This window comes from Prionailurus viverrinus, chromosome B3 (assembly GCF_022837055.1).
Source record: "Prionailurus viverrinus isolate Anna chromosome B3, UM_Priviv_1.0, whole genome shotgun sequence".
NCBI lineage: Eukaryota > Metazoa > Chordata > Mammalia > Carnivora > Felidae > Prionailurus > Prionailurus viverrinus.
In genome coordinates, this window is record NC_062566.1 from 69,154,118 (window position 1) to 69,292,820 (window position 138,703).

The 138,703-nt window shown below is 47.6% G+C and overlaps 8 protein-coding genes and 1 non-coding gene across 22 annotated transcripts in view; 2 read left to right on the top strand and 7 right to left on the bottom strand.

Annotated features, from left to right (window-relative positions):
- Positions 1-11,601: 11,601 nt before the first annotated feature.
- Positions 11,602-18,119, bottom strand: PSMB5 (proteasome 20S subunit beta 5). The gene is made up of 3 exons (XM_047861118.1): positions 17,896-18,119; positions 16,868-17,174; positions 11,602-12,107 (listed from the first exon to the last, which is right to left on the bottom strand). Exons 1-3 carry the CDS (start codon positions 18,091-18,093, stop codon positions 11,821-11,823), a joined length of 792 nt encoding a protein of 263 aa, XP_047717074.1. The 5' UTR covers positions 18,094-18,119; the 3' UTR covers positions 11,602-11,820.
- A 5,706-nt stretch (positions 18,120-23,825) lies between these two features.
- On the top strand, positions 23,826-24,680 carry PSMB11 (proteasome subunit beta 11). Its single transcript, XM_047861117.1, has one exon. It carries the CDS (start codon positions 23,826-23,828, stop codon positions 24,678-24,680), a length of 855 nt encoding a protein of 284 aa, XP_047717073.1.
- Positions 24,681-28,419: 3,739 nt separating this feature from the next.
- On the bottom strand, positions 28,420-39,071 carry CDH24 (cadherin 24). 3 transcript variants are annotated; one of them, XM_047864281.1, is made up of 13 exons: positions 38,459-38,682; positions 36,622-36,926; positions 36,137-36,431; positions 35,862-35,981; positions 35,620-35,787; positions 35,257-35,444; positions 34,592-34,845; positions 33,506-33,642; positions 31,050-31,171; positions 30,857-30,968; positions 30,361-30,609; positions 28,778-29,794; positions 28,420-28,682 (listed from the first exon to the last, which is right to left on the bottom strand). In XM_047864281.1, the coding sequence occupies exons 2-12, from the start codon at positions 36,820-36,822 to the stop codon at positions 29,295-29,297; spliced, it is 2,346 nt and encodes a 781-aa protein (XP_047720237.1). In that variant the 5' UTR covers positions 36,823-36,926; positions 38,459-38,682; the 3' UTR covers positions 28,420-28,682; positions 28,778-29,294. The 3 variants fall into 3 exon arrangements, with proteins under 3 accessions (XP_047720237.1, XP_047720239.1, XP_047720238.1); XM_047864283.1 differs by having other exon boundaries at positions 28,421-28,682; positions 36,137-36,317; positions 36,627-36,926; XM_047864282.1 differs by lacking the exon at positions 28,420-28,682 and having other exon boundaries at positions 29,599-29,901; positions 38,459-39,071.
- A 500-nt stretch (positions 39,072-39,571) lies between these two features.
- On the bottom strand, positions 39,572-73,765 carry ACIN1 (apoptotic chromatin condensation inducer 1). Of its 9 annotated transcripts, none has more exons than XM_047861822.1 (19): positions 73,454-73,765; positions 71,972-72,037; positions 69,907-70,018; positions 69,374-69,493; positions 60,983-61,071; positions 58,242-59,501; positions 57,529-57,744; positions 56,913-57,028; positions 49,153-49,294; positions 45,693-45,735; positions 44,691-44,821; positions 44,441-44,557; positions 43,796-43,937; positions 43,328-43,473; positions 42,832-42,939; positions 42,585-42,692; positions 42,024-42,348; positions 41,822-41,922; positions 39,572-40,517 (listed from the first exon to the last, which is right to left on the bottom strand). In XM_047861822.1, exons 1-19 carry the CDS (start codon positions 73,763-73,765, stop codon positions 40,191-40,193), a joined length of 3,981 nt encoding a protein of 1,326 aa, XP_047717778.1. In that variant the 3' UTR covers positions 39,572-40,190. The 9 variants fall into 9 exon arrangements, with proteins under 9 accessions (XP_047717778.1, XP_047717777.1, XP_047717782.1 ...); XM_047861821.1 differs by having other exon boundaries at positions 44,441-44,593; positions 44,691-44,824; XM_047861826.1 differs by lacking the exon at positions 73,454-73,765 and adding an exon at positions 73,078-73,202 and having other exon boundaries at positions 44,441-44,593; positions 44,691-44,824.
- On the top strand, positions 73,656-76,630 carry CB3H14orf119 (chromosome B3 C14orf119 homolog). The gene is made up of 2 exons (XM_047861831.1): positions 73,656-74,100; positions 75,480-76,630. Exon 2 carries the CDS (start codon positions 75,481-75,483, stop codon positions 75,907-75,909), a length of 429 nt encoding a protein of 142 aa, XP_047717787.1. The 5' UTR covers positions 73,656-74,100; position 75,480; the 3' UTR covers positions 75,910-76,630.
- A 130-nt stretch (positions 76,631-76,760) lies between these two features.
- CIROP (ciliated left-right organizer metallopeptidase) lies at positions 76,761-81,372 on the bottom strand. The gene is made up of 14 exons (XM_047863044.1): positions 81,078-81,372; positions 80,863-80,956; positions 80,720-80,771; positions 80,279-80,422; positions 79,874-79,999; positions 79,579-79,663; positions 79,287-79,432; positions 79,040-79,211; positions 78,787-78,856; positions 78,615-78,711; positions 78,244-78,516; positions 77,805-78,034; positions 77,450-77,629; positions 76,761-76,968 (listed from the first exon to the last, which is right to left on the bottom strand). Exons 1-14 carry the CDS (start codon positions 81,370-81,372, stop codon positions 76,761-76,763), a joined length of 2,172 nt encoding a protein of 723 aa, XP_047719000.1.
- An 8,148-nt stretch (positions 81,373-89,520) lies between these two features.
- CEBPE (CCAAT enhancer binding protein epsilon) lies at positions 89,521-92,402 on the bottom strand. 2 transcript variants are annotated; one of them, XM_047863108.1, is made up of 2 exons: positions 91,375-92,402; positions 89,521-90,748 (listed from the first exon to the last, which is right to left on the bottom strand). In XM_047863108.1, exons 1-2 carry the CDS (start codon positions 91,882-91,884, stop codon positions 90,413-90,415), a joined length of 846 nt encoding a protein of 281 aa, XP_047719064.1. In that variant the 5' UTR covers positions 91,885-92,402; the 3' UTR covers positions 89,521-90,412. The 2 variants fall into 2 exon arrangements, with proteins under 2 accessions (XP_047719064.1, XP_047719065.1); XM_047863109.1 differs by having other exon boundaries at positions 90,607-91,026.
- A 5,544-nt stretch (positions 92,403-97,946) lies between these two features.
- SLC7A8 (solute carrier family 7 member 8) overlaps positions 97,947-138,703 on the bottom strand; it is a 52,203-nt gene continuing 11,446 nt past the window's right edge. The window contains exons 3-12 of one of the 3 annotated variants that reach the window (XM_047864289.1): positions 133,524-133,728; positions 132,464-132,615; positions 111,890-112,015; positions 109,663-109,816; positions 108,909-109,032; positions 107,343-107,446; positions 103,515-103,611; positions 101,634-101,783; positions 99,853-100,030; positions 97,947-99,349 (exon numbers count right to left, since the gene is read on the bottom strand). In XM_047864289.1, the coding sequence (XP_047720245.1) occupies positions 99,186-99,349; positions 99,853-100,030; positions 101,634-101,783; positions 103,515-103,611; positions 107,343-107,446; positions 108,909-109,032; positions 109,663-109,816; positions 111,890-112,015; positions 132,464-132,615; positions 133,524-133,728 (1,454 nt within the window). In that variant the 3' untranslated portion in view covers positions 97,947-99,185. Of the gene's footprint in view, positions 99,350-99,852; positions 100,031-101,633; positions 101,784-103,514; positions 103,612-107,342; positions 107,447-108,908; positions 109,033-109,662; positions 109,817-111,889; positions 112,016-121,885; positions 121,943-132,463; positions 132,616-133,523; positions 133,729-138,703 lie in introns of those variants that run through there. The other 2 variants (XM_047864290.1, XM_047864291.1) reach the window with 2 other exon arrangements.
- LOC125169263 (U1 spliceosomal RNA) lies at positions 111,025-111,185 on the bottom strand. Its single transcript, XR_007153578.1, has one exon. It is a non-coding gene; the product is annotated as a U1 spliceosomal RNA (small nuclear RNA).

Consider the following 138,703-nt stretch of genomic DNA (forward strand, 5'->3'; position numbering starts at 1 on the left):
TAGCTAACAGGTGGCAGACCTGAACCCCCAAGCCAACTGTTCTATTTACAGCCCCGCACTCCCCGTACACCCCTGTTTCAGTGATTTCCTGGCTGGCAGTCAAACCTCCTCCATACAATTGTTGGTTCTCAAAGCCCAGGACGTTCTTGGTAGAATCTGGTTCTCAGCAGAAAGGCCTGTTGCCTCCAGCATCGTTTTCATCCAGACAGCACCCTTGCTTCTGTGGCAACCCAGCTTTGCCTTTTATCTGAAAATGAGATGGCAGTGTTTATATTCTTGAGGGTTATAGATTTTCTATTTATTTTCCCACAATTTTTTCATTAAAAATTTTTTAAACATTTTTTTGTTTAATTTTTTTAATGTTTATTCAGTTTTGAGAGATGGAGAGCAAGCAGGGGTGGAGCAGAGGGAGAGGGAGACACAGAATCTGAAGCAGGCTCCAGGCTCTGAGCTGTCAGCACAGAGACAGACGTGGGGCTCGAACTCACAAACTGCGAGATCATGATCTGAGCTGAAGTCAAACACCTAACTGACTGAGCCACCCAGGCCCCCCTCCATTAAAAAAAAATTTAATAATACAAGCAAGCCAGGAAATCACTAGGAAAACATGGATTTTGGATAGGAATATACTACGACATTTCATATCCTCAAACATACAGGTGGTCGTTTTCAAAATGTTAGGATGAAGGAAAAATAGAATTGTTAACAACGATTATTATAATTGAAATTTATTGGGGTGCCTGGGTGGCTCAGTCGGTTGAGGATCTGACTTGATTTCAGCTCAGGTCATGATTCTAGGGTTGGGGGATCAAGCGTTGTGTTGGGCTCTGCTTCAGATTCTCTCCCTCTCTCCCTCTGCCCCTCTCCCCAACTTGTGCTCTCTAAAAAATATATATATATATATTTTTATATATTTTATATATATATTTTTTATATGTATATAATATATATTTATTACATATATTTATATTACATATATTTATATATGTATATATGTATATGTATATATGTATATATATGTAATATAATATATATTACATATATTTATATATACATATATATGTATATAAAATAAATATATATTTATTATATATATATGTATATATTTGACATCCATTGAGGGTCTCCTTGGGCCAGGTACTCTTCCATTTAATCAATCTATAAGTACTATTATACTGTCTCTTTATTTTATTTTTTCATAATGTAATTTTATTTATTTTTTTGAAGTTTATTTATTTTTGAGAGAGAGAGCATGAGCAGGGGAGGAAGAGTGTCAGAGAGAGGGAGACAGAGAATCTCAAGCAGGCTCCTCCACACTGTCAGCGAAGAGCCCGATGCAGGGCTCGAATTCATGAACTATGAGATCGTGACCTAAGCCAAAATCAAGAGTCAGACACTTAACCCACAGAGCCACCCAATGCCCCTACTGTTTCTTTTACTGATGAGAAAACAGACTCAGAGAGGGAAGGTAAATCTCAAAGTCACTGAGCTCATTAAATGGTGGAGTCAGAACTTGAATTCAGGCCTCCAGACTTCAGAACCTGTGCTCTTGACCAATCATGAGTCTCTGACTAAATTGACAACATGCTCTCAGCCTTGCTGTGTTACCCTCTTTTGGTCTCTTACTTGGAGTCTATGAAAAATAAGCTGTCTTCCCTCTGAGAATCAACAGAATGTTCATGCCTGCCCCTCACCCACCCACCAATGTCTCCTGGGATATATTTTAAATTATGAGTCCATTTCTACAAATGTCAGAGTTAAGTTGGAAAAGCCATTTCTTTTTAAGTTTCTTTTTCCCCCCTGTGGTTATAAAGGAATCTTTGGTAGAAAGTTTGAGTAAAGCATTTTTGTGCTATTAGGTAATGAGAATAGAAAGAAAATGCACCTTTTTCACCTAAAAAAAAATCACAATTTTAAACTCTAAAGCATTTGAGATTTCAAATGTTAAACTTTACAGATGACTTGTCGATTGAAGAAAAGCTGCTCATTTGGCTTTGACTCAAGCAGATCTCTTTATTTTAAGCTGTTTCTGTTCAGTGAGATCCCATGGGAGCCCCCACATACAGTGAAATCTGACTTGCCCTGGAGTGAGGCTGGGGAGCTGATTCTGACAGTCATTCATTAACACACCCGAGAACATTTTAGAACAGTAGTGGAAGGAAATCCCAGAGCCAGCTGGGAGGGTGTCCTTAGAGGCACTGGAGAGGGAAGTGTGAGTTGTCTGAGAGAGTTGAAGTTTGGAGACATGAAAGAGGTTATAGAAAGGTGGAAGGTAATGCAAAGGAAAAGAGAAAGGAAGACAGACAGGCAGCCGAGAACAGTACTCAATGAATAGTAAGCAAAAGAGTTTATGTTGTAGCAGGAGTGAAGGCAGATTAGATTTTAAGATAAAAATTTCTGAATCAGACAGATTATTAAATGCAAAGGAAATTGTGTAAATAGCTGGGAAGTCTTTCTTAAAGACCAGTAAAAAATAAATACCAAAAAAAGTTAAAGTGCCAAGAAAATTAAATACAGATAAATGTGAAAAATGAGGAGGATGAGGAAGAGGAGAAGAAGAAGAAAGATAAATGCCAGCTAATGTATTTGCAAGAAATGACAGCAATCGAAAAAATAATGTTTGCCAACCACCAAAGCAAAAATTATTTCAGTAAGGATAATCAGTAGTTGCTAAATCCACTGGGTGCAAGACTGCAGGAGAACAGGATATTCACATGATCTCAAATAATCACTCTACCTATTATTAGTTTACTAAGTAATTACAAAGGGCAAACATGTCTTTACAATGGAGAAATCTAGCAGACAAACTTCACATCACCAATAACGTAACAAACTGACATGTGTCTCCATATGCAGTACAATGGAAAATACACAATACCACCTAGGTAATATTCTTGCTACCAATGTTTAACCCGAGTCTAATCAGGAGGAAACAATCAGACAAATCCAGTTTGCTCGTGGCAAATGATGGCCTGGACTCTTTAAAGTACAAATGTCATGGGGCACCTGGGTGGCTCAGTCGGTTAAGTGTCCAACTTTGGCTCAGGTCATGATCTCATGGTTTGTGGGTTTGAGCCCTGCATTGGGCTCTGTGCTGACAGCTCAGAGCCTGGAGCCTGCTTCCAATTCCGTCTCCTCTCTCTGCCCCTCCGCTGCTCATGCTCTCTCTCTCAAAAATTAATAAATGTTAAAAAAAATTTTTTAAGTACAAATGTCATAAAAGACACATAGACAAATATGGGAGCCTTTTTTAAATTAAAGGAAACTAAAAAGATATGACAATTAAATGTGATATGTGAGCCTGGGGCTGCCTGGGTGGCTCAGTCGGTTGAGCGACCGACTTCAGCTCAGGTCATGATCTCACACTCCATGAGTTCGAGCCCCGCGTCAGGCTCTGTGCTGACAGCTCAGAGCCTGGGTCCTGCTTCTGATTCTGTGTCTCCCTCTGCCCCTCCCCCATTCATGCTCTGTCTCTCTCTGTCTCAGAAATAAATAAACATTAAAAAAAATTTTTTTTAATGTGATGTGTGAGCCTTGATTGACTTCTGGATCAAGAAAAGAGAAAACATTATGGACATAATTTGGACAAATGAGGAATTTGAATATGGACTAGATATCAGATAATATAATTATATCAATGCTACATTTCTTGGTGTGGTAATACGGTTTTATAGGAGAATACCTTAGTTCTTAGGAGACATATTTAGGGATAAAATGCCATGAATCCTTAACCTACTTTCAAATGATTAAGTCAAATACATACTAACAAATAGATATATACTTAGAGATAAAACAAATGTGGCAAATTTGTTATCAAATTTGATATCAATTAGTGGACCTATAGGAAGGGTATATGGGTATTTGTTGTACTATTCTTTCAACTTTTCTGGTCTTGAAACATTTCAAAAAATTTTTAAAAAGTAGATAATGTTTTTGCTTTAGATATTTAGATTCAGCCTTTACTTGAGACAAGGAAATAGTCCCATGGACTCTGGAATTCTCTGATTTATTTTAGGACTCTGTTACAATGCTTCAGAAAATGCCAAAGTGTGTGTTAATCTAGAATGTCAAAGAATGTGTTTTTGTTTTAATTTTTAAAAAGGTATTTATTTTGAGGGGCACCTGAGTGGCTCAGTCAGTTAAGCATTTGACTTGGTTTCTGCTCAGGTCATGATCTCATGGTTCATGAAATCAAGCCCCGAATGGGGCTCTCTGCTGATGGTGCTGAGCCTGCTTGGGATTCTCTCTCTCTCTCTCTCTCTCTCTCTCTCTCTCCCCCCCTCCTGTGTCTCTTTCTCAAAATAAATAAATAAATTGGCGTGCCCAGGTGGCTCAGTCCATTAAACGTCTGACTCTTAGATTCAGCTTAGGACATGATCTCATGGCTCAGGAATTCTAGCCCTGCATCAGGCTCCTGCTGACAGTGAGGAGCCTGCTTGAGATTCTCTCTCTCTTGAGAATCTCTCAAGGGGAGAGAATCTCTCTCCCTCTCTGTCTACCTCTCTCCCACTCTCTCTCTCAAAATAAATAAACTTAAAAATATTATAAATAAACAAACTTTTTAAAAAAGTCATTAAAATTTATTTGTTTTGATAGAGAGAGAGAGAGAGAGCACACAGGGGAGAAGCAGAGAGAGAGAGAGAGAGAGAGAATCCCAAGCAGGCCCCTCACTGTCAGCACAGAGGTGGATGCAGGGTTCAGTCCCAAAAATCAGGAGATCATGCCCTGAGCTGAAACTGAGAACTGGATGCTTAACCAACTGAGCCACCCAGACCCCCACAAAGAATGTTTTTAAACAGGTAGAAGAAGAACAAGTGGCAACAATTGTAGATTGTGAAAAAAAAAAAAAACAAAAAAAAAACAACCCAATGAAAAATGGCTTTTGTTTTTAAGGTGTGGGGGTTGGTGATGCATGAACCTCATTTTCACCATCGATTAGTCCTTCCCTTGTAAAGAGCAACTCACTCACACACCTGACATCCAGGGACCAGTCTTGAGTATTGGCTAAGCCCCTACCCATCGATCTAACAGAAAACAAAACAAAACAGCACAATAAGACACTCTACAGAGCTACCTTGAAACTCAATTCTTCAGGGCCTGACCATATTGTGTGTGAGACTAATCCTATCATTTGGAGAGAAAGATTACAGAACTGCAGAATCTGGGCAAGGTGGGATGGCAGGACTGCTCCTTAAAACTGCTTTTTATGGGGCGTCTGGCTGGCTCAGTCTGTGGAACATGCGACTCTTGATCTTGGGGTTTTGAGTTTGAGCCCCAGCTTGGGTGTAGGGATTACTTCAAAATAAAATCTTAGGGGCTCCTGGCTGGCTCAGTCGGTGGTGCTTGCAACTCTTGATCTTGGGGCTGTGGGTTCGAGCCCCATATTGGGTGCAGAGGTTGCTTAAAAATAAAATCTTAGGGGCGCCTGGGTGGCTCAGTCGGTTGGGCGTTCGACTCTTGATTTCGGCTCAGGTTGTGATCTGGCAATTCCGTGGGTTCGAGCCCTGCGTCAAGCTCTGTGTGCTGGCCTCCAGGAGCCTGCTTGGGATTCTCTGTCTCCTTCTCTCTCTCTGCCCCTCTCCTGGTCACACTCTGTCTATCTCTCTCAAAATAAATTAAAAAATAAAATAAAATTGTAATAAAATAAAATAATGTAAAATAAAATCTAAAAAATAATAAAATAAAAAAACTTACTTTTTATTACACCTAGCTGTCTTCATTTATAAGTAGGGGATGGCATAACACTTTAAAAATATGCTCAAAGCAAGTAATTTTTTCTTAATTAAAAAAATTAATATACGCTTCAGAGTATGCTTAAGAGCAGCAAACAGCATCTTAAAATTCAACAATTATAGGGAGTCACAGTTCTGAGAAGGGTAAGAAAGAATCACTGGCATAAGGGCACATAGAAGTCCTTCATTCATTCATTTATTCATTAAGATACATGTATTATATAATCTCTACTGAGTAGCCTACACTATGCTAGTCACAAGGGGACAAAGAGTAAGTATAGTAAGTGTTTGACTGAAAAGGATGACAGACATATCACAAAATAATCAGAGACCCTACAGAGATGTTCTTCAAAGTGGCACATGCCTCGGATGGTTTAAAATATTTAAGTTACTTTACTTATTTTGAGAGAGCGAGTGTGCAGGAGGGGCAGAGAGAGAAAGAGATGGGATCCCAAGCAGGCTCTGCACTGTCAGTGCAGAGCCCAACGCCGGGCTTGAACTCACGAACCATGAGATCATGACCTGAGCCGAAATCAAAGATGCTTAACTGAGCCACCCGGATGCCCTGCCTAAAACTATTTAAACGAGACAGGGGAACACTGCTACCCCTAGCCAAGAACCGCATTCAGGCTCTATTGACTCAAGGCTGAGCTTCCCTTATGCACATTTTGCTTCTTTGGGAGGTACCATGAGACTGTGCTTAATCTGTTGCTCTGGTTTAAAATGCTCCACTGCTTTCTTTTCTAGAGATTAAGCTGGGGGTACAGCCCCAAGATTCAAGAGACACAGGGTGAGTATGACCCCTCCCCCAGAACCCTGGTACTTGGTGGATTCCCTCTGATCAGGTGACATTGCACAGCACCCCTGGAGAAGAGCTACCATGAAAGAAGAGCCTGTGTATTCTATGAAACTCTGTATGCATGGGGAAGCTTAGAATATATGTCCCTGGGCCAACAATGGTATGTATTGAGGCTAAGCTGGGTAAAAGGCTGCAGTAGTTGCAAAAATATCCCCTTGACCTTGGTCCCTTCTGATCTGCACACATTCCTACTTAGAGCTACTTATTTCCTTCCCACTGGAAGCACCTGCTATTCTGGTCTTCCTGGGAGTTTGTGGCCTTCCTGGGAGTCTCCCCAGCCTTGGCCCTGACCTGTGGGCATTACAGAAAAACAGGGATGAGTTATGCATATGTGAGGTATGTGGCCAGGGGGTATGAAGCAGAAGGAAGAAGGGATCTCTTCACGAACCTAAAAGTAAAAATGTAAAAGGTACTGAATCTGTGATCCTGCCTCACTTACCCTGTTCCTCTTATGAGACAGATTTCTACTTTTCTGTCTTTGGCCTGGCTGAGGTGGTTCTGAGCACTCAAAGCTTTTTCCCAACCTTGCACAAGCAGGGTAGTCATGGAGAGTTTCTTGCGGAATGTAAGTGACTGTGACAGTACAGGGGCAACACACAGGGAGGCACGTGTTCATTATGTATGGCTGGAGAAATTATCTGTCTCCAGGGGGACATGTTTCATTGTGCATTAGCTTCTAGCCGCTTCCTTCCTCCTGGTTTCTCTGCCCACTCTGTCGATCACTGTCCTTCGGAGTCTCCTTCCCACCCCCCACCTGTCCCTCTTCCACAGCGCCGCTCTGCCCATCACTGTCTCCTGCCACATCCACGTCTCGCTCTCCACTTTGCTCACTCTCTCCCTTGCTGCCCAGGACTTTGCTTTTCCATTTCTGTCATTTGTCTCTTGTTTTCCCTAGCTCGCATTCTCTCATTCCATCTGTGTTTCTCTCTGCAGTACCAGCATTTTGGGTACCCCGAAGCTAGTGATAACCTTTTCTTGTTACATTAAAGTCCATAGCAGCACTTGGTTTATTGATTGATTGGTTTTTATTTTAATTCTGTGGAGGAAAGAAAAGGGAATTCTTACAAAGTGAGAGAACAGAGAGAAAGCATGAAATCAAGCAGAGGGAGAATAGAGAGACGGGGCAGCCTGAGAGGATGGGGTCAGGGCCAGAGAGGAAGGCATCAGAAGAGGTGGAATCCATGGTGTCTAATTTCCCTTCAAATAAACTAGGTCAGATATTCATGGCTGATGACAGCTGAAATCTGGATTATAAAGGGTTAAGTATTAAGTTAGGCTTGGCACCTAACTCAGAGGGAAAAGCTTCAGGGAGAAATGAGTTGGGTTAAATAAACCCAAGAAGCTGATGTGGGTAGAATTTCTTCTGCCTGACCCACTAACAACTGCGAACAGGACATTTTGGAAATGGTTTTTATTGAAATGCTTCAGTGGGGCATAGCCCCTGGAAGCAAGAACTTGGCTCAGAGGCCAGGCCTGGGGAGCACTGCAGGAATGTGGACAGTCAGTTGACCGGAGGGAGGGGGTGGGGAAGGAGGGGCGGCCAGGGTCAGGCAGGAGGTGGCAGCAGCTGCTGATCAGGGCAGTTCTGATGCTGTGTGTGCTCCCTCCTCTTGCCTGCTATAATTAAAGCTTTCCCAATATGATTCTGGCCTCCTGAAGGGAAACTAGAATTTTGAAAACAAACAAGAAACAAACAAAAAAACCAGCAGAGATGCTTGGTTGCAATATATGCATATTTTAATCAGAAAGCACTTAATCATGTCCCGAGGTCACTGCCGCTGGTCAGTTTCACAGTACCTCATCTCCTGCTATAGCCCTGGCAGGAGGGGCTCTTCTAGGAAAACAAACAAAAATACCAACATGAAAAACCCTAACTGTACGCACAGGATTAGATATGCTCATGTAAATCCTTCACTGACCCCATCCTCTTCCTTCCATTCTGACACAAGGGAAATGCTGCCCCCAGAGTGTTCCTCCACACTTTTTTACCTTACTCCCTTTTCCTCCCACCTCTTGTTCCTCTCCCACAACGGACCACACAGAATCCATGGACCAGAATAAATCCGTTGTTTTATTTTCCCTCAAAGGATGTAACCTTCCACTCCCCAAATGGCTTTGACAGTTTTCTCATTTGCTAGCTGAGGAGGATATCAAGAGACATTGACCTTCTGGTTTTGCCTAAAGAGGGAACACTCAAGAACTATTATGCTCCTGTCCCTGATTTCCTTTCATTGTGCCCTTCCTCCCCCTCCCCCATGTCCTTGCCTACCTTTTCCCTTTCCCTCCTGAACATTCTGCTCTCCCCACAGCCCTCCCTCGCCTGGTGTGGAGATGCTATGGGGCTCGTCTGCCTTCAATCCCACAGCATTCCCTGCTACCAAGAGAAAGCACAGGGCCTCGAGGAGTGCTTGCTCCCTATTTAATCAGATTAGTCCCATTACCTACCCTGAGGAGTCAGATTCTGGTGTCACTGAGCTATCTCTGGAAGGAGGAGAAATTGTCAGACATCACTTAAAGAGCCCTGTCCTGTGGACGCCTGGGAACTGCCGAGAGAAATTAATCTTCCAGCTATTTAAGGCAATTTCTTTTCCATCATCCTTTGTCAAGAGGACTGCACTGGGAAATGAATCTGATGGGAGTCCCTGAACTGGTCCACTCCACTCAACAGAATCTCTCCAGCACTGTGCGGCATCCATCATCCCCACACAAGCGGAGACATACAACATCACTGCAAAGCCAGCTCCCCACCAGCACTTGGCAGCAAGAAGTCACAATTGCACAGGGTGGGCCTGACTGGGCCTAGTCACTTGCAATTTTCCTCTACCTCTGCTCTACTTTCTCTCCAGAAAACCTACCAAAAATCGATCTCTTCCATTAATCGAATCTTTCTTTTATCTAAGATCCAGGAAGGCAGCGAAAGGGACATCTGCAGAACAGAACATGGGACTGATGGTTGTGCATTTTCTTGCCTGAACATAAGGATCCAGTCAGTGCCGGGGTGCCTGGCTGACTCAGCTGGTTCAGCGTCCAACTTTGGCTCAGGTCATGATCTCACGGGTTCATGGGTTTGAGCCCTGCTTCGGGCTCTCTGCTGTCAGCGCAGAGTCTGCTTCCGATCCTCCACCCCACCCCCTGCCCCTTCCCGGCTCACTTTCACTCTCTTAAAGATAAACAAATATTAGGAAAAAAAAAAAAAAAAAGATTCAGTGTAGAATAGGTGCTTACATTAAACAGCTAGACCACTACCAAAGCCAGGTGTGAAACAGAAACAGGGCAAGGGTAGCATTGCTTCAAGACCATCTCTTCTCTCCAGACTATTTTCTTTCATGGGCTAGGGAGGCCTATGTTCATGTAAAAAAATTCCAATCTTCAACTCTCTTTCCACCCTCTCAAGGTTATTCCCCAGGGCGGCAATTTTCAAATTGTGTTCCTTGGGGTTCCAAGAAGTGCCGGGGAGTATGTGTCTATAAGGGTGTGTTGGTAGGGAGGTGATGTTGTGGACAGTGGCTCCATGGAGGAGGAAGCTCAGTGGTTAAGGCTCTGGACCCCTCAACTCTATCTCAACCTGAGTTGATTTCTTTCAGGTGTTAGAATTTCTCCTAAGAGGTTGTTTTTAGGTTTTAATTTTTATTTTTTTAAGTAAGCTCTACACCCAATGTGGGGCTCAAACTCATGACCCCAAGATCAAGAGTTGCATGCTCTACTCACTAAGCCAGCCAGGTACCCCTAAGGTTCTAATTTTGAACAAAGATCTCCAAACTAGTGTCCTGAGACGTCGATGACTGTACCTGTGTCTCTCATTCAGCTGACCATGGGCTGATGGCCTCAGAGAAGGGAGGTGCAGCATGGCTCCCGCCCCTTCTAATGGCTCCTAATGCTGAGTAGGCCCAGGTCCCCACTAGCAGCTCCCTGACTCCAGGGGCTCCCAAGGCACTTTTCAGCAAAATGAATCTCCTTAGGCACCAGTCATTTGTTTTCCAAACTCCCTTCTCCAATCTCACTAATTCCCAATTTCCCTGCATTTGACAAATGCAATTAACAAGCCTCGATCAGTTCCTGGCCGACAGCCCTCATCAATCAATATGCGACTGCATGAGGCTGAGGGGGAAGGGAAGGTACAAGAAGGGAAGGTATCCGCAGTCCAGGCAGAAGAGGCCTTACCCCCTCTATTGCTCAAACCCCTCTGCCGCAAAATGGGATGCTGGGTTGTCACCCTCACCAACCACTTTCCCCTTCCTGCTAACTATAAAAACAAAGCAGTATTGTTTTATACCCTCTCCCATCTTTTAAAGGTTTTGCCATCAACCTCCTCTATCTCCCCTATGCTTATGTCTTCTCTTTAACAGAAGGCCTTGCCATCTGCTAACACCATAGCTTGGGAAGCCCCTCAGTGCTGGGTGTGATAAATCAGCCATTTTTCTGCTCTCAGAAGGGCCTCTTCTCCACCCACACGTCCCAATGACAATTTTGTGCTGCTTCCTGTCCAGAAGGCTCTAAGCCCACCACCAACCGCTCTGTCCCCCACACCTACACACACTGGAGCGCCAAAAGGACAAGGATCACCAACCTTGGGGTCACTACCGCTTTCACACTCACCTCTGTGTCCTCTTTTCCCAGGGTCCAAAACTTCCCTTCCCAATTGGTTCAAGATGCAAGATTCACCCTCTTCACCTTTCTGCTCTGCATGTAGCACTAGCCTCCCCTCCCCCACCACAAAGTGAAAGCTTTTTCCTCCGCAGCTCTGGCTCATACAGCCCTGTGCATCTTTCCACCTCATCAACTTTTCATCTCTTTGCAAACAGAATCGGGAAGTCTCTCCCTCCTCCCTTGCCTCTCTCTCCTTCTCCTTTGTTATTAGCTTCATGAGTGGGGATGCTAATGTATTCACTAGACAATGTCTTCACACCACTGTTTCCTGTAATTACAGTCAGTGCCCTCCCACTGTCCTGGCTTATTTGGCTGTAAAGTGCTTGGAGGAGGGACAGTGTGGACAAAAGACACAACACAGACTGTGGTCAAGTAGTGTAATGTTAACATCCAAGAAAGTAAAACGATCACCTCTGCAGCAGCAGGTCATTAACAACTGGTAACATAGAGAGGTCAACGGCACCAGAGCTTAAAAAAATTATCAATACAATTGAGGACCACTCCACTATAGGATGGGGAGCTGTGTCCACATTACCAACAATAGTCACCCCAAGAAATGCAAGCAGCCACATCTGCCCTCTTTCAGGGGGTAGATCCACTATATTTGTCATGTAGATCAGCTACATTGTCACTGGAGACTCGGATCCAGCCATCCTCTCGGACATGGTAGAGGTTGACTGCACCTCCTGAGTAGGCATCTCTATAGGTGGCTTGGTAGATGGCTCGACGGGCCAGGTCATAGGCCTGTTCCACCTCTAGGTCATAGGAGTAACCCCGATCCATGACCCCATAAGCATACACAGAGCCAGAACCTACAGAGAAGGTGGCCCCTGAGATCCGGTTTCCTTCACTGTCCACATAGTAGAGGCCTGGAAAGAGAGGTGAGGTTAGCAGGACAAAAAGAAAAAAAAAATGACCACCCCTTCTGACATCTAATTCATTTTCCCAGAACAGTTCTTTAGCTCTTTTGAAACCCAGGGGAGACCAACAGATATATGTAAGAAAATAGCACTTTGGGGTGCCTTGATGGCTCAGTCAGTTAAGCATCTGACTCTTGGCTCAGGTCATGATCTCATGGTTCATGGGTGTGAGCCCCACGTCAGGCTCAGCACTGACAGCACGGAGCCTGCTTAGGATTCTCGCTCTCAAAATAAATAAAGACTCCAGGATCCTACAATATACCATCTCATCTAACCTCACATTACAGTAACTCCTTTCTTGTCCTTGCTGTATAAGCAAAAAGTATAATCCAAATGACTTAGGTTTCACAGAACTTCAGGCACTGTGGGAGATGTGTAACACGATTCTAGCCCTCAAACTTCAGACTATCTGAAGGACAAGACATACATCATACAGTAGGAGAAAGCCTGGAGTTTTGAATCATATTGCAAAGACCTGCACTGTCCAGTATGGGAGCCACTAGACATGTGACTACTGAGCATTTGAAATGAAGCTGGTACCACATGCTGACATGATAACACTTTGGATCCATTTGGATCCACGAAATAAAATATATTATTAAAATTAATTTCCATTAATTTTTTTTTTAACGTTTATTCATTATTGAGAGACAGAGCGTGAGCAGGGGAAGGGCAGAGGGAGAGGGAGACACAGAATCTGAAGCAGGTTCCAGCTGTCAGCACAGGGCCCGACGCGGGGCTCGAACTCATAAACCACAAAATCATGACCTGAGCCAAAGTCGGACACTTAACTGACTGAGCCACCCAATGGCCCCAAATTAATTTCCATTTTTAATTTTTAGGATGTAGCTATTACAAAATTTAAAAATACACATGTATTACTCACATTTTATTTCTATTGGACAGTGTTGCCTGTTTTCGTAAACAAAGTTTTACTGCAACACTGCCATACTCATTTGTGTACATAGGGTCTATGACTGCTTTTGTGCTAAAACAGGAGAGTTAAGCAGTTGAGACAAAGACCGGATGGCCTGCAATCCTAAGTTATTTACTATTTGGCCCTTTATGAAGAAATTAGCTGATTTTTAGTATATATGAAAATTTAGACAAAGATTTTAATAAAATTTTTATCAATCCCAAATGCCTGCTGGACCTTTCCAACAGAATGCCCTTCTCATCAAGTTCAGATTCAAACTTCCTATCTTCAAATACTTTCAGTGGCCCTCCATTACCAACCAAAGTCATCTCTCATGTGCTGCACCAGCCCGCATTGTCAATGGCATCGTTAATCTTTTTCCTACTTCAGTGGTTCCCATCTCTCACTATGTATCAGAATCCTCTAAGGAAGCTTTTTAAAAAGATGCCCAGGACCTACCCCAGGTATTCTTTTTCAATTGGTTTGGGGTGGGGAGTAAGTATGGAGCTTGTGTTTTGAGTTCTTCAGGTGATTCTAAAGCAAGCCAGTAGAGAACCACAACTCATCTCAGCTTTTGGGTTCGAAGGATTCCAATGTCTACCCCCAACTAGCCCCTTCCGGGTCCCACAGCCACCGCCTTGCCTAGCTGGCTTACTAGCTGGTTCCAGATTACCTCTCTGGCTTTATGGATCCCTAACTCCTCTTCATACAACCTTAGTTGCAATTAAAGTGGGCTTTCAGGGGCGCCTGGGTGGCGCAGTCGGTTAAGCGTCCGACTTCAGCCAGGTCACGATCTCGCGGTCCGTGAGTTCGAGCCCCGCGTCGGGCTCTGGCCTGATGGCTCGGAGCCTGGAGCCTGTTTCCGATTCTGTGTCTCCCTCTCTCTCTGCCCCTCCCCCGTTCATGCTCTGTCTCTCTCTGTCCCAAAAATAAATAAACGTTGAAAAAAAAAAAATTAAAAAAAAAAAAAAAAGTGGGCTTTCAGTTACTCCCCCAAAACCGCATGCTTGTTTCCTCCCTTCCTTTGTTCACTAGCCTTCCCCTCTCTGATTTGTACATCTTGGACAAATGCCACCTACCCATGAAGTCTTTCCAAGTTCCTCCCATCAAAAGTAATCCCCTCCTTCTCAAAATTCCCTCAGCATCATATTGGTTCTTTTAAAAACAGCACTCATCTCATTTAGCCTTGTACTAAGTAATCTGTGATCCTTTCTCAATCTTTTTTGAAAAAAAAAATTTTTTTAAGTTTGAGAAAGACAGAGATAGTGCGAGTGGGGGAGGGGCAGAAGAGAAGGAGAGAGAATCCCAAGTAGGCTCTGCACTGTCAGCATGGAGCCCGACTCGGGGCTCAAACTCTTGAAACCCTGAGATCATGATGTGAGCTGAAACCAAGAGTCAGATGCTGAACCGACTGAGCCACCCAGGTGCCCCTCTCAGTCTCTGCTTCTTGGAGAAAGGGGCTGACTCATCCTGAATGGGACAGGTTGTCAGGAAGGCTTTTTTTTTTTTTTTTTTTTTAAGGTAGGCTCCATGCCTTGTGTGGAGCCCAATGCAGGGCTTAAACTCATGACCCTGAGATCAAGACCTGAGCTGAGATCAAGAGTTGGATGCATGCGGCACTTGCATGGCTCAGTCGGTTAAGCAACTGACTCTTGATTTTGGCTCAGGTTATGATCTCACGGGTTTGTGAGTTCGAGCCCCACACTGGGCTCTATGGTGACAGTGCAGAGTCTGCTTGGGATTCTCTTTCCCTCTCTCTCTCTCTCTCTCTCTCTCCCCCTCCCCCGCAATAAATAAATAAACTTAAAGTCCTGGGTATCCTACAGTTGTTTGATAGAGGAAAACTAGGCACTCAGTAAGCAGGCGAACGAATGAAGCAAAAAAAGGAAGAGGAAAGAATAAACTATCTTCAAGCATTGAGGGGGAAAATGACACAGAAAGTGACTGGCTGTATTCCAGCTTGACTAGAGAAACAGACATTCAAATCTGGTTAAAAAAATGGGTTCCTCGCTGGCTCAGTCAGAGGAGCATGTAACTCCTGATCTTGGGGTCATGGGTTTGAACCCCATGTTGGGTGCAGAGATTACTCAAATACATAAAACTTAAAAACAAACAACTGGTTGAAAAGGAAGAGACATTAGATACAAGGTTAAACTTCTGGCAAGGTCTCTATATACTAGAAAGAGAAAAAAGGCTAAGGAATTTATTTTCAGAGATGACAGAACAGGACCTAGGATCCTAGGGTATTATATCAAGCAAGGAGAGGGTGAGTCCCAAAAGCCCCTTCTAGGTCAAAGACTCTCTAAAGGGAAAAAGGGAAGAGAAATAACTAAGTTTACAGTAGCTACTTGTATAGTAGAATTTCACTGTCCAACACAGTGGTCACCAGCAACATATGGCTATTGAACACTTGAAAGGGGGCTAACGCACATGCAAAAATGTTACTATTTTAGGTATTTTGTATTAAATAAATAGTTAAAATTAATTTCCCAATCTTTTTTGCTTTTTAAATATATCCATTAGACAATCTTTAAAAATTTTAATTATTATTAAAAAAATTTTTTTAATGTTTATTTTTGAGAGATAGAAAGAGAGAGACAGAGCATGAGCAAGGGAGGGGCAGAGAGAGAGAGGGAGACATAGAATCTAAAGCAGGGTCCAGGCTCCGAGCTGTCAGCACAGAGCCTGACGCAGTGTTCGAACTCACAAATAGTGAGATCATGACCTGAGCCAAAGCTGGATGCTTAACCAACTGTGCCACCCAGGCACCCCAGTTATTATTTTTTAAGTAAGCTCTAAACCCAACATAGGGCTTGAACTCATGACCCTGAGAACAGGAATTGCATTCTCTGTTGACTAAGCCTGCCAGGTGCCCCTCCATTAGACAATTTTACTAAAGAAAAAAAAAAAAAAAAAGTTAATGTTTATTTTTGAGACAGAGAGAGACAGAGCATGAATGGGGAAGGTTCAGAGAGAGGGAGACACAGAATCTGAAGCAGGCTACAGGCTCTGAGCTGTCAACACAGAGCCCAACGTGGGGCTCGAACTCATGGACTGTGAGATCATGACCTGAGGTGAAGTCGGATGCTTAACTGACTGAGCCACCTAGGCGCCCCTAGACAATTTTAAATGACATATGCAGCTCACATATTTTTATTAGAAAGCACTGACTGGTTTTTAATGTCTATTATCCAATTTCACTCTCAAATACACTCTTCATAGGTATTATTATTATTATTATTTTAAAGTTTATTTATTTATTTTGAGAGAGAGAGACAAAGTGCGAGAGCAGGGGAGGGGCAGAGAGAGAGGAGAGAGAGAATCCCAAGCAGGATCCATGCCATCAGGGCAGGACCCGAAGCAGGGCTTGATCCCTTGAACTTTGAGATCATGACCTAACCCGAAACCAAGAGTCAGATGCTCAGCCCAATGAGCCATGCAGATGCCCCTGTAGATCTTATTATTTTACCGGAGAGAGAATAGAAGGAAAAACATTATGTGCCAAACACTACATGCTTTACGTGTATTACTTCATTTAACCACTGCAACAGATGATGAAACTAACTGGGAAAATGAGCGACCTGTGTAAGGTCACATGGGTAGTCAATGACACAGCTAATCTAAGCTCCATGCCCTCTCCTACACTGTAGTGCCTTCCTTGAACATAGAGAAGAGCCAAAACCTAATAAACACATCCTCAGCACTGACACAAAGCCCTTTCATTCACCTGTTCATCCAACCCCTCCTCTCTGTAGTGTCAGCCCAAGAATCATGTGGTTGCAGCTTAACTCACCAGGGCCTCTCTTATCCCAGCCACAGATCATGGTGCCCATGGACAGCCCCATGCCTTTATACTGATACACCATGTTGGCAAGCAGCTTGGAGGCAGCTGCTACAGAGATGCGTTCCTTGTTTCGAAGCTCATAGATTCGACATTGACGAGCCAATAGGCGCTCCCAGAAGCTGCAATCCGCTGCGCCCCCAGCCATGGTGCCCAGCAGGTAGGGATTGATCTCTATCACCTTCTTTACTGTCTGGGAGGCTATATAGGCACCCGCTGTGGCGCGAGAGTCCGCTGCAACAATGACTCCATGTTGAAACTGTTAAGATCAGAGGAAAACACAAAGCAGGCCACATCAGACCACAGAAACATCTTGACATTTCTTTTTGCATCAATGGAAACTCAGAACATCTTTTTCTCTATCGTTTTACACTTCACAATATGCTTTCCACATATTACTATCAACTAAACTTCCCATCAATCCCTCGATGGGATATAACCGGTATTAACTTCCAATTTCATTTTATAGATCAGGAAACAGGTTCAATGAGATCGAATGACTTGCCCAAGATCCTAGAGGTAGTTATTGCAAAGCTGGATCAGGAATCCCAATTGTCTGGCTCCCACTACAGTGCTCCCTCCCACCAACCTTCCCTCTCAAAAGACGCAGCTTTTCGGTTACCCTCGCCTAGCGGGGACCCAATTTCCAAAACCTTTGGTTAATGGTTACAATACCCCACCCCCTGTCAGTGTTCATTGCTGCTGCGGCCTCCCCTTTCCTGGCCACCTGGGGTTGCCTAGGAATCAACCCAAACAGCCTCGGTTTCTTCTTCCACTTAACCCCGGCCACACGGTCCTGCGGCGCGAGAATCAAGGTCTCCCGGGGCAATGAGACAGCGAAACCATCGGGACCGGGACGAGAGGACCGAGGCTCCCACTAGGCTTCGTGGTCGCGGCCCCCGCGGGCTCCGGTCCAGCTGAGAGGCTAGGAAGGGCGCGGGCGCGCGGGACTAAGCCCGGCGCGGCGGCTGGGTCCGCACCTTGAAGGCCAGGGTGGTGGTTCCATGAAGCATTTCGATTCTCGGCTCCTCTGGGACACCCCGGTGGGGTGCGGCCAGGCTCAGCCCATCGCTGGGACTCCCTGGACCCAGATCCAGCAGATCCGCACGACCCCCGAGTCCGAAAAACCCGAGCCCGTTCACCGGTAGCGGCCTCTCCAACACGCTGGCCAGCGCCATGTCTAGTAAGGGCACAAGGAACGCCCGGCGAGAACGCCTACCAGAGAGCAGTAGGGCAACGCTTCGCCGTCACAGCTTCACTTCCTATTAAAGCTATCCCAGGGAGGAACCATTTTAACTCCTGGCAACCACGCCTCCCAAAACAAGATCCAGACACGAGGGACTATATTAACGGAAGGGTAAAAAAATAAATGGATTAATTTATTCTAAATTTAAAGGGACGCTGTTGTCATCTTGACTTTAGTCATGCAAGCAGTACTGGATTGAGTTACCCTACAGTTCATAGGAAATTGTCCATGTTGCGTGAGGGAAGTGAGGCCGGCCATCTTTGAGACGGGCGTGACTAGTTGAAAATCCTTTCCGAACCCTTAACGCTAAGTCGTCCCCGCCCTGCCGGGTGTCTGAGCGATACTTTACATCTTTGCGGCTTTAGCATCCTATTAATTCGACTGACGTTGCCATTTTGTTTAAGGGCACCCTCTAATACTAGGTAAAATAATGATCTACTCTGAGGCCATTTTCTTGTGAAGTTAGTTAAACCACAGTACTTTGTGGTAAAAATCGCAACAAAATAAAAGTGCTATACCTCTTGTTGTCTGGTAACATTAATCACCACACTACCCACATTCTGTAACCAATTTTTAAGATTTAATATTCTCTTTACTCCCACCCTGTGGTGGAAATGCTAATAAGTAATGTATCGCCAAAGATGAAAAATAAAGAAGGAAAAGTACGGGACTCAGTTAATCCACAAACTAGATTCTCAATTCAGCTGCGAATAACTGAGTCAATAGTCATTTACCATTTCAGAGCCTGGAGGAGGGTTGACGCTCTATAAAGATGTTCCAAGAGATTCTCTAACTTAAGCTTGCTAAGACGAGCTCTTTATTAATACAGGAATGTGGTATTTATCATTGTCTCTCCTTCTCTCCACCCACCTCCATTTTTCAACCCTTTTGGGACCCATAACAAACGAGGAAGTGGGCAAAGGTATGAAATGTTGCCTCCTGCTTTATGGTTCTATGAAGTCAGTGTCTGGCCTTTCTTGTTGGATTCCAGCAGCAACATCCATCAATATCTAAATTCCACTTTCCTCTGATGCCCAACTCAGCCCCTCCTCTTCCCCAGTAGACTCTGCATATGTTGTATTTTTAATGCTGAAATTTGGCAACCCTATCCAAGCCCAACCATCAGAATGTAATGAAGCAGAAGATCTTTATCTGCGTCTCACACTTGGATGGTGTCGAAAATGCGGAGTGCCTCTGTTTATAGATCAGGTATTATTTTGCGGTCCCCCCTGCAATGCAACTAGTCCTCTTTCTGACTTTTCCCTGTGGTTCCTTCACACTGCCACTAATAGCATTTGTTCGTCTCTGAAGACACTTTTGCATTTTACCTGGCTGTTAAGTGTACATTTATCTCCTAATTGATTGTGAGTTTCTAAAGACAGGTATTTCTGCACTATTCATCTCAGCGCCCACTGTATGCCTAGGTAATGCTTGCCAAATGAATACATGAGAGCATGACAACAATGTTCTTCCAGTCACAGAGGCTTGAAGCCCCGGCTCATCTCTGACAACTCCTCTTCCTTTCCCTCACATTCAGTAAGTTGTCAAATCCTGTTGATTTTTCCTCTACGATGCTTCTCATGTCCTTTTTCATTGCAACTGATATCACCTTATTTGCTCGCCTCTGATTACTGAAATAGTCTCCCACCTGATTTTCGGGGCCCAAACTGTACTCTCTAATTCATTTTGCACAGCATCAGATTGATTTTCCTAAAATATTCTCTTAATCTTTTTTTTTCCTAATTTTTTTTTGTTTGTTTATTTATTTATTTTGAGAGAGAGGGCACATGGGGTAGGGGCAGAGAGAGAGGGAGACAGACCTCCAAGCAGGCTCCACACTGACACACTGCAGAGCCTCATGTGTGGCTCAAACTCACAAACCATGAGATCATGAGCCAAAATCAAGAGTCAGACCCTTAACCAACTAAGCCACCCAGGTGACTCATTCTCTTAATCTTATCACTTGCCTGCTTAAATATGTTCTGTAAAATTCAACAGCTCAGCATGGCATTCAAGGCCTTCTGTAATCTGTTTACAGCTTACCTTATATTGGTTCAATAGATAGATAGATGGATAGATAGACAGACATAGATATATGTATATCATCTGTCTCTATATCTATCTGTATCTATATATAGAGAGATATATGTCACACAGAGAAAGACAAACACTGTATGATCTCACTTATATGATGAATTTAACAAAGCCAAACTCATAGAAACAGAGAATAGATTGGTGGTTACGGGGGGTTGTGTGGTAGGGGAAAGGGGGAGATGTTGGTCAAAGGGTACACACTTGAGTTATGAGAAGATTAAGTTCTGGGAATCAAATGTACAGCATTGTGACTATAGTTAACGATGCTGCACTGCATTATATACTTATAAGTTGCTAAGAGAGTAGATTTTTTTTAATGTTTATTTATTATTATTTTTTTGAGAGAGAGAGAGAGAGTGTGTGTGTGAATGGGGTAGGTGCAGAGAGAGAGGGGGACACAGAATCCAAAACAGGCTCCAGGCTCCGAGCTGTCAGCACAGAGCCCAACACGGGGCTGGAACAAACCATGAGATCGTGACCTGAGCCGAGGTCAGATGCTTAACCGACTGAGCCACCCAGGCAACCTTAAGAGAGTACATTTTAAATGTTCTTCCCACCACCACAAAAATGGTTAATTATGTGAAGTGAAGGATGTGTTAACTAACTTTATTGTGGTAAACATGTTGCAGTATATACATGTATCAAATCATTACACTGTACTCCTTACACTTACACAATGTCATATGTCAATTTTATCTCAATAGAGTGGACTTGGGGGAAAAATGGTAACTATTGTGGTTCGGAGGTGAGAGAGGAGATTAATACAGTTTGGGTTGAGGTTGGGAGACCAAGAAGGCTTTGCTAAGGAGGTGTGGATTCGTTTCCCTAAACACCACTTGGGTCCCATTGTTCCTCAAACCAACAGCCTCTCCTTTCTCAGACCAGAAGGATTTTCAGAGTAGATGATACTTAAGCCAGGCTTTTAAGGATAGGATTCATATTGATAGAGGGGAGGGGCACCTGACTGGCTCATTCGATACAGCGTTCAAATCTTGATCTCGAGGCTATAAGTTTGAACCCCACATTGGGTGTAGAGATTCCTTAAAAGTAAATAGTAAAGGGGTGCTTGGATGGCTCACTTGCTTAGGCATCTGACTCTTGATTTCGACTCAGGTCATGATCTCACAATTCATGAGATCGAGCCCCATGTTGGGCTCTGCGCTGACAGCACGGAGCCTGCTTTGGATTCTCTCTCTCCCTCTCTTTCTGCCCCTCTCCCACTTGCATTCTCTCCCTTCCTCCCCTCTCTCTCAAAATAAATAAACAAACATTAAAAAAATAGATGAAAAAGGTAGATAAAGGGGGAGTGTGAGATGTGTTAGGAATAGCATGAAAAGAGGTTGTGGTGGATGGATCAGGGTTGCACCATAGTGGGTCTTAAATGCCAGCCTGGGGAGGAGAAGGTGGTTTGAGTTTGATCTTGTAGCCCTTCAAGGTTTCTTAGTAGGGAAGACACAAGATTTGAGTGATATCTTAGGAAAACATGTCAGTGTGGAGGATAAGATTAGAGGGGAGACTGGAGGATGGCCAATTAGAAGGCCATTCAACTGTCCAGATCTGACTTGAGAATGGCTTGACCTAGGGAGGTGACAATCCATTCATATACGAAACATCTAAGGCTTAATCTTTAAAATCAGTAGACATTCTGGGGAACCTGGGTGGCTCAGTCAGTTAAGCGTCTGACTCTTGGTTTTGGCTCAGGTCATGATCTCGTGGTTTGTGGGTTTGAGCCCCGTGTCGAGCTCTGTGCCGACAGCTCAGAGCCTGGAGCCTGCTTCGGATTCTGTGTCTCCCTCTCTCTCTGCCCCTCTGCAGCTCACACTGTCTCTGTCTCAAAAATAAACGTTTAAAAAAATGAAAACAAAACAAAACAGGAGACATTCTTATCTGTCTAGTAAGAGAGGGAGAAAGAAGGGAGAAAGACTGGTTGGACTTTACTGTGACATCCTGGTTTCTCTGGTCTTCCCATGACATGTTTGCACTTGCCATTATAGCGACTCCACGGCCCTGTCATCATGGTATCTGGAGGGCCTGGGATCTTTCTCTTGTGTGTGTGTCTGTTTCTTTGACTAAACCCATTTCCACAGCACCCCTTTGAGCTGCAGTGTTTGGTAAAATATAGTCCAGATGGTGCTGGAAGAAGTTGCAGCTTGCCGCTCTGTCCCAATCTACTTTGTCTTTCTGAAGGGCCAGCTGTCAGGGTCTACTAACCCCACCCCTTGACCACCCCTGGTTGGTCTAAGACTTAGACTCAGCGTTATGGGGACAAGGTCAGTTGTTTCTCTTGCCTTGGAACTACAAATATCTCTCTTGCTATTGTTAACTATTGGGCAGAAGGGGGCGGGGAGAGGGAAGGCTATTAGATGCTTTCAGCTACATCCTCAGAACTTTTACATAATCAGAGAAGCTAGACTGCCAGAGAACTGTCAGGAACTCTCTCTCTGTCTTTATGCAGATGGAAGTTCATATTCACCTCCAAAGCAGAGTTGAACGAGAGCTCCACATTCTAGGTTCCCTTCACCCTGGCCCCTCCATACCTTGCCTTTGTGGAAGGTATTTGAGCTCCCCTCCTCCTCACATAAGACTTTCTGGAGGTGCCTGGGTGACTCAGTGGGTTAAGAGGCCGACTCTTGATCTCAGCTCAGGTTATGATCTCACAGTTTCTGAATTTGAGCTGGGTTCTGTGGTGATGGCTCAGAACCTGCTAGGGATTTTGTCTCCTTCCCTCTGCCCCTCCCCCACTCGCATGCTTGCGTGCACTCTCTCTCTCTCAAAATAAATAAAAAAATAAACTAAAAAAAAAAAAAAAACTTTTCTCTTGGTCTAGGTCCATTTCTTTTTCTCCACCTGACTGGAAAGTGAAGGTGTGAGCTGAGCTTTAGAGTTCCCTGGGCCCAGACCCCTGAAGAGAGAACTCAACATCAAAGACTCCTGCCTTGGTGGGCCCACAGCACTCTATTCTTTTCTTTTAAGTAAGCTCTATATCAAACATGGGGCTCACAACCCTGATATCAAGAGTCACATGCTCTACCAACGGAGCCAGCCAGGTGCCCCTTACAGCATTCTATTCTGATTCCATCAGAGATCCACTTGTCTTTACCTCCTCCTAGGCTGGGAGCTCTTTCCAGACAGGGACAGAGCTTTATCTGTCTCTGCAAGCCCAATGCGCCCCACAGGAAAAATAAGAGGGACCCAGATGTGCTCCTTACACTCTTGCCTCCCTTCCTTTGAGGTTACCCCAGACCCCACTCCGCTCCAAGTGCTTGGAGGATGATGGACAGGGGACTCCTTGGGTGACGCTCGGATGTGTCACGAGCAGCGTCTTCCCAACAGTGGAGACTTCACCGGCCTCGTCCTGTCTCCCCTTAGCAATCCTCTGAGAAGGAGGAGGCTGCTTCTCAGCTAGTCCCAAAGCCTGATTTGGGGTTAGGGAGAAGCGAAGCCACAGATCACATGCCTCTCTCACCAGTTCTGGCCGCAGCCCAGCTTCTCTTTAGCGTCTCTTTCTCCACTTGACTCCAGCCCACAAATCCCTGCCTTGTTCCTTCCAACCATCACTCAGCCCCAGGGATGGCCCTGCAGGATGTGTGCAAGTGGCAGGCCCCCAACACCCAGGGACCATCACCTCACCTGCCTCAGCCTGGGGCCTGGGCTGTGCCCCCAGGCTGTGATCCTCAAACCTTCTTGCAGATCCATGGTCCCAGGCTGGCCCATGGCACCACCACCTTGGCCTTCCTCTTCCGGCATGGAGTCATCGCTGCTGCTGACACACGTTCCTCCTGCGGCAACTATGTGGAGTGTCCAACCTCACGCAAGATCATCCCTGTGCACCAGCACCTCCTGGGCACCACCTCTGGCACCTCGGCCGACTGTGCCGTATGGTACCGCGTGCTACGACGGGAGCTGCGGCTTCGGGCACTGAGGGAGGGTCAGCTGCCCAGCGTGGCCGGTGCCGCCAAGCTCTTGTCGACCATGATGTCCTGCTACCGGGGCCTGGATCTGTGTGTGGCCACGGCCCTGTGTGGCTGGGACCGCTCTGGCCCTGCCCTCTTCTATGTCTACAGTGACGGCACCCGCCTGCAAGGGAACATCTTCTCCGTGGGTTCTGGATCTCCCTATGCCTATGGTGTGCTAGACCGCGGCTACCGCTATGACATGACCCCACAGGAAGCCTATGCCCTGGCTCGCTGTGCCGTGGCCCACGCCACCCACCGCGATGCCTACTCCGGGGGTTCTGTAGACCTTTTCCACGTGCGGGAGAGTGGATGGGAGTATGTGTCACGCAACGATGCCTGTGTGCTGTACTCGGAACTGCAGAAGCTTCCAGAGCCAGACAAGGAAGAGGAGGAGGCCAGCCGGGACCATCCGGAGCCCGCCAGCCGGCACAGAGACTCTAGGATGCCCGCAGAGACTGAGATTCTCTGAGAAGCGGCAGGACTTGGAGGGGGCCTCAGCCCAGGGAGTGGGGGGGGGGGATGGGCCACCAGGGGAGCAGCCTCACAGCATCTGGCTCCCTCCTGTACGGGTTGCCAGCTCCATTTGTTCCAAGTCTCCATCCCTTTCTGCCTCCCAGTGCTATTGATGGCTCTGTCCAGCATGTTCCTATGGATGCCGGATGGATTGGTCCGTCGTCCTTCCCACCACCAAGTTCTCCTCTCAGCAAATACTCCTGTCGTGTGCCTGCTGCACGCCAGACACGGGGCTGGGGGCTAAACCCTCTTTCTCACCACCCTCTTTGCTGCTTTTCCCCACCAGATCCCTGCTCTCTTTTCTTCCCGTTCCTGTGCTCATCTCGGTTTCAGAGTTTATCACTGTCACCTTGTGAGGGGGGTGGCTGGAAGAGGAATAAGGTGGGGAGAGTCACCCAGAGCACCCAGGCTAGGGGTAGGGCGGGGCAAAGTGGAGCCTGCGGTGGTAAGGAGGGTTTCTCCCAGCTGCTTCCCCTTTGCCCCCTCCCCGCTGCACGGGACTCTAATGACTACAGTTGCTGCTCCTTATTGAATGCCCTTCTCATGATAACTCGGAGGTAATAATTATCCTCACCTTACAGAAGAGGAAGCAGGTGCAAAGGGTTATGTGACTTGCTGGGGTCACACAGTAAGTGGCAGAGAGGAGGCTTGGATCCAGGCCTTCTGCTCCAGAGCCGAGATCCTTCGGCACAGCGTGTCCTCCCAGGTCCTCTTTCCTGCCTTCTCTCTCTGTCCAAGGCCCTGCAGGCCTCCGGGAATGAAGAGAAAGGGAGAGAGCAGCTGGGCCAAGCCCCTGCCTGGGGTGAATGAACCCAGAGGAGCCTGAAGGCCTGGAGGCCAGCCACCCCCATGACATACCAGGGCCTAGAGCCTTGGCCACCGTTTGCTCTGGTCTTTTGGCCTGTCTCTGTTGCTGCCAGACTTCTCTCCTCTTTCCCCTTTCTTCTTTCTTCCCTCTGTCTTCTTTCCAGCCTCTCCTTCCTGTCACTCTCTCTGGGGAATGAAGAAAAGAGCAAGGTGGCTGTGCCAGTGGGAAACGTTGGGTTAGCACACCTCCTCCTGCCCTTCCTGTCCCTCCCCCAGCTCCCCTGTAAGTCCTGACTTGGCGGGTGCAGGCTGCCGGTCCAGGAAGGATGCTGTCCCTGCCCTGCCCCTCCCCAAGCAAAGTTGAAGGGGGGGTGGGGGTGGGTGGGAAGCACAGTCAACCAAGAGATGGGACTGCCTGGAGGGAAGGTTGCTGAACCTTCTTTCTCTCTCATCCCACTCCCACAGAGCGTCTAGTCTCAAGATTAACAGCCTCCATTTAGTCCCCCTGGATGCCTCTCCTCTCAGCCTCCAGCCCAGCCCTGAGCTCCAAGCCCCAAGCCCCAACCCTGCACTTCCTGCTAAGAATTCCTCCCGGGCTGGAGCTGCCCAGAGGGAGGAGACCTCCAGGCTCTGGCCTTCAGGGCATGAGTAGGGAGGAGGAGGGAGGAAAGGCCAGAGAGTCTCAGGAAGGAAAGCAGTGGAGGCAGAGGGAGGAAAAGGTGGTGGGGACCTTTGATTCAAGCATTTGATTGACTCGGGCCTAAGAGGGTGCATCTCCAAGTACAGAGATTTATGTGGACATGTGTCCTGGTGTGAGTGACCCAGTAGAAGTGTGTGCACCTGCGTGTGGTAGGTGATGCATGTGCTGTCCTGTGTCCGGAGCCAGGAAACAGACTGGAAGAGAAACACTGACACGTGGATAGGGAGAGTGGGCCCTCCTCAGAGAGAAAGGCAGGCCTTGACATTTATTTTGGAAAAATGGTCCAAAGCAGAGAGGAAGTGGGGGCAGAGCTCACCCCACTAGTTCACCACCTCTGCATCTTCACAGCCCTATCCTAAAGCCCTAGGAATGAGAAAAAGTGTATATGTCTGTGTGGGTGGCTAGCAGCTGGGGTGGGGGGGGTGGGGCCGCCCGAGCCCAGCCAAGGCTCAAAAACTGCCTTCCTCTCACTCCCCTGGGATGCTCTGCGCCCCTCCCCTCCGCATAAACTGGGGAAGGACTGAACCCAGCTAGAGAGGGCAGAATAGGAGGGGAGCCCCTTCTTCTGGTGTCTCCTTCTCCCATCACCTTGCCCCTTCTCTCCCTTCTTTCCTTCCACGGTCCTGCCCCTCTTCACTCCCTTTGATAAGTTCTATCCTTCGAGATGATGAGGTATTTGAGACCAGAGATGCACCCAGAGGTCTTGCTGACAGGCCTGCTTCCCTGTGCCCTGTTTTTTCTTCTAAGTTTAATGGAATCGGGGTGGACCAGGAGAGCAGGTAAAGGCCCGTGTGCCACCTCAGTGCACCCTTTACCACCAAGGAACGGCCCACAAGTCTGTCCTTCTTTTTCTCCACTTATTCCTGAAGGCTTGATGCAGATGTCGGGGTGAGACCAAAGGGACAGAGAGCTTGCCCATCCTGCCCTGAACTGGAAAACCCTGTCCCTCCGACACCGTGCTTGGGGTGCTGTCTCTTAATCGTCTCCTTCAGAGACAGCCAGCCTGCTCTGGCACAGGCCTTTGGCCAGTCAGGGGTCCGGGTCCACCCTTCAGTGCAGCAAATGACAAATCCAGCCCCGGGGGCAGGGGTCCTGTTCTCCTATCACCTAGTTGCCCTAACCAAGCAGCATGAGAGGTGTTGAGGGGCACCTGGGTGACTCAGTCGGTTAAGCGTCTGACTCTTGATTTCAGCTCAAGTCATGATCTCACAGTTCGTAGTTTGAACCCCGAGTAGGGCTCTGTGCTGACAGCGTGGAGCTTGGTTGGGATTCTCTCTCTCTCCCTCTGCCCTCCCCTGCTCATGCTCTCTCTCCCTCTAAAAATAAATGAATAAACTTAAAAAAAAAAAAGTTGTGAGAGAAGGCATCTTCATTGGAGTAGTTTCCTCTGATGGCCAGCAGCCTACACTTGGAGGGGAGGGTCACAAGGACCTGTCCTGACCCATCTACTCGAATCTCCAGGAGCCCTGACTGGAGCTAGGAACTCTCTTGTCTGCTCAGGGAGTGCACAGTGAGAAATGATGGCCCTCTGCTTAGCTCCCACCCCAAATGACTTTGGTCAGTTGGCCCCTCAATAGCTCACTTCCCTGGTCCCTCTTCCTCCTCCTTTGTGTTCCATGGAGAGTAAGATGAGGACCAGGGAGAATTCAAGTTGGGGCCGGGCCCAGAATCAATGTGACCGGCGGTCTCACCCCAGCCACCCTCTCCTGACGGGCACCACAGGCCACAGGAGGACTGGCTTGCCCCCCTCTGCTGCCCCCCAGCCACATTTTTTCCCTGGTTTGAAAACCACTCTTTCCCTCCTTTCATCTCTCCTCTATTCTTCCCAATAGCTCTCACCCCCCCTTCTCCTTTCCACTCTCCCCTCTGGCCAATCCCTCTTAGTTCCCTTGGACATTTTGAGACCAACAGGAAACAGGGGAGTTGGCAGTGGGAGTGGGGGTACTTACTTCCTGAATGGAATCAACTCAAACCCTCCTCAGGCCAGAGGGGCTTGAAGTGGACTGCCCCCCAAAGGAGAGAGGAGAGTGAGCCAGAGGGGATGGGCTAGGCCTCTCCTCCCACCCTATGGCACAGTGAAGCTCTGCACAGAAACCTGCATGTGGAACTGAAAACAGGGCTCCAGCTTTAGAAAATAAAGTGTTTGTTTATTATGAAATTAGAGATGGAGGCCTCTCCCCTTCCTCCCTTTTTCCCCTTCCCCAGCTGCCTCCCTCTTTTCTTTCCTTCCCTCCCCTCCCCCTGGGGCCTGGGAAGCACGCAAGACAATGCCCAGAGCTGGGATGCCCAAGGCAGGCCAACAGCTGGGCAGAGCTCCAGGGAGGCGGCCATGGTGGGAGTGGGGTGTGCTGGAGCTCTCGCCCTGGGAGGTGGGCTGGCACCCTCTCTCTGCTGGAGGCCAGTGGAGCCAGGATGAGGCCATGAGTGATGGATGGAACCATGCGGGCAGGTCTGTAAAGACAGGAGAGCCCGGGGTCGAGGTGGTGAGTGGAGGAGGTCTTCAGGCCATCCCTGTGCCCTCAGGCCCATCATCTAGGGACACTGACCTGGGGCCGAACATCCCCTGCAGGAGGGTGGGCAGCAGTGGCTGGAAGTTTCTCTTGCTTTTGGGATGGTCAACAGAAAAAACCAAAAAGCCAGTCACAGGGACCCAGAGAGAATGCAGGCAGATGTGGGCAGGAGACAGACACAGAGCATGTATGTGGGCAAGGGAGACAGAGAGAGGGTGTGAGAGAGATTTAGAATCCGGGAGACAAAAACAGAGTCACAGAGAGAGTGGAATCACAGTGAAAGAACAGAGAGATTCAGAGTCGAGCCACACAATCCAGACCCAGACAGGAGAGCGTTACAGAAAGAGACAGAGATCCCTGGAGGGAGACACACAGACTCAGGAGGAGGGAGGTAAGAAGGAGGTTGCCCTGGGGAAGCTGGGAGGAGGGACACAGGGAGGAAAGGAGGCCTGGGGGCCCCTGGGCTGCTGCCGCCTGCCTGGACCCCGGGGGAGCTCACTCAGAGGGCCTGTGCGGGCTGCCCCACCGCGGCGGGCAGGGCCAGGGCCTGCTCTCAGGGGGCCGGGGGCTCCTTGGCCCCGTACAGCTCAGCCAGGGTGCGGAAGAGCGGCCCCCAGTCGTCCAGTGGTTCGGCGGGGCCGGAGGCACCCCCCGCTTCGCTGCCGGAGCCCAGGGAGCTGAGGGAGCCGCAGGAGGAGCCCCGGCCCTCGTAGCCGTACACCTGCACCGAATCGTAGGGCGGCACGCTGGGGTCATCGTCCGCCTCGCGGAGCCGCAGCGCCAGGAGCTGGGCCACGTCAGAGGGGCCGGGGGGCCTGGGCTGGCGTGGCGCCCGGGCCCGGGGCAGCACGTCGCGGCGCGCTGGAGGGCCCGGGTTCGGTGGGCCCGCCCCGTCGGGGTTCTGCAGTGCGCTGATGTCGAAGGCCTCGGTGTCCTCTTCGCCGCCGCCCTCGTCATCGTAGGTGATGATGTTCTCGCGGACGTCCTCCTCCTCCAGCACCATCAGCGCTTCCTGCTTCTGCCGCCGCAGGGCCACAAAGAGCACCACCAGCGCTGGGGGAGAGGCGCACACAGGGCGCTGAGCCCGCAGGGCCCGGAACAGGGCGCCTGGTTCCGTTCTGAACCGCAGGCAGGTTGGGAGACAGAGGAGACAGTGTGGCCTAGGGGTGGCAAGACCTTGGTCTGACATCTGGCAAACCTCGTTTGAGTCCTGACTTCACCCCTTACTAGCTGTGTGACTGTGGGAAGTTGCTTGGCTTCTCTGAACCTCTGTGATCCTTTAGAGGGTTTGTGTGGAAAACAGGGAAAACAAATTTACCTCTTAGAGCTGTTCAAAGGATGAAAGGGAATAGTACGAGTGATGTGCTGGGCACCACACGTGGTCCAGAGTCAGGGTTCAATAAACAGTTTTTATGGCTTGTTGCTGTCATTGCGGATTGGTATGTCAGGGAAATGAGGCCAGAGCTTTTCTCTTGGACACATGAGGCAGTGGGAAAATCCAGGCATGATGCTTCCTTCATGCCCTAGGGTGGATTTCCCTGTGTCCAGGGATCTGGCTCCTCTCTATACCCCCTGCAGCCTTGGACCCCTCATCTATGTCCCACGGTGGCCTGACTCACCAAGCAAGGTGCCCACGCAGGTGATGATGGCAAGCAGGGCCCCAGTGCTGAGCCCAGCGGGGGAGAGCTGCGCCTCGGGCCGGCAGGACGCCACAGAGCCATCAGGACGGCAGCGGCACACGCTGACAGTCACTGTGGCAGTGCTGCTCATAGCTGGCTGTCCCCAGTCCCACAGCTCTATGGGAACCAGATAGGGTGCCTGGCGGGGCGGAGCAGGACGAGAGGGCAGCAGCAGGTTGGCAGAGCCATCTGTGGGAGAGGGAAGGTGTTGGCTATCTCCGGGGACACCTCCCCTGTAGGGTGGGTGCGACCCACGGAGACAGCTTCCGATGGGGAAGGTTTGCAAAGAGCAAAAACGTGCAAATCCCCATCCACTTTCTGTTGAGTGGAGGGCCCAGATATGTGGGTCAGGAGTCAGGCCGACTGGGCTAGGGGGTGGCAGAGGAAGAGAAGAGCAGGGAGACAGGCACAGGCACAGTGGTAGAAGGCTACCCACCTCGGTTGTCTCGGACAGTGAAGTTGGCATCAGGGCCCAGAGGCCCTTGAAGGGAGACACGGCTACTGTTGCCAACTTCATCTCTGTCCAGAGCCCGGATGACCTGAATCAGCTGGGAGGAAGAAGAGAGGCCTTGTATGGAGTGGGCAGCTGGAGGTCTTGAGGTCCCAACCCTGCTGCCTCAGCAGCTCACCTGGCCAGGGGCTGCAGAATCACACACAAAGGTGTCGTAGGGCTCGGCCAGCTGGGGGGCGTTGTCATTCTCATCCAAGGTCTGGATGGCCACTTGCACGCGGGAGGCCTGTGCGGAGCTGTCTGAAGCCAGAACACGAACACATACACCCCACACACGCACACACGCCACAGTTTACACACAGCACACAGGGTGCACGGGCATGGATGCCACATGCAGCACACAGCATGCACGTGCAACACACGAGAAATGCACGCAATATGCGAGTGAGAAACAGCGTTGTGAAATGAAAGGAGCAACACCAAGTGCACACAACATTCCCGTGGTAGCCAAGATATGTGCAATGCAGCACACACATTCGGCAGGAGGGAAGCACCCACAATACATACATACAATAACCCACATGCAGGGCACATGCACCGTGAATGAAAGGTAGACACAAAGTGCATACAGGATGCACACATACAATAGTCATGAAATAAACACATTCATACCATATATTCGATGTACACTCAGCGTTTAAAGCAAATACAACACACACAAAGTGGATGTTGGATATATACAGTGAATACAGTGTCACCAGCCCCCCGGGTCGAGAGAATGCATTTTCATACACAGCGTGCGTGGGACAGAGACAGACACACGTGCGCGCGTGCGCACACACACACACACACACACACACACACACACCCCATCAGAGGTCCGGGAGGCCATGGTATAGCAATGAGTATCACTTAGAGCTGGCCTTGGGGAGCCAGGCCAGCCTGGGTACCAGAGCTAGACACAGGCCCCCTTCTTCATGCATCCCTTTATCAGGTGGCTTCATCATTGCCCTGCCTTGCTCCTCACTGCCAATGCCATCCAAGAGAGAATGGAAAACAGGTACCCCTGCCCACCCTGGTGCTCACCTCTCCTGGTTGAGCCTCCCACATTCTTTAGTCCTTCTCCAGGTGGGGAGAGAGCTGGCTAGCCCTGGTGAAGGGGCTAAGGTCCCAGCCTGGGCAAGGAAGGCTGAGTGGGCTCCCCAGCCAAGGGTTTGGGGCTCCATTCCTTCTCTGCAGTCAAGACCCGGGGCCTGCTACTTGATATTGGAGTTCGTTGCAGAGCAGGATTTGGTGGGAGGGTGAGAAGGCAGGGAGGGGAGCATGCGCGTGCACACGCGCGCGCGCACACACACACACACACACACACACACACTCACACGGCTATGTATACACAGGCAACTACAAACACACTATGTAAACACGCAGGGGCATTCCCATGGACAGATACACAAGCACTTCTATGTAACACACAGCGACATGGGCATAAACATAAGCCCATACACAGAAAATTCTACACTGAGAGGAGATAACTGCTCTGATTCTGCAGCCTGACTGGGTCTGATGGCTCTTCCACTTAATGTCTGTGTGACCTTGGGAAGTTACTTAACTTCTCTCTGCCTGAGTTTCCTTATTTTCAAATGGGGAACTAATCATACCTCCCACATAAAGTTGTAGTGGTGATTACATTAATTCGTTCACATTTGGTACTTAGAACAGTGCCTGATACACTATAAGTAATAAATTACCTGTCCGCAAACACTCACGCATGCAAAATGATATATATAAATGGCCACTTGTACCTATTATCATATACATCAAATTACATATATGCACAAATATTCTATACTCAACTACACATACACACAAATACGTGTGTGTATTTTCACACACACAGAATTATACACACATGTAAGTACACACTCACACGTACACATACTATATAGTTCTTCACTGACACGTACAAACGTCTGTGCACACAGTTACAACTCCCACAGACAGGACACAGAGAGAAAATGTAGGAGACCCTGGGGCGTGAACAGGGGTGAGAAGGGGGGGTTCACAAAGGGGAAGGAGGTCTTCCTATCTCCGGTGGCCATGGCTGCCCAGAGGTAGTCAACCCATGCTGCTGGTGACTGGTAGCTGACAGGGGCAGGAGCTGGGCCCTCTCTTCTACCTTGAAGGCTCTCTGCGGGGCTTCCCTGAGAGGGGCTTCTGGGCACCCCCCCAGTCAGCCCCCAGAGGAGGGACCCAGCCCTTCCCTGAACCCTGGCTTCAGCCTGCAGCAGACAGTGGGAAGGGCAGGGTCTGCCAAGGTGCAGGTTGGGGTTTGTTAGGGGTTGGAAGCTATCTGAGGTTAGGTTTGTTTCCCAGTTGGGGAAAGTCAGGCATGGGAGTGAATTTAAAGTCAGGGGAATGTGCAGGCAGACCCACTGTGCCCAGGCCAGCCCAGCCTCAGAGACCAGAAGGCCTGCCTGGTGGTGATGATCCAGGCTGGGGACCCGGCGCTGCACACAGTGAGGAGTGGTGGCAGTGACTGCCCCTCCCCCCCCCCCCAACTCCCCCTGCTCAGGGACAGCTCCTCTGCCAGGAGGCTGCTGCTTTCCCCTCTCCTGGGGGCCCAGGGCTCCTCACCGAGCTCTGTGGCCAACACTGTGAGGTTGTGCCAGACACGAGTCTCGCGGTCCAGGGGCACCACCGTGCGGATGGTGCCGTCTTCGGGCTCGATAGAGAAGCAGCGCTCTGGATCCGAGTGGGGGAGGATGGAGTATCTGGGGAAGATGGAGTGGAGCTGGGAGCTGATCTGGGGCAGGGCCGCAGCTGGCTGCTACCCCTCCCTCCCTTCTGTTTGCCTTGCTGGGCCTCTTGGCTCTTCTGGGCAGAGGGCCCGAGCTCGTCTGGGCTGACCCTGCCCCGTGTACCCAGAACCATGATTCACATTAGGGTCCCCTTAAAAAACAAATCATTTGGGGAAGTCATAAACATTAAACACCTGTCCTAAGACTCAGGGGGGACTGGGTTTCATGGGGTTGGGAGAGGAAGAGGTGGAAAAGGGGTAGATATGATCTGTCTGTCAGACTTCTGGGCTCTGTTTTGGGGACCCAGGGACCTGTGTTTCAGCTTTGCTTTGCCTGAGACCAGCTGTGTGACCTTGGGTGAATCGTTCAACCTCTCCTTACTTAACCACAAAATGGCAATGACGCCAGCACCTCCCTCATTCCTGTGACAGGGATGCCCAGAGGTGGGAAGAGTGGCTCTTCTCAAGGCAGACAAATCCGGATTTGGATCCCAACTCTGGCGATGTAACCTTGGGCAAGTAACTTAAGTTCTCGGGGCCTCGTCTCTAAAACAACGGGTGATGATCATGCCTACTTCACGGGGCTGTCGTGAGAATTGAATGTGGTCAAGCGTTTGGTAAAATGTGAAGCAATAGTGGTAGCCATCACCCATCCACCAAGCTCCTCGCAAGAGATTGCATTTGCTTGCACCGCCACTGGGAGGTGCCACTGTTATCCTCTCAGAGGGATGGGTGGAATTGGAGAGCGGTAATTAGCCAGGTCCTCCAGCCCTCCCCTGGCCCCCAGTCCCGCAGAGTGGGCTCCTGCAGCCAGAAGGTGAGTGTGGTTTTTCCATGAAGGGGACCCATCCTCAGTGGGAATAGCCTGCTGCTGAGCTCCTTCCCTGAGTCCTGGCCCTTCCCCTGCCCACACCCCAGCTCACCTGATTGGGCTGGCTGGGGAATCCAGGTCAGAGGCTGAGACCTGGCCCACCAGCGTCCCGGGAGCTTTGTTCTCAGGCACTGCCAGGTGATAGGCAGCCTGGGTGAAGGCAGGGGGCTCTGGGGCATCCTGCACAGCCACTCGTACCGAGGCCACGTCCTTGAAGGGCCCTCGCCGCAGGTAAGCTGGGTCGATGAGGGTGTTGGTGGCCTCCACACGGAAGGAATAGGAGCGCCGGGTCTCAAAGTCTAGGGGCTATGGGGAGGGGACGGGGAGTGACTGAGGCACGTGGAAACCAGGGCAGGCCCAAGCTCCCGGGAGGTAAGAGAGACGTCCCATCTCCATGCAACCAGTGCTCAGCCCACCTGACAGGAGAGGTGGGCACCTGAGAGGCAGTGGCCGTGGTGGTCAGAGTGAGGCAGATGACTTAGTCCGTAACTCTAGGTGTGCCTCCAGCTCCACCACAGACTGGCTACATAAAAAGTCCTGAGCCAGTCATTCCCCCTTGCTGGGCCCCAGTCCCTCATCTGAAAGACAACTGGATGACCATGATCCCTAAGCTCCAACGGTGGTCCCGAGTCTGTTGTAGACCAGTTAGAGGGGTGCCTCATGGCGCAGGAGGCACGCATGAGTGAGTCTGCAAGTGTTAGCAGACAGGAGACTAACCTTGCGGACGGTGAGAAGCCCATCTCGACCCTGGGAGTCTGTGCTGATGCTGAAGGCCTCGGACCCCTCTCCGTCCAGGATGCTGTATGCCATGAGGGCGTTGTCCCCCAGGTCTGGGTCCTGGGCCCGCAGACGGCCCACTAGGGTGCCTGGCCCAGCAGTCTCCACCACAGAGAACTGGTACAGGCCTTGGGTGTGGATGGAGAGGAAACATTCTTAGAGGGGTCCCAGCCTTTCTCCCTCCCCCAGCACTTCCTTCTCCTGGGGGCTGGCTAAGGGAGGGGCGGGAGAGAAGACTTCTCCAGAGGCCATAGGGGGTGGGGCGGTCAAAGGATGGGTCAGGTGGCAGCACTGGCCCCTTACTTTGAGGGAACTTGGGGGGGTTGTCGTTGACATCGCTGAGGGTGACTGTCACTGTAGTGCTGCCCGACAGCCCCCCCATGTGGCCGCCCATGTCCTTGGCCTGAATCACCACCAAGAACTCCTCCTGTGTCTCCCGGTCCATGTTGGGGATGGCGGTCCGCACCACTCCTGGGGAGAGACGAGGGGTCAGGGGGTACCTGTTCCCATGGCTGCCCCCCCAGGTTCCTGAGCCCTATTCTCACCAGTCTGGGGGTCGACAGAGAAGAAAGGCAGTCCATCCAGCACGGTGTACACCAGCTTGGCGCTGTTCCCGTAGCTGGGGTCATCGGCATCGTGAGCCGTCACCTGGATCACTGACGTCCCTGTGGGGTGTCCCGGCACCCCCACTCAGCAGGGGCAGGGCCAGGTGGGAAGGAACAGCAGATGAGGGGGACCCAGACATGACGGCAATGAGGGAAGGAGAGGTGAGGGTGCTCCAGGAGACGGACCCCGGGATGGTCAGAGTTGGGGTACTCACCGACATTGGACATCTCGGGCACTGTGGCGTGGTAGGGACCGAGGGGAAAGATAGGTGGATTGTCGTTGATGTCTTGCACCTTGATGATAAACTCTGAAGGGGGCTCCAGAGGCCGGTTTGAGGCTCGGTCCACGGCTTGGGCAAGCAGCACGTACTGTGCCTTCTCCTCTCGGTCCAGGCTCTTGGTGACATGGATATTGCCTGTGGCCTCATCAATCACAAATACAGTGCCTGCCCCCTCCCCGGTCAGCAGGTACTTGGTGCGGCCCTCGCCCCTGTCCACATCCGAGTGCAGCTGTAGGGGTCAGGGAAAAATGGCAGCGGGTTCCAAGCATAGGGACAGAAGGTTAAAGAGTCTAGGTCTATGACTGGGTGGAGCGTTGGGAGTCCTGAGGGACCAAGGTCATTGTAGAAGTGATGAAGTTGCAGGGCAGGGCCTAAGGGCCTCAAGAGTCAAGGTAGACATGGGAAGGGCTGATCCTTACCTTACCAATAAGGACGGGCTCTGGACCGGCATATTCCTCAATGACAAAGAACTGGTTCCACACCCAGCTCCTTCGGTTCCGTAGCAGTACTGGTCCTGGGCCCCCCCGGGACCCTGCCCAGGCCCGGGCTGGGGCTGCCAGGCGCCCCATGCAGCCCCAGCCACCCAGCCAGGCCAGGAGGAGCCTCACCAGACCCCACATGTTTGGGCTCCAGCCGGGGCTCTGTTCACTGTCCCTGGGTACTGAGGCATGAGCTGGCCGGGGCAGAGGGGCAGATGCGTTGGAGCTACCCCATGGATCCACACCTGTAGGACAGGTAGTTGTTCAGGGTCAAAGAAACCCTTAACTCTCCCCACCCCCCAACCAAAGTTAGATGCTGAAGATCAGACCTCCAAGGAACCAGACATCCCACTGCCCAGAACCCAGACTGAGACAGAGCAGACAGTCTGATCCTTCTCTCCACCCAGGCTCTGCCTGTATTCACCTCCAGCCCTACAAGCTGATAAATCTCTGGCCAGTCAACTCTGAGTCGAGAAGCTGGGGAAGAAAACAGGAGAGGGGATGCCGGAAGGGTTTAGAACCCTAAATGTGGCTCCTGTTCTCCCAGGTTGGGCATGCAGCCAGGGGGTTGGAGGAGATGGGGACTACCAGAGAAAGGGCTTAAAATCCAGAGGCTGGGACTCATGGAGGTGTGGTGTCAGGGCGTCTAGGGTCAGGCTGAGCAATGACAAGGAGTGCAGCCGAAGACAGGGTTGTGAGCCTGTGAAAGTCCCTCTTTCACGGAGAACCCCACCTCTCCAGAACCTGCCCCCAGCTCATACTGCCAGCTGAAGTCCTTGAAGGGGGACTCCAGAGTGGAGGGCCGGCCCTGAAAGAAGAGGGGGTAGAGTTGGGGGCCAGGGCCAGGAGGCTGGGAAGGGAGAGCAGAGAGTACAGATACAACGTTACTGAGGGTGAGACCCAGACTCAGGCACTGTCCGGCACAGACTGAGACAGAATGGCAGCAAGAGACACAAGGAAAGAGATCAAAGGAGGCAGCCTGGATGTGTGATAGGCAGAGAGGAGTCATAGGTAACAGGCTTGGGAATGGTTGGGAGGGGGGCAGAGGGGCTTTCTGTGTGTGATGGGCAGACAGGGGCAGCCCTCAGCTATGGGGGGTCAGGCCAGGCCTGGAGAACTTCAATCTGGGAGAGGGGGTGGCCAGGAGGGGCTTCGGGAAGGGAGCTGGAGAGAGGACCCTTCCCACTGCTGTCTCCTCCCTCTCCTCCTGGGGGGCATCCCTCAGGTAGCTGTGGCTGCCACCCCTCATTCCCCAGAGCAGAAACACACCTGCCAGTCCTTTGCCCCCCGAGGGAAGAGGGAAGCCGAAGAGGGAAGCCGGAGGGAAGCCGGGGGACCAGAGCGGGAGGCGGGACGAGGAGAAGGGAAGGGCTGGAGGAGTGGGAAACAGGATAGCGGGAAGGGAAGAGGAGGCGAAAGGGAAGGGACGGGGAAAGGAAAGGAGAGCGGGAAAAGGCAAAGAGAAAGGAAAGGTAGGGGAAGGAAAAGGCAAAGAGGAAGAGGAGATGGAGAAAGGGCAAGAGGGAGAGGGAAGAGGCGGAGGAGGCAAACAGGCAGAGAGAAGGCAGGATGAAGAGAAATCGAGGGAGAGGAAAATGGGGAAAGGAGGGAGAGTAGGTGCGAGGGAAGAAGGGAAAGAGGTAGAGCGCGGGAGACGGGAGCGGGCAGTGGGCTCCCAGCCGCGGAGCGCACCGCTCTGAAGACACCCGCAGGCTGCGGGCCCCCTGCTGCCCCTCCGCGGGTTGTCGACCCCGGGCTCCGGGGCAGGCGCTCTTACCTGGCAGTGCCGAGGGGCCCAGGCCGGCGGGGAGCGTCCCCGCTCGCCCCCGTCGCCGGGTCCCGGGGGCGCAGCCCCGAGCGGATCGGAGCGGGCGCCGCGGCTCCGCTGCAGGTCTGAGCGGCCCCGGCGAGAACAAGGGAGCGAGACGGAGGGGGCGGGGGAAGGAGGCTCCGCCTGCGGAGGAGCGAGGCGGCTCCGCGGCGCGCGGGAGAGAGCCCAGCCTCCGACCCTCCCCGGCCAGCCCGGGCCCGCGCGGCGGGGGCGGGGGCGGCGCTGCCGGGCCGCCGGGCGCATACAGATGCAGCGCCCCTCCCGGGCCGGGCCCGCAGCGCCCGGCGGGCCACTCGGGCGGGAGGACGTCCAGGCCCCGGCGCCAGGCCGTCTTCCAACGGCTGGCGAAGAGGGTGAAGCCGGGAGCGCCGAGCGGCCCCCGCACACCGCCCGCAGCGGGGCGAAGGGCGAGCGTGTGGTGAGGCGGGGAATTAGGAGCCCGCTGCGGAGAGGCCCGGCTCCAGCTCCCGGGGCGGCCTCTGGGGCGGCTGTAAACCCCGGCCACAAGGCGGCGGCATTTGGGGGGCCGGTGCGGGGCACCAGAGCGGGCCGACTGGGGCAGCGCCTAAGCCCGGCAGAAGGGTCCAGGGAGACCGCGGGCTGAGCCCAGGGAACAGGTCAGGGCCCGAGGCACGCCAGCAGCGGGAGGGGACGGAGGTGGGGAGTGGAGCCTTTTTGGGAAGCTCCTTCACAGTTTCCCATTGAGCTAGTGGCTGCCGCCCCCTGGCGGCACCCGTGGGAGGCGCCTTGAAGGAGGCCGGCAGGTGACCAAAAGCCTACACCACAGGAAGGACTGGGAACCTCCTCAACCCTCCAACCAACACTCCTCTTGGCAGGGGTCTTCCCCTCTCTGCCCTCCAGTGAGTTAGATCCTCTGTGGCGACGTGGTTACAGCCAAGGCAGAGATGGAGGGCGGGAATTCCCTGCTCCAGGAAGCAGCAGGCTTCCTGAACAAGTGTAGGGAGTGCAAACAGTGGTGCTTCCATGCTACCAGTCCTCTTCAACTCAATTTGGCTCTCCCCCACGCCCTGCCCAAGGAAGGCCAGTAACACACACTAGTTAAAACTAAGTCAGATTTTTATTATTTTCCATAGACCACATCATTTAATAATAAAAAAAATAAAAATAAAAATTGAACAAAAGGAAAAGGTGGATATAAAGTGGAACCGGTGGGCAAGAGGCAAGGACTGCAGGACAGAAGAGACTGGGAACTGCAGGGGCCCTGGGACTCAGGAGGAGATGCTGATTCAGCTCATAGGTGACCCAGTCCTGGCCCCGGCTGTTCCCAAGAGGGGGGTGTGAGTACCCAAAGGAGGTGGTGAGCAGGATGGAGGAAAAATGAAAGAGGTGTGGGGCTCCTGGCTGTTCCCCGCCTCTGGGCCAACCACCTCCCTCCCTAACCTAGCTCTTCCCTCTCAGATTGATCATGGGAAATGAGAGGGAGAAGAGGGCGAACTCCCAAGAGATAGGTTATGGGGGTGGGGCTTTGGGGGGGAAAGATGGCCACTACTCCATTTGGTATGTGGGGACAGGTGGCAGCCATACTTCAGCACTGGGTAAAAGATGTGAAAGACCCCTGGTTATAGGGTGGTAGAGATTGTACCTATCCCTCTGTGGCCTCGAACCCCCCAGGGCAGGGTGGCTGATGCCTGCAGCTCTCCCTCTCAAGTTTTCCCAGCTAGCGGCGCCCGCCCCGGTCCCGCACAGGTGTGCTCCGACTCCGGCTCCTGCTGTGGCGCTTGGTGTCTCTGCGGTCCCTCTCCCTGCCTCGCTCCCGGTCCCTCTCCCTATCCCGATCTCTATCACCCCTGTCACGCTCCCTTTCCCTCTCTCTTTCCCTGTCCCTCTCTCTGCTGTGCTCTCGACGCTTCTCCCGCTCCAGCTGTCGGTTCCTTTCCCGCTCTGCTTCCTTCTCCCGCTCCTTTTGCTCTTCCTCCTCTTGCTCCTTTCGCCGCTTCTCCCGCTCCTTGGCCCGTTCAGCCCGCTCTGCTTCCTTCTGAACAATCTGCAGCAGGCAGCAAATGTAGAGAATAGGCATCTTGGCCCTGCTCATGCCAGTCCCGCTTTGTCTATCTGCATCTGGACCCTGCCCTCCTAGCTCAGGGTCACTGTCAGCTCTGCTGTTAAGCAAGAAGTGTCAGCAATCACATCTCTTTGTCTTGGGGTCTTAATTCAAGTTTTTACCTTTTATACCCACAACAGGTAGTGGCACCAGTCATGCCTGGCCTCTGGTATTTCCCTAGCTACCTAGATGTGAACAAACCACTTTTCTCTTTAGTTGAGTAATATCAGCCTCAAATTCCCAAAAGGCCCATCACTAAGAAACTTAAATTTATAAAAAGCAAAAAATCCAAGTAAACAAACAAACAAACAAGTAAAAAGCAAAAAATCCTAGTGGTGCTTGGCTGGTTCAGTCAGAAGAGCATGCAACTCTTGATCCTAGGGTTGTGAGATTGAGCCCCACACGGGGTGTAGGGATCACTTAAATAGATAATGAAAAAAAAAATGTTCTTAATTTATTTTTGAGAGAGAGAGAGCGCGAGCGCACAAGCGCACAAGCAGGGCAGGGGTGGGGGCGGAGGGGGACAGAGGATCCAAAGTGGGCTGTGCGCTGACAACAGCGAGCCCAATGTGGGGGCTTGAAACTCTTGAACTGTGTCATCATGACCTGAGCTCAAGTCAGACATGGAACCAACCGAGCCACCCAGGTGCCCAAAATAAATAAATAATAAAAAAAAAAAGTCCTAGAAATAAAAAAGCAGAGAAGTGGATGAATCTAGAAAATGGATTTCTTGGGGCGCCTGGGTGGCTCGGTCGGTTAAGCGTCCGACTTCGGCTCAGGTCATGATCTCACAGTCCGTGAGTTTGAGCCCCGCGTCGGGCTCTGTGCTGACAGCTCGGAGCCCGGAGCCTGTTTCAGATTCTGTGTCTCCCTCTCTCTCCGCCCCTCCAATGTTCATGCTCTCTCTCTGTCTCAAAAATAAAGAAATGTTAAAAAAAAATTTTTTTTTAAAAAGAAAATGGATTTCTTGGCTAACGGAAATCAATTTCCAAGAGGCATGGCTGACACAACTATATAAACCCAGTTCCTGTCTTCGTGTCAACCTTTACCCTCTTGGGTTTGGCTTCTCTGTGGCATACTTGGCACGTGGTTCTTAAAACTACCTCTTTCTGTGATGCTTAGTTTCTCCTCTTACTATCCTAAGCCAACACCTGGGCCTACTCAACCCTCTGGTCACGTGACTCTCTCTGCAGCCTGCCGGCAAGACTGGGAGCTACTCTGAGTGGAGCAGGAAGGTGAGCACTCACCTGGCTGTCAGTCAGAGGGAGCCAATAGATGCAGGGAGCTGCCTTGGTTTTACGGAAAAGGTCATCCAGCAGCTTGGCAGGTGGTTCCTCCTGAGCTTTCTCTGAAGTGGAAGAAAGCAAGTCAGACTTTATGCCTCTGACCCTGTGTCCCATCCCATTTGGACCCCTACTAACGGGTGTGTATGCCCCCACCACTAAGTACCTTTCTTCTCACTCTTCTTTTCTTTAGACTTCGCACGTTCCTTGCGGCGGCGGTCACGGGACCGTGATCGGGAGCGGGGCCCTTCTCGAACTTTGTCCCGATCCCATTCACGCTCTGATCGAGTTCGCTCCCGCCGCTCCATTTCCCGTTCCCGCTCTGCCCACTGTTCCCGCACCGCCCTCTCCTGCTCCCGCTGTTCTGCCCGGGGATGCTGTGGTGGCTGGGCTGGGGGTGGGGGCGGGGGATGCAGGGGCCGTGGTACCCCCTGCTCCTCTGTCTTAGTTTCAGAGGGACGGTCCACCAAGAGGCCCCGGTGATAATCCAGCTGTGGGTAGAGGAGGGACAAGGACAGTCAGGATGGAGATGATATCACTCCCACTGAAGGAGCCCAGGTACCAGGGCATACAGATTTTGGAGCCCCATGGTTCAACCAAAAGAACCAAGGGGGAGGGAGAAGAGGGAGAAGGAATCTCAATGACTGCAGGTTTGGCCAGGATCTCAGCTGGTTTCTAGCAGATAATGGCCTCCCCTGCCCCTCCTTCCTTTCTCTAGGTTTCTTACCTCCTCTTGCTCAGCATAGTCAGCACAAAGGAATTTGGGGTTGGACTGGGGCCACTTGACCCCATGTAGAGCTGTGCGGGTGGCAACTGCTTCCTCTACTGTTGAGTACTGGTGGAGGAAGGGAGAAGGTGGAGGGTCACAACAGGCCTCAATCCCTCCCACTTGCCACAGGGCCCTCAATTCCACCCACATTAGTCACAGAAGGAAATCTATGCCACAACCTAGAGGATCAGCATCCTTTCCTCACCGTTACAAAGCAGTGAGATTTGATCTTGTCAATCCAGAAGGCCTCTTCCACCAGAGTTCCTGTCCGTCCCAACAATTCCTTTAGTTGGCCTAAAGTAAAGGGACGCACCTGCCAGCGAAAACGGAGTTTCAGAGTCTTAAAGAAAGCAAGAACAACACTGTAACTAGTATTCAGATTCCCCAAATCTCTGGCACAGGAGGACAGCTTCAAAGTCTGGGTGAGGGCAAAGGGGTCAGGAACTCTCTTGCATGGGAAGCGAGAAGAGTGGTAACAGAGATACTATGTGCCAGGCCCTCCACAAATCCTCCAGACAAACCTTACAGGCTGATACTTTGTCCCTATTTTTCAGGTGAGGAAACTGGTTGTGAGACATTAAGTTCAGTTGCTCAGTGAATAACTGACAGATCTAGGAGCTGAAGCTAAGAAACAGGAACCCAAAGCTCAAACTCTTAACCACTGAACAATGTGCTGTGGGGAAACAACGCCGCCGACTCACCAAATTGGAGATGTGGACGATGTTACTGATCTTGCCCCGGGGCGGGGAGGGCACCTGAGCAGTTCGGACTGGGTCATCAATTGTAATGGAAACTCCAGACTTTTGCTGGCTAATGGAACGTCGAGTTAAGGTATCTCCTAAAGTCACTATCAAAAAGAGCACACAAACGGTTTTCAGCAGGGAGCAATGCTGGCTCTTTTACCTCTGATATGCCTTTCTTTTCTCTTATTCTCCACCACGTAGTCACTCTTCCACCTAATGTGCTGAACACCTATAATGTGCAAAGTGAAGCTCCATATTATGGAGATTGAAAGATTCTAACCTAGCTCTCATGCAGCTTAGTAACAAGGAGGCGGAAGTAAAACAGATATGCAAAATACTAAAATAAAAGGCAGAAAACATTAAATGCTTTAAAAGAGGTCCAAATAAAGTGCTCTGGGAATTCAGAGAACTGCATGCTTCACCTACCTTTCTTTACTTCATGCTCCACAGGAGGGGGCAAGGCCACCTCTACCGAAACCTGGGGAGGTATAGGGGGTTCTGCTTCGGGCTCCTTCTCTTCTTCCTCTTCTTCCCTCTGACCATTCTCTTGGCCTTCGGCAGGTACTACCTGTAAGTATCAGACAATGGAGGAATTCTTAAACACCAAACTGGCACATTCTTTTCAGCCTCTTGTTCCTAAGAGGGGTGGTACATTTAACCTAGCATGCTCTTTCAACTAGGAGAAAGATTAAGTTCTCTTCCACCAGATCCTGGGATTATTAATGGTTCGATTGTCATGAGGAAAACTAAGACAGGAATGGGCAAATTTTTTCTGTATATGGCAAGATAATATTTTTAGGCCTTGTGAGTAATACAGTTTCTGTTGCAACTATTCAACGCTGATGTTCTAGCACTTAAGCAGCCAGAGAGATAAGAATAAATGGGTTGGCATAGCCTTGTTCCAATATGACTTTATTACAGACAACAGGTTAGATTTGGTAGTCTGTTGATCCAAAAGGGCAATTAACCCAACCCTCTGCACAGATGGCAGATTTCCCTTCTAAGACTCCACCTTAGTTGCCTGCTCTGAGTCCACTGCCCCCTCCCGACACTGGGGTGCAGAAGCCTTACCTGGGTGACAGTCCGGCATATTTTCAGCCCCTTGTCATGTGTCCCATCGTCACCATTACGCTCTGTCTCATCCTCAGAGATTCGGGAGTCATCAGCATGAAGATCCACAATAGCCTCCTGCCCCGCCAGGGGTTTGATGTCGGGGATGAGGCTCTGGGACACAGATACCCCCCACCCCGTTACACTGGGCCCGTGTCTACTCCCACCTCAAAGTGTCTTGTCCTCCCTTCCCCGGCTCCTCCCACCTCACCTTGAGTGATTCAGTGGTGATACTGATGGAGGGCTTCTTCTGTGTGGTGGCTGTGCTGGCTCCCCAACGCCGCTTCCGACCAGGCTGGCCCCCCTCTGTGTCACTGTTTCCAGCTGGCACCCCCTTGGTAGCTGCTGTCCCCAAGAAACAGGACCCAACAGTTAGATGGTCTCAAGTCCTCTGCTGGTTCATACCATAACACATACAGATAGCCTTCGACTGGAATTTCAGTAAAAGGTTAACTTAAGGAAATTTCATTTGGGGACTGGGAAACATTGCTTCAGAGTGAACAATAAAAGCACTGGAGCTACTTCCTGACAGATAAAAACTACTAATCTCTAAAGGCAATGAGGGATGGGTAACTAGGGTGGTGTGAAGTTTAAACTTTTAGTGGCAAAAACAGCTAACATACTAGAGAAGGCAGACTGAGAAGGACATATGAATACAAGAAAACACGGCTATGTGATACCAGTATCTAAGTAAAGTTAAGACTGTGACATATCTAATCATGCTTCACATTCATTGTCACACTATGATCTCATATTTAAGTTACAAAGATTTATTACGCTTTTATGGATTTAGAACTTCTTGGTGGGCAAATGTTAAAAATGTTACTGTTTGAGGTGTGAGCACTCTTAAGACTCTCTCTCAGAAGAAAACATAAACTGATAAGCATTATATGGGAATCCCTCAAACCTACTCCTGGTTCTGAGGGTTCAGATACCTGGACAAGGAAATGCATGTAGGGCTAAACAGGAAATGGTGAGACACCTCGCAGTGTGTCTCATTAGTTAAGAAAGAAATGTGACCTAGGAAAAATGACAGGGATTGTCTGAAGTTTTGAATTACAAAATGGCCAAGATGGAAATCTGCTGGGTACAGGGAGTGGGATGGGAAGAGGTGACCCAAGAATGCCATGGAGAAAGAATGGGTACCTATTTCTCTATAAACTCATTTTATGGTTACTTTTGACCTTTATCAGGGATTTGGGGCTAGACTTACAGACAACGGAGATCTTCCTCTTGAATGATTTGGGCAGCGAGCTCTGTATAGAGAAGAAAAGGGGGAAAAAAAAAGAGAAAGAGACACACCCCACAGAGAGGGGGGAAGGAGGTTAGATGGGGCAGTCTTAGCATAGGCTCCAAAGACACAGAGAGAGAGAGACACAGAGACAGACAGAGACCAAAACAGAAGCGGCAAACGGCAAAAACGAAGCAGAATCAATGCAAGTTAGAGAAAAAAATAAAATCAAACATCACAGCAGGGAAAAGTCATCTAGTCCATACCACACCTGTGTATTAGCTTAACCAGAAATAAGCTGGAAGAGGAACTGAGGAGCCTCCCAGCCCTTTAAAGGCATTGGTCATGCCCTCTTCCATGGTCTCTAGGGGCCAAGAGGACACCAAGCCCAATAAGGTATGCCCAGAACTGGGTCATCTAGTCCTCTCAGAAAACATGAGGAAACAAGGAAAACCACCTTTGGAATAACTGTCCAGCCTGACACCCACTGACACTGGCAGTGGGTCACTTGGACAGCAGACTGTTAAAAGACTGTCCGCTCCCCTACAGGGCAGCACCAGACCCACTGGAGATGAGGCTCCCTAGTCAACTGCCAGCAGAAAGAATTTAAAGGTGCCTTTGGTACAGAAAGGTTTTTATGATGGGCAGATTGTCCCCAGGGAGCCTCAGACTTTCTAACCACTGTACAGAGCTCTAGCAGAGCCTTCCTGGTTCCTTTCAACCGGGGCTTAAGGCTTAGGGGCTCTGCCAAGGACTAGAAACTCCCAAACCTGCTTTGGAGCAAATTTCTACCCGAAACACTCAGTGGGAAAAAGACTATGGACAGAGCAAAAAGAGGAAGAGAGAGAAAAGGGGATTAGAGCATTTTGAGATTTCAGTGCTTATTTCTGGAAAAACTAAGACCTACCACCCTTCTAAAGGGTAGGGCAGGACCCTCTTGATGAAATCCCCTTTCCCCATCCACCCCCCAGCCCCGTTTGTGTCGTCTAACCAAGTCTCCTTGGTCTCCGTTAAGGGCCAGCCTGACCCCTAGCCGGGCCGCTCTCGATGGGTAAGTTAGTGAGAAAAAAAAAAAAAAAAAAAAAAAAAAAAGAGGTCTTAATTAAAACAGGAAAAACATGAACCAAATAAATAAATCCAATAAAGAAATCAGAAAAATAAAGAAAAAGAAAATAATTAAAATAAAATATTAAATAAAAAGAAGAAGAAAATAAAGAAGAAAATAACTAGGAATATGACAAATGTTCCAGGTACCATCTCACACCTGGGATCTTCAGTTCAGCCAATCGCACCTCACTGTGTACTGTATCTAGTCAACCGCCGGTCCAATCAGAATGAGCCCTCCCTGCTAGGCGCTGTGCAAATGGTGGGGGGTTGGGTTGGCAAAAAAGGTGGGCGCACGGCGTGGTGGTCAGCACGGCACTGCCAGAGTCCTCCCAGGGGCGCAGGGGGGGCGGGAGGAAAACGTGTGGGGGGACGCTGCCCAGTTTCCATGATGTCAAGACAGTTCAATGGTGGTGGCCAGGCTCAGCGAGGGGTACGGGGGGAAAGGGGGCAGAGACATCAGTCCCAGCCCTGTAGGGGCATCATCTTGCAGTCCCTGATGAGATGGCCTGTGAGTAGCAGGAATAGTCCTGGCCTTTTATCGTGACAGGCAGGCAGGACCCTATGTCCACCAGTGGCAAGATGCAGCAATACCACCACCCAATACTTGGAATCCAGGTGATGACTCCAGAGTCCCTTTCTCCTCTGCCTGTAAATGGGGAGGGGGTCCTCTCACCGAGTGGGATCATGGAGCCTCTGATGAAGGCAGGCTGGGGGTAGTAGGTGGACAGCCCCAGGACCTGGCACACATTCAGCAGCAAGGTCAGAATACTTTTCTTCTGAGAGTTGTGTGTGGCATCTCCTCAGGGACTCCAGCTGAGACAGTGGTTCCAGTCAGGTGGATGGATGAGGCCCTGCCTCCAGGGATGGAGGAGAAGCCGGAGCAACCAACATGCTGCCCTTCACCATGGACAACAGGGACCAAAGGAAAGTCCTTCTGATGAGCAAGTGGTGATACATGGCTGGGCTGTCATCAGCATTAAATCCCTGGGCTCAAACCCTAGACTTCTCTGCAGGGTTCCTAGTCGTCACAGCTTAAGCCGAGAGCCTCCACTTGGAATTTTACAGCATGGCACTGTGATCACAAACATTGACTCTTTAGGAGGTCTTGGTGCCCTAGATGGGGATCCCAACAGTCTGCAGCAAACAAGGCAACCCACAGTCCTCAAAAGGGTTAAGGGCATGTGGGCAGGCGCCCCAGCACTGACACAAGCTCTTCTTGGGGTGTCCCAAATAGGGAGATGATGCAAGTCCACCCCTTTCCAAATGTTTTTTGCTTTCTCAATACAAGTCTCTCCAGAACAGTGCTCTTCTTGGCCCCCTGATGTAAGCAAGGCAGGGAGGCAAAAGGGGGCCCATCACAGGATCCCATATACATGCCCCCCTCTGGCCAAGACACCTGGATAGCAGACTCGGCTCTGATTGGGCAGCTCAGTAGCAGCGGGTGGGTCCAGAGGAAGAGGCGGCATCAGCGATTGGCCAGTTGGGCAGGGTTTTATTTTACGGGCGGATTACCGTACATGAGGTACTTGGACAAAGTTTTACGGGGAAGAAGGACCTTGTAATAAATAATATTCTGCACATCAAATCACTTTCACCGGCCCCCACCCCCGCAACACACACCAAAGAAAGGCTACACACACGACAGTCCCTCCCATCCTGTTAACCCACTCCCAAACCCAGCTAACTCCTTCTCTATTACTTTAAGAGCCAAGAAGACTTCGCTGGCTCTGATGGGGGGAACCCCCTGAATTGGGTGCAGGACACAAGATAATATATATGCCAAAAAAAGGAAGTAGAGGGGTCAGAGAAATGGAGAAGGGGCCTCCAGGCTCACCCAAGTGCTGGCTTAAGTAGCTAGATCTCTGCAATATGACCACTAGAGGGCAGAGGAGGAACAAAAATTCCTCAGCATGGCTGGTGAGCTGAGAACCACCACAGCCCACTAGATGGCGTTGAACTCCCACAGGCTTTTAAAAAGGAGGGAAAGCTAACAGTTACTACAGGGAGAAGCTTGAGAGGGTAGCAGGGAAAGCTGGGCCTGGGTCTTAGATAAAGGGCCATTAATTGACGTTTCCTTTCGTTACAAACTTCCAACAGTCTGCACTACACTACTTCCCCAACAGGGAAAGGGGAACCAATGAGCCCTGTCCCCATCACAAGGGGTCTCCCTTGCTAAACCAGCGAATTCTCCCTTGGCCCTTATCCTGATCCAAGTCTGTCTAGTCCCTTCTTTTTAAAGCTATCCCACTGTGTAAGAGGGATCATCAAAGTGGTCTACTCTCTCCCCTAGGCCCGTTCCTGCCCGCCCACCCCAACAGGTGGCTTGGAAATTTACCTCTTTCTTCTCCTCATCTTCGGCACTGCCCTCTGGGCGGTCATCATTGCTGACTTGGTCTGCAATAGGCACGGGGGGTTCTGGAACCTCATTTTCAGGTCTGTTTTCACTTGTGTCCATGGTCACTTCCTCCTTCTCCTCACTGACAGTATGGGGAGAGGTACGGAGGGAAGGGCAGGAAAGAACCAAGGGGAAGAGAGAGCAAGACGTTAGGTTTTGGGTCAGGAAACCCCCATGCCTCATCACTTGGGTGGGGTTGGGAGGGCTGCTTTTCAGATCAGACTAGAGACCATGCCCCCACAGGAAAAGTGAGAAACTGTTTTCTTTGGGAAAAGAGCACAGATTGTAGCATCCACATCCACTCACTGCTGAGATAGGATAAAGGTGTGATGAGTGAGGTCAGGACTCCCAAATGTTTTTAGGTAATTCACCAGAGTACTCTTATATGGAAAGGAGTAACATCCCTCTCTGAAACAGTCCCTCAAAAGTCATTGTGATTTGCCCACAATCCTGTGGCCTCCCTATCCCCTGGCCACAGGCATCTTTAACAAAATTGCATGAGAAATTAAAGGAAGCTTGACTGCTTAAAAACACGAGAAAGAACGTCCGTGGCTGTGGCAAATGATTCCAACCTTGTGTTTTTTATAATCAACTGCTTAATAAAACCTACTGACCCACAGGATCTGGAAACATCAGGAATGGAGAAATTGTGGGGGAGGGGGCTGCAGGGAAAGCAGGGCTGATGAAGGTTCAAGCTTCAACAAGGACCCTCTGTCATCCAAAAAGAAAAAGCTACAATTGCTGGAGTTTGAAAGCTCAGAGAAGAATCAGGCCACTTTTACCTGCTCAGAGGTGTAGGAATTGTTCTTATATTCGGCTTTCGCCCAGTTTCTCCCACTCCCTCATTCCAACTTCCAAGAGATAAAGAGAGCAGGCCTCCTAGTCAAGACACACCCTCCCCCCACACCATGTATCGCCCCCCCAATATTGAATCCCCCTACGCCCACTCTGAATCACACAAGTTAGCTCCCATTTCAGGCAATGAATCCCAGAGATTCACTTCAGATAAACTATCTTTCCATCCCCTTTTTCTGTTTTCATCCCTAACTTCTATCTCTAACCTCACCCCCACTACCACCAAACACTGGGGTTCCCAGTGTTTGGGTTCCCCCAAATTAAGATGAGCAGGAGCCTAAGACTCAGGAGAGGGCAAACCAAGCCCCCCACCGATAACCACCACCAGAAAATTCAGCATTCCCAACGGGCTGACTGACACTCAGAGGTCAGAACAGCCTCCCCAGAGCAGGCAGGGAGGGATGCATGGGAAGGGGGAGGGGAAAATCGGAACTGTGCCCCCAGCTAACCGGCCCCCACAGAAACACACGATTCAACTGCCTAAATCTAAAGAAGACTTATCCCAAAAATACCTATTTCCCACACGGAGAGGGCAAGTTGGGCCAATTAGAAATCAGGCAGGAAGGACAAAGAGGGAAAGCAGAGTGATTGAAAACAAACCAAAACGAAAGACGGAATGAAAGCCATGGGGAAGAGAAGGAAGATGAGGTGGGCTAAAGTGGTGGGGTAAAGGGATACATGGAAATGTGAGGCTCTCACCCTTCTTTGCTTTCTGATAACATGATTTTTTTTTCTCCCCCTGGAAGTGCTGTTTATCCCTTTCTGGAATGGAAGAAATAACAAAAACCAAAGAAAAAAAATCCTAAAAAATTATAAAAAAAAAAAACAAAACCAAAAAACCACAACACCTTCCTTGTCCCAAGAGCCCACCACCTCCTCCCCAGCCACCCGATCCAGAGAGAGAAAATCGAGATGCAGCAACTGGGGATCCAAAAAATGGTAAATGGAAGGGGAGGTGGTGGTGGTGGTGGTGGTGAGGGGAGGCTAAAATAGATCTGGCTTTTAAGAGATAAGCGTTAAGTCCTCACGGCAAACCCCGAGTTCGGCTGGATTGGTCTCTCTGGAGAAGGAGGAGGAAGAGGGCCAGGCTGCTGGTAGTGGCTGGCTCTATTGTATTGGCGGAGCGGCGGCGATCAGCCGGAGACATGCAGGGGAGCCATCTTGCCACTTACCCAGCAGCCCGTGTGTGCGGATGGGGGAGGGCCCTGCTGCAGCAGGGGAGGGGAAAGAAAAAAGGGAGGGCGCTGAGTGAGCAAGGTTCTTATCCTCTGGCAGGCCACAGGGAGCTCACTGCTGGCTCAATAGGCCTGGCCTTTTTCCTTCTTTTCTCAGGTTACAACAGCTACCCAGGCCTATCCCCACAGGGAGAGGGTGCGCTCTCCTTGTCTTCCCAGGGGGAGGAGGAGGGGGCTGGGTGGAGAGGGCATACAAAGTTACAGTGGCTTGCTTGGAAGATTCCAGAGAATAGATGGAAGGGAAACAGCAGAGCTGGGAGTGAAAAATGATTAAAGGAAGACAACAAAGCCAAAGTTGAAAGAGAAGCAGAATGGAGGGTCCTGAGCAATTTTTTATGTGTCTACCTCCCCCCCCATCCTAGAAGCCAGTCAGCTGTTCATGGCAGGGAGGTGGGATGAGAACTGGCACTATCCAATCACTATAGCAGCTAGCTAGCTGCTCACCCCAAGCAATGACCACGTGTTATTACTCCAACCTGTCCTTTCTCTAGGGATGGTGGGAGGAGTGGATAGCAGAGATAGTTCCTTTTTGAGTTACCAGTAGAGAGGGGGAGAGGTGTCTCTAAAGAGATGACAGACAACTTTGTTTCAAAGAGTCTTTAATAAGGTCACCCTTCCCCGGGGTCCACTGGAGCCAGAAAGGAAAAGGATAAACAGGGCAAGGGGGACCTTGGGTAGCTGTAGCACGAAGGCCACATTTTGGAGCAAGGACTCCAAGGTGAAGGCTTGAAGTAGATGAGAAACTGAAGACAGCAGTTACCTGGGGCAGGGGTGGGGGGATATCTGTTGGGCCGAAAGCGTTTAGGAACTAAACAGAAACTATTAATCATGGGCATCTTCACCAGACTACATGTGAAATAGGAAGCTGACTCTAACCATTCAAACAAAGCACTCAGGAGATGTTAAAAAACACTGCTTTGTTGAATGCAAAGGTGCTCCTTTTGTGTCCTAGTGGCAGCAGAGGTTTAACACTAAGACAAGCTCCTGGGTACTTAACCAAAAGCTTGGTATTATCTCATCTGTAATACCAGAGCTTTTAGCTAGGAATAAAACTTACTCCCCAGTGCTTAAAATCTCATACATGCCAACCACATGCTAAAGTGGTCATGTTTACACATTACACATTTCCTTTCACTTAGTGGTCCTTGTCTGCCCAGTAAGACTGAGAGCTCTGCAGTCAAACTGGCTAGGGCCTAGTCATGGCCTGCCCCAGCTCCCATACAAGTTCTGTGATTTTGGGCAAATCTCTGATTCTGTGTATCTCTTTCTTAATCTGTAAAGTGGGGATAACAATAATACCTATCTCATGGAAGTGTGATGAGTTCGCCCTTAAGAGTCTGGCTTGGATGACTTTTGACTCCCAAGTCAAGGTAAAGATATACATAAACACATGTACATTTAATAGGTCATTATCTCATTTGATGCCACCTATGGAACTTTTTCTGAGTTTTCTCAAAGAGTAGACTGCTTTTTCTCTGACGTGAAGGTATTCGGTAGTTGGTCTGACAGGTTTTCAGCAAAGACCTCATCACTCTGTATAATAACCGCTGGTTGACTTGCCCCTCACCTCCACCTTGCAGGGTTCCTCAAGGTCGGGGGCTACATCCCTAGCCCAGGGCCTAACACAAAGAAATGCTCCATAAATATTTAAGACTGTCACTGGGGGTACCAGGAGGACATTTTAATAATTGCTTGCTGAGTGGCACCTGGGTGGCTCAGTCAGTTAAGCATCTAACTCCTGATTTCGGCTCAGGTCATGTTATCACGGTTCAGAGTTCAAGCCCCATGTTGGGCTCTGCGCTAGCAGCAAAGACAACTGCTTGGGATTCTTTCTCTCTCTGCCCCTCCCCCGCCCCCCCCCCCCAAATAAGAAAATAAACATTAAAAAAAAAAAATCATTGCTTGCTGAACTAAAAGTTTTCTTCCTCTTTTTTTTTTTTAAAGCTCTATGCCCAATGTGGGGCTCAAATTCTTGACTCCAGATCAAGAGTCACACCCTCTACTGACTGAGCCAGACAAGCACCCCTAAGTTTTCTTCTTAAAAATTATTGTAGATGGAATTCCTACAGAAAACGTTACCTCACGAAGAATGTTAGCTTCCAACATCCTCAGATAAATGTTCCCTGTCCATCAAATGTCCTAAAATAGTTTGGGCTGCCAATATGCCTCTCCAGAAGTGGCTTCCTTGGAGGAAGAATATTTCTTTCTTGGAAATTCTATCTCGTTTTTTCAAGAATAAGAATTTTACCATGTTATCCTTGGCTTTCTTAAGACACAGTGAGTTTGTGCCATCTATTTCCCCACAAAAAATTCTGTGGAATCCAAGATTCCCAAGACTTTATTTTCATAAAAAAAGATGAATCCTTCGAATTGCCCCCCAAAGGGGCTCAATCTACTTGCAGGCCCAGTCCCAAAACCTTGTTAGCTACTTGTCAGAGCCCCATGCAGCTTTTCTTTGTAGCCCCTTTTAGACAAAAAGCATCCAGGCATCTCCCTTCCCACATCAAGTTCTTGCACAAATATTTCTGAGATCTTTGAAAAATCTGTGAAACTGCATGGGGGCTGGGGGTCAGAGATATCTATCTATAATTAAAGAGCACACAAAGCATTTGTAGGCCAGAAGAAAAGAACCGAACTACTTGGAAACTAGTAACATATTATATAGTTCATATCAAGATTCAGAGAAACTGATGGGAAAGGAAATTTCTACAGGCATACATGTCTCAATTTTAGTTACTGTAGAACATTCATGAGCTGAAGACCTGATATGAAACTTACTAAGAAATAACGGGATGTGACTACTCCCAGGCAGTGAAACTTAAATACATAATCCTGTAGGAGCATACTAGTTCCAAGATAACCAAGAACAGAATGATTTGGGGAGTTATGTCTTTAGATCCTCATTTCTCAGTGAGCGAACGCTATTGAGAATAATACATTTTACTTTTTAAAATTATGCATCATTTGCATACTGGCACTGTAGGTCCCCTGGAGAGTAACCATTACGCTGTCATACTGGCTTAAAGGACCATTTCCTTCCTTCATACTCAGGCAAGCCAAAAGTCCAAAACTGCTATTGCCTGCAAGGGTTGTGTCCTCAGGAAGGTTGTATTCAGAAAAATTCAAGTTTGAATTAACTACTGCTGGATGATACAGCTGCCCACACGAAAGTTCTTATTTCCCCTCTATTTTTTTAATGTAAAAGAGAGTAGCATTATTTTCTGCTGTCTGAGGACATTTTTGTTATATCCATAGCAGGCAAAGATTGGATTTTGGAACATAGCCCAACCGAAATAGGACTGAGGGCTCACAAATTACTATTCCAAGCAATGACAAGATACCTTACCTCATAAATTTAGAATTCCTCAGGACACAATCAGAATGGATTTAACAAAGCACGGAAAAAGTTAGGCAATTTCTTCCAGGTGCTGAGAGGTCCATGAAGTCTTTTTTTTTTAACACTTTACTGAATCAACAGGCCCTAGCTCTCTTGTTGAGACACACTGGAAAACCAAGGTTAAGCCACAAATAGTCTTTTCCATTTAGCACTGCTGATCCCACTTTTAAAATTGGCCAGGGGCCCCAGTGGTCAGCAGGCTGAACACTAGGACTCTAGAGGGGTGAAGGACTAGGAGGAGTGTTGTGATTCGGTTGAGCCTCCAGAAATGTAGGCAAACTTTTCTCAAAGATTCATTTATCAAATCCAATGCCAGAATAGCCTACAGGTTTTGGCCGTTGGGCATGTCTTTTTATTAGGCTGCTGAACAGACCATCTGGAAGACAGGCAGAGGGAAAGTAAGTAAAGGGGATGTGTGTGAGTTACTCCTGAGGCCAGATTGCATTTCTAATCTATAGGCTGCTCCACTGAAGCTTGCCTAGGCAACAATGGACAATCTCAGTATTTGCCCAAGGTGCCACTTGCCTATCACCTTGTTGGAATCAATGTAACTAGATTGCTTGCCTCAGTTGTAAAATGAAAGATCAAAGCCACCTTTATGTGGGGAGAAAAACTCATATGACTCCAAGCTTCACTTGTCCCAGGCTTACATGCAAAAGTACAGAAATAAAGATGTTTCAAAATGGCATCAAGTGCCGTTTTGTAGCCAGGATCTCACAGACCAACTGAATATTAGGGCAAACAAAACCTTTTCAGAAAATTACTTGCCTCTCAAGGTGCATAGGAGGCAGTTCCTCAGGCTCAATTAGTAGCAAGTTGTCAACACCTACTTTGAAACTGCCATTACACAAAGGACATGCTGTACCCCCCCATGGGATGGGGTAGAGGAGGGCAGGTATTATCTCTGCTTGATGGATATGGAAGGGAAGCTGTCACCCCATTTCCTCATCGATGGTGTAGCTGGGGAATCCTGAACACCTTCCAGAATCCGCTGGGTTTTCACTTTATGGTCCTAGAAGAAAAACCCCTCTCCAAAGGATAATGTACCCATCCCCAAAGGGAAAAACAAAAACTTTTCAAAGTCGAGTGAACTTTTGACATTCAAACCAAAAAATGGCCACAAGATGGCAGCAGAGGCAAGACCATTAGACTGAACAGCAGCAAGGGTATATCCCAAGGCAAAAACTATACAGATAGAGTACGAAACTAGTATTAAAGTCATAAGGAAATGAGGTAATCAATCGCCTGCCCACCACCCTCCAAAATCTGAGGCAAGATAGTCCGAAACTCTCATAAGAGAGTAAATTATTAGACTTTTACATAAAAGGGAAAATCATACTGATAGTATTAGTGTTAAAACGACATAAAACCAACATGGAACAACTTTAGGTTAACTGTCTACACAGGATGTTCACTAAAGCAGTACAGGATTCTTGATGTCCAAAAGCTAAGCAATCTTATTTCCACAATGCTTTGCTCTTCATTTCCCATGGGACTCTGAAGCCAGGAATTTGGGTTCAAATGCTTCTTAATTTATAGTACCTAGCTCAGAATACTGAATGATATACCTGTTCTTACCTGTATTTTTCTAAAAATAAATACAAGGAATAAAAAGTTCAAATTATATAAATGGTAAAAATCAATCCAAGGGTCTTATGGGGCCCCCAAATAAACTTCTGACTTCCTTCATGTACACTTCATATTTTGCGGTATCGTATCCAGTAAAAACTACGATGGATTATGCTTAATAAAAAGACAGCTAACAACCAGGGAAAACAGCGAAAACTCAAAAGCAACCCCCCTGTGCCTTTCTCAGTAGACTTTTGATATCCTTTATTAAACTGTGTTCCCAGGTTCAGATGTAGCTGGTAAATGTGAATTAAAGATTGAGTTAAGCTGACCTGAGTCAACTCCCTGTCTTGAGTTTGGAAACCAAAGTCCCTACCGCCTGTTCCTTAAAGGACCTAACTATTTTGGTCAGAGGATCCCAGAAATGGGTTTCCTTATGCTCTAACCACCACTTTTCAGACTACCTTAAGAATTCTGGTGGCAGCTCTTAATGTAACAACTGAAACCTAGACTTTGTCCAGATAAAGCTCTGCCTTCTGTTTTAAAAGGAAACTAGGAATGCGTAGTCGAAGAACCCCAGGGAGCGAAGAACTACCCCTCACTCCCAGTTCCTTGTTATACCCCAGACAAGATCGATTACTTACACAGTGTGATGAATCCTTTCTGATTCTGGTAGGTGAGAAGTCTGGGTCTCTGAGGTTTGGGGCTGTGTGGCAGCTGGTGGCTCTGCCTCTTCAGCTTCACACTTCTTTGGGCTCCCCTGTCAGGACAAACATAGCAAAACAACATAGCAACGTACTTAAATCTGCTTGGTTCCTTTTCTTTAACCTGGAGCTGGTAAAAGGCAGAGCAGGACTTACACAGTAGCAGCTCCACACTTAGCCCTATATATCTTCATTATTTTAGTTTAGAAAGTGGAATGGAATGCCACTTCAAGAATTTCTATGCCAGCAATCATTTTATTAGAATTTTTTTGAGAGAACTGAGAAAAGGCTTCCTTTGGGGCAGAAAAAAAGGAGACATTCTACAGAAGTGACTCTGGGAGCCCTAGAGATGAGAACCTTGCTGCTTAGCCTCACATAGAGCTTTCATGAACCAGGGAGCCGGAACGGAGTTCAGTGGAATCTTCCATGTATCCCCAAATATCAACGTTTCTATCGAACCTTATCCAGACCGACCTTTCAGTTTTACAGCTAACACAAAAGGGAAAATCATGCCTAATCCTCCATCTCCCACTAGGGAGGGGGCATAACAGCCTACCCGCTCAGGTTGTAACCTCTGGGTCACATGCTTTTCGGCTGGCTCAGGTTGGCTTAAACGCCTCATTCGAATAGAGGATGAGGTGGAAGTCCTCTCCTTTGGCTCAAGGACCTGCAGTTGTGGCACTGGTGGAGTTGCAACCTCCTGACCAGAAGAGGGATCTTTGGTTTCAGTGTAGCTGGTGCTGCTGTCTCTGGAGACTCCAGGGCTCAGAGACTAAAGAAATGAAGCACATAAAGCAAATTATTTTATATGATTATGTATTTAGTACATCACTGAGTTTTCCAATTTCTGCTGACTCAGTTTAATACTTTAGACCCTTCTGTCTCTTATGTTTATTCCTGTTTGAGTTAGTGATCTCTTGGACTTCCTAGAGTATTTGCCAAATTATTAAGTTCCAACTAAGGTGCTGAGATGCTGGGATACTAGAATACACATGTAAAAAGGCATGTCCATGTCCTCAAGTTTACAGTCTAGTGAAGAAGACGGGTAAATGATTCAACTTCAGAATCAAAGGGACTCAAAAAATGAAAAAGAACTCTAGGGATCAATGGGTTGAAAATCAGACTCAGAGATGATAGGAAAGTGACCTGGGGAGTAAAAGTAGTTTTTCCCATTCCTGCCAGGAATTATAATAGGTTCTCCTGGGGTTGAAAAACACTGGAGTACAAGATAAAAAAACATCAATGCACCCAAGATTCTCCCACACTTACTTTTCTGCTGTTGCTTGACGCTGAACGGGAACGGGAACGTGACCTGGACTCTGACGTTGATCTGGAGTCCATCTCAGATCTACCACGAGGGTTGGTGTGAGTACGTGCCCGAGATCCATCTCTCTGCTTGGATCTTGGAGATGAGTGAGATTGAGAGCCTGAGCTGTCAGGAGAGCAGGATCTTGATCTAGAACTGGAGGATGAAGAGGAGGACCGGCTTGAGGATGAGTCAGCTGACTGTTTCAATCTGTGGCTTGGGAGAAGAGTATGAGAAGCCCTTCTGCCTTCCTTCTGTTCCAAAGACAGCTGTTTCAGAGATTCCTCAGTGATCCCTTTGGCCGGTGCTAATTCCTCAATTTTTAGAGGGAGTGGTTGAGCAGATTTTTCTGACTCAGTTTCAAGACCCTTCTGGGTTGAGCATTCAGCTAGTGTGCTTTTCTGAACTAGAGGCAGGACACTCTCCTCTGGCACTTTCTCTGCTAGAGATTCTGCTTTGGTGTCTGCAAGACTGGACAAAGGAGACAGGCCTCCCACCAACTGGACAGTATGCTGAGATATTAATAGCTCCCTGGCCTCAGCATCTGTATTATGAGGAGACAGCTGAATGAGGACAGGGGGAGCTGGGCCTTCCATGGGCTCTATTTCTTCTTCACTCTGGAGTTGTGTATTAGACGGTGGAGAAGATGCTTCCTTGGTAAGTAAAGGTGGGGGAGTTTCCTCCTCACTGGCATTTTGCTCTGGTTGTAGCACAAGAGGGGCCTTCTCCAGATCTTCAGTCAGTCGAGGAGGGGAGGGGGATTTCGATTTTTCCTCGAAGCCTTTTAAAATGTTTACTTCCTTTTCTTCCTCCTCAAGAGAAGAAACTGTTTTCATCTCTTTCTCCTGCTGATGTCTGGCCATATGACTTCTTCTGGCCTCCTCCTGGGACCTTGTAACTCTCCCTCCTCTCTCTAACCCCTCCTGTTCCTGGGATCTTATGGTTTGGGATCTCTCATCTATCACCTCTTCTGGTTTTGCTTTGGGTATCTCTTCCCTCTCTTCTGTTTCCTCAAACTGTTTCAGGACTGGTACATCCCTAGATTTTTGTCCCTCATCATCTTCTTCCTCTTCCTCATCTTCCTCCTCTTCCTCCTCCTCTTCTTCTTCCTCCTCTGTTTTCAAATTTCGATCTGCTCTGACCCGCAGATTTCTGGAAGGTGCCTCTTGGTCCTCTTCCTCCTCAGCAGCCTGGCTGCACTCAGAGAGCTTAGCTGCTCTTGCCTGAAAAAAAAAAAAAAAAAAGATAGTTATTTGTTTATTTATTTAAAGTAGGCTCCATGGCTAACGTGGGGCTCAAACTCACAACGCTGAGATTAAGAGTCACATGCTCTACCCACTAAGCCAACCAGGTGTCCCGGAAAGGAAAGATATACAATAGTTCCAAGTATATTTGCTCACTAACAACAGAGGAGAAAAAGTATCTCACAAGATATACATAGGAAGGAGAAACTCAAAGACACGTGTTTTCAGCAACATAAACAAGTGTCTCAGTAAACAAGCATGACTTATCGAGCTGTTACAGGAATCAAAATAGTGACCAAAAGGAATACAATAATGAAACTGCTACTAGTTTTTAGTTTCAAGCTTTAAAAATAAACTGAACGTCTTTGGACGCCTGGGTGGCTCAGCTGGTTAAGTGTTGGACTTCAGCTTAGGTCATGATCTCACGGTCTGTGAGTTTGAGCCCTGCGTCCGGATGTGTTGACAGCTCAGAGCCTGAAGCCTGCTTCAGGTTCTGTGATTCCCTCTCTCTCTGCCCCTCCCCTGCTCGCACTGTCTCGCTCTCAAAAATAAACAAACATTAAAAATAAATAAATAAAAATAAACTGAACATCTAGAAAGTAGCAGGGCAGGTGGGGGAACTGACGTATCATCACTTAATGTAATTATTCTTATCGTTTTGGTATATTTAATTTTTTCCCCACTATTTCTTTTCCATACTCATAATTATACCACAAATATCCTTTTGTATTCTGCTCACTTAATACTGTATCATATGGCTTTAAAATTTTTTTGTTTGTTTTAAAGATTTTAAGTAATCGCTACACCCAACATGGGGCTTGAACTCACAACCCCAAGATCAAGAGTCATATACTCTACCGACTGAAGACAGCCAGGTGCCCCTGGCTTTAAAGTTTTAATTAAATAACTGTATCTTTTCTAATAATGTATTTTAGAAATACAGACCAGCCTGTTAATTTTCACAATTAAGTTTTAATTTTTATATATTTGCTTAATTTTATATATTTGCTTCTATGCAGATTTGCTTAGAAATCTGAACACCAGAGCAGATCTAAATTAAAAAAACCAGGGTGGCTCAGTTGGTTAAGCGTCCGACTTCAGCTCAGGTCATGATCTCGCGGTCCGTGAGTTCAAGCCCCGCATCAGGCTCTGTGCTGACCGCTTAGAGCCTGGAGCCTGTTTCGGATTCTGTGTCTCCCTCTCTCTCTCTCTGACCCTCCCCCGTTCATGCTCTGTCTCTCTCTGTCTCAAAAATAAATAAATGTTAAAAAAAATTTTTTTTTTAAATTAAATTAAAAAAACCAAAGCAAAAAAAAAAAAAAAAAAAAGAGACGAGAAAGAAGATAACTACAGAAATCTAAAGAGACACCAACTCGGAAAAAGTCTGAGGAAGAGAAGGAGAAGATAGCCAAAGCAATACCCGAAGAGGTGATAGATGTTTTAAGAGGTATTTGAATTACCTGTCTGACCCTGGATGATCGTCTTTCTCCTTTCCTTGGTTTATCATCATCAGATTCACCTTTCTCTTCAGAAATAGAGGAGCTTTTTCCTATCAAACGAAAGAAAATCAAGTCAGACTCATGGCGTAAACACTTGTTCAAGGCTGCTTTCTAAAATTCAATCAATCATAGCATATGAGTGGGGCGCCTGGGGGCTCAGTTGGTTGAGCGTACAACTTCGGCTTAGGTCATGATCTCACAGTTCATGAGTGTCAGGGTCTGTGCTGACAGCTCAGAGCCTGGAGGCTGCTTCACATTCTGTGTCTCTCCCACTTCTCTCTGGCCCTCCCCTGCTCACACTCCGTCTCTCAAAAATAAATAAACATTTAAAAAAAATTTTGTTTTAAATCATAGCATATGAGCTAGCCAATATCTATCTGTATCAATTTCTTTGACTTCTAAGCAGAAGACCATATCAAGTTCTAAGACTCAAGGTCTTATTGATAATTCCTGCTATGCATGTCTGGATATTTTCAGTATCTCAAAGCCGATTCACAGATTACAAATAACTCAAATAAATATATGTAAAATAACTACCAGGGGCTTCAAACTGTTTAGCAGGGATGTACAAATACAAAGTATACTTATTTCTATAAAATGTTTTGTCACCATTTTTCTGGATTGCCTGACAAACCAGTTTGTGAAACAACAATCTCATGAAATAAGTACTTAAATGAATTGTTTTCAGGCCCTAAGTTTCTAGAAATTACTTCAAGCCCTGCACAGGGCTTTAGAAATGGGCTATAAAGAGCTCAAGGTAAGATTTCTTTTTGGAAGGAAAAATAAGTTCAAGAAAACTTGAAAACCACTAGTCTAGGTCATTTCAAAAGAACTCCATGTAAAGCTGGAAAAAATTTCATTCATATTCCACAAAGGAAGGTAATAGTACATAAATCATTTAAACAATCTGAGTCTCAATGTCTTAACTAAGAAAAAGGCAGAGATGGATCGAAAGATTTCTAAGTTCCCTACCAGGATTAAAATATTACACAGAATACAATGCAAATATCGATGAGAACCGCCTTAGAAAGCAGCCTAAACATTATTCCAGATACTTAGCTAGATTGGGCTCAATTTTAATATAGTACAAAACTTAAATGATCCATAAAACCATCTCCTACACTAAAAGTATTTAAATTGGTGCAAATAAAGCAGATGGTGTGAGGTCTAATTCAGTCTTCTTATTTCTATATCCCAACAATTTGGGGCACCTGGCTGACTCAATGGTAGAAAATGTGACTCTTGATCTCAGGGTCATGAGTTCAAACCCCGCATTAGATGTGGAGCTACTTAAAAAAAATAAAATAAATATATACCAAAGAACTAAAATGAACTAGTCTTTGCTTCTGTAATTATAAGAAGAAACAGGGGCACCTGGGTGGTTCCTCTGGTTACACATCCAACCTGCTCAGGTCATGATCTCATAGTTTGTGAGTTCGAGCCCCTAATTGGGCTCTCTGCTGTCAGTACAGAGCCCACTTCTGATCCTGTCACCCTTTCTTTCTGCCCCTTCCCTGCTTGCACTTTCAGGCTCTTTCAAAAATAAACATTAAAAAAAATACACATAAAATGAACTAGAAGACTGCACATATTTTGTAAAACTTTACTCCATCATCACTTGACTAATAACATCTCTGAATATATACCATTTTACATCTGGGTTAGTGAATAAACACCTGCATTATGAGTATGTGGTTAGGATATATAATGACAGGCCAGACTCTCTAGCAAACATTTGAAGGATAATCTGTAGGAAATTAATAAATAATGTGATTATAATAATCAATAAGAATTTAGTAATTAAGTGGCCTGAAATAGGTTAAATTACAATTTGAATAAACCAAAAGAAGATTGTTTTCCATTAATTTCAGACAAAGCTCCTTTACAAAAGTTTAAAAGAAGGAAGTATTTTTGTAGTTTAACAAAAAAAAAAAAAAAAAAAAAAGGCAGAGGCTGGGGGCAGGAGGGCTGAACAGGCAGAGCACAGAGAACTTCTACAACAGTGAAAATACTCTATATGATACTGGAGTGATGGGTACATATTATACATCAATCCAAACCCACAAAATGTGCAACTTAAGAGTGAACTCTAAGGTAAACTATGGATCTTGGGTGATTATGACTTGTCAATGTAGGTTCATCAATTTTAAGAAATGTACCACAATGATGGGGTATGTGGATAACAGGAGAGACTACGCATGGGTGGGAACAGAAGGCATACAGGAAATCTCTATACCATCCTCTTAATTTTGCCCTGAACCTAAAATTGCTCTAAAAAAAAATAATGTCTTGGGGCATCTGGGTAGTTTAATTAAAGCATCCGAATCTTGATCTCAGCTCAGGTCTTGATCTCAGGGTTGTGGGTTCAAACTCCACGTTGGGCTCCAACCCCAAGTTGGGTTCCACGCACAGCATGAAGCCTACTTAAAAAATAAAAAATAATTCAAAAATAATGTCTTAGGAGGCACCTGGCTTGCTCAGTTGGTAAAGCATGCAACTCTTAATCTTAGGGTTTTGAGTTTGAGCCCCTTGTTCAGTGTAGAGATTATTTAAAAATAAAAATCTCAGGGGCACTTGGGTGGTGGCTCTGTCAGTTAAGTGTCTGACTCTTGATTTCAGCTCAGGTCATGATCTCACAGTTCTTGAGATCAAGCCCCATGCTGGACTCTACACTGACAGCAAGAAGCCTGCTTGGGATTCCCTCTCTCCTTCTTTCTCTCTCTGTCCCTCTCCCACTCTCTCACTCTCTCAGAATAAATAAGTACGCTTAAAAAAAACATGCAGGGGCACCTGGGTGGCTCAGTTGGTTAAGTGTCTGACTTTGGCTCAGGTCATGAGCTCCTGCCCATGCTCTGTCTCTCTCAAAGGTGAATAAACACTTAAAAAAAAAAATCATCCAGATGCTCAAAAAAAAAAGAAAAAAAAAACAGTTAACCAGGTCAGAGGTAACGTAAAGATTTGAATTTTGTAGACGTTTTAAGCTTATACACAGACAAAGAAAAGATGGGGAAAATTATACATCAAAATATCAGCTGAGGTTTTTTTAGTGTGTAGGACTATGGATGATTTAAAAACTTGTTTTCTCGGGGCGCCTGGGTGACTCAGTCAGTTAAGCATCCGACTTCGGCTCGGGTCATGATCTCACGGTTCGTGGGTTCAAGCCCTGTGTTGGGCTCAGTGCTGACAGCTCAGAGGCTGGAGCCTGCTTCAGATTCTGTGTCTTCCTCTCTCTCTGCCTCTCCCTTGCTCATGCTCTCTCTCCTTCTCTCTCCCAAAAATAAAATAAAAACATAAAAAAAATTAGAAACTTGTTTTCTCCAGTTTTTCCAAATTTTCTTTAATAAATACATACTTTTGTAATAAAACAACAAATATTATTATAACTTTTTTTTTTAGATGTTTATTTTTGAGAGAGAGAGTCACAGTGCGAGCAGGGGAGGGACAGAAACAGAGGGAGACACAGAATCTGAAGTAGGATCCAGGCTCTGAGCTGTTAGCACAGAGCCCGATGGAGGGCTCGAATTCATGAACCATGAAATCATGACCTGAGCCGAAGCTGGACGCTTAATCGACTGAGCCACCCAGGTGCCCTGACAATAAATATTATTAAAAAGATAAAATCCTATCCTCTGGAAGAAAAAAAATACTCCCCAAATCCTATAAATAGCTAAAATTCATAGGCCTAGCCATCCCAAGTATTCGTTTTTATCACTGCAAGTTCTGAGAAACATTCTCTGTTTTCTTTTCAATTCATAAACAGAAATTATATGCACATATTTAAAGCCATACTAAAATGCTTTGTGGTGAAAAACAGGCTTTCAGTAAACACACATATGCTCTGAATAAACAAATGTGATTTTAAGGGGTGGAAAAAGGCATGTTTTATAAAGCTGGCCAGATTAATGTGTTATACAGGTCAAAGAGTTCTAGAGTTGTGATTTTAAAATTTATGTACAAGCAAAGAGCCTTTTTCTCTACCTATTGAAAGTTGAGTGCTATTTATAACTTGGATCATAATGTTGTCCGGATGCTGTAAAACTACAGTGATAGGATTCTAAATGTTAACCCTCTGGAAGCACTTGATTCATCAAAGAGACGTGGGCCATTCAGAAAGTTTTGGTCATGACTGTTTAGCAAAAAAAGTGACAACTTGGAGGGGACCCTCAGACATAAAATAGGAACTCAATAAGCAATACAAAATATAAAGAAAAAAATAAATAAAGAAATCAGGAATCACTTTCTGGCTCTTAGTAAGGAGCTGATCTGATGCAGACAAGCTTCTGGGAAAGGTGACATCTTCTATGATGGGCACAAGATGTCTTAACGTAAGTGTCTTAAGCCAGATGTTAACAGTATGTGTAGAAACTGAGTACCTTTAGCAAAGGATGGAGCCAATGTATTTTAGGAGTTGAAAAGCAAGTCAGAGTAAATGTAAGATTTCTAAGATTCCAAAGCCAGAAGCCTTCAGGAGAAAGTGTAAGGTGGCTGCTAGACAGTGGAGAAGTGAAGAATGTTTAAGGTCCACATAGGAAAGCAGTTTCTTCATTCTAGAAGATAAATCCATGGGCAGGACTGGCAGGACCCAAGTAAGGTAGTTAGAGATCACGTCAAAGCCTGTGTACAAAGGGTATCCTTGGGTATGAATGAGAAGCAGGAATTAAGAGAAGAGAACTGGCAATGATGCCAAACCTAAATCTGACTGATGGCAGCTGAGTAAGTAACTTAACTAGCGTTCTCTAGAATCTCAGCTTTCAGATTTAAGACAAGAAAAAGGAACGAGGACTGTATGCCCTATAAGCAAAAGGTTAGTTAAGATTTCCTAGAGCTATACCTTTGTTAAAGAACCTGTATTCTGATATCCACTTTTAAATGTTTTTGTATTTTCCTAGATTGGACTCTTTTTGAAATAACTAATGGCAGCAATAAGAATTTCTGTATACCCAATCATGACCTAGAGGTGAGTCCAGACAACTTCTGACTATGGACTCCCCACACCTCAGAAAAATCTGAAGAAAGTGGTAGAAAGAGAAGTCAAGAAGGAAAGCTAGGAAGGATTTTATATACCAATTCTTCCCTATTTGGGAGATTGCTGGAATATAAGCCAAAGATCCTCATCAAATATAATATTGAAAAATTATTCTTTCAGTTAGTCATTCACAAATTGAGTTGATTAACAAAACTACCAGGGGACTTTTAAAAACATGTAGAATCCCAGACTCCCATTCCCTGAGACTCTTGGGGTAAGGCCCAGGAAGCCACATTCTTAAAAAAAGTAATACAAAAAAAAAAAAAAAAAATCAGATCATCAGGCGCCACTACTGATTAGCAAAATATGTCACTAGAAACCTAAAATCAAAATCTTTAAAAAAAAAAAAATTTTTTTTAACGTTTATTTATTTTTGAGACAGAGAGAGACACAGCATGAACGGGGGAGGGGCAGAGAGAGAGGGAGACACAGAATCGGAAGCAAGCTCCAGGCTCTGAGCCATCAGCCCAGAGCCCGACGCGGGGCTCGAACTCACGGACCGCGAGATCGTGACCTGGCTGAAGTCGGACCCTTAACCGACTGAGCCACCCAGGGGCCCCTCAAAATCTTAATTAAAGAGAGGATTCCCAAAACATCCAAATAAGCTGGTATCTCAATAGTTTCCTGGCCTATGGCAGATTAACACAGCGAACCTTGAAAGAATCTAATTTTCTGGGTAAACTCCAGGCATTACCACTGCTCCAAATACACACTGCTAGAACTCCAAACTACCACTTCGTTGAGGATCTTGCCCAAATTTTGTACGACATCTATGAGATCCATATTCTAACCAAGATCAGAGGTAGGAAGTTTATGGTAGACAGTACAATGAAGAGCACAAATGGCAATTGTTAGCTGTGCTCTACAATTTACTTCAGTTATCTCTTCTAATTTATTTGCTTTTGAAACCTTATTTGTTTCAGGATCCATTTCTTATTTTCATTTCAAATTACATTCAGAACTGAGACTCTTTTATTTAAAGAGAGTTCTTCATCAAATCATGCTCCTATTAAGAATTTTCAGTGGTTTCTCCTTACTTTAGAATAAAAAACCTCATATTCATTGAATTAACATTCAAAGACCTTTGCACTATTATCCCAATCTACCTTACAAGTTGTTTCTCTATTCTTTTTTTAATGTTTATTTCTGAGAGAGAGAAAGAGCACAAACAGGGGAGGGACAGAGACAGAGAGGGAGACACAGAATCCAAAACAGGCTCCAGGCTCTGAGCTGTCAGCACAGAGCCTGATGTGGGGCTCGAACTCAGGACAGTGAGATCATGACCTGAGCCGAAGTTGGATGCTTAACCGACTGAGCCACCTAGCCCTTCTGACTATTTTTGAATATGTAAGACCACTTCACTCTGGCTGCACTAATTCATTACTTCTCCTTTAAAAATATCATATCCAGGGGCACCTGGTGGCTGTTGGTTGAGCATCCGACTTTGGCTCAGATCATGATCTCCTGGATCTCATGAGTCTGAGCCTCATATAGGTAAAAACAAACAGGCAAACAAACAAACAACAACAAAAAAAAACCCAGAAAACAATCCACAAGCCCTGCACCAGCCTTGCTACCATCAGCCCAGAACCTGCTTTGGATCCTCTGTCCCTCTCTCTCTGCCCCTCCACCTCGACCCCCTCAAAGATAAATAAACATACAAAAATAAAAATACCACATTCATTATTTCTATGCATTTGTTCCTTCCTAAAAATATTCTCGTTTCCTCTGAGCCAATTCAAATCCTACTTATTTCTAGGGCTCAGTTCAAATCCTACACCTTTTTCATGAAGCTCTCTCTCATCACTGTAGTCCTCAGGGAACTTTTATTCTGTATTCTTATGGTCCATGTGTTTGTACTATTTATATATCACTTTAAAGCACACCATCTTCTCTTGATGGCTGTATGTGCAATTTTCCTCTCCCAAAAAGACTTTATAATGTGTTAACGCCCCCTATACTCACAGCAGAAACTTAATACTTTCTTGACTGACTTCTGAAAACACTGACAACTAATCTAGAAGAGTTTTCCCCCTTCCTTCTGGTTTTACAATCATGGGGAAAAGAGTGTTAGGAGCAAAATGGATCAACTGAGACTCTGCTACTTTTGTACTTGAGAAGAAAAGGGATCTCTAAAATAACTTATTTTTCTCTTACCGTTAAATATCTGCTAAAAAAAAAAAATCTATGTTCAGAAAGGAATTCTATATTCATCAGAAGAGGTAGTAACTTCTACATGTCCTAAAAATATTAAATATGGAGTGATCACCTTCCCCATGACCACTAACATTAAAAATGATTCACAGGGGCGCCTGGGTGGCGCAGTCGGTTAAGCGTCCGACTTCAGCCAGGTCACAATCTCGCGGTCCCTGAGTTCGAGCCCCGCGTCGGGCTCTGGGCTGATGGCTCAGAGCCTGGAGCCTGTTTCCGATTCTGTGTCTCCCTCTCTCTCTGCCCCTCCCCCGTTCATGCTCTGTCTCTCTCTGTCCCAAAAATAAATAAACGTTGAAAAAAAATTAAAAAAAAAAAAAAAAAAAGATTCACAATCCTTTTAATTACAAATTGTTTTAATATATTTATTGTCCACGTCCTATATACATGTTCCCCTAAAAGTATACCGTCTTAGGTAGTTTAGAAAACAAAGGCTGTGTTTACAGGCATTTGCTTGAGATACTACGCGAAACTGGGTGCTTAATTTTTATGTGAAAAACTAATCTTGCCTGAACCCACTCTACACAGTGAGTTAGAGCTCCCTGTAATATGCTCACATGATATTCTGCACTGCCTCTGAGAGCACAGAGCACAACAGTAATAATTATGCAATAACCTGACTAATGTCTATCTCTTCACTAAACTATACATTTCATTAGGGCAGAGACTTGTCCTTGCTCTCCTATATTCCTGGTGCCCAGCATGTGCCTAGCATACAAAAGGCACTTAATGAAAATTTGTTGAATGAATTAATAAACTACAGCAGATGTCCATTGAGGGGGGTGACTGGATGGGCAACACGTAACCCATACAACTGGTGAAAAGATGACAGAGTTGTGACTCCTGTAAATTCAGAAGTAGAGGAGGTTAAAGAGGTACAGATGCGAAGAAAAATCATACTGCCTTTAAAACACTCTGAGAGGTTGTCACAACACAGAGGTGAAAGCAGACTTCAAAAAGGACATAATTCCCATGACAAACAGATGTGAAGTATCAATGTCACAGAACTGCCCTGGGACTTTAACGGAGGCTTAGCATGAAAGGAGGCGTAACTACCTCCCCCCACCAACTACGCAGGATTGACAAAACAGCGCAGTGGGGAGGGAGATACGTACTGGGTGAATGTCTGCTGAGCTCCAGCTCTGGTCTCTCCAGGCTGCTCTGAAAGTCAGGAGGCAGCAGGGAAGCCACTCCCTCAGGATGGATCATCTCGTCCTCCGACTCAGCTGAAGCTTCTGCAAAGCACAGATTGGGTCGGGGCAGGGAGGGAGTGAAGGGCTCAGCATGTGGGAATATGTAGAGGAGCGAAGGAGATCAGGCAAAGTCACGGGACACAAGAGTACATACTAAAGAGAGCACTGTACATAGAGAAAAAACTCCCTGGGATTAAGATCTACCTCATTTAAAGGGCAGCTTAATTTACTTATAATTCTTCCTGTTGGCAGGAATCCTTTTCTAACAGTCAAATTAGGTGTCTTCTTCCCTGACAAAAAGTAAACAACAACTCACTTGGCTTAACTACCAAAGCAAGTAAGTAGCAGTTTCAGCCTGACTTACTCCTGAAATTGCCTACTTAAATAGGCCTATCTATTCAGTGACAGGAATAAGAATGAAGAACTCCTTGAAAGAAGTGACAGTCTGGGCTTACCTTCAAGTTCTGCAGCTTCTCGGGCTTCACGTTCCAGACGCTGCCTAAGTAGCTCCTGCTGCTTTTCCAGATACTGCTTTATGAAACTGTTCTGGCTCATTTCCTCGCCAATCTGTGTAGAAGACATGGAAAAAGAAAGTCGAGGAAAGCAAACCAGGAAAACACAAGGAAGAAAATTCCATGGAGCAAAAGTCTACTCCTTATATTTGAACCCAAGAAAGATGATCAAAATGTTGGAAGGCCCTTTTCTAATTATGGTGAGGACCAAAATAAATAACCCTATGATTCAGAAAAGATGGCAAAAAGAGGAACTGCACATAATTTCTTATCTTGAATATTTAGTTCCCAACCAAAGAGTGATGCCCAAATTAAAATAAAAATTCCTGCAAAATTATGTTTTAATCCAAATTTTAATCTAAAATGTTATTTAAAGATAATCTAAATTTCCTTTTTAGTAATATCAAGAACTGAAAGGAAAAAATACAAGTTCCTACTAGGTCATTTTTTTGTTGATAAAAAAAGGTAAATCTCCACCTATCCAGGGATCATTTTGTTAAACAACTCCAAAATTTACATACGGTACTTAAACTATGTAAGAGATTAAGAAAAGGGATGTCTATTCATCATTTAAACATTTTAACTTCCTTTTTCTTTGGGTGGGGATAAATCCTTGGTAACAACATTAAAATCCAGGAGCTTAATCCCTTTTCCCATTTTTTCCTGTAACACAGAGTCCCATATCACTCTTCTGTCACAAGTCCTTCCCAGAACCTTCTTGCTTAGCAAGTCCTACTAGAATGCCAAAAAAGGGAAAAAATCTGAATATTGTTTGTTTTTAGTCATCTTTCCTAAGCATGGTAAATATTTATTTTCACTTAAAGTAGAGATGCATCTCTTGGTACTCAATGGACATTGATAAAGTGTAGGTTGCATTTATTAGAGAATGTACAGATTTACTGCAAAAATCCTATGTTAATAAAGCAAAGCTTCAAAGACTAAAATGCAATGAATAAATGGAATATAATCATAAACTGATTAACTCATGTAGTTTCTTACACTTATACTTAACTAAACTTCCATAAACAGACTAGATTATGACATAGCTTAATGAAGTGGTAACAAGGGACTAGGAAGGCTCTCTTGTTTTTCCATAGTATCTTGGGACTTCACCTAGTACTGGAGCTGCACAACACTGCACTAACAAAGACCTAGATTTTTCCTTTAAGTACATAACATACTATAATGAGGGGATTTTAAAAGCTGAGAAGAATCTTATGAAATTGCAGTCTAAGAATTTTATTTTTTTAAACTGTGGAATTGTTTCTTCTAAAAAAATCTTACACTGAAACTCAATATATAAGACAGATAAAAGAAGATCGAATTTAGTTAGGAGGGGAATATGAGCACCTGCCCACTTGGGAAGAAGGTTATCTTCCCCAGAAATCCCCCAAAAGCAGGTCTACAAAACTAAAGTAGAGCAGTTATAAAACTATGGATATAGTCCAACCTTTTCTAATATTATACATAGAAATTGTGGAATCCAAGGCATCCAAAGGTTAAGTTTCTTGCCCTAAGTAACAGAGTAATTAATGATATTTACAAGTAAGTGCACAGTTAGCATTAACACTAGTAATGGTGGATGATTTCCAAAGGATTGAATTCTTGGAAAATCTATGTCAACACAAGAATTCTTCTTGATCAGCAAGTATCATCCTACACTGCCCTATTGATTGTCTACTTCATGTCTTCATTCAAAGACATCAACTACTTTTTCCAAATCAATGGCAAATGAATGGCTCCAGATTCTTGTACTACACTTAATCAATTGGAACCACATCTTTTTGCACACATCATTGCAAGTATCAGAAATTAACTAAGAGCTCTTCTAATTCTGTTTCTGAATTTTTTTATTAGAATTCAACTGATCTGGTATGAGGACTTTTCCAACTCAGGGAATTCAGAAAAATACTGGTGAGGAATTAACCATCAAATATACATCATTATGTCCTTCCATATGTCTGTGCATCCAAAGAGCCCACCCTATCTAATAAATCTTTTTTCTTACCTGGGAATTTGGCTGGAATGCAGCATGGGGTGTTGAGTGTTTCTGCAAATTTTCTAGCATTAGAGCCTGGTATAGAGAATGGCAAAAGTCAGAAACTTGGGGGAAAAAACCCACCACTCCCCAATCTCTTCATTGAATGCAATGACTAACCATACACACTTAAACTGTACTCCTTTTCCAGGAACCTAAAAGCCCTTTACTAATACTAATACTGTTCTTACTCATCTTCAGAAGACCCTTGAAAGTAGCCATGGTTACTGCTCCCAAATGTACAAATGTAAAATGCAGGCACATGAAGAAAATGAGCGACCTGGCTATGTAATAAAATCAGTGACAGTGACAGAACCAGTACTACAATCTCTATTATCTTCTGCACTTCTGACTAATGTCCCTTCTAAATCTGGCCATGCAGGTAAAATAACTTCAAATACTCAAGTCAGCTTCAAATACAGGAAACCAACATGGGGCTGCTGGTTTTGGCTTGACTGAATTACTTGGTCAGCTACCCAGGGCTAGATCTACTTGAGTGAATTTGTATTGTTTCCAACAGAGTGGCACCTAGATTTATCAAGTCTATAAAAATTTCAAAAAGGAGGCTATAGAACAAAATGACCACAGGCTCTAAACTGTGGCTGACCCAATCCACACACACGAAACCGTCAGCTCTGTACAGGCAGGCAACGGTCTGTCAATTTAACCCTTGAGCCAACTCAGCCCTAATGGGTACTACACACCATGTATCCTAACTAACCCCAATTAAAACCATGACATCCTCACATTGCCTCCGTTTACACCAAATCTATACAAACAAATCCATCCACCTCATGACGATCCCACCCTAAACTACTCAAATCGATTCAAAACCCCCAACATATAACAACCTGCCCCACCTCTCTCACCAATATTCACCAAACTCTTATCCACCCAAATTGCTTCTGGATAAATCATACACCCCTCTACAACCGAGTCCCTTCAAGTCAAGGTCTCTCTTCATCTCACCTCCTAATCTAATCAGGTAGGCATTTTACCCTATCCCAATCCTATTCCTCCGGATACCGACACCAGCCCCATTAACCCCTCCGCCCAACTATACCCCTAACTCTGACCCAGCCCAATTCGCCCCCCTCAGGCCAGCAACGCCGGTGGTAGTGGTGGGATTTAACTCCTTCTGCAGCGCATGCGCCGAAACCACAGACACAAACAAGGAGGGGGTGGGGGAAGGAGGAAGGAGCTTAAGACACTCCGGGAGAGTAGCGCGCACCCTCCCATTTTGGGCTCGCGCCGCTGCCGTTAAGGCGGGAACCGGCGCTGTCTCTATTCCAGCGCGAGCCTCACCAACCACCGTGCGCGCGGTTCCGGAGGCTCGCGCTGGCGGCCTGAGCGAGCTCGCGCGGAGCCCGGACACTGCGCCTGCGCCGCGGCAGAGACTCGTCTCTACCGGGTCCGCTCCCCTCCGACACCCCGGCAACGCCGTCTTCTCACCCCTTTGAGCCGCTTGACCAGGGCACTCTTCTGCCCGCTCTTGGCTAGGCCTCGCTGCTCCAGTGCGGCCTTCAGGTCGGTCACCCGCAGCGCCTGAAGAGGCTTCCCGTCCAGAGTCACCTCCTCCAGCTCCGCCATCTTGCGTGAGGTACTCGGGTCCGTCCCGACGGCTTCGGGCATCTTCGGTAATTTCCGCCAACGCCCTTCGAACGTACCGAGCTGACCCCGCCCACTGCCATAGTCAACCCCTCGATTACCACTCAGAACTCCTCGGGTTCCTCCGGAATTGCTCGGGTATTTCCGTCTCAACATCGGCACCAATCAGTTCTTCCCATCCTCCCAGCCTCTCCGCCTTCCTCACGCTGCCTTCAGAACTCGGTTATCTTCGTCTTACCGAGGCTTTGAATCGAATGTACTCGGAAGCCCTCGACTCTGGCCTAACCAAAATCGGAATTAGTCGGCTATCTCCGAACCTAAGACTGAGGCGCTGAGGCGCTTGGGTTTTTGGGGCTGCTCCGGGACCGGAAGTGCGTGGGCTGCCGGGCTGGCCCTGCTTATGGTTTTCAGGAAACATGGAAGCGGCGGCGACAGTTGGGGTTTAAGCACTTTGTGACGGTCTCCAGGTGCCCTGTGAGAGGAGAGGGGAGGTAAGCGGGGTAGAAGTCCCTCCCTGGGCCGGGTCAGACTCGGTGTTTGCGGGCTACCCTAGTAGGGCACACTTCCCGCTCTCCTACCGGTACAGCTGCCGCCTCCCGATATCTGAATCCCCGCCACTCCCATCTAAGGCTACGTTGCTCTTTGGGATCTTAGAATGCCAGGCTCCGTGGCCTCCAAAGTGGGCAAGTGGCGGCACCGTGTTTTTGGGCCCAGACTGTGAACTAATTCAAAATTATTGAACTTGAGTTTGCTATGGAGGCCATGTCGCAAGACTAGGCAAAAGTTTCTCCTTTCCCCGAGTAAGAATAAAGTTCCTTTAGGAGGGATTGCTTCTTGGAGGAGCTCTGTGAAAAAGGCAACCTCCCTGTACTGTTTGGGTACTGAACTGATGTTAATTGATTACGGATTCTTCTCTTTGTCACTACAAATACTCCAACCTGCAGCAGAAGAAACACAAACAGTAAAATGGGTCATAGACAAGTAGTTTAAAGTTTTCATTGTTAGACATTCAAACTGTGGAACTCAAACTATTCAAGTCGACTGACCTTCCATTTGCATTACTGATGCAAATCAATGACAGGGCATCAATAGGTATTATATATTAAACCTTAAGGAAAATGTTCAAAGACATAAATTGTCATACATCTCCAGCAGTATAATACTTGTTACACTCCTAAGTCATCAAACCAACTAGACTTTTTTCAGTCTTGAATAAACACGTGGCTTCTTCTATTTTTTCCTTTCTGTGTTATCTTATTTTGGGTGAGGCACGCTCACTTACTTTGCTCTTTAATTTTTCCTGGTGCTTTAACAGGAAATATAAGGAAGTAATGGATGTTATGAAGCTCTTGGCATATCTCAGAGGCTATGTACACATTACAAAGAAGACTTATCATATATGATTTTCACCATCAATAGCTCTGGGATTATTAGCAGCTAGGCCCTCACCAGCTGCATGTACTAGATTAAAAAAATATGTACCTTTTTTCATTTTAAGGAAGATGAGGTGGACCAACATTATCATTTTTCTTTACTCAACCTGGAACATAGAAGTAGTCCAGAGAGAGTGAACAAGAAATGTGTTGGTTATTTTTAGATTCTTTATAAGAATAATGGAGAGAAGCAGTGGTTGGGGAGGGTAATGGGTTTGAAAGGGAGGGAGGTTGGCAAATATGAAGTTATTTTGGGGTGACTTCTCTAAGGTAGTTGGAGAATAACCTATGTGAAGTACTCTGTTGTTTTCTTGTGAATTGAATTGGTGAAAAATAACTTTATCCGTAGATGGTGATTTTTGGTAAGATTCTTTGTTGGGAAGTTGTATTTTGGTTGCCCTATCTAGAGAGTATATAACAGTGCTTTTATGTTTCAGGATGCCACTGGAATCATCTTCCTCTTCAATGCCACTATCCTTCCCTACTCCCTTACCCTCAGTACCAGACAGTATTACTAACTCTTCCCCACCTCCAATGTCTTACATCACTTCCCAGGAGATGAAGTGTATTCTTCACTGGTTTGCCAGTTGGTCAGGTCCCCAGCGTGAACGTTTCCTACAGGACCTGGTAGCTAAGGCAGTGCCGGGAAAATTACAGCCACTGCTGGAAGGTCTGGAGCAGCTTAGTGTGTCTGGAGCAAACCGACCGCCTTGTATCTTTGAGTGTCAGCTACGTCTTTGGGATCAGTGGTTTCGAGGTTGGGCTGAGCAGGAGCGCAACGAATTTGTCAGGCAGCTGGAGGTCAGTGAGCCAGACTTCGTGGCAAAGTTTTACCAAGCAGTGGCTGCTACAGCTGGTAAAGATTGATGGGCTTTAAAATCAAAGAAGATAATCATATCTGATGGAGCTGCAACTTTACAGTGAGAACTTCAAATATGTCACTTAACAGTCTAGGGATGGTATCCTGATCAACTGACTGACCTTGTTGACCAGGACAGGCTTGGTTATTTCAACTTTAATAGCCTATCAACTGGACTCCCAGCAGAAATGTTTTCCATCTAAGTAAATTCAGATCAGTCAGCCTCCTAGCTTGCTCCTTTCTACATGTCAAACCCTCAAGAACTCAATGGCTTCTTTTGCGAGTATAACCAAAAGGAACCTACATATTATAACTCAAGCCTATTGCTGGCCCATGAGGCTATAAAGTAGAGCCTTCCTGCTCCAGAAACAGGAGAGAAGGACGATAAAAGGTCACGTTTTTATAGTTTAACTGGATTCAGATGGCTGATTTCACCACTCTTACCAGATTCTGACATAATTGTGTGACATCCCAACTAAGCTTCCCTAGTGATGATTTTGTAAAAGTATGTAAAAATCAGGAGAGGGAGATAATTGTTACTCCTTCCATGCTGATGTTTGTTTGAATCCAAATAGCAATGGCTTTTTCTAAAGCATATTGTGATATCCTTGGAGCTGGTAACAAATACCTGTTCTGTAAGTTTGCTCTCCAATATGAAAACAAGTGACACTCTTTATAGGTTGAAGTGTTTATTTTTTGTATCAAAATAAAGAATCTTCAGAACCATAAGTCTCTGGAATTTTTTCATTACAAGGCTAGAATAGAGTTGATACCTAGAGAAAGAGGCACTCTGAGAAAAGTATAGACTTTCCATCCTGTTGTCTTCCAAGAAATAATCCGCCCTATCTATCCGGTCATGTCACACCTCTCTTATTCCCTCAACTGGGCCCCTTGTTTCTTGGAGCTCTGGTGAATGGTGAGGGGCAGCTGGTGCCACCTGGAGAATAGCTCTTCTGTGATAGGCCATGGTTCCCAGTGCACCCACCAGGATAAGCAGTGTTAGGCAGAGTCCCATGGACAGCCCTAGATGAGTCATGGAGGAATTATGGTCCAAGGTAACCAGTGACCTAGGAACATAGAGGTAATATTTGGCTTGAAATAATGCTTAGGCTTAGGAGGTGAAGGGCTTCACTTTTATCATAATATACAGAGCTCATGAAACTCTGCTTCATCCAATCAAGCTACACAGGAAATCAGGAATATAGATCCTGAAAATAGGAAAAAGACCAAGATCCAAGTCTCCTAGCAACTTAAATTGTTGGAAGGAGACCTAACCTGGCAGTGAGGTGTTGGCAGTTAGACTATGGTGTTTAGGTAACTAGACATAGTAGCCTGTTAGTACTTTAGGGAAGAAGAGGACTAGGATCCCTATGTCCTACAGATGGGGAACTCCATCATTGTGGAGGGAAAGTTGTCCCATAGTGCTAGGTCTGAGGTGATCACACTCGTTTTCCAAAATAAGCCTAAGACACACATGAGTGCTTCCTGCAATTTCAAACATCTGGACTCCAGGACTTTGAAAGAAAGCTACTTGGAATATTGTCTTACTTGATGTGTTCTGTGGTAAAGCTGGCTCCTCCATAATATACTTCCAGGGGCTTCTTGTGGAGACTCAGGGTCAGGGCCCTGTGCAGCATACCAACCGAAGGCCCGTGGCAGCCAGAGGACTTCCACATGTACACAGTGAACACCAGTCCAGTGGTAGTGGAGGGGCTGTGGAAATAGCACCTACAGGGACATTTGGATCTCTTAACGGAGATAGAGTCCCTGGAAGAGTATGTCTCCTGAAACAGGTGCAGGCTTCGGAATGGCACAAAGTTTTCAGAGGAGAGTGGTGAAGTAACCAACTTAGGCAATCTCCCTGGCCCACTGTGTACATCCTCAGTCTGAACTGTCCCTTTACCTGCCAGTGTGGCCTCTGCTCACCAGAGCCTGTAGTACTGCTTCAGTCAGCTCTTCTAGCGTTTCTTTCCCCACAGAGTGGCCTGGGGGCCCAGCTAATTGTAAAGACAGATGGAATAACGGGTCTTTGGTGGCAAGACTCACAGGTGGGGAAGTAACAGCATTGGTACCTTCATTTGTTTGACACAGCCGACCCCGGGGACAGAAGAGAAGACCATGGTACCCAGGTATCTGCAAGGAAATACATAGCAGGGTATAGTTATGACTTCAATTGTTTGCTCAAGCCTTTCTAAGGAAATTGTACAATCTAGATCAGAGTCACAGACTTGGTGGGTACTTAGAGAAAAATGAATGAACATCTAAATGTACTAACTACCATACAAGCATTGTCAAACTTCCTTTTGCCAAGGGCTCTGTAGCTTTTCACTTATGATACCCACCTGAATAGCCTTTCCAGGAAGGCATGAGGCCCAGGGTGACCCCTCTACCTGCACATTGTATGCTCCCCTTTCTGTGCATTGATGTAAGTAGCAGCGGCCAGTGAGCTCTGCTTCCTTCAGGTGCGGGATCTGAGAGGGACGCCTGGTCCCGTCCCCACGGAGCAGTTGTGAAGTGAGGTTGGCAAGGAAGCAACGACTCTGGGAATGGTAAATTTCCCCGTGGGGGTTGTCTGCCCCAGGTGGGAATCCATTTTCCTTCTTCCAGCATTCACTCTGAAAGGCGGGACAGGAGGCAGAATAGTGTTTGCCTAGATGCCTTAGACGTTGACTCCTCTCCGGGCCCACTCACTTCCATTCTCCAGTTGTCTCACCCCATTGGCCAGGGGCTTGTACATGCGGCAGCCTTCCAGCGTGGGGTCTGAGGAACAGCTCCCCTTGTCCAGGTGCAGGTAGTGGCAGCCCAGTCCGCTGTGTGGAAGGGATGGCAGCTGACACCAGGGTCCCCGACAGCTGTACAGCCCCTTAACCACTCAGCACACACACCTGCCAGTACAGAAGAAGTCTGAGGAGCCAGACCCACATGTGGTCACCAGGCCAAATTCGTGGCCAGATCCTGCTTGAGAGGTGGGAAGAGAAAGAGCCCTCAGAACAAGTGAAGCCCCCAACACCCCTCAGCGCTGGCTGTGCTTATGCTTCAGCTACACGTCTGCAGCAGATAACCCCTTCCAACCTCTCTCGCTGCCCCCAAGCTGACTCAGGTGGTGAGGGCCCCTATGCGATTTTCCTTTGTTCTCACCCCGGCCCCACAACAGCTCCTCTGCAGCACTGTGGTTGACTTGGTACCAGCCTGAATCTTTGAATGCAGCAAGAGTGACGGGATCAAGTCGAGTGCGCCGGGCACCATTGAAGGTAGCGGTCATTACAGAACCCTGGAGCAGTCGGGCCTCCCAGTGTGAAGACAAAGTGCCCTAGGGAGGAGGTAGCCCGTTGCCACCTGATGACCCCCTCTTCCTTCCAGCACCCCGAGGTGTTCTCAGTCTCACCTCTTCTTCCAAGGGAACACCCAGTGAAGCCCCCAGCACTCCCAAGTGTTTGGCCAGGCTGTGGCTAACAGCTGGGGTAGTGAGAAGCAGCTGTCCCCACTCATCACGCCTTGTGACTTGTGGCCTTGTAGAACAGTTCTCTGGAACTGAGCACAGAAAGTGAAGGAGGCAATATGAGGAGAGGAAAACTCAGAAAGGGTGGAGCAGAAATGGAGGGAAGGAGTTGGTGGGATGGTAGTGATCCCCTCTCTTTGACATTGTGGGAAGGCTGGCTCTCACTCCTCTCATTTACCACCGGGTCCTGAGGGGCAATCCCGCCACTTCTTGAAGAGCTGTCCAGAGAAACCCAGAGCATGGAGCAATTCATGTAGTGTGGCCTAAGGACAAATGACCGCACGGTGAGGGGGACTGGGTGTGGAGCAGATTGACCGGCCATTCCATAGCCCCTCTGCCCAATCAGCTCTTCTTAGAGTCTGAGGCACCTTCTCCTCCAACCTTAATAGATTCTTCCACTTCATGGGAAGCTGAGTGACCTGTCCCCTATCCCCAACCTGTTTGCATCTTCCTATTCGTCATGCAGCAGTTACCGTGATGATGTCACTATGGCTGAGGCTGGGGCTGGCAAGATGTTGGGCACAGTAGACAATGGTACCAGCAAGGGGCCTGTCTTCTGAGTCCAGCTGGCAGCAGGCAGCATAGGCTATGATAGAAGGCTGTGGATGGGCCAGGACAAGGTAGCGGTGGAAAGCAGGGATGTGGGGGAACACAGAAGAAATCTTTCTGAAAATAGACACCCAAGGAACTCAGCAGGGATAGTCCCAAGGGATTACTTGAAGGGGTTTAGCTCCCACCCAAACTTCATCAACATGACCCAAGTTACCTCAAATGAGCACAACTTTTAATAAAAATTGCTTTTATGCTCCCTCCCCCTCCCCAGGATATTTAAGACTAGGAGAGACAGAACACGGAAAAGGACTTGATTTGGGCCTCACCTCTCCATGGCACTTGGAAGTGTGGGCAATCCGCACATATAGGAGAAAATCAGTGTTTTGGACCCCAGGCCCATCTGGCTGGACCAGTTGTGGGGGACCCTGCTCTGGCCACAGTGCGTAACCACGGAGATGGGCATCAGGGATCTGGCAGGGAGTGGAATGTAGCATCTAGTTTAGCAGATGGGGACAATAGGAAACTGGGTACTAGGAGTGAGGAGTGGACAGTCTCTGTCTTTAGTCTGCCTTAGTGTCATGTAGGCAGCTGGTCAGAATAGGGACTCCTGCCACCTTCCCTCCCCATCTCTGATTTTATAAATTACCAGGGTGAGAAGGGGCTCAGGAATCTGCATTTATTAGGAAGGACATTAAACAATTTTGGTGCTAATAATGGTCTTGGGGAAGTCTAGGCAGGCTAGAGATCTTCAGATCCCCAAATCTCACCTTTACTCCCAGGCAACTCTCTCCTTTGTACCCTGGGTTCAAGAGGCTGCACCTGCCAAGAATGAATACCTATAGGTGAGCTGGAGACATTTCTGGGTACCACTGAAGAGGCACCGTGTACATTCTCAATGACGTGAACTCACCTGTGGTAGTTTGGGGTATCTGGGTCTCCCCAGACAGCATGGCAGTACTGTGCAGGGTCTCGACTCAGAAGCAGGGGTCCTTGCACTGGAGGAACTTAAAAAGACAAGAAGTCGATTTCACCTCAACATCTTTAGAGTTCCTTTTCGCTGGTTGTCTTCCTCCATAGCCCTCTGACCCTTAGCCCTCCCTGACTCCCTTTGGTTTCCCTACTTACCTGCGAGGACACCCTGGAGTCGCCTAGCGGCCTGTCTGGCAGCCACCAGGGCATGAGGTACTCCTCTCCTTCCGGCTCCCTCAGTATCCCAAGCCCCATCTGATACAGGATCTCTGATATAGCAGGTTCGGATTCTCAGGGGCTGAGGATCACGAGAGCCAGGGTGGGTGAAGGAAGCAGAACGGAAGTCTGGGGCAAGTTGGGAGAGAGGGGGCCTGAGTAGGCTCACAGACTTCTGTGTCTCATCGTGTAGGCATCTGCTTGCAGCAATCCCCAGGAACAGCAGCAGCAACATCTCACAAGTGGTCCTCCCTAACGTGCCCTGGATCCTGTCTTCTGCTCCTCTCTTCCTTGCCTCACTTACTTCTGGCTGCCCTCTCTTTACTATCTCTCTCCATACCCTCTCCACCACTCTTGCTTATTTTTTTTTAAGATTGGAGTCTTGTTGACTAAATCTATAGTTACCCCCAGGAGGTCGGATGTGAAGCACAAGGATCAAAGCTGCGCCCCCCCCCCCACCCCCCATGCCAGAGTGGAGAGCTGGGGGGCGGGGCAGTGTTATTCCTAAAACCTCAACTGATCTTTCCAAACAGGAGCCTGTGCCATCTGGAAAACCCTCCTAACCCTCTTTCATCTCTCATCCTAATTCCCCTGCCTTTCTGAGTGGACAACCTTGGAACCTTCCTAGAACTAAAAAGTTGGTGTTAATATAAGGGTGTGTGTGTGTGGGGGGGGCACTCTGTGCTTCACAGATGCCTACTTACTTCATTGGAGATGGGCAAACAAGGCTTCTGCATGGCACTACCCCCGGTATCAGAACTGGGTGGACTCTAACCAGACTGCAAGACTTTTAGGCATCACCCCCATCTGTATAGGGCACTTAGTAGGTGCTCAACAAACACATGTTTGTTGACTGACACCTCCTAGGAGAGGCTGTTGTGTTAGCTCTGTGAGGCTTCACAGATAGGCATGCTGCGGCGGAAAGTCAACTCTTACAGTGGACATTAAGAGAAGATGTTCAAAGATGTTTTCACCCAGCTCTTGGAAGTCCCTCTGTTTTCTTTGCTCACACTGTGTTTTCACATCCTTCCCCCCACCCCCTTTCCTGCCTGCCTGGCTAATTCCTACCTCCCCTATAATTACTTCGGGAAGCTTTTCTTACTTAACACCTCCTGCCCAAATTCCACTCTCGCTCTGGGGAGGGGAGGAGGCCCACTTCACAGAAGGCCTCCCCTTCCCTCTCCTTCTATAATTGTTGGCTTAGAGGCACTCCCTCCACATCCTGCACTCCTTCAAGGTAAGCCTGCTTCCTGGCTGGCTTTGTAGTCACAGCACTCGGCACAGTCCCGAGGGCCTAGTCATCCGTCTGTGTTGTGGATGAAGGAACAGAACCTAACCCCATTGTTTAACTTTTGAAGAAACAGGTCAGGGGTGAAATGACATAAAGCAACACTGCTAATTCCTGACAGGATGAGAGTTTCCAGAAGGGCTGCTGACTTCCTAGGGAGGCTGGATTTGATACTTTGACACGCCACAGCTGTGGCTGGAAAGGTGATTACAAGGGAGGCAGCCAAAGGCTGGAGCCAAACCAACTCTGCCACTTTCTGCCTATGCATCTTTGGCCCAGTGCCTCCGTGTTCCCATCTGCAAAAGGGGGGTGATTATACTTACCTGACAAGGCTACTCTGAGGAGAAAGCAAAGATTTGTAAAGTGCTGAGAACAGTGTCCATGCTCATGGTAAATACCAAGTCACATCAACAGTACATATTCCACAGACACTTCCAACTCAGTGGAGAGCTGTTCTGTTCTTATCAACATGTGTACAAATCTTTAGGGGACTCTTGTTCTTTTTCTAAGACAAACCCTATTCTGCACGTTATCAGACTCCCTCTTTTTCCTGGCAGGGCAGCCTATTTGGGGAAAACCCTTGTGGTGAGCCTTGGGGCAAGGGAGTCCAGGTCTGGTGTGGCTTTCCGTTTTCCGGCCCCTCTGCAGCCGTTCCTGATGCTTTGCTGCCCCCTTATGGCCGCGCAGAGGAGGGGCACCCCCACCAGGGCCGGGGGTCAGGCTAACTTCACACACGCATGCAGAACTTTGTACCTTCCAGCAGAAACAGCACAAGAAACACCTCATGTTTCTTCTGCTGGAATACCTCTGTCCTGCCTTTGCCTGGCAAATTCCTCCCCATCCTCCTAGAGCCAGCTCAGAGGGTATCCGCCTGCTGAGTTTTTTCTTTACTCCCCCAGGCAAAGGTGGTTTGCATAGCCCCTGTTCTCCAATAGCAGCTCTTGCGCATCTAGCACTTATTATATTCTCTTGACATTTATTTCTGTGCTTGTTCCCCTGCTAGACTGTGGGCAGGGGCTGAGTCTGATTTCGCCTGTGCCTCTTTGAAGAGTTGTGAAGTCGTCACAGAGGGATAACGGAGGTGGGAAGGTGGCTGGGAGGAAAGAGAGGAGGAAAGGAGAGAGGGTGAGAATAACAGTCATTGGAGCATTCCCTTTGTGCCCAGACATCTTCCAAGTACTTTAGACTCACATATTCCTTTTGGCAACCTTCCAGGGTACGTATTATTATAAATACCCCAATTTTACAACCGAGGCACAGCAAAATTAGGCAAAGTGAGTAGGTGGTGAGTGTGGGGTTTAACCCAAAATGCAATAGTGTTCTCAAGGGCATAGCATGATCGTGATCAATTGGAGAGGCAGGATGAGAAAGAGGGGGCAAGGAGAATAGGTGGAGATTGGAGGGAAGCAGCATAAGAAGAGGATGAGGCATGGGAGAGGGTGGGGCAGATCCCAGAGGGGAAGAGGTGAGAAGAGGGTGCAGAGGGAGGAAATTAGAGACTGGGAGGGACGTGCTGAGGAGGAAGGGCAGGAAGGGAAAGCCAGCTAGGACGAGGGCGGGGTGTGGGAGAGGATGGGACTGAACAGAGGATGTCTTGGTGGTGGTGGTGCCTGTGTGGATGCTCTGTCCAGCACACTGACCTCTCAGTTCCTTCACTCTCCCATCTCTAACATTCTCCATTCCACCCTCACAAGCCACTCCCGGGAGCCTTATCATCACCAGAAACTGCAGCACCTATGAAATAACTGAATCAAACATCGTGCTGTCTGATATGATCTCCTTTCCTTACGGTTTGTTTGCTCAAGTAGGCTTACTGCAGCTGTTCTAGGGGTTCATGGAAGGACCGCTGGCCCTTCCTGTCTTTTCATCTTCGGCCTTGGGTTCCATGCTCATCACTAAATCCCTCCTTCGAAGTACCTCCCCCCCCCCTTCACTGTCTATCCTGTCCATCCTGCCTCCCAACATTTGACTTCTCTACCCTGGCCCCCAGAAGCTAAGGACCACAGAGGGAAATCACCCAGGAGAACAGTCTGTTGTCACTCCATTGTCATCATTGACTTCAGCAGAGGCATGCTCTCCAGTCAGAAATCTCAGTCCTCTTTCCTCTCATCACCTGAGGTCTTACCCCTTGAAGCCTGCTTCTCAGAGCCTCCTGCTTCATCGCTGACACTCACCTCTTTTCATGATGAAAACAGACAGAACTGGCCACAGCCTGCTACATCCTACCTGTGCCTGTATCTGTGTCTGCTGCTGTCCCACTGTCCCTTCTTTCTCCTTGGAGGAGAGGAAATGTCCACCTCCCTTGGGAGGTGGTTCCTGCCTCTGATGCTCTGGATCCCATCAGAGGGAGATCTGGTCTGAGCCTCTCTCTGACTTGGTCTGTCCCCCAGCCACTGTCAGTGACCAGGAAGGGCCTGCCTGGGGCCTTGGCATACATTTCTCCATCTGCTGGGAACCCCTGCTCTTTGCCAGACCAACTCCTCACCTTTTAGAGATATCTGTATGTTACTTCCTTGAAGAAGCCTTGCCTGACCTTCACCTTTAAGTCAGGTGCCCTTGGTAACATCCATCCCAGTTGCCCCTTTACTTTTGCCACGTAGCACTGCCCATTTAGCATTATCAATTTATTTGTGGTGTTATGTCTGGCCCCCTCATGAATCTGTAAGCTCCATGAGGGCAGGGACTATTCTCTTTGTGTATCCTGTAGCTTCTAGAACAAGCAAAGTGCCCAGCCTGGAGTAGGTGTTATAACTATTCTTTGAGCAAATGAATACATGAATGGGTGTGATGAGGAGACAGGAGGGATGTGAGGGGGAAGGAAGGATGGGGATGGGAGGTGAAGAGAGCAGATGGCCAGTGCAGGGAGAGGGTGGTAATGACAACGTGCAGAGGTGAGGCTGGGGATGGAGGGGAAAGGTAGGGAGGGGAGGACCAGGCAGAAGGCATCTCTGTGCTGGTGCTGGGCCTGAGTGAGGCTTCCCAGGAGCTCTGTCTCTTGGCCATGCTGCCTGAGAAGTTTGAAGGCAGAGCAGTGGGCGGGGCTAGACTTTATCTTAGGGCGCAGTCCTAACCTCAGATGGTGACAGAGCGGGAGCTAGCAGGGGTTTTGCAAACCGTCCCGATTGCAGCAGGCCAGCAGTCTCGCTCTGGAGGGCGGGTGGGGCCTGGGCTTATCTCCCAAGTACAGTCCTAACCTCAGATGGTGACAAAGCGGGAGCTAGCAGGCGTTTTGCAAACCGTCCCGATTGCAGCAGGGCTGGATGGCCTGGCCAGGGGCAACAGTGCTAGGCGTGGGGGGCAACAGAGGGTTGGACAGTTTGGGGCCTTGGGTTGAAGTTTGGCTTTTGGGGTGTGGGGGATCCATTCTACCTATGGCTTGCCTTCACCTACCTTAGATCTCTGTTTCTAAAACCACAGGGGGAGGCTATGGCTCTGTAGGTGGGGTTCTCCCTGTTAGGAAGCCTGGCTTTTCCCAAGTCCTAGGACCCTTCTGCTACTTCCAGAAGTCAGAATTGATGGCCAGTTGCAGCCATTTTCCCACAATGTCCCCAGCAGGGTTGCCTCAGGGAATTTCTCATGAGTCAAGGAAGTTTCTCTGGGGCTGGGCCTGCTTATAGGAGCAGCTGACAAAGTCCAGTCAGGAGTCCTGCCCAAGTCTAACCATTCCCACTTAGGAACAGCGCAGGCTGAGAGGAGAGGTCTGCTTGCCAGGGGCCAGCGAGGGTGACAGGAAGTGACTGGCTTGTCAGAGAGGAGGTGCACAGGCCCTCAGCCAGCCCTGTCTATTGTTGCCTCAGCATCTCCTATACAGCCCCCTGCATCCCAGAGCCCCCTCCCTGGCTGGCACAGGGTAGGGGTGGAGGTGAAGAGGCCCCTTTCCACCCCCACTGCCCCAACCGGGATCTTGCAACACTGGGATGGGGGCCCTGGGGGCCCAGGCGTGTGGCAATCCATGGGGGGTGGGGTGGGGAGGTGTGCACTGAGCAGGGGAGCAGCTTTCACAAGCAGCCACTGCAGGACTGACCTTGGCTGCCTCACCTTGGGCAGCTTCCTCTCTCTTCCCGGTATCACCAAGTAGCGTTCCTTCTCCTCAGCCGTTTCCCAGGGGCCTGAGGTCCTGTCTCTCAGCTCAGCACTCTCATCCCGGTCCCCAGTTCAGCTCATGAAGGAAAAGCGGGCCTGAGCCCACTGTGGAGGCTAAAGCAATGCGACGCATGTGTGTGCTGTTTGGACCTTGATTTGCTGGTTTCTTAAAGTCACCGCAGCCCAAGGATGAGCACTTCTTTCTGCCTCTTCTTTCTCTGAGGCAGCTCTGCTTTGGGGGGTGAGGGTGGGTTGGAGAAGGGGTTTGGGTGCTGGATGCTTGCTGTCTGTGACACCTCAGTTTCTTAGGGACTGTCCTGTCCCACAGAGGGAATGGGAAGGGGAGAGAGAGTCCTTTGCAATTCCATTCTAGACAGAGAGAGGTGCTTTCTTGTTTACCCCTTTCCTTCTTCTTTCCATTCAGCCAGCCTCACTTGGCTTGCTTTCTTCTTCTTGATCACCCAGATTTTAGAGCCTTCACCTTTTGCTCTCCCCTCTGCTCACCCTTCCACCCCAATTTGGCACATCTGCCTCCTCCTTGAAATGTTTTAGGTTTCAACTCCAGTGTCACTTTCTCAGAGAAGCCTTCCTTGACCACCCCAGCTAAAATAACCTCCCTCCTAGGGCGCCTGGGTGGCTCAGTCGGTTAAGTGTCTGACTTTGGCTCAGGTCATGATCTCGCGGTCTGTGAGTCCGAGCCCTGCATCGGGCTTTGTGCTGACAGCTCGTGCTGACAGCTTGGAGCCTGCTTCAGATTCTGTGTCTCCCTCTCTCTCTGCCCCTCCCCCACTTGTGCTCTGTCTCTCAAAAATGAATACATGCAAACAAAAAGTTTTTTTTTTTTAAATAAATAAAATAACCTCCCTCCCCGTTTATCCGTTTGGTTTCCCCAAATGGAGGTATTAATGGATTGACTGAAGGGATTAAGGGAAAGTTGCAAGGAGAGATGAAGAAACTGGCTAGCTGCAGCGAGGGTCCATTACAGCCCCCAGGGCCATAAGGGCAGGGAGCCTGTGAAAGAGAGCCTTGGGCAGCACCTGTCCCCTACCGCAGAGAGGGTGCCCTCCTGCTGCTCTCCAACGTCCAGTCATGCCTGGAACACAGCAGGATGACTAAGGGTAGGGGGCACCTAGAAAGGCAAAGGAAGATAGTGCACTCGCTTGTTGTCCTTTTCTTCCTACTCCTTCAGTGAAGAGCTGGGTCTGTCTGGGTCACTACCGTGTTCTCAACACCTTGCAAGAGCCTGGCACAGGGACAGATGCTCAACAAATACTTGTTGAATAAGTTACTTTGGCCCAAACCAGAGGAGGTCAGGTTAGAAGCCTCATTCAGAAAGTGTGACCCCTGGCTATGTGTCATCCTCCTGGGATGTGATCTGCCAGAGCATTGGGGCATGCTCAACACTCCTTGTCACGCAGGCACCAGGTGTGTTCTTTTCTCACAGCGGCACTGGGACCCTTCTCCAGCCCTGGTGCCAAGCACCTGCCCAGAGGATGGTGGACGGCTGGGCGGAGACCCAATTCAGAGCTGTGGGAAAGAAGCACGGAGTTGGTGCTGAACAACCCAGGTCCCATCACCCAGAACCTTGAAAATAAGTCAAGGGGCAGTGGTCTTGAGCTGAGAGGAGGAAATCCGGAGGTTGAGTCACTTACCATGTTCTGTACAAACCCCCCTTATGCAACCCCATCCCCCTGGGCTAAAAGGAAGGTGCGGGATTCTCCCGGACATCCATAGAGACTGGCGCCTCCCCCTTACAAACTCAGAAGGCCCCACGGCTGAGGAATAAACCAGCTATTGATGTTCAGATCTGTCTGTGCAGACCAGATCTGTGGCAGTGGGATCCAAGGAGAGATGTAGGACAGATGTAGGATGCCTGAGGGACACAGAGACAAAGGCAGGAAAAGGGACCGAGTCCTGGGTGAGGCTGGCGTGCTGCCCACGGATGCCCAAGATATAGGAAGTCTCTGCCCCTGGAGATGGGGCAGGGAAGAGGGGAAGGGAGAGAGAGGAAGAGACTGGGAAGATTCAGTCTTTCCACCTGTCAGAAAGTTATTCCTTAGTGTCTAACTTGAGGTTTCTCAGCAGTGGCCTACAAGTCACTGGCGGCCCAGGAGAGACTCTAGCCCCTATTGTGTCTTATGTCTCTCATGTGCCCATAATTCCTGGTTACTTATTGAAGGGACTCTCAGGCCCACCCTGTGTGCCTCTGTGGGGAGGGTGTGAGCAAGGAGTAGAGACAAGTGCCGTGTACTGACACAGCAAAGGGACTGAGAGAGCCTCAGGAGAATGTCTCTTATCCCCTCTGGCTTTATCTGTAAGATGTGGCTCGCACTATCTTGCTTGTCTGAGGCCAAAGCCCACCAGCCGATCTCTTGAGGTCTCTTCCAGCACCTCTTGAGATCTGTGATTTTTGTGGAGCTGTTTTTGATTCTGCCTCTAAGCAATCCTGTGACTCTGGCTAAGTCCCTTTCTCCTCCTGAGGCCTCAGTTTCCTCACCTACAAAATGAGAAGTTTAGATGAGATCCTGAGGTCCTTCCGGTTCTAGTAAAGTGGAATAATAATAACTATTCATCTCACCATGTGCCAGGCCCAGTTTATCTATGAACATAACAACACTGTGAGATGGGTATTAATCCTACTCCCATGGTACAGATGAGGAAATTGAGGCATAGAGGGAAGTCACTGGTTCAGGTCACACAGCCTGGAAGAACCTGAGGGAGATTCAACTGGAGTCTCTTAAGAGGGCTAGAGTTCTAGCAAGAAAGAATACTTTGCACAAAGGATTTCACTGGTAGAGGTGCCTGGGTGGCTCAGTTGGTTGAGTGTCCAACTTCAGCTCAGGTCACTATCTCACGGCTTGCAAGTCTGAGCCTGGCGTCAGGCTCTGTGCTGACAGTTTGGAACCTGGAGCCTGTTTCACATTCTGTCTCCGTCTCTCTCTGCCCCTCCCCTGCTCATGCGCATGCTTTGTTTCTCGCTCAAAAATAAATCAACATTAAACAACAACAACAACAACAAAACCAAGGGGTTTACTGACAGAGGTGATCTTGTCATTATCAACTTTCTTTCATACACACAGGTCTCAGGCCTTTCCCAACGGAGTCCTCCCCCAGGCACTCAGATTCTAGTGCTTTGGAGAACTCAAGCCCCAGGGAATGAGGGGCAAAGAGCGAGTGGGTGGATAGGAGCCATGTGTGGGGGGGCTGTCAGCCTGGTGGGCTCAAGCTGTGGAACTGGAGAGAAAAAGCTGAGTCCTGGATTAAGAGCTAAGGGACCATAAATGTGGCAGAGCCATCTGGAAGCTGACAGGAGCTCCCAGACCTAGAGGTGCTGGGGTCAGCAGGCCTAGACACAGGGACTGGGAGGTGCTGGGATCCCCCCACAAGACACAGAACTCTGTTAGGGAAACATCCAGAGGCTGTTCCAGTCCTGTGGGATTGCAGGGGTGGTGTGCCTTCATTATCCAGAAGGATAGAGTGGGTTGGGCTAGGGGCAAGGGGAGAGCGGAGCAGAGTGACAGACACGTGGCTTGGCCGTGTGGCGTGTCAGGGGAGAGCTGTGGGCAGTGTATCTGTATTCTTGGATATTCATTTGTGCATGGAACCGAGAGGTATACAGACCCAGCCATATGCATTCCCTGCCCTTGAGGCCCCCATGCCACACATGCAACACCACCCCCCCCCCCTCCCGCCACTGGAGAAGGCCAAGGCCCAGTGTGCAGGCCCATTACTGAGTCATAGTGCAATTTTATTCAGCCATAGAATCATCATGCTGGGGTCTGCCCTCCTCCCTTGCCACCCGCTGCCATTTGTCCATGGTCTATGTCTCAGGCTCAACCTGTGAGGGCTCTAGGGCCCCAGCAGGGTCAGGCCGGGGGCTGGTGCCACAGTCTGCCAGCTGGGCTCAGCTGCAGCCCCCCACGCCCTTGATGAGGTTGGCAGCCTCGGGGATCTGGCGGAAGAGGTTTCGGAGGGTGTCCAGCTCCTGGGTCAGCTGCTCCACGCGGCTGCGGAGGCGCTCGTTCTCTGCCATGTACTCCAGCACCTTCTGTTGCGTCTCCAGGATGCGCCTCTTGGCCTTGTCCCTGCTCTTGCGCACAGCAATGTTGTTCCGCTCCCGCCGAAGCCGGTACTCCAGGCTGTCCTTGTTCACCGCCTTCTTGCCTTTGTGTGAGGGGCCAGCTGGGGACGGCGCCTTGAGGAGGGGGCTGCAGGGGGGTGCGGCAGCGGCCACAGGGGCCTGGAGGGGACACAGAAGGACCAGAGGTGAGGCTCTGGCCAGGAAGCAGAGTGGAGGCAGGGCAGGAATCCCAGCAGCACAGGCACACTTGGGCGTCAAAGAGATACGGGATCCAGAGCCAGCTTTTGGCTCTCAGTGAGAACAGCCACTGCCCTGCCGCATGCAGAGGGTCCCCCGCTCTGACCAAAACTTCCTTTCATGTTCCCACAGGGTCTGAGGACACTTTCCTTCAGTCTCTCTCGAGTCTCTAGTCCTAAGACCAGTAGGTGTTTTCTCTTCTAGAAGCAGGTGGCAGAGAAATAAGAGGAAAGGGCTGATGGGCAGCAGAGAAGTTGGTGGGACCTGAGGTCAGGGCAGGTCGGCTGGCCACAGGGGCTGCAGGACACACTGGGTTCCAACCATACGGTGGGGTCTAGGATAAGCGTGAATTCACAGAGAAGCAAAGAGGGGTCCTGGTCGGGGGGGAGGACGTGGTGGTGAGCACAGAGGGCTTTGGGCTGGGTCAGTTCCACACAGCAACATCAAACATAGACTCGTTAGTGTAAGCGGGGAGTTCAGAGTCCTGCACCAGCACGGGCCTCTCTCCAGCTCCTGGGTGCCAGGGACGGGATTTGACCTGCTCTTACCTTGAGGACGCGCAGGGGCTGGCTGGGCGCTGCCAGGGCTGGGGGCAGGTGCATGGCCGTCTGCCCACAGTGTGCTACTTGGTACTGCAGAGGATTGTAGCCACCACGGCTGGCCCCTCGGCTGCCCTCTGGTCCCCGGGGCTCCTCCTTCACGGCCACAGCCCTGGGGTCGTAGCTCCCTGGGCTGCTGTAGATGCCAGGCCCCAGTGCCTTCCTGTCAGGGCCGAAGGTATGTGGCGGGTAGGCGAAGGGCCGTGGGTCAGGCGGCAGGTAGTGGGGGAAGGCAGGGGTTCCAGGTCCCTTAAGCCCTCTGGCCTCAGGTGCTGGCTTCACAGTGAAGAGGTCAGAGAGGAGCTGTTCCTCCCCAGACTCGATGTAGGCGGAGAGGTCGATGGAGGCCTCATGCTCACACATGTCCCCCAGCTCTCCAGGCCCCGCTCTGCCCCCTGAGAACTCGAGTGGCTGCTGGCCAGCCCGGGGCTCACACTCGTAGTAGGTCCCGTGGGACATGGCCGGCCCGCCCCCTCAGCTCCCCGCCCCTGCAGCCCTGCTCTTGGGGCACCCTCTGGGATGCTCGACCTGCCCTCTCCCTATCTCCCCCTGCCCTAGATCTGCCCTAGATCTGCCCTCTCCGGACTCCTCTGTCACCCACTCTTGTGTGGCCTCTCTCCTCCCTCCTCTGCTGTTTCCTTTTCCTTCCTCTGTAGTCAATGCCTCTTTTCTCTTCCCTTTTTTCCTCCTCTCTCCTTGGGGTGACTCAGGGAGGGGCAGGGCGCACCCCGGAGGAAGGGATGCAGGGCTTAGAGAAAGGGGGTCCCTGGCCTATTTAGCAGTTGGGAGCACTCTTTGGTCAGGGTCCAAGCCAGGGTTCTCAGACGCCTGGGAGCTGATGCTTCTGGGAATGCCTCCCCCCTCCCTGTTGAGTCCAGGGGATTCCAGAGTCCTCCCTGAGGGCAACACCTCACTCTGAGTGTCCTCCTCCCTCCGACTTCTAAAAAGTTCTGTGCAGATGAGGTGCCAAGTCAGAATGAACAGAGAAAACCCTCTGCCAGTGCCGACCCCAGCCGGATCTGAGCTCCTCCCTTGACACGCCTCCCTCTCTGCACCCCCCCCCCCAACCCAGCGCTGGGCTCCACCTACCCCCGGGGGGAGTCAGTTCCTTTTGTAGCCCCACCTCCCAGGGCATTCTCTTGGGTACAGGCCAGGGGGTGTTGTTTGAGGGGTTTACTAAGTAGTGACAGGTTCTGGGACCAAGCCTGCACTGTGGTGCAGAGCATTTGCTAGGTTTTTGTGCAATAGCCCGAACCCTCTTATGTTTCCAGCCCTGGGTAGCCCTTGCAGCCTGGCACTATCCCTGACTGCCAAGGCTTGGCTGAGGCACCTGCTCAGGACTTGGGCCCCGTGCCCCAGACTCAGGCAGGCTGCTGACCCAGGAGCCGACAGCTGCACTCCTCCAGTGACTCCAGTGCTCTCTCTTCCAGCTGCCCTGCACTGCTAGAGCCTCAGGCTGGCACTGTGCCCCCACCCCCCCATCTGGTCCTGGGGCTCTGCCCTGTTTCCTGTGCCTTGTGCCGCAGGGCTCAGGCACTCACTGCAGCTCGGTTTGCTGTCTTTCCTTCTGCATAGCCGTTCTCTGACCTCGATGCGTGTCTCTTGGGTCCACTTCCTCTTGCAAGTCTTGAGAAGACTTCTCTTTTTGTCATCACCTCTTCCTGGGACTCTGTTGCAGGGTTTCCAGGAGAAGCCCAACCTCGGCACGTTTTGTCTCATGCTGAGCCCCCTCTCCCTTCCCTTTTCTTTTTGCTCTGGGAACTCCCCACTCTCTCCTGTTAGAGGTATTGCAGTTGCTCTGTGTTTACCTATTGAATTTCTCCTACAAAAGGGACTATAGGTCCAGAAAAGGAAAGGACACAGAAATGTGTCACCAACTCTTTTATCACCAGCAGATGCTGTGAGTACCCTGTGGAGGCCAGAAGGTTTGATAAGTAGGGTACATGAAGGGCCAGGGCAAATGCAGAGGGGATATGTGTGGCATTGAACATTAAAATAAAGTATGCAAATGTAGACATGGCTGCCTACCCGTCAGGCTAGTTAGCATCTTCCTTCCTCCCTCCCATCTCCAAGGGCACAGCTTAAGGTACTTCCTCTGAAAGCCCTGTCCTGGCATGGGGAGATCTGCGTGTATCCTGGAGACAGATCTCAGGGACCAGATGGGGAGATTTCTATCTGATCTCCTTTTCAAAGGACCTTGGGTCAAACAGGTACCAGAGCTGAAGTACTTCAGTTTGGCCGGAGTGCCTCTGTTGACCACCAGGTGGCAATGTTGGTCCAGAATTCAGGACTTGAGGGGTTGCTGTGGTCAGGCATCCGGGGGCCGACAGAGGGCAGCCTCCAACAGCCATGACAAGGGCAAGCCGCCGCTGGGCCCCCAGAAGGAGGAAGAAGAATCGCCGCGGGGTGGGGGCTTGCAGTGTAGTTACCGGGAGGGTGGGTAGGCTGAGAGGACTGGGACCAGGGCCTTGTCTTAATGAGGAGAAATTCTAGCCCTCTCCGACTTTGGAATAGTGATGATGGCTAAGGCCTGGCATTTTCTGGGGTTACGCTTTTTTGATCATTGAAACATTTACTTTTCCATGCTGACCATTTCCCTGTGAGTTAAGGGGGAAGGTAAGCAAGACAGAGGGTATTTTTATCTCTGCCTTATAAAAGAGGAAAACAAGGCTGAAAGGCCAAACCTCCCAAGGTCACACAAGGATGCAGTATTGGTCCTGGGGGATAGGGCTGTAGGCTAGTTCTTGAAACCCCCAGGCAAGAAGGGGTGTGGACATGGGGAGCTGTGTGACTGAGAGAGCCATGTTTGCCCTCAGTCAGCCCTCCTGGGGGGAGCGAGAGACCGTGTCAGTAGCCAGTAGCCAGTGAAGGGGGGGCGGGGGAGGGGGCGCTGGAGGAAGCAGGGAAGTGTGCAAATAGAGCTGGCAGGAAATGAGAAAGGCTGGGGCCAGTAGGAGATAAGTGATCTCGGTCTCTCACCTCCCAGGCTGGTGGCTGACGTTGCTGGAGTACTGACATCAGTGTTACCCAGTAACCGAGGGGCTTGGTGGGGGTGGGGCAGGTTGCATTCTGGATGTCCCTGCAGGGGAGGAGTGGGTACTGGACAGGAACAGAGGAGGGGAGGGCAGTGCCAGCTAAGAGCAGGGGGCTTCTTGGATTCCATGGAGTTACTCAGGAGTGGAAAGAAGCCTCCTTGGCCAGCAGGATCATTTCCTCCTGTGCTGCTTCAGTTGCTACCTGTTTGCATTAACTGAAACAATGCATGATATATTATCTTAGTGACTTTGTAACAGGCCTCAGTTCAAAAGTCACCTCCTTCACCAGGTCCTTCCAACAGGGAGGCAGCCAAACATGGCAGTCAAGTGTCAGAGAGAACTGGGCTTACATCCTGCCTCTGTCACTTCCCAGCTGGGGGGCCTCAGGCAAGTTACTTAATCTTACTTGTAAAATGGCAGTAGTAAAGTCTACTTTGCTGGATTGTTTAATTACTTTGAATAAGATAATGTATAGAGAGCAACTTATCAGTAAATGTTCAGTCTTCTTCTGCCCTTCCTCTGACCACCTCTTGTGGTTTATCTGTGTCTCCTAAGTAGACAAACTATCTGTAGCCTCATCCGATGCCTTAACTTGACAGGTATTGTGGGGCATGTAGGCACCAGGCACCATACAGGTTCTGGGGATCTGGCGGACTCAGCTTGAAGTCCACCTGGTGTGGGCAATCAGCCATGCCCGAAAGTGCACATGTACATGTCATGTGTCTTCTTTCCATCATAGACTATTTGCTCCTTGAGGGTAAGGTCAGATCCACTTTTTGGACTTCTTCAGCTGACCATATTGCCTGAATTATAATTAGTAGAGGTGGATTGTCAAGTATGAATATTTTCATGGAGTCAACGGGACTAAGTATTTGAAATCTGTGCTGATTTGGAAAATTCAGGAGTAAGTTTGCTATTCTCATAGCATATAACAAACCCCATGGACACGATGGTTCTAAGATATGTTGTGTGACTAACAAATGAATGCTCAAGCAGCTATGATTTCAGTGACCCCCAAAGTCCCTAAGGTCAGAGCATCTGAATTCCTACCATTAAAGTGACTAACAGGGTTAAGACAGGGTAAAAGCCCAGGTTAAAAATAAATGCATGTTGCCCAGGAGGAGACTACATTTTCCCATTTGACCAGGTTAAAAAGGTCAGCAAATGTCACCTTAGGGGGATGGTGGCAGTGGATAGGAACAAGTGTCTCCACAGGGTGAGAGGGGACTGGGAAGGGCCAGACTTGCTGGAATGAGGCAACATGGAGAATATACTGGCAGCCATGGGAAGGAAAAGTATGTGCATTGGGGCAGAGGGGGTTCAAAAGGGTGGATTTGAGTCCTGGAGAGAAGCCTCTTGCACAAGACTGGCCTCTGCCCAGTTTTGCCCTTGCTCTCTGGGGACAACCTTGGGCTGGGAGATTGAAGGACTCTTTGAGAATAGGTTTAATCCTTTTTTTTTTTTTTCTTTTCCTTTTCTCTCAAAGTGCTATATAGGTTAAGTGACTTGCCCAAGGACACAAGCTGTTTAGTGGCTGCTGACCTGGGACTCAGAGCCAAGCATCTGTACCCCTGTGACTGGCACACCTCCAGTCTGAGTCTAGAAGAAATGCCAGCCATAAATGAGGAGTGTTGGGGCCAGGCCAGGACTGGGAGTGGAGGCATTTTGCCTGCCTGTGTCCTCACGTGTCCTAGATGGTAGAGGGTGATGTCTTAATGACCCCCTCCCCTGCCCGTGTCTGCCAGAAGTACTGGCTCTGGAGTAATGCAGCCCCAGGACAGGCAGCTGGGAGGCTGCCCACAAAGGAGGCACTCCAAGCAAGGACTGGGCCTAATCCCATCAACTTCCTCCAGCAATTAACCCAAAGCACGAGGCGAACTTGTTCCTACTGTACCTGCTCCCTCCTTTGTCCTCACTCAGCAGCCTTCCTAGTCTTCTAACTAGACACGGTCCTCTCAGTCTGCTCTGTGCAACTGAGGGGGACTGTGTCTCACCTCCTAGTCCCTCCTGTCAAACCCCTTGTATCTGGCTGGGTGTTTACCTAAGTCTCCCTGGCATCTCTCCACAAGCTCAGCCTGTCCCTTCCTTTCCCACCTGGTGCCAGCTGTCCTGGTGCCAGAAGCCTTTGCTGATCCGGCCTTGGGGAACCACCCTGCCTTTGCCTCCCTCCACTCAACTTAGTGCTGTCTGTCATCCATGTCCCCAACTGGGCAGTGAGGAGGTTCTTCTTCCCAGCTAGTTTGTGGGCTCTCGGTAAAGTAGGAACTTTAACACTTTCTGATTTTACTGAAGCAATGAGAAAGTTTTTGGTTCAAAATGAGAGGGAGTTAAAACAACAACAACAACAACAACAACAACAACAACAAACCCAAAGAGGTGGTATTTGTACTGGCACTGAGTCCCTGGAACAGAGCAAGGGCCATTCTGGGGTGAAGCTGGCAACCAAAGCATCCTCATGAGATAGGAAACACCTGGGGACTTTGTTTCAGAAGATCACTGAGTTATTACCACCAACAACTTCATTTCCATTTAAAATTTTATTACATCAAAAGAAAAAACAAAAACAAAAAACAAAAAACCCTCCACAAAACGAACTCTAACCCTCAACCAACTCAAAGACAGAAGATTATTATCCAGGTATAACTAAGGCCCTCCCCCCACCCCAAACAACCTTACATTAAAAAATCCAAAAGAAATAGAAATACCAGCTTCAAAAATATTTATCCAAAAAGTAAGGCATTCACTTTATGAAACAAACAAACAAAGCAACCCCAACAATTGAAGGAGGGATGGAGGTTGGAGGAATGAGAACAGAGAACAGGAGGACGGTTCCCTGACCCTTGAGGGGCCAGCCCTATCCTGCCCTCCATTTGGAAGGGACCAGAACTCAAACCAAACCTGGCAGCTCACCAATGGGGGGTCAGGCAGGCCAGGTGGGGAGTTGGTGGAGGCAAGCAAGCCAGGAGCACTCCCCACGTGTTCTAGTCTAAGCAGATGGTACAGGGAGGTAGGAAAGAGGGGATTCTGCTTTGTGATGAAAAGATCCTAGTCCTTAGCACAGCAAGTGTGGCAGGAAGGGCAAACATGGTGGCCTTCCTCTGGAGTGCAGGGAAAGGCAGCCTCTGCCCACAGGATGGCCAGAAGTCCACATACCATAGAGAATGTGTGTCCAAAATGGGTACCTTCTGCCACTGCCCTTTCATCCTGTCTTGGAGGCTGTCTAAAGACAGGCAGTGGTGGGACCAAAAAAGGGGGGTATCTGAGTAGGGGGAGGAGGGATGAACTAGCCTTCAGAAGACACTCTCTCCCCAAACAGTCTTCCAGCTTATGGGATGGGCACTTCTGGGGGGTGGGTGGGAAAGCACCCTCCATTCCAGGAAGGCTTTTCTTTTTTTTTCAACTTTTTTTAAATTTATTTTTGGGACAGAGAGAGACAGAACATGAACAGGGGAGGGGCAGAGAGAGGGAGACACAGAATCGGAAACAGGCTCCAGGCTCTGAGCCATCAGCCCAGAGCCTGACGCGGGGCTCGAACTCACGGACCGCGAGATCGTGACCTGGTTGAAGTCGGACGCTTAACAACCGACTGCGCCACCCAGGCGCCCCTCCAGGAAGGCTTTTCATACCAGGTCTGTCCTGAGGGTTAGAAATCAGGGAGTATTTTTAGGTCCAGTTCTTGGATGGGAGGTGACTTAAGGCTGATTTGGCTTGGGTTTCAGGCCTGAAGGGCTTGGGGAGCCTTCACATTGGTTGGTCCCAGAGCCAAGCCAGAGAGGAGGAAAAGGACATGATGGGGGTGCCAGCAGGGGGCATGTTGGGGGCATGGCTGCAGGGATAATGGAGTGACTGCTTCTTCTCGTGGGAGTAGGGAGGGAAGAGGAGCTGAGCAGCTTTGCCATCAGGAGAAAAATGTCCACTACACTGAAAACAAGACTTTCTGGCTTCAGGAAGCTTTGGCACCGAATGGGGGTCAGGATGCAGGAGACAGGGGCAGGGCTGGGTTTCTGCAATTTGAGCCTTTCCCAATCTCTTCCATAGGCCTGGCTTGGGGTTAGGAGGAGGGGGCAGTTCTCCTGCTCATTGGTCCTTAGCTCAGTAGGAAGGTGGTGTCCCAACAGGAACCTTGCTCTAGCCAGGGAGCCCAAGCTGGGGTGGGGGGAGGTACATGGGGAGGGGGAGAGGAGAGAACAGAGGGAAGCATCTCTCTGATTTCTTGGGTCCCTAGTGAAGGGAGAGGGATATGGGTCTCTCCAGTTGACCTTTAAAGATGACAGATTTGCTTGAGTCTGTCCCTCCCCAAAAGACTCACTGATGCTTCCAATTCTCTGAGCAGAGGCCTCCCTTGGGCTCAGGAATGGGGAGGGAAGGCAGTACTGAACTGGGCTCCTGAGGAGGCAAGTGAGGGTTTGAGCCCCCAGGGTGGTACAGGAAGGCCCTGTAGGATACCCCCAGCAGCTCCACTCTCCTCCCACTGCTTGGAGCAAACCCTCACAAGGGTTTTGGACATAGGCCCTGGTGGTAAGAAGCTGGTTCTTTGGGTACAAATGTCAGTGTCTTTGTTTATAGTTTTTTACACCCACACCCAGGTCCTGCCCCTGCTTGACAGAAGCGGAGGGGTGTGTGTGTGTGTGTGTGTGTGTGTGTGTTGGGGTGGGACCTAGCCCGGGAAGGAGGGGAAAAAGGGGGTATAGGAAGAAGAAGCCAGTTGAGAGGGGATGGTGGTCCTCAGGGCTGGGACTGCTCCGAGTCCTTGTCCTTGCAGGCAGTGGGTTGGTAGATGGGCTGCCGCTGTTCTTCTGTGTCCTCATTTAGCTCCTCTGTCCCTGAGCCCCCCTCCACCTCGGGGTACACAACCACACACATCTTCTGGCTCACCAGGGTTAGCAGCTCTATGGGAGGTTACACAGAACAGGTCAGTGCTGAGCATCCCACCAACACAGCCAACCAGGCTATGGCCCTGCCCAGATCTCCTGCCCCAGATGTAGACTCAGCAGAGCTGCCAACACCTTCAGGAGACTTCCATTCCAGGAGACAGCCACCTTACCACCTCCTCTGTCTCTGGGAATCCTGTTTGTTGGCTGCCCATTCCCATAAAAGCTTTAGTCCTGCACCTTCCCTACACTTGCTGACCACCAGTTCCAGGGTCTTCCCTGGCCTCTACCTCAGGCAGCTCCTACAGGATGGCTGTCAAGTTGCCTATTTTCTTATAGGTCTAAGGTCTGTGTGCAAACCTCAGTTGTTCTCCCCTCCTCAGAGGTTTCTGGGAAGGCACCCACCCTTTCTCATCCTGTCTTCTACTACAGAGCTCTGTGGACCAGCCTAGGACTCCTGACCGGGAGACCCAGTCCAGACCAGAAGGCCCTCTATCCATCCAGTGCCCTCAACAACTCACCAATGAAGTTATTGAAACACTTGGGCTTGTGTTGCCAGTAAACACCCAGGAAATAGACGGGCACTCCTGTCAGCATGATGGCCAGGCCAGTGCCACACACCACAGGCTCCGACAACAGGCTAAAGATCAGCAGGAAGGCCCAGAACAACAAGTAGATGATGGGGAACAGCAGGTTGATCTGTGGAGCAGAGGTGCTGTTAGCTGTGTGGACCCCAGGGGCCCCAGGATCAGGGCATCCTCCTTCTTCTCAACCTACAGGGAGGCATCTTTGAGGGCAAAGGGTAGACTTCACTCAGCTCTGTGGCTTCCACACCCTTAGGCCTGACAGATCAAGTGCTATGTCAACAAATGTTGGTGAACTTGGGTAGTGGGACAGGAATAGGAGAGGGGAACTAGGGAAGGAATGATTTTCACTGGATCTTCTCTTCTGGGAAGGATGAAACAACACCTTGTCATCCACGCCATGTGTTTGTGGCAATAATAGAAGCCCATGGGGATTGATAAGCTTGCTGGTATATTGGTATATATTTGCTGAGGTCCTAGGGTGGAGGAGAAGTGGAGGAATGAGGGAGAGGAAAGAAGGAACTGGCCTGGATCTGTCAGGTTCCTTACCCTTGCCCAGTTCTAGGCAGGGCCCTCATCTGGGCACCATGTGGGCAAATGTCCATCCCTCTCAATGTGAAAGATCTAATCCCAGGATCAGTCTCAATGTGTCTCTCTCAAGCAATTTGAGAAGATAAATCTGCCAAGGTCCAAGAAATCAGGAAACCTACCATAGTATAAGACAGTCAGGGGCCTCAGTTTTTTCAAAAAGAAGCATCAGGTCTATGGGCTTCATCCCATCTGGTTGGCCACAGGTGGGAGTTCCCAGTAGAGTCTTCTTCAAGACTCTAGATTCAGCTGCCTTTCTCTTCCCTGTCATCTCTTCTCAGAGGGTATGCAAGGGTTGGGGGAGGGATGGGTTATTCTACGTTGTCATTCTAGCAGGCTTTCTAAGAGTGGTAGGAAAGTGGTGGTGGAAAACAGATGTGGAGAGCTGGAATTCCTCAGCTGGAAGAATCTTCTGGAAGGATCTAGTCTTCTCTGTTTCTAGAATAGGAGTGTTCAAATAGCTCAGGGATATACTCTATTCTTCCAATTTGCAGGAGAACCCAGAGTGCTCTCACATATTTTTTTCTGAGCAACCCCATTCATTCCCACCACACAATTATCTCTTGTAGCCATCAATAGGTTCACCAAGCACCCTACTACCTATAGGGCCCTAGTAGTTTAACAAGAGAGGCACATGGAGGGTTGGGGTGGACTGGGAAGCTTCAGGGAAGAGGAGGAACTTGAGGCCTATGTGGAAAATGGTTAGGATTTGGATAGGCAGATGGGAGAAGGAAACTCATTCTGGGATGGAGACATAGCTCAAGTAAACTCAGCTATCTGGAGGGATAAGGAGGAGACTGGACAGACCAGTAGATTCAGGGAAATGTTGGAGAAATAAGGGAGTCTGGAAAAATCAACTGGAGTTTATAAGAGTCATAGGAAACAAAGAAATGACCTGATGAAAGTACATTTAATCTAACTTATTCTTCCAGCTGCAATTTGTTCTGGTCCTGTCTCCAGTGGAAAATGGAAATGGCTGCCCCATTTATACATAACCCTTGCTTCCCAGAGGGTCTGCTACCATCATAGAAATTATGATCTGTGGTCAGCAGCTGATAACAAGGTGATTTAAAAATCTGGGCTGCAGCTAGAACCAGTAGAGGAGATGGAGGGGGTCCCAAGGGCAGCACCTTGATAGGGCGGGGGATGTCAGGCTTCTTCCAGCGAAGAACTATCTGTCCAGCAATTGTGACTCCATAGAAGAGGTAGTTGATGAAGCCCACGTAGTTGATGAGTGTGTACATATCGCTGGTGACCAGCATCAGCAGGGTTGAGATGCACTGTAGAGAATGGGAGAAACTCATCAGTAATCAGAAAGATATTTGGACACTGGAGGAGCTATTTATAGGTCAGGGGACTGTTCTGCCTCTAGGAAGACAACACCATTTTATGATGAATGTCTCAAAATTGAGACTTTACAGCATCCCCTAGTCACCCTGGCCATTGCTAACACCTTCGTTGCCAGTAAGTTCTTTCTTATTGCAGGAGTGATAATTAAAATATTTAAGCACTGGTATGGCATGGGCACTAACCAATCAGAACAGATACTGGCTGTAAACAACTGGATTGGCCACACTGGTGACAGTGGCTCTATGTCTGCCCTGGTCTCATTTATATTTCTTCCTTGGTTGTAGCTCAAGCTGTTTTTTTTTGTTGTTGTTGTTTTGTTTTGTTTTTAGTCCCTTAGGGAAGATTGTTAACTGCAGATTAAAGCTTTATTCTTACCCTCAATCTCTTTTCCTGAGTCATTATCCTCCCCCCACCCCCGGTTTTTTAAATATCACAGTTTTATAACAATCCCAGCCAAAAAAAAACCCCAAAAAACTGTTTATAACAGTTATAAAGCACTTACTAGGTGCCGAGCCCTGTTCTTAGTGTTCTACAAATATTAACCCATCTAATTCTCATAACAGCCCCATGAGGTTTTCTTGACAGAGTCCGCTTTCCAACTTCAAAATCATCTCAGTGGCTCTCTCAGAACCATGTTCTCTGCCCCTTTGTTAATTTGTTAAGGCCAAGAGAAGGTTCAGTTCTCTTGTAAGATCTGATGGTGAAAATAATCTAGAAGATTTTAACAGGAAAATAGGCCAGATTCTGACTATACTTGCCTTGCAGTCACAGGACTTCACCAATGGCTCAAACCGGAAACAAGTCTGTGGGTCACTGGGAGCACTAGGTGGTCTCTAGGCACCTTTCACAGCTAACCAATCAGATGGCCTTCATCCTGTATCTGAACATTCTGAAACTCCCCTCATGTTGTACAATGTTTCCACTTGACTCCTGAGAACTCTATTATCCTGGTCTAACTGCTTCTCTGATGGAACAAAATCATTTTTAATACTGTATTCAGGATACAGAAAGAAAAAAAAATAACTCAAAAGACTCAGTGGGGACAAGTCTTTGCTCTTTCTTTTTACCCCTCCAAATGACTCTACTCGGGGCCATTTTGCCCTCATTTCTTCCCTGTCCCAAGTTTCCTTTTCTTCATTTTCAGTTACTAGTCTTCCTTTCTTTATGATTTTCTTATTTGGTGTACCTACACATGACACTGAATTTGTTTCAGTCATGTTTTCCAAGAGGTAGGCAGAGCCTCCTGGGGTAAGAAGATTGAGGGGAGTGCTGGGAGTGTGCAGCAATTGGTCAGGAGCAGGGGCCCAAAGCTGCAACTCCGTGAGCAGCAGGTGTAGGGGAAAGCCAAGAAAGGAGAAGTTTCTTTATGAGGCTGTAGAGTCATGAGACAGTCCCTTCAGTCTGACCCAAAAGGATGGGAGAATAGAAATGAGCCAGGGTGAGAGCCTGAAGGTGTTTCATGACTCAGGGTTTTTCCTTGTTCTTTCTCTTGATATTCACAAAACCCACTCATGCCATTTGCCAGATTATCTAAGACCCAGTGAAACCTAGGAGCAGGCCAGAGGGGGACAGGGGTGTGTGGGGGAAGTGTGAACTCCCAGCTCAGATCAAGTGCAAAGAGAAAGGGTGTATATAGGACTGGCAGAAGGAGGGGCCCTTACTGTGAAGAGCAAGGCTGGGATTGGAGTGCAGCGCTTCACATGGATCATGGCCAACACACTGGGAAGGTGGCCTTCCCTGGCTCCAGCAAAGAATAGCCTGGTAGAAAGAAAAGGAAGTCAGCCTGGGATGGCCCATGGACCACCTAAAGAAGGTCCCTCCCCAACCCAGTCTCCCTCATCCATGCCTACCTTCTGCTCACACAGGAGCATCTTCCCCACCCCAACCAGGTACCCACCTTCCCATGCACACTCCAGCCCACTTGTCACAGGACCCACGTTCACAAGTGCAGGTGCAGGCAGACCAGAGGCAGCCAGTGGATAATGGATGGATTCTGGGTGCATGGAGACCCCGAGTATGGTCTGAGTGGTTTGGGGTTACTGATGATTGTGCCTTCACTTTGCGGGTCTCACAATGCTTTAATCCCTCTAAAAATGTGCTTCCCCCATTCTCGAGGGATACAGGTTCTCTGATACATGGGGACTGAACTGTCTGTCCATGGAAAGCCTTAAAAACACTGATATCCTAGTCAAGAAGTAGTTGCTACTTTGGGGGTGGAGAATGGGTGGTACACCAGAAAGGGAAACTTCGGTGATACATGGAAATATTTTATATCTCATTTTGGGTGGTGCTTACATGGCTGTCTACATCTTTCAAAACTCATCAATCTGAACACTTACATCTGTGTATTTTATTGTATTGTACGTATTGTATTTTATTATACCTAAAAACTTATATATCCTTAAGCTACTTTTTCTATTCCCCAAAAAGCCATCCTAAGGAAATGAATAGTGAGTTAGTAAAAGGTATGTATACAAAGATACTCTAATGATTAAAAAGATTGGAAATATTCTAAATGCCCAAAAGAGATTGATTACATAAATTATGGTGTATCTATAATATGGAATATTTTACAGTCATAATAATGTTAAAAAAATTGATCACATGAGAACATGCTCACAATACAATGTCAAATGGTAAAAGCAAGATAGAAAACTGTATGGTTCCAATTAATTTAGAAATTATGGACATGTAAAAATATACCAACTGATTATCTCTGGGTGATAGGATTATGAGTAATTTTAATTATCTTCCTTAGACTTTATTAAAAAATTAATTTCTAAAATAGACAAGGAATTTATAATTGGAATAAAAATTATTTTTTAAACTTTTTAAAAATTAAACTTTTTGGGGGAGAGAATTGTAGATTCACAGTCAGTTGGAATAAATAATACAGAGAGATCCTAGGTATCCACCCTGTTTCTACTGGTAACATACTGCCAAACTATACTACAATATCATGGTCAGGCTACTGATGTCTAAAAATTAATTAAAATTTGTTTAATGTTTATTTAATTTTTGAGAGAGAGAGAGAGAGAGAGAGAGAGAGAATGAGCAGGGGAGGGGCAGAGAGAGAGAGACACAGAATCCAAAGCAGGGTCCAAGATCTCAGCACAGAGCCCAATACGGGGCTCGAACCCACAAACTGTGAGCCAAAGTCAGACACTTAACCGAATGATCCACCCAGGTGCCCCTAAAAGTTAATTTTAAAAAATGTTTATTTATTAAAAAATTTTTTAATGTTTATTTTTGAGAGAGAGAGATATAGCATGAGTGGGGGAGGGACAAAGACAGTGGGGAACACAGGATCTGAAGCAGACTCTGTGCTGAGAGCAGAGAGCCCAATGTGGGGCTTAAATTCATGAACTGTGAGATCATGACCTGAGCTGAAGTCGGACTCAACCGACTGAGCTACCCAGGTGCCCTAAAAGTTAATTTTTAAAAAGAGAAGTTTTAACATAAGGGAACGCTTCTTCTCTGTCCCTTTTCTGAGAGAAAAGAATACAAGAAGCTGTTGGGAGTCATTTACATATTAGTGTGGATTAGCTTTTTCTTTTCTCTAGAATTTTGTAGGGAGAAAGAAACATCTAGAGGTAGGAGGAAGGGGATGGTGTAATGGGGACAGAAAGGACAGAATCAGCATGCTAGGTGTTCTGAAAAAAACTGTCACATTGTAATTTGTGTGTGAGGGGGATGGAGCTAACAGCAGCAGTTTGGTAGAAGTGTGGGAGTCCATTATGGCCCCAAGTACCCATGTGCATCACCATCAGCTGCCATCATCAACCTCCTAGGCCACTGTCACTAGTTTCATGCAGCCACACAATATCGCCCCTCTACGGTGCAGCCTCATGCACCCAACTGAGCCACAGGTGCTCTGTGGGCCTCATCATGCACATAGCCAGGGCTCTGCATTCACATCCCTCCTCCACATGCAGCCAGGACCATGTGTAACTGTCCAGGTCCAACAGCATTTGCAAGTGTCAAGTTCACAAGAGACAATTCTTGCCCAGCTAGCTGACAACGGAAGAGACAATGACATTAAGCATGACACACGCCACACACACTCCTATTCCTCAGGAAGGATCATCCTCTTCATACACCAAACATAAAAGAATAAGAGAGAGGAGGGAAGGAGGGGGAGGAAGGAAGGAACTGGAAAGATGAGCAGAGGAGGCCTGGCGGGTGAGCTGTGCCTCTGAATCAGAGGTCTCACACACCAGGGCCACTGTGTCCTGCATGCATACACAGCTATACCACATGCACGCAGACCACTGTTTGGCCTGCCTGAGGGACAAACCCCACTCTAAAGTGACTATAGCCAGTCACTCTCCTTCCAATAGTTCTCAGAGAGCCTCATGGGTCACTGCTCTTCCACTGCTCGCCCTCGGTTGAGGCCTCCAGGTGGCCACTGCTCCTGTGTAATACGCACACGAGGTTGCTGTGGGTGAGTCTCATAGGGTCCTGGGGTAAAGAGGATACCTACACTCCCTCTTCCCTGCCCTGGATCCTGAAAACATGGCAGTCCCTTGACATTTCATGAGAACTCCTCCCTGATGGGATAGGTGGCTTTGGAAGCAGCTAAACCCAGGGACACCACTTTTACTGTATCTTTTCAGTAGAACTGTGCCCTGGGGGCAGGGAACTTTCTAAGAAAACTGGGAGAACCCCTTGAACCACACCAATGGAAACTATCCAGTGTCTGCCAGCCTCAACAGCCCATTCCGGAGATAGTAAGAAGAGACACTGAGGAGGGGCCAGATTCCTAGAGGTGTGGAGGCAGGAGCTAGGGATTCCTGGACCCACTTGAGCTTCTGGCTTCCCTGAGAATTTGGGAGTTTGGGGCATGGCTTTGGACAAATGCTTTCTTTTAGCTCTTCCACATTTCTCTTACTTCACACACTCCGCCCTAGTCTCCTGAGCGACCATGAGAAGGCTGCCCACAGCCACATGTCTGTTGAGCACAGAGAAGCTGCAGGGCACTCAGAGATGATCCATCCCACCTATGGGCTGGTCCCAGAACTTCCATGAGACACCAGCCCAGAAGCCCCAGGCCCATGCTCCTCCTGGTCCCTTGTAGAGTGGGGTTACTTTCTAGCCAGCATAGCCTGTTTCTAGTCAAGTAGCAAAGGGGCTCTGAGGCTGCAGCTGAGACACTGTCCTGCTGCCAATCACAGTGCTCAGACCTAGGACTGCATCAGGTGGCCTGGGACCTCCTCAGCCCTGGGCTCCTACTGAAATGAGGTGGGATGGGGCTTCTCGCCACTACATGTGAAGCCACACACATCACAGGTAACCACGTGAGCAGCACACACCCCTCTGCATCCAAGCTGACACACATCTGCCCTTATGTGAGCAATCATCCCCTACCAGGTCACCACCCAGGTGCCCACACAGACCCCTGCTGATGGAGACAAATACCCCACATATACACAGAGCAATAAGCACAGCAGAATGGCCCCTGGTCCAGGAAAGGCCTGGACAACACTCACCGGGAAGAGGTGAAGAGAGACCCATTTACTCCTCCAAATGTGGACAGGGCAACAGAAATGGGCATGATCCAGGCCATGACCCCTAGGAGCTTCTCTCCAAAAGTCTGGGAGAGAAAACAAGGGGGTGAGCAGAAAAGGAGAGATTACAACCCTCCACTTGTACATCATTCTTGGGAATGTTCCCTCCCATCTCTACCCTTGCTGAGTCTCTCTGACTAGGGTCCTGAGGGGAGGGTTGCAGGCCCCAGGCCCCTCCTGCACCATACTGCCACTTCCCTTCCCATGTTGATCACCACACAGTGGGCATTTAATCAGTGTTTTGGGCTATTAACTGAAGGAGACAGTGCATGGTGGTAATAATAATACTAATAATAACAACAACAACAACAATGACAATGATGTGGTAACATTTGTTTTCCTTGTCTTATGGATGAGAAAACTAAGGCACAAACTGAGATCACAAACCCAGAAAGTGGAGGGCCAGGACTAGAAGCCAGCTGTGTGAGTCTGGGCCTCATGTGCATTATACACGAGTGAGACAGGCAGGCCCAACAGTTTGGAGCTCTGAGACCTTGAACAAGGTCCTTAATTTTTGAGCCTCAGTTTTCCCATCTGTAAAACAGAAATGGATCCTAATTCATAGAATGAGAATTTCTAAATTTATAGAAATAATATGCTAAGAAGGGAAAAATGATAACAAGCCACTACATAGGCTGAGAAAGAAAAGACAGTGAAGCTATAGACTAGTCTTCATATATTGAAGGAATACAAAATGTCAGGGGACTAGCCTTTTCTATGTTTTCGGAGCCAAGTACACATTCAATTTCTAGTACGTTATGGGGGAGGGGTTGTTTAGAGTAGATGTCCCGCTGGGTTAGGCTGGTTGGTGGTCATGGAAACAGGCTACCACTGAAGGACCTCTTTCTTTACAGTTCTCTGAGATAAGCCATGTGATGACAGCTTGGCAGGGTGGCATCCAGGCCCAGGTGAAGCCAGGTGAGGGAACGGCATGGCTCCCAGGTCTTTCCTGGATATCAAAGACCCCAGTGCCTTGGATCTACATGATCTCTTTCCCCAAAAAGCACAAACCATTCCTACTTTCTGACTATTTACTGGCACACACTTTTCCCTGATGAGGGAAGGAATCAGGCTGCATGATTTCCCGAGGAAGAAATGAAGGCAGAGAGAAATGGTGTTGTCTTCTGCTAGATTATATCTTTCTGAGGAGGAGCTCGCCTCCTTTATATAATCATCACATTTAGAGTTTAAAGTGCCCCAGATCAGGAGTTAGCAAACTTTTTCTGTAAAGGGTCAGATAGTAAGTAATTTGGCTTTGCAGGCCATACAGTGTTTGTGGCAACTAGACAGCTCTGCCGTTTTTGCTGTTGTAGGTACAACACGGCTGTCAGTTTGCTCCTTGGCACTTGAAGATGTGGTTTCTGCCCTGAGTACTTGGGTTGACTTCCAATTCCACAAATCCATGGATCAGGGAAAAGTGAGTGGGGCTAATCAGGCAAGTCTATGTCAACATTCCTGGTTTGAAGGACTGTGAGTTTGATTTCTTACCACAGCGACTGCGTTTGATGCCAGCAGCTCCTGAGGGGACATTGCAGTGACATAAGCGACATTGGCAAAGACATACACAAATGTGACCAGTGGGATGGAGATGAAGATGGCTCTGGGAAGGTTCCTGTAGAGGGAGAGGAGGTGAGAGGGGGAAGGCCTGGCACCTGGGACCACCTGCCTTGTGATGGGATCTGGGGAGTGCCTTTTGTCTTTCTGCACACAGCTGACTTTGCAGGGCAGCTGACTTTACACTTTTCTGTGATGCTCCCTCTCCCTGGGGGGGTGGGGGGTGGATTTGTCTCAATATGGGCAGGACAATTTAAAGGAAATGAAACAGCGTAGGCTGGGAATATGCTCCATACTGTTGGTCCCTTCCTGACTGGAATCTCCATGATGTACCTCTCTCTCCTGCCTCAAGACACAAAGACCCTCCTGTCCCAAGACAGGTAAATAAGATGTCTGGAGGCCTCTCAGGGCACATTTCATCCTCTAAGGCAGTGGTGTTTCCTCAGCCCTGTTTCAACTTTTTAATCTGCTCTGGGACTGTCATGGCATCATTTTTCTCCTCCTGGCAGGGTGTATGGCAAATGGTTAAAGTTCCTGGGAAATAACTCTTTCTTTAGAATAGACCAGGTCATGGTCAGATGGGGCTGGAGGTGGAGAAGTGGCCAGGGGACACCTGGCTCCCTTTTCCTAGTAGCAGGTGCCATGGCCTTTTGAGGGATTTGGGAAGAGCTGGGCTATTTCAACTCACTTGTAGGGATCAACAAGTTCCTCAGTCACGTAATTAAGAAAGTTCCAGCCTCCGTAGGCAAAGGAGCCCTGAAGGAAAGCCAGTGCGATGAGGCCGATGTTGGGTTCTTGGAAATTCTCAAATGCGTTCTTTGGCTCCAGCCAGAAATACTCTCCTGTAGACGCAAGGGGCAGGAGGCTGCTCAGAGAGATAAGCCAGAGGCCTGGCGGCCCTTAGCCTGCCTAGTCCCGTCTTGGCCCCTCCCTGCAGTGATGGTCCAGCTCTTTGTCTTGTCTCCAGTGAACCCCACACATCGGAGAAGTGGGACCAAAAGGAGCAGGGAAATAGAGATCTAGGACTTCCCCAGAACCTGTTAACCAGGAGTCCAAATGGGGATTCAGGTTCAAAGAACAGTGCTCAATGTTCTTTTAAAAGGCAAATTTACTTGGAAAGAAAGGCCAGGGGTGGTCACTGGTTAGGGCAGGGTAAATCTGGGGCAGGTGGGGAGGTGGGGGGCTGGCTTGTTGAGATTTGGAGATACAGGATTAGGGTCATTGGCAGTCTCCTGACCACCTTCCTTTGTATCTAAGATATACCTATATCTACTTTTTTATACGAATGTAAACAGTTTTATTTAGAAACAGATAGGTACCTGTTTGTATTGTAGAATATAAAACTTGATTTACACTCTATAAAAAATGACCAGTATCCAAATTCAAGAGAGCTAGCATTCACAGAACATACAATGTGGGTGTGTAGCTACTGCTCACCAGCCTCAGGCTTGACTTAAACCAAAAAGATAATCCAGGGGGATTATTAGAGATTAGAGTACAATGCTTGCTGCTGAGCACCCAGCATCCAGAAGTTGCCGTTTTAGCATATGAAGGTTTGCTTTCTAAGTGCGTAACTTTAATAAGGTCTAGGTGCTGTGTACCTAGTGAGCTGTGAGGCTCTCCTGCCACACAGTTTTCACAAAACATGAAGAACAACAAATACTCACACATAAACTCCTATAATGCCATTATTAGTTCATGCTTGCTCTTTCTTTGTCAATATCCTCCTATCTCTTTCTAAGGTGTGTGTCTGGTCTCCCTCTTCATGGTATAGATTCCCTGAGGACAAGGTCCTTCAGCAAAGAGATTTTCTACTGCCTTCCCAACCCTTAGCACAGGGTCCTGTACACAGTGGGCCCTCCAGAAAGGTTGCTGAAGACACTGTAATGAGACATGGATTAACTGCCCATATTTTACTTATTCATCTGTAATCCAGCATTTGGACAGGAAATAAGATTACAGTGATCAGGAGAAAGCACTGGGACCAGAATAGGAGGAACTTACTATCTCTGAAAAGATAGCACAGTGATTTCTTTCTTTCTTTCTTTTAGGGGAAAGCGTGAGCATAGTTCCCACTACCACAAATTATGTAATCACGTTTCTCACATTTGGAGAAATCGCAGGGGTCAACACATCCGGAGTACAATGGATAAGACTCGCCCTGGGAATACCACCTTCATGATCATGGTATCTCCCCTGCCAGGTAAGTACATACAACAATTTCTTTAAACAATATAACCTGCTAAAGAACTTAACGTAACTGGTTGAAATAACAGCAAACTTTAATTAGTTTCCTGGAGTAAATATCCAGGCACCCCACAAGGCCTTTAGAGCTTGTAGGCAGATGGGAGGTCTCTCTGTTTGTCATCTGACTTTCTCCAGGAGGCAGTGACACTGGGCAGAGCCTAGTGGTGCCATGGTTCCCATGGAAGCCAAATACAGACTCGGGCTTGGAAAGGACCAAATCCAGTGGGGAATGTTGGCAGGGGCCCCAGGAATGTCGAGCTCTCTCTTGTAGAGATTATGAGTAATTTTGAAATGTGTAAAAATCTTCTCCATTCCTCATTTTAAGATATGGACAACATACAATATAAGATGCAGGGAGCTTTCCTGGGGCTGGGGCAAGAGGGCAACAGGAGTCCAGAGATCTGGGGTCTTTACCTAGCTATGCTAGAGCCATGAGGTCAGCATGGGAGAACTAAATTCTGCAACCCAGGTGGGGCATGCTCAACTTCCAACCACCCCAGGAAAAATGGTTTCTTTTTCCCTTTGTCAAGCAAGTGAAGAAGAAAAATCATTCAAGGCCAGAACTGGGAAATCTCAGGGTGTGCACATGTTCAAAGACAGTGTGAAGGGGTATGTACATGCAAGGGGTGGAGAGTTGGGTAGGGCCCTGATGTTCAGGTGATACTCACCTTTGCAGATCTGTACAACTCCCATGATGATGATCAGGGCCAGGGCCAGGAGCTTCCCAGCTGTGAAAATGTCTTGAACCCGGGTGGCCCAGCGAACACTGGAACAGTTGACCCATGTGAGGAGCACTGAAATGACAGATCCCCAAACATACCCTCAGGGCTATAATGAGGCCCTCTGCACAGAAACAGAAATGCTCCTTGCTCCTGATGATGGGATTGTAACGGGCAAGCCAAATTTCCCTAAAGCTCAGCCCAGTGTCCAGAAACCTTGGCTAGGTTAATGGGTTACAAATGGGGATTATGTGCCACAAATTAGAGCTTGGTCAGAGCATGCCCTGCTCAGGGCTGAAAGCCAGAAGCAGGCATGTAAGTGTGGGCACTGGCTTTGGGGAAAATCAGCATCTGACCAGGGTGCAAGTGTGGGCTTTGTTTTCAGGTCACTATGCTCAGGAGGAGCCCTGAGCAGCTGGTAGATCCTGAATGTCATCTTCCTCAGCCTGAATTTGGGGCAATAGAGGTTAGGGGAATCTTTTGTTACCTGAGGTATAATTTACATAGAGTGGAATTCATTTTTCTAAGTGTACAGTTTGATGAGATTCAACAAACATGTTTCATTACTTAATCACTTCCACATTCTTTGATGTGTATTTACTTACGAGAGAGAGATGGAGCATGAGTGGGGTAGGGGCAGAGAGAGGGAGGCACAAAATCTGAAACAGACTCCAGGCTCAGAACAGTCAGCACAGCGCCTGATGTGGGGCTCAAACCCCAAACTGCGAGATCATGACCTGAGCTGAAGTTGGACGCTTAACTGACTGAGTCACCCAGGTGCCCCACTTCCTCACTCTTTATATGGAACATTTCCAACACCCTAAAAAGTGCTCTCTCTTGTACACTGTGCTCCTTTGAGGTCAGTCCCCTTCCCCTACCTCTGGTAACCATTAATTTGGCTTCTGTCACTAAAGTTTTGCCTTTTCTAGCATGTCACATGAACAGAATCATATAATATGTAGCCTTTTGTGTCTGGCTTCTTTCACTTTATGTGATGCTTTTGAGATCCATTCATGTATGGCTGTGTATGTCAATAGTCTGGGCCTTTTATTGTCAAGTAGTAGTCTATTTTATGTATCAGTTTTCTATTCACTGGCTGATGGACATCTGGGTTGCTCCCAGTTTGGGGCTATGATGAATAAAGCTGCTATAAACACTTGCACAGAAGTCTTTAAGTGGATTGTAGATATCTTTGAGAAGGGTTTTCATTGCTCTTGAGTAAATACCCAGGAGTGAGATTTTGAGTCATAAGGTAAATTATTATTATTTTTAAAGTTTATTTATTTATTTTGAGAGGGGGGCAAGGGAGAGGAGAGAAAGAATCCCAAGCAGGCTCTGCACTGTCAGCGTGGAGTCCGACATAATGCTCGAACCCACGAACCATGAGATCATGACCTGAACTGAAGTCAAGAGTTGGATGCTTAACTGACTGAGCCACCCAGATGCCCCTAACTTTATTATTTTTTAAAGGTTTTATTATTAAATAAACTTAAAAAAATTTTTTTTAATTGAGAGAGACAAAGATAGCATGAGCAGGGGAGGGGCAGAGAGAGAGGGAGATATATAGACAGAATCCCAAGCAGGCTCTGTATGACAGTGCAGAGCCAGATGCGGGGCTCAATCTCATGAACCTGTGAGATCATGACCTGAGCAGAAACCAAGAGTGGGACGCTTAACTGACTGAGCCACCCAGGCACTCCAAAGATTTAATTTTTTTAAAAGTAATCTCTACATCCAGTGTGGGGCTCAAGCTCACAATCCTGAGACCAAGAGTCATATGCTCTACTGACTGCGTGACCCAGACGCCCTCTGAATGTATGTTTAACTTTATAAGAAACAGTCACACTGCTTTCCAGAGTGGCTATATCAGTTAGTATTCCCACCAGTGACAACAGGTAGTTGTGGCTATATCAGGTGGTATTCCCACCAGTGACAACAGGACAAGTTCCTGTTGCTCTGCATCCTTTCAGCATTTGGTATTGTCAGCTCCAAAAGTTGGGCTATTCTAGTGGGTATGCAGTGGTATCTCATTGTGGTTTCCATTTGCATTTCCCTAGTGAGTAATGATGTTGAGTATGTTTTCATGTGCTTATTTGCCACTATCCCTATTTCTTCTTTGGTGGCATGAGGGCTTTTAACTCTGTTTTATTTCCTAGGAGTCACAGGGCTCTCACAGAGATCCCAACAACCTGGAGCCTCCAAGGGCTGGAAGAGAGTTGAGAGGCTGAATCCTACCACCACACTCACCAAGCAACCTGGGGGAGCCTGTGCCATAGGAACAGGACTCATACATGCTTAGGAAGAGCTTGAGAACAAAGGGAAGTTAAAATCCTCTTATTTCTTCCCCTAGTCCTCTAAAGGTAAAAGTCATACATGTAAAAGCACCAGATCTCATTTGCAACTACATGAATGGAACTAGAGGGTACTATGCTAAGTGAAATTAGTCAGTCAGAGAAAGCCAAATACCATATGACTTCACTCATATGAGGAATTTAAGATACAAAACAGATGAACATAAGGAAAGGGAAGTAAAAATAATATAAAAACAGGGAGGGGGACAAAACATAAGAGACTTTTAAATACAGAGAACAAATTGAGAGTAGCTGGAGGGGTTGTGGGAGGGGGGGATGGGCTAAATGGTTAAGGGGCATTAAGGAATCTACTCCTGAAATCATTGTTGCACTATATGCTAACTAACTAAATAAATTATTAAAAAACAAAAACAAAAAACACCAGATCTCTTCTCAAGCTCTGGCCAGGCCTCTGACTTCACTTGAACAGCTAATCAAGTTATATCAATACTTGATCCTTAAACTGCCCTTTTACTTTTCAAGAGTTTTCCAACCTTACTTGATTCTGAGAGCGTTTCAGTAAGGGGTTCAAATGTTATTATCTGCCTGTAACCTTTCTCCCTGCACCTCTTCTACCTGGCAAGCTCCTTCTCATCTTTCAAGATCCAGCTCAAATGTCACCTGTTCGTGAGTCTTTATTATTTTACTTATTCCTGACAATGTGACTGAAAGGTAAGATACACTAGCTGCATTTTATAGACAAGGAACAAAGTTTGCCCCTCCTCTCTACCCCCAGACCACTTTCTTTATATTTAGTTTTGGCATCTAGTTCTTTGTATTATAATGATTTGTTCCTTTTTCTCTGTCTTCATGTAGGCCAGGAAGGCGGGGACTGTGACTTTTCAAGCTTTTAATCCCAGGGCATCATTAGTGCCTGCAAATAGCAGGTGCTCAACAAATATTTAATACTTGGATAAAGAAAATGCCCCATATCATTAGACCTGTAATCTCATCTTAGTCTACACATTCTACAATGCACAGAATCTCCCCTGTTCCCCAGGAATCTCATCAAAAGAAGACACAATCCCCAGATGGTTGTACAGAGCCAAAAGGGAAACAGGAAACTTGACTTCAAGAGTAGAAACTCTTGACTCCTCATGGAGGAGCTGTTATCCAAGATGGTGTCATATAAGGAGAACCAAAACATGTTGTCAGAGGAAGGATTTTAAGTGCTTGAACAGGGAGAACATCTTGTAAATACTCGAATGTTCCAGATGGACTGAGACATCCTGATAAACACACATTTGGTTTATCTTACTCAATTCAAAAAGGATTTCAGGATCACATGCCTGGTGACAATCCAACCCAAGTCACTCTAAGCACCGGGGCCTGTGATCTGCTTCTCCTCAGGGCCCTGAGGCTTGCTAAATACAAGGCTGGGCCCCCGGGGCCCTAGGAATTCAGGCAGACACAAGCAATGACTTAAGGATAAAAGAGACTGATACATGAAAAGAAGATTAGAACACAATACCCATGAGGCTCAGGGATAGGTAAGGATTACAGATTAAGGAACCAGATTGTGATCACAGAGAAGAAAATTATCCTCTACCAAAGGGGAGGAGAGGGCATGGTGGAGAGGAGACAGCAAAGTACTTGGAGGGAAATAAGAGATGAGCAGGTCAACTCACAGAAACTCCTCTCCCCCAGCAGGTGGGGGGTGGGGGGGATGTGGCCACCTCCTGGTAGGCTGGGATAAAAAACACAAAATCATCTCCTTAGGAGGGGACTTTGTTAAGGCAACCAGAAAGATTCCTTCAGTCAGCTCCACAGTAGTGCTGGGGATGGGAGATGTTTGAAGGAAGGGATAATTTGTCAAATAAACTTGCTGTGGGTGTCTTCTGTCCCACCTGAGCTTATCTCCACAATTTCACAAGAACCCAGCCCTTGACTAATATTTAACCTTTTACCTTTACAGGGATCTTTCAGAAATAAAAAGAGAAATCCTGAGAATGAGGTGGAGAGACAGGCTGCCTGTGACACTAATCTCCTTAGAACAATGGCTGCAGGCCCTATATCTGACCCTTTACCCTGAAGTTGGGTGATCACAGCATGTGACTGAGGTGAAAGAGGGCACTTTGAGTCTCCTGCTACCACAGGACACCTTTCCTCACAGCAGGCTGAAACCCGAGCCTCCAACCAGAGAGGAAAGGTCAGTGAGTGGAGGCAACACTGTCGGGTGCTTGCCAAGTCCCTGACCTGCTCAGGCCTTCTGTCTCTGCCTGTCTGCTACCCAGAACCCCTTTCTGTTGTTGATGACTGTGTCCCTTCTCTCTTCTCAGCCAGACCCTGCATTATGCATGTTTGAGAGACAGTGACCTCAGAGAAGCCACATGTAGATGGGGACTAGTGGCCAACTACAGCTTGAAATGTGAGGAGTTTCTTCCATCCATCTATCCATTCATCCATCCATCCATCCATCCATCCATCCAAACATCATCTATAAAGGGCCTACATATTCTAAGCACTCTGGTAGAGTGCCTAGGGGAGTTATAAGTAAGACACAAGTTCCTGCCCACAGGGAGTTGACAGCCTAAGGGGGGATGTTGGGTGAGCTAAAAGATAATCATGCAACAATGATCATGCCACAATGTGGTGGCAGCAGAGCTCTTCATGGAAGCCAGTGGGCTAATTCAGCCCAGGGGAATCAGATGCTTCCTATAGGAGGGAGAGACCCTAACAGAAAGAAGAATTTTATAATTTTGGCCCAGCTGGATAAAATAAATAAGAAGGCATAAGACTCTTGTTCTTGTCCATTGTAATCTGGCTGTGAGGTGGTTGCTGCTTCTCTAGAGGCCTCCATGGAATCTTAGACTTATCTGTATTTCTTGGGCATTTTCTCCTCTCTCTTTTGTTTCCTTTCTGATTGCTGGGTTAAAAAAAAAAAAAGACTATCAAGAAGACGATACTTCAAGAAGATGCTGAAGTCAGGAGTTGGTTACTTAATCTGCCAAGTTGGAAAAGGTGACACCTTAATGTCAAGGAACAGGAGGGGTACAAAAAACAAGACAGGCAGGAGTAGGGAATTTAGAACCCAGCAATCTTTTTTTTTCTTTTAAGTTTACTTACTTATTTTGAGAGAGAGAGTGTGTGAGCAGGGAAGGGGCAGAGAGAGAGGTAGAGAGAGAATCCCAAGCACACTCTACACTATCAGAGTGGAGCCCAATGCAGGGCTCAATCCCATGAACTGTGAGATTATGGCCTGAGCCAAAATCAAGAGTCAGATGTTTGACTGACTGAGCCACCTAGGTGCCCCCCAGCAATCTTATGCCCTGCTCAGAGCACAGGGCCTCTCAACTGCCAGATAGGAGAGGTGGGCTCAGTACTTCCTGTCCATGGGAAAACTGTAAGACTGAAAGAGAGATGCAGAGTCCTCGGGTCGATGACAATACAGATCCTGTCACCGACCTGGACAATGTCCACTGTAGAGAGGGTTGGCAAGCTCCTGTTTCCTGCAGAGAAGACTGAGTCCCCTCCCAGCCCTGATCCTCAGACTCTGATCCCTTGGGGACTCACAGAAGCTTCTCCTTCACTTCCTCCTCTGATGATGACATCAGAACTCATGGGGCCAGTGGTAGGCAGAGAAATGACCATCCCAGAGATGTCAACATCCTAATCTTGTTAGCATGTTACTTTATATGGCAAAAGAAAATTTGCAAATGTGAGTAAATTAAGAAACTTCAGATGGGGAGATTATCGAGGATTATCTAAATGAGTGCAATGTAGTCACAAGAGTTCTTATAAGAGGAAGGCAGGGAGGGTCAGAGTTAGGAAAAGAGACATGATGTCAGAAACAGAAGTCAGAGAGGGAGAAAGAAAGATCTGAAGAAGCCATGCTGCTGGCTTTGAAGATGGAAGAAGGGGCCATGAATCAAAAAATGTTAGGGAGTCTCCAGAAGCTGGAAAACACATGGAAACAACTGTTCCCAGAGCCTCTAGAAAGAACAAAGCTTTGCTGACACCTTGAGTTTAGGACTTCTGACCTTTAGAAGTATAAGACACCAAATCTGTGTAGTTTTAAGTCACTAAGCTTGTGATAATTTGTTGTAGCAGCAATAGGAAGCTAATACAGGGCCAGGTACCATACAGAAAGACCAGAAGGCAGGTGGCACACCTTGAAAGAGCAAACCTTTTATTTTTTTATTTTTTATTTTTTTAAATTTTTTTTAACGTTTTTAATTTATTTTTGAGACAGAGAGAGACAGAGCATGAACGGGGGAGGGACAGAGAGAGAGGGAGACACAGAATCGGAAGCAGGCTCCAAGCTCTGAGCCATCAGCCCAGAGCCTGACGCGGGACTCGAACTCACAGACTGCGAGATCGTGACCTGAGTTGAAGTCAGACGCTTAACCGACTGAGCCACCCAGGCGCCCCGCAAACCTTTTAAAGAGTAACCAGACAGCATATCCAAGACCCCAAAGGAGTGCCTGTCCACAGACCTTGCAGAAGACCTGTGGAGGAAAGAGGTGGGCCCCTCTAGAAGTGGTCAGTGAAAGTGAAGTCATGTATGTGCTGACCTAGCTGGCAAATTTCCACACCAAATGACAGCATCCCAACTCTTCCACACCCCCAGGATCCTATAGCTAAAGTGTTACTGCCTCCTGTTCCTTCCCTTTGTAATTCTACACAGTAGTAAACAGGCTCACCCTCCAATAACTCTAGCTGTAATTTTCTTTTCTTTTTAGTTTTTTAATGTATTTATTTTTGAGAGAGAGAGTGCAAGCTGGGGAGAGGCAGAGAGAGATGGAGACACAGAGTCCGAAGCAGGGTCTAGGCTCTGAGCTGTCAGCACAGAGCACGACATGGGGCTCGAACTCACGAACCATGAGATCATGACCTGAGTCGAAGTCAGACACCTAATTGACTGAGCCACCCAGGCACCCCTAGCTGTGATTTTCTTCTCACAAAAATTTGGGGCAAAAAAACACTCCTAGTATCCCTCCTTCATGCAACCCCAGGTTCTCATCCAGTCTCCTCCATATTCCATGAAACTTCAGGCCCACACACACAACCCAGATATACATACAAATGGAAGCCCAAGAGTCTTAAACTTCTTACAAGGTGGGTATAGCCCTGGGATGCTCACAAACATGGTTCCTTTGTTCTCTGCCCCCATGGTTTTATTGGTCTCCTAATTTTACTGACCAGAGGCTATAATCACAGACATAGAGGAAGTCAAGATGAAAAGCTAAGAGATGGGCTCAAGTGTCCTGAGACTGGGTTCCTTCCTCAAGTCAAAGGATAGAATGGCCACAATGTGCACTATCTTGCAGTGGACAACACTGAAAGCGCCCTGGCAGAGCCCGTTCTGGGACTTTCCCAGGTTGAGTCAACCCAACCCAACCCCCCAGGAAGGGAGGCGAGGTTAAAGGATTAACAAATTTTAGAAGGGAAGAACATGAACAACATGTTTTGGGAACCTTTACCTTAGATGGATATATTATAGATTATAGGTAAAAGAGACAATTTAAAATTAATCTCTCTAGTCCATCTTTAAACAGAACATCAGTGACTTGCAAGCATAAAATAACTAAAATCTCCATTTAGAAAATGGGTTAGGGAATGGTGGGGCTGGTTTTAAGTGTCTGCAACCAGCGCAGGCCAGGTTTTGTCTTCAGGTACTCCCTTGCTTCTGGACACAGGACTCTGGCCTCTTGCTGAGCTGGGCTGGCAAAGGGTCATTTTATGTCTTCATCAGAGGCCAAGTGAAGACCTTCCCACATCGAACCCCAATCTCATTCCTTTTGCTAAGCCAGCTCTGCTCCATGTACCATGTCGTTAGGGTGTGATGAGGTGAAAGCCCAGATGGGGCCATTTGGATAGGGGGCTGGTTAAAAAAATTTTTTCTAAATGTTTATTTATTTATTTTTGAGAGAGAGAGAGAGAGACAGAGTGTGAGCAGGGGAGGAGAAGAGTGAGAGGGAGACACAGAATCTGAAGCAGGCTCCAGGCTCTGAGCTGTCAGCACAGAGCCCGATGCAGGGCTTGAACTCATGAACTGTGAGATCATGACCTGAGCCAAAGTCGGATGCTTAACTGACTGAGCCACTCAGGTGTCCTCCCCCACAAAAAATTTTTTACATTTATTTATTTTTGAGAGAGAGAGAGAGAGAGAGAGAGAGAGAGAGAGAGACAGTGGGGTAGGAGCGGTGGGGGAGAGGGGTACAGAGGATCCAAAGCAGGCTCTGTGCTGAGAGCAGAGAGCACGATGTGGGGCTTGAACCCACGAACTGTGAGATCTTGACCTGAGCTAGAGTCTGACGCTTAACCAACTGAGCCACCCAGGTGCCCCTGTAACAGTGATCAGGGACCGTGTGGGTAGCTCAGTTGGTTGAGCTTCCAACTCTTGATTTTGGCTCAGGTCATGATCCCAGGGTCATGGGATCAAGCCTCGTGTCTGGCTCCACACTGAGCATGGAGCCTGCTTAAGATTCTCTCTTTCTCTCCCTTTGTCCCTCTTCTCCACTCACACTTTCTCTCTAAAAAAAAAAAAAAAGAAAAAGAACTGTGCTCAGAAGAATGAACTAGTTGGGGCTCTCCTTGTAGAAAGCCCCCAAACTAGGGGGAAATGTTTGAGGCTTTTGCCCTACTATCCAGAGGCACATTTCTAGCCTTATGGGCAATCAGAGCCAGGAACTGACCTGAGAGACTCAGAACATCATTTTATACAGAGTGGAGTAAGACCCCAACTAATGTCCTCCTGGCCCCCAGTTTCTCAGTTGCTTATTCTCCCACTACATCAGCCTTTATTTTATCATATACACATTGCCCTACATTCCTTTTGCCCATTCCTACATTCTCTTTCTCCTGCTCCTGTCAGTGGTACTCAAGATCATTGCTGAAGTGCCACTCTGAGTCAGTCACCTGAAGATACTAGCTAGTCTGCTTTCAGGCTAGCAGGAAATGAGATGCCAATGTGGCAAAGGGGAAGACTAAGATGGCTACCCCTCAGAAACCAAAAGAGTCGCCTCCGTTGCTCCTAGAGCTTTAGAAAATTATTTCCCACTGGCAGTCTTGGTTCTCTGCCTTTGTATCCCCTTCTCTGGCCCCTTGTCAATGTCACCATCACTTGTTCTCTTGAACTCTGGGAACTTCTTTAGGATTTCTTGGTCTTGCTGTCTCATACCTTTCTCAGGAATGAGCTGGAGGCAGCTTGGAACAACTTGTTTTTGTTTAGCACTTCCAGAACTAGGCCTCTCTGTCTTTTCAGATAAGAGAAAACAGGCAGTAGAAAGTGGGGGGAAATGCCCAGACTTGCCAAAGTCCATAAAGACAGGTGATGAAGAAGAGAGGGAAAGAGAGAGCCTGAGAAACAACAGTGGGGAGGAAGGAAGAGGAGGGACAGTACACATCGATATGAGTAAGGGAGAAAGAGCCTGAGAGATGCAGCACAGAGAAGGCCAGGACAGAAAAAAGATATAATGCACTAAGCAAACAGCTGCTGAAAGGGGAAGCTGTGACGCCACTTTGTAGAAATCAGAACACCCTGTTCCTCTCCAGAGCTTCAAAATAAGCACCTTTCCGGGATGGAGCTCCCAGACCTCTGAAGCAGCCATAAATTTCACCTGGGTCATAGGCATTGGTTTCTTAGTCTCACCTTTTGCTGGGGCACACACTTCTTCTTCCGCCTTCCGCCATGCTCTGCCAGCTCCCCCTAACTCCCTCCCTCCAGACCTGGAGCAAAAGGGGCAAGGTGACGCCCCTTAGACCAGCCCCCCCGGTGCCCAGGCTGGAGCAGCATGCCTGTGAGCACTCAGCCCGCAGGAGGGAGTGTGGTGACACTGAGCTCTGTGATAGGCTGGACAGGGCTCCTTGGCTACGTCTCCCGTCCTGCTCTTGGAAGGATCTGGGCACGTGTTTCTAATTGTGGAGAGGCTGCTTGGGCTTGGCTTGCCTAACCTCAGCCATTTCCAGAACTAGGAGGTTACCAGTGCCGGCTGCCAAAAGACACTGATACGCAAAGAAAACAGAGAGCCCTGTTTGAGTTCTAACAAACACAACCCAAGGCTCTGTTAAGGTTCCAGGTTTGCCCACACGGGCCAGACTGAGCTATCTTTCCTTCTATGAGTCCTCAGAGAGAACTGGGGGGAAAGGGGTGTGAGTGGAAAGACACAGCCAGCTTCCTAGAATCCTTCCCTGTTCACCGGGTGAGACATTTTTCACACGGGGTGAGGAGTTGTATTATAAAGTCTCAAGTTGTTGCCTATCTAAAACAAAGGCTGGTATTATGGTAAGTATAAATAACTTGACTGATGAAAGACAAAAACATCAAAACAAAGCAACAGCAATAACACCAAAATCAATCAAAGCGGCCCTTTCCTATAAACTAAGCTTTGATCCCAGCTTCTGTAAGGTCCACAATGGGGCTGTGAAACAGATCTTGCACCATGCTACAGTAACATTTTGTTCTTCTCCAGCCCTTTACATCTGGAAGCATTCTTCCAGCTAAGCTCCCACCCATGCTGCCCTACCCCCTTCCCTGGCTCTCTCTTCCCCTTCCTTCTTATCCTGACCCCTCCGTGCCAGTTGCTAGACCTGGAGTTTCTGCTGAATCACCATCTGGTACTTAGTTTAGCCAAGAAGCCCAAACTCCCAGCTCAGCATTTTCCAAGAGCTGAGTAGTTCTCTCTTCAGCATGAACTAAACATGGCTTCTGAGCTAGGGTAGGGATGGGGTGGGGTGGGGGGAGAGAAAAATGGAAAGCAGCTGGAAAGCAGGGGAGACAGACCTAGTGCACCATGCCACCTCTGAGAGTTACATTTTAATCCTACTCATTATTGTCTCAGCACTGGCCTCAAAAATTCCTGTTATCTCATCCCCCCAATTCTCAGGGCAGATGCCTCCCAGACAAAATGGGAAAGGGAATGGGGCAGGTTCTGTGGGGTCTGCACAGAGCTCAAGAGGGCTAGCCTCACTTTTCATCACCCTCAGCCTTGGAGGAAAGGGTGTGAGTCTTGGGAGGTCTGGTTGGTTCTTGGACTAGAACACTTGTGGGCTCTGTTGGTGTCACTGAAGCTTATAAGCATGGACCCAGGCTGCAAAATTCCCAGGATTGGTTCAGTTATAACCCTATTCCAATGGCAGGTAGTACTTATACTTGCTAAACCCTCAAAAACAAATCTTCCCTCTCATCTTTACCCCAAAACTCCCTGTAACATTAGGCCCCACTCCCAGTCGTCTTCTAGTTTTATATTCTTGGGTATGTGAAATAAATGTGAACTTCATAAACCACAGGCTCTGGCTCCTCTTGGTAAAACAAAGTCAGCAACAAAAGGCCAGAGGAGAATTTAATCTGCAAGGCTAGTTTGAGAAAGTTAGCAAGCTGTTTCCATCCTAGTGGAAGCTGAACTACTAGAAAACTCCCTGTTTTAGGAAGCCTCAATCCCATTTATTACTCTCTCAAGTAGGGCTGGACACATTCCCAGGAACAAGTTCCTCATTCACCAATTTCCAGGACTTTGGTTGTTTGGACCCTTTGAACAGCAAACTCCAGTCTAAGAGTGAAAGCTGGAGACTAGAAGAGACACTATGGGAATCCAGGAAAGAAGAGGTGATTGGGACCAGGAATTGAAGCATATTGAAACTAAAAAGAAGACAAAGAAACTGATCTGAGAACAGAACTAGATTTAGACTAATGGACAGAAGTGTCCAACAACCAATGGATCTCTAGATCCAAACTCTAGAATTTGCTGTGATATTTATAATTGCTTACTATGATATATAAACTATAGAGCACTTATTGGTAGTTGTTCTTATTAGAGCTCAAGATTGGATCGCTCTTAAGAAATGTTAAGATGAGGGTAATAGGCACAAAAGATACTCCAGAGGTCTTATAGGGCAGGGAGGAGGTGAAATGGCACTGAAGAGCAGGTGTTTACTCTGCCATTATAGGCATGAATTCCAAAAGCATATGGAATGCCTTCCTCAAGTCCCAGCAACAGATCATGAGTATTGGAGAGTGAATGGGAAGGGTGAATGGGAAGGGAAGTGAATCGTGAGTATTGGAGAGACAGATGGGCCAACTCAACACAGTATGAACCACACCAATGACAAGGCATTAAAATATAATCCAGTGTTATCCTCAATTTATTTCACTTGCATTCCAATGAGAATGTGCCATCCTTGACTCCCCAATCATCATAATCACCAGGTCCTATAAATTCTACCTTGTAAATGCCAAATATATCTATTTCTGTATACCCCCACAGCTCCATCCCTAATTCATATCACTGTCATCCCTATCCTGGATTCCTGTAACCACATTATAACTGGTCTCCTTGCCTCTGATCTTATTCCCCTCTCCAATTCATCCTTTACTCTTGCAGCCATGAGTTTTCTAACATGTAAATATGATCATATCAATTTTCTGAAACCCTTTAATGCTGTCCCACTGCTCCTAGAGTAAAGCCCAATCTCTCTGGCATGGCCCAGAAGGCCTTTCATGGCTGAGTCTTCACTTCTATCCACATTTCCTACCTCTTAGTCTATGCTGTGGCTATACTGAATCACCTGAAGTTCCCCTAAGGGGGAATGTTCTTTCCTGTTCCTAGAACTTGGCACATGCTAATCCTTCCTGCTATAACATTCTCCCTGTCCCATCCCATTCCACTTTTCTCTCCATGCTGAATGTTGCCCTATCTCCAACTGGTCTTTCCTCAACTTATATGTAATTTTCTCCAAGATTTTCCTCAACCACAGTCCCTACTCCCATTTCTTTTTTTTTTAATTTTTTTGTTTATTTATTTTTGAGAGAGAGACAGAACGTGAGTGGGGGAGGGGCAGAGACAGAGGGAAACACAGAATCTGAAGCAGACTCCAAGCTCTGAGCTGTAAGCACAGAGCCCAATGTGGGGCTCGAACTCACGAACCACAAGATCATGACCTGAGCTGAAGTCGATGCTTAACCGATTGAGCCACCCAGGCGCCTCTACTCCCATTTCTGTTATATCTAGCTCTGCTTGGATGTTGTCCTCTTGGGGAATTTATGAGTTAGAACTGAAATTCCTTGTGTCTTTGTCAGAATCATCCATTGGACTGTGGGTTCCTTGGTACAGGAACGAAGTATCCTCATGTCTAACACAGTCCCTGAAGCAGAACAGACACTCAGTTATTCGAGAATAATTGAATGATTCTGTATCCCCTGTGGTACCTGGAAGACACACATGTGGACTCAGTAAATGTTTATTAAGTCTTAATTTCCTGCTGCTGCCACCACAAATGAGGATGAGGTTTTTTGGTTTACTGTTGTATCTCCTGTGTCTCAAACAGTATCTAGCACATCATGGGCACTTGATAAATCTTTGTTGAATGAACAAAGTGTTGAGATTCTCGTTTATATAATGCTTCCCAAGAGTCCCAACTCCTTTCTAGGTTGTATTGCTCTACAGCAGACTTTTGAGCAACAACCTGGGGTAGCCACCCTGAGGAAGGCTTCCAGCCAAAGACCTGCTCAGTGCTCCTCAGGGCTTTGCAGAGGTGGTGGAAGGCAGAAATAGAGAACACATTGTGAATGCTCATCACAAACACTAGACAGTTGAAACATTTCATTTTGATTCGTCCTAGATAAACTACATTGCTCCCTCTTAGTAGTCCATCACCATGTCCAGCTGATTCTACTCCTAAATCTTTCTGGTTTTTGTCACCTTGTAACTTCATTTTTATTTCAGGCCAGGATTTCGCTGGCCTGGACAAATGTTTAGCCTGCTAACTCGTCTTCTTGCTTCAAGTGTCACAGTCTTCACTCAGATGTGAGCCTAATCATGTTACTCATCTGCTCAATATCCTTCAGTGGTTCCCCATACCTTGGATGAAGCCTGCTCTCTCCTGTATGATATATAAGATCCTTTGAGATCTGTCCCCTTCTCACCTGTTCAACCTCATCTCCTATCACTCTCCTGGGCTCCATCCACACAAAAGTACTTGCTTTTCTCCAACATGTCATTTCTCTCTTGACACAAAGTCTTTCCTGTGCCCATCCCTCTACCTGGCTGTTCTATTTCATGCCTATCTGGAGCCCACCTACTTACCTTTTTAGATTTGGCTCAATCTGGGAGCCTTACCTAGCATTCCTCTTGCAACTTTGAAGGACATTTCTTTGTGTTGCACACACTTTTGTCATCACATTGTATTGTAATTATTTGTTTGTACACCAATGTCTTCATTAGCCTTTAACCTCTTCCCAGACTCCATAAATAATGCCTTATCATCGCCCCTCAGTGTTGGAGCTCAATATGGTGATTAACTGATAGATTTGCAGTTTCTTTCTTTTTTGAAAAGCCACTTACACAATAATTTTAGTCTGTATGAATCATAAAAATGAAAAACGAGATTTTAGTCAAATTGACAACTGAGTAAAAAATTAAGAGATTTTCAATATGCAGGTGACCCTTGAACGATATGAGTTGGAGCGTCACAGGCCCGCTAAAATGTGGATTTGTTACAGCGCAGCACTGTAAATGTATTTTCTCTTCCTTATGATTTTCTTAATGTTTTTAGCTTACCTTATTGTAAGAATACAGTATATATAATCCATACAACATACACAATATGTGTTAATTGGCTGTTTATGTTACTGGTAAAGCTTCTAGTCAATAGTAGGCTAAGTGTAGTTAAGTTTTTGGGAAGTCAAAGTTATATGTGGATTTTCAATTGTTCAGGGAGTCAGCATCCCTAACCTCTCCATTGTTCAAGGGTCAACTGTATTTAGATCTTATTTATTTATTTTTTAATAAAAATTTTTTTAACGTTTATTCACTTTTGAGAGAGAGAGAGAGAAACAAAGCGTGAGCGGGGGAGGGGCAGAGAGAGAGGAAGACACAGAATCTGAAGCAGGCTCTGGACTCTGAGCAGTCAACACAGAGCCTGACACAGGGCTCGAACCCATGAACCGTGAGACCATGACCCGAGCCAAAGTCAGACTGAGCCACCCAGGAACGCCTGTATGCTAGACGATGTATGGGGAAAGAAGACAACCTGGATATACATGGATTAAATCTGGGCAGTCTGTTTGTCTGGATTCATACATATAAGGATTATGAGACATCCAGAGAACTCCGGGAATTAAGGAGGGCAAGAAAGCAATGCTGTCCAGGCATCTGAGGCAACAGGTTTAGTGAATGGAGATAAATTTGGGGTTAGAGAATGTGAAAGAAACCTCAAAGGAAAATGAACCAAGACTAAGGGATTTAGAAATTAGGAAAGACTAGAACCCTCTGATGTCAAGGTATTAATTTGCAAGAGACTTGCAAAACAATACACACGTTTATCTATCATAGCATCCTGCATCAAGGACCTGGAAGCTTTCCACAGTGGAATTGCAGAGCAAATCAGAGTTAAAAGTTACACAAATACTAAAGTTCTTTCTCTTCCAAGCTGCTCAAGGAAGAAGAAAAAGAAGGAGAAAGAGAAAAAGAAGAAAAAAAAGGAGGAGGAGAAGGAGGGAAAGGAGAAAAGCAGAAGCAGGAGGAGGAGAAATCTGAAGCCCTAAAAGACTAGCCTCTTAGGAATCTCAGTAGAAAGATAGAAAATAAGATAAGAAGCATTTTTTACTTGTGAAATGCATGCAGCACACTCTTGTCCCCTCAGGGTGAGAAAGGAGAAGGAGCTTTTTTAGGACAGGCATTCAGGGGGGAAAGGGTACTTGAATGAGAAGAAAAAATTCTACTTCAGCTTCTGGATATGACCCTAGCTCCCAAAGCCAGGAAGGAGACCAAGAGCTGCTTGAGTGAAAAGTGGCCCAGTCCCAAGGAGAGGGAGACAGATCCCAAAGGAAAACCCAGTGTTAGGAAGCAAGAAGCACAAATGGGGGACCCCAGAACACCTGAAGCTCCTTCAGTGTCAATGGGACCTCTTTGTTTACAACTAGAAACTCAGGCAATAGCCAAAAGATATAACTAAATGATAAAAGAGCTAGCTGCAGAAATAACCTGTCAATATGTTTGTCTATATGTCCAGACACATACATGGAGAGATGTATTTTATTTAGAATTAGAAAGATACCTATCAACTGTTAGCACGGCCACTGGGCAGGGGAAGACTGTGACAGTAAGGGGAAGTTTTCACAGTCGACCAACTTTATATAACTACTTGAATCTTTTACCTAGAGAATATAGTCATTTATAAATTAGTAAAAAGACAAAGAAAGAAGAGAGAAACACTCAAGGAAATCACAGAAGGCATCAAAGCCAAGTTTCAACACCTCCTGTTCCCTTTCTTTCTTAAGTCCTTCCTCCCACTCTAGAGAAGGGAGAAAGGCTTTTCATTTAATTAGAATGTAAAATACATTCTTTTTTTTCTTACTGCCTGGTGGCAAGGGATATTCTGCTGACTCAGCAGTGAATAATCAGCTTTGACCTACATAATAGAATAACTCAAAGTGGCAGCTGCAGTTGCATAAGCAGATCCAGCTCTGCAGTTCCTTCTCCCTCCCCACCCCCCACCCCCAACCTGCCAGGCTCCTAGCAGGCAAGCCAGTTACAGCAGGTTCTCTCCACCTCCAACTGGCTGTCCCACCGCCATTTCTCATTTGATCTATTTTGGCCCCAACACAGAACCAGACTTGACCTCATCTCTTCCCTCCCACGGCCAACTCCAGCCAGGGGCCCATGGGGTCTCCCTGCAAGGCTCCCCACCCAGTCTTCCTGCTCCCTCCATGATATACCTCTTCACAGAGGGTGGCCTTAAAAATTCTCATCCTACAGTGGGTTAGGCCTGTCATCAGTATACCAAAATGACACAGCAGAAAGCAGAACTTTTAATTTCAGTACATTCAGACCATCCCAAACTTTCTACTGATTCTCTCAAAAACCTGACTAGACTGGGCCACTCTTGGCTCTACTGCCAAAGAACACTGGGCCTATTTTTACACAGCTGGCTTGCCTGGCACCTGCAAAGAGGAATAAAAGATAATAGCATTTAAGGAAAGTAGCATCCATCAAGCCTTCTGGACAGTTGGTTCCTTTTTCACTGAATACCTTAAGAGATGATTAGAGGGCCTATAGAAGTGGATTCCAAAAACAGAAGAAAAAAAAAGTATTCAACAAACCAGAAAACAGAACTTCTTTGCACAGACTCAAAGCAGCTGGTAGCATCTGGTGAGAAAATGTGAGTGTGTGGCTATGTCTGCACGTACACCCCTGTCGGGAGAGGGGTCATGGGCTCCACATGGCCTTCACATTTGGGAAGAAGTGAGTAGCACAAGGGGTTAGGTAAGGAGCTATCTTCCATTTCTGCCAAAAGAAATAAGGAGAAATAAGTTTGGGTTTTAGATTTTTCTGCTTATGAAGGTGAAAAAGTACTTGAATACCTAGCTCAAGGACAATGAAAAATTCCTGTCTCTGGAGAACAAGATTGACCAATGTTAAGTTGGAGATAATCTCCCTGCAGTTCTACTTAGGAGGCAGAGGACAGGTCAGATAAGCTTTATTGAACCTTTAATGGCAGGAATTAGGAGAGGAGAGGACTTTGTCATTTTGTCATCAGAGTTTCTAAATTCCTCCTTGGCTTGGTGCTAGCAGCGTCCAGTTGAGGAGTGGGCTGTGGAGGGGACAATGCACAACTGTCTTTCCAGAGCTGGGCTATAGGCAGGAGATAACCTTGTCTGACCTGAGGGGGTATCTATGGGGCTATACAACTGCAGAGGGTCTTGGCACAAGGGATCAGTTACCCTTGGCAGTTTGGGGGAAGGCAAAGGAGGCTGTGGGGTCAGCTGCCAAGGCAACTCCACTGTGTGGCCTGGTTTTTCTCTGCGGGGACAGAGTGACCAGTCTCATGGTTGTCAATTTCTTGTTTGGAGAGTAAGGGTGGCCTCCTGTCTGAGACACTTTAGCAGTATCAGCAGGAAAAAGGAAGCCGAGGCTGTGTGCACGAGACACTGAAATAGCAGTGGCCAGCACTTATGTGGTCCTCCTTCCTACCTCCATTAACCTGTCTGATAGTAGAAATAGCAACTCTTCCTGCATTCCCATGCCACCTTCCCCCTCCCCACACTTCTCCCAGCTCTGGATCCAGCTAGCAAGCAAGGACTGAATGACCACCCTCAGTGACTACGTGACCCTGTGCTAAGAACATTTATTATCTCATGCAATCCTTACAACCATGACCTCCTGTGCAGGCAGGATTACAACCTCCATCTCACAGCAGGGTGGGGTGGGGAACTTTGCCAAGCACTTGCCACAATTAGAAAGTGGTGCAGAGTTGCAGCCTCAGGCAACCTGGTTCTGGAGTCCACATTCCTTTGCCTCTAGGGCCATGAGCAGGCCTGACCAAGCACAGGGAATATACCCCAAATAAGTATCTTGGCCCCATAGTACCACCTGCTTGGATGGTAGGGGTCTCTCCTAGAGCTGTATACCACTGCCAAAGAGGGCATGCTTGCCAAGGAGACTACCCCTGTGAGAGGCCTCGGGGTGGGCAAGTGACCCCTCCTCTTCTTTCCCACCAGCCTGACAGAGGGAAAACATCAAGATCTGGGAAAAAGTGTGGCCCAGATGGTCACTGCCCTCAGCTAAGTGTATGTGTATTGAAAGGTACGAGAAGGCAGGGATCATGTTAATTCCAAAAAGTGGAGCCTGGAAAAAATCCAAATATTTTCTTTAAAAATTAGTTTTTGGTTAAAATATATAAAATATCTCAATCTATTGAGATCCCTGAGACTTCCTAAAAATATGAGTTGCAGAATTTCTCTACACAAATCTCTAACCTATTCCAGCTCACAAACATCTTTCCTTCTTCTCTGAATTTTTTTTTTCCTTTTTTTTTTTCCTTTTTTTTTTTTCTGAAATTTATTGACAAATTGGTTTCCATACAACACCCAGTGCTCATCCCAAAAGGTGCCCTCCTCAATACCCATCACCCACCCTCTCCTCCCTCCCACCCCCCATCAACCCTCAGTTTGTTCTCAGTTTTTAACAGTCTCTTATGCTTTGGCTCTCTCCCATTCTAACCTCTTTTTTTTTTTTTTTCCTTCCCCTCCCCCATGGGTTCCTGTTAAGTTTCTCAGGATCCACATAAGAGTGAAACCATATGGTATCTGTCTTTCTCTGTATGGCTTATTTCACTTAGCTTCTCTGAATTTTTAAAAAATGTTTATTTTTGAGAGAGAGAGAGAGAACAGGGTGGGGGCAGAGAGAAAGGAAGACAGAGGATCTGAAGCAAACTCTGGGGCTTGAACTCACGAACTCATGAACCATGAGATCATGACCTGAGCAGCAGTCAGACACTTAATGGACTGAGCCACCCAGGCACCCCTGCCCCTTCTCTGAAATTTTACTGAAATTGAATCCTTACTACAGAACCTGTTTCTGCGGCTCTTCTCCCCAGTTAGGTAGAAAGCATATTAAGGGTAGAGACCATAGACAATGCACTTATTTTCTCCCAACTCACAGCTTTACACTCTCCTCCCAAAGAGTTTTAAGCTGTGAACTGGCAGATTGAGGTAGAGATGGATGAAGCCGGAAAAAAAATCTTCCTACAAGCATCAGGGAGCCTCCACAGTGTATGTGCTAGAAAGAGAAGGAATTAGGAGATCTGGGCTCCACTCAGGGCCTGCCACCTTGAGTATTCATTTGCCTGGCTCTTGTACTTACCTGCTCTAGGAAAGTGATAATATTGGCCCCGCTTACCTCATGGATTTGTCATGAGGCTCAGATCAGATAATATAGGTGAAAGTGCTGTGTATGATGTAAAGAACCTTGCTGGTGAAAATTACTGTGCCCCTGAGCAGCTATTTACGTTTCTCCTTCTCCTTCTTCTTTTTTTTTTTTTTTTTTTGAAAATTTTTTAATGTGAGAGACACACACACACAGAGAACGTGAGTGAGGGAGGGGCAGAGAGAGATGAAGACACAGAATCTGAAGCAGGCTCCAGGCTTTCAGCTGTCAGCACAGCCCGACGCAGGGCTCGAACTCACAAGCTATGAGATCATGACCTGAGCCGGTCAGATGCTCAACCGACTGAGCCACCCCAGGCACCCTAGTTTCTTCTTTTTTAACACCAGATAATTATATGCATAATCAATTCATCCAAGGCACACATGTTGGAAAAGTAATGGGGGGGGGGGCGTGGAAATAAAGGAGGGAAGGAAAGAAAGAGGGAGAGGAAGGAGAATCAGAGACAAGCGGACCACCAGGAAGGCCAAAAGAGGCCGTCCTAGGAGCAAGGCCCAGATGGCACTTACATAAGCAGATGGCAGCCAGGAGTCGAAGGCCAGACTCTGGGGGGAAGCAGGTGGGGAAGAGAGGCTGCAGCACATAGTTGGAGAAGGTGAGGGCGATGACAGCCTGGTTGGTGGGGTAGATCACCAGCACCGCAATCCAAAGCCTCAGGAACCTGAAGGGGGAACAGGACAGAACTTGACCCAAGACAGCCACAGAGACTCCCACCCCAATGACATGCATGGCAGGGATTCAGGAGTCATCAAAAGAAACCTGGGCAAGTCACTGGGCAGTAGAGGTGGGTGGGCTAAAGGGGTACATTTCCTTTTCATTTTCAGGGATGCTGAGGACCCCAACCCCTGCTCAATGAGACAGTTGGCCCTCTGCAATGACAATAAAGTGGTTTGACGACGAGGAGCTAAGTGTCTGCTAGTGTGAACACATGTCTCGGCATTCTTCTCTCTCCCCTCTCCTTTTATCATCTCTTCTCTGAGCCCTGGCTCCTAGAATCCAGTGGTGGAAAATAAAATAGGCAACCTGAGAATTCTGACAACCAGGACATGCTTAGGGTGTGGCCATTTTAAGCAACTGCCAGGGGCAGCACTGAGTGGGGGCATGAGGGGAAAGTGCCCTCCACATTCTTGGCCCCCTGATAAGGGTTCAGCTCCTCAGTAGCAGGGCTGCAGAAGCTGAGGAAATTCAAGATCAGGGGCTGACTCTGCTGGGAGGCCTCATCCTTGATAGTGTGAGAAGAGGGTACCCCATTTCTTAGGTGGTCACTCTAATTTGTAAAACAAAAGGGCTTTGTTTTGTGATGTGTTTTCTCTGTGAGTCTATGGTCAGAGTTGTCATAAAGCCCAATTTGTTACCACTCATAGAATCTTGCCCACTGAAATCAACAAAGAGGTAAAAACTACAACCTGGTTCTTCTGCCATCCTCAGAAGAATCAAGGGGACACACAGCTACATTAGTGACCATGACAGGGAAGCAAAAGAGGAATCCTATTCTCTAGCTCTCCTAGGCACACTGGAAACCACTGGCCTTGGCTTCTAGACAACACAGGCCTCTGTGGATCCTCTTACCCAGCCAGTCCTCCAAAGATGTCCTTGACGTAGGAGTAGTCACCTCCAGATTTGGGGATGGTGACACCAAGCTCAGCATAGCACAGGGCTCCCACAGCTGTGATGAGACCAGTCACAATCCAGACAATGAGAGCAAGGCCCACAGAGCCGGCGTTCTCCAGCACACCTTTTGGCGAGACGAAGATCCCAGAGCCAATGATGTTCCCTGCAGAAGGCACCAAGGTTGTCAGGGAAGACAGTGGAGTCAGCACAATTGGCAAGACTGGCATTTGCAGCAGTGGTCTTATCTCTGGTTTGATCCTAAAATGCCTTTGGAACACACCTTCAGGCAGGTGTGTCTACTAATAATTTACATGTCTCCTTTGGTCCTCAGGATACCCCTATGGAGTCAGATATAATTTTATCCATTTTACAGAGGAGGAAACTGAGTCTCAGAGATATCAAGTGCATTGTCCAAGTCTACATGGTAGCAAGTAGTGGCTCAGGTATTGAACTTTAAGACCCTCTTACTGGGCTACTCGAGGCAACAGAAATCTTAAGACTAACTGGAAATGGCAGGACTGGAAAAGCAATCTATTGCCAGAGACAATCTGCAGGGTAGAAAGCTTCAAAAATGAGCCTAAGGGCCATAAACTTTGTATAGATTGTGGTCATACCCCATGCCTGGGGTTTTTTAAGACCCAGGAGCATCAATAGCACTTCTAGAGGCTGGCTTTTACCCCAGACATGACAGCCCCACCCTTGGTAAGAAATATGAAATAACCCTATAAAAACAGTCCTAGTAGCTTGGAAGTGGTTTGTAGGAGTGCAATACGTGCAAAGGTTCAGCACTATATTCTTCCAAAGGTCGTTCCCCTCCATTGTTTCATGCGACCCTCACAAAAACCTTACGAAATTCAGGAAGAAGAGGAAGAATAGGTATTTCTCTCTTTATTTTACAAAAAGGCTAAGACATGGAGGGGTTAAGTGACTTTTTCCAAATTCCACGGCTACTGATGGGTAAAATTGGATCTAGAAGTCAGTCTCCTGATGCTTAATCCAGTGCATTTTCCACTAATCTATTTCTGCTTCTGTGTGCAGAAAGGCCAGCTTTCTCCTGAGAGGTGAGACGGGTAGCAAGGACTGAATAGTTGGCTACTGGGATGTGTATATTGGGCAGGGGAGGAACAGATGGGTGGGGGGAGCTCCTGACATGCTCCATCCCAAGCTTTCCTCTACTTCTTGTGATTCAAGGTGATCAGGGTGCACTGCACAGGTTCTTTGAAAGAAAGTTCTTTGAGGGCTGAGGGAAGAATCAGAGACTAAGTGAATGCAGGTAGAAAATCAGAACTGGAGTATTATGAGGCCAGCTTGGTTTGACAATGTTCTGAGGACATCTGAAACTCCCACCACCTCTCTTAGGGGGTTTGGAACCATATCTGGGCTGAACAAGATGCAGAGTATGAGATTTTACACTCAATTTTCAAAAACGACTTTCAGATCTGAACCACAACTCAACCTCAGTCCAGTCCTGGAACTTTCACATCTAAACCAAAATTCATGCATCTGGTTATTTCAGTGAAAGGGAACATTCTATTTCAGTGAATAGTCACATCCTAAAAATAATACATCTTTGGGGCCCCTGGGTGGCTCAGTCGGTTGAGCGTCTGACTTCAGCTCAGGTCATGATCTCATAGTTCATGAGTTCGAGCCCCACATCAGGTTCTGCGCTGACAGCTCAGAGCCTGGAGCCTGCTTCGGATTCTGTGTCTCGCTCTCTCTCTCTGCCCCTCCCCCGTTCATGCTCTCTGTCTTGAAAATAAATAAACATTAAAAAAATTTTTTTAAATAATACATCTTATTCCTCTTGGATAAAGAATGCTTTTCACACTAAAAAATTGAAGCTTCAGATGACTAATGGGAGAGGAAAGGGGTCTAGGCAGGTATGACAGCAGCAACCGTGAGACTGACATACAGCATCTGCAGCTAGATTCAGATGGTAAGGAAGCACATTTGTCTCAAACTTGCCTTGCTTCTGTGCAGATAGTCTATCCCAACAGAACCGGGCTAAATACACAGATGAAGCTAAAAGAAGTAACAATCCCTTATGTTCAGCTTTGTGATCTAAACATCAGGCAAAGAGAGATAGAAAAATGAGATTCTGGGCCTCATTAGTTCTTAAAGACTTTTCCTTTTCTTGTACGTTTACTTAAAGTCCTATGTGATAGGAACAGCCTCCCTCTCTCCTCCACCAGTCTCCATATGTGTTTTGCATGAAGGTTAGGCTAGTGGAGACTAGAAGGCCTTCTGGTAGTGTGCTAAGACTCAGGACACAGTTACCCTAGCAAGTGACCCTTAACTTGCCAAACGTAACGTGCTCCTGTCCCCTGAAAGACACCAAGTGCCGGGAGTTGAGAACAAGGGATGGGGTTGCTAACAATGCTGAAAAGTGATAGTAAACTCCTTGCCTAGCAGGAATTTATCAGAAAAGTAATTTGTAGGGCATTTCAAAGCCAGCCAAGAGGAGAGTAATACAGCTAGAGTTATAAAAGTAGTTCAAGGGGTTAGAAAAATAATCAATACAGGAGAAAAACAAGGTTTGACTTTGGTCTTTAAGGTGCTGGAAAGGGAGGTGGTGGAGGAATGGGTAGGTGTTTCTCAGAGCCAGGAATGGCTGTCACAAGGAGGAAGTGGGAGTGAACGTTATCAAAGAGATTCCGTCTTCTCAGGAATTAAGTGTCAATGTTCCACCAAGGATTCTTGGAAAACAAATACTGCAGTGGGGATCTGTAAGCATTTCTGTTCTCCAGCCTTTGTTCTGGCATTTCCAGAGTGTGTGCTCCTTTTCTCATTCCAGAGGCAGGCAGCTGCTGGAAAATGGGATGTGTAACACCAACAGCCCTTTGCAAGTCTGATCACTTAACTGTGTCTCCTTATTCTTGGATAACATGTCCTTCTGTGGAGTTGCTGAGGTGATGGTGAGGGTCATAATGGGTTGACATTGGGACAAGAGTCTTTACTTTATAAAAATTTGACTCTACCCCCTACCCTGAAATCTTAACTTTGACCAAACTAAAATTACAAAGATATAAGCTTAAAAAAAAAAATTATGCTAGCCAAAACAGAGTGCTAGAGAACAGGAAGAAGAGGAATGTCTCTCTGATTCTAGGAAGCCGCTACCTAGAAAACCAGAATCAGATAACTTTTCCTCCACCTTAGTGGCCTCTGGAGCTTCTGCAGGGGAAGGAATGTTACACAGAGCTGTGTTCTGAAGCTGAAAGAACATTCACATTACATTTAGTCAAGAGTAATGCCTACTATTTACTGCATCCTCTCACTTGTAAAGTGTCACACAGTAGACACTCCATAAATGTTTACTGAATGAATGATGTCAGACATCCATCTAGAACTTATGTCCACAGAACAATTTAATGTACACGTTTCTTTGGAACCTCCAAATCCTGTAAAGTAGGTCAATTGTGTTTTGTAGGCAAATGAGTAAAGCAACCCACTTCTTTCACTGCTGAAGAGAGTGATCTGGCTATTATTACTGTCTCCAATTTGTAGGGGAAGAAAATAGGGCAACTATTACTCCCATTTTCCAAATGGGAAAAAATGAGAGAGGTATTACTATCCCTATTTTATGGATGAAGAAACTGAGACCCAGAGAGGTAGTTATTTGCCTAAATCACAGAGTAGGTTAGTAGTAACTGGATTAGAACCTAAATCTTCTGTCACACAGCCTCAAGCTTTTCCCAGGAAATAGTCAGCTTTACTAAGATGATACTTATTAAGATAAGATGCTTATTAAGGAATTAGAACACAGATCTGATTCCTTCTTTCTACTGTACCACCTTCGATGGTGATTTACAAAGTGTTCTCATCCATTACTTTATTTGATTCTCAGAACTACTTTCTTAGGTGCACAGGGCAGGTACTATCATTTATATTTACCTTTGCTAAGACTGAGTTTTAGAGAGGCGAGGAGACTTGACCAAAGTCACATATTGCATAGGCAGCAAGGACTGCATAAGCAGTCCAAGTCCTTGGACTCCCAGCCTGGGTTTCCTCCACTATTCTACAGGGCCTCTCCTCTAGAAATTGCACAATAGAGACTTTAACTGGAGGGCTTTTACACTTGGACCCTGTCCAAATGTGTTTTTTCTGGAGTGGCTTTGAAAAAGGAGAAGTGGAGGGGCGCCTGGGTGGCTCAGTTGGTTGAGCGTCCGACTTCAGCTCAGGTCACGATCTCGCGGTCCATGGGTTCAAGCCCCACATCGGGCTCTGGGCTGATGGCTCGGAGCCTGGAGCCTGCTTCCGATTCTGTGTCTCCCTCTCTCTCTCTGCCCCTTCCCTGTTCATGCTCTGTCTCTCTCTGTCTCAAAAATAAATAAACATAAAAAAAAATTAAAAAAAGAAAAAGGAGAAGTGAGAAAGGTCTTTTCTATCTTGACTATGGACCTTTCTTGATGACAGGTTGAAAGAAAGTTGATTACTGTAGGGATGCTTTTCTCCATTGTTTTACTCTTAGACTCATTGTCTATAAAACATTTAAGAATGAGATGCCCATTCATCTGGTATAGCCAAGGTTTCAATCCTTCCTTTCATCCATCCCAATTAGTAATATAATCACCTTATCATATAGATCTTCTTTGGTAAAAAAATGAGTCCTAGGATGCCTGGACAATGAGGCCCAACTTGGCTTCTTCTGTCAAAGAAAAGCCAAGCAAACCACTCCAGGTTATATCAGTGGGCAAGTCTTCACCAGAAAAAAATTTGGAATTAAGAAAATCCACATTTGCCATGTATAACTTGATTTCCCCACTTGTGGGCCAATGTTCATGTGACTCCTATTAAGGCCTTACTCACATCCAGGCCTGTCCACACTAGAATGCTGTAGGCATCAAAGAATTTCCTACGGCATGGAATTACAGACTTCTAATGCCCAACAGACCCTCTAATCCAAAAGCTTTTGGCCTTCCTTAATAGCTCATGCTAGTCTTAGAGTCTAATCAGAGATCCTCTTAGGGCTTGGAGGTTCTGTCCATTTCTATAATGTTTAGAGAAAGCCAGGTGAACTTTCTTTATGCTTCTTCCTTAAACTGGCTGAGAAGATCTCAGGATTTTCAGGACTGGGGGAAGTGTGGAAGCAGGATCTGGTATATTGGGGGCCTTGATCCTCATGGCAGGAAGCTCACCAT

What these genes read in the sequence shown, in the direction of transcription:
- PSMB5 (XM_047861118.1), bottom strand. Translation starts at nt 18,093, where the DNA reads ATGGCGCTGGCCAGCGTGTTGGAGAGGCCGCTACCGGTGAACGGGCTC. An exon ending in CCACCACCCTGGCCTTCAAG is followed by an intron (nt 17,175 to 17,895) that starts GTGCGGACCCAG and finishes TGATCTTAACAG; the next exon opens with TTTCAACATGGAGTCATTGT. An exon ending in CTGGGATAAGAGAGGCCCTG is followed by an intron (nt 12,108 to 16,867) that starts GTGAGTTAAGCT and finishes CTCTCTTTCCAG; the next exon opens with GCCTCTACTATGTGGACAGT.
- PSMB11 (XM_047861117.1), top strand. Translation starts at nt 23,826, where the DNA reads ATGGCCCTGCAGGATGTGTGCAAGTGGCAGGCCCCCAACACCCAGGGA.
- CDH24 (XM_047864281.1), bottom strand. Translation starts at nt 36,822, where the DNA reads ATGTGGGGTCTGGTGAGGCTCCTCCTGGCCTGGCTGGGTGGCTGGGGC. An exon ending in CACTGTCCGAGACAACCGAG is followed by an intron (nt 30,610 to 30,856) that starts GTGGGTAGCCTT and finishes CCTCTCCCACAG; the next exon opens with ATGGCTCTGCCAACCTGCTG. An exon ending in CTGCGTGGGCACCTTGCTTG is followed by an intron (nt 29,795 to 30,360) that starts GTGAGTCAGGCC and finishes CCTCTCCCCCAG; the next exon opens with CGCTGGTGGTGCTCTTTGTG.
- ACIN1 (XM_047861821.1), bottom strand. Translation starts at nt 73,765, where the DNA reads ATGTTGAGACGGAAATACCCGAGCAATTCCGGAGGAACCCGAGGAGTT. An exon ending in GCTCAGCAGACATTCACCCA is followed by an intron (nt 61,072 to 69,373) that starts GTACGTATCTCC and finishes TTCGTTTGATAG; the next exon opens with GAAAAAGCTCCTCTATTTCT. An exon ending in AATCTCACTGCTTTGTAACG is followed by an intron (nt 42,693 to 42,831) that starts GTGAGGAAAGGA and finishes TTCCTCCACCAG; the next exon opens with TACTCAACAGTAGAGGAAGC.
- CB3H14orf119 (XM_047861831.1), top strand. Translation starts at nt 75,481, where the DNA reads ATGCCACTGGAATCATCTTCCTCTTCAATGCCACTATCCTTCCCTACT.
- CIROP (XM_047863044.1), bottom strand. Translation starts at nt 81,372, where the DNA reads ATGTTGCTGCTGCTGTTCCTGGGGATTGCTGCAAGCAGATGCCTACAC. An exon ending in GTGTTCCCTTGGAAGAAGAG is followed by an intron (nt 79,212 to 79,286) that starts GTGAGACTGAGA and finishes CCTCCTCCCTAG; the next exon opens with GGCACTTTGTCTTCACACTG. An exon ending in GACTTCTTCTGTACTGGCAG is followed by an intron (nt 78,712 to 78,786) that starts GTGTGTGTGCTG and finishes CCTTCCACACAG; the next exon opens with CGGACTGGGCTGCCACTACC.
- CEBPE (XM_047863108.1), bottom strand. Translation starts at nt 91,884, where the DNA reads ATGTCCCACGGGACCTACTACGAGTGTGAGCCCCGGGCTGGCCAGCAG. An exon ending in AGCCCCTGCGCGTCCTCAAG is followed by an intron (nt 90,749 to 91,374) that starts GTAAGAGCAGGT and finishes TGTCCCCTCCAG; the next exon opens with GCCCCTGTGGCCGCTGCCGC.